Source organism: Lathamus discolor, chromosome 8 (genome assembly GCF_037157495.1).
Source record: "Lathamus discolor isolate bLatDis1 chromosome 8, bLatDis1.hap1, whole genome shotgun sequence".
NCBI classification, from domain to species: domain Eukaryota; kingdom Metazoa; phylum Chordata; class Aves; order Psittaciformes; family Psittacidae; genus Lathamus; species Lathamus discolor.
In genome coordinates, this window is record NC_088891.1 from 19,798,360 (window position 1) to 19,940,562 (window position 142,203).

General features: G+C 53.0%; 1 protein-coding gene and 1 long non-coding RNA gene across 3 annotated transcripts; one reads left to right on the forward strand and one right to left on the reverse strand.

Annotated features, from left to right (window-relative positions):
* Positions 1-970: 970 nt before the first annotated feature.
* On the forward strand, positions 971-45,578 carry LOC136018799 (uncharacterized). The gene is made up of 4 exons (XR_010614581.1): positions 971-1,086; positions 39,070-39,190; positions 39,652-39,877; positions 44,506-45,578. It is a non-coding gene; the product is annotated as an uncharacterized LOC136018799 (long non-coding RNA).
* On the reverse strand, positions 44,598-110,552 carry LINGO1 (leucine rich repeat and Ig domain containing 1). 2 transcript variants are annotated; one of them, XM_065688393.1, is made up of 2 exons: positions 110,530-110,552; positions 44,598-46,670 (listed from the first exon to the last, which is right to left on the reverse strand). In XM_065688393.1, the coding sequence occupies exon 2, from the start codon at positions 46,656-46,658 to the stop codon at positions 44,817-44,819; it is 1,842 nt and encodes a 613-aa protein (XP_065544465.1). In that variant the 5' UTR covers positions 46,659-46,670; positions 110,530-110,552; the 3' UTR covers positions 44,598-44,816. The 2 variants fall into 2 exon arrangements, with proteins under 2 accessions (XP_065544465.1, XP_065544464.1); XM_065688392.1 differs by lacking the exon at positions 110,530-110,552 and adding an exon at positions 60,785-61,105.
* Positions 110,553-142,203: the final 31,651 nt, after the last annotated feature.

Consider the following 142,203-nt stretch of genomic DNA (forward strand, 5'->3'; position numbering starts at 1 on the left):
AGAGGCTATTGAACGGTGTGTGTGACATTAGTATGTTCTGGAATGTGTTGACTTAAATGAGAAGGCATTGATTTTTTTGGTGGTAAGCAACGCTTTGATGAAAACAGTCTGATTTGCTCTAGTAAGATAGGCAAGGTCTGTATTAGATATTGACCTTTGTCCAGAGAGTGAGACATCTGCTACTGCAAGAGGTATAGGGAAGCCTGTGTGAACAACACTATCCAAAAAGCATTAAACACATAACTCCTCTGTGTCAGACAGCAGTGTAAAGAATTACATTTCTTCTAGCAATTTGCAGGGAGCTTTATCAGAATGAAGTGAGTCAACTTATTCCTGAAGCCTTCTCTTCTGCCTGTTTACGACCGGTGGCAATCTCAGCAGCTCCAGCGCAATGGTGTGCACCATTTAAAGAGTCATTGCATGCCTGGCCACAGGCTGTACCACATCAGATGCAGCTTCTGGAGCCATATTCCTTTTTGGAGTTTTCTAGGTCTCCAGCAGTGGAAACAGGTTGCAAGATGAGCTTGGTAGTGCTGGTTTTCCCATCCATTTTAGCCTGTTTGACTTCTCAACAGATCGGACAAGCCTTGACCTGTGAGGAAGGTTCAGACAGACCCTTACCACAAGGTCAAGTGTCTGCTGAGATGATGGGTCAGGGGAAGCCTGGCAAACCCCTAGAGATGCAAGGCTGAAATCAAGCCCTGCTCCAGCAGAGAGGCTTGGAAATGAGGATGCAGCTGAAATTAGGGATGTCTTAGCAGAGAAGCTTCTGCTGGTAGCAAGGACAGGGTGGGGGTAGCCCACCAATAGCATCCCTTGCTCAGCCCTAGGGTAATTGCAGGCAATGGCACCTGCAGGGAGAAACAGCTAAGGAACCTGATGCCAGGTGAGCATCACAGCACCTGCAATTGATAATGAGAGGTGATGAACCTCACTGACCAGGGGAGGTGAGGTTGAGATACATGGGGGAGAGTGGTGCAAGCAGGGGGGATTTTTTTGGGTGCTTTTGGTTCATTGTTGGAGCTTCAGGAAAGAAAAGGTTCTGCAAAAGGCTGAGAAGGAGCACAGATGACTGATCAGTGAAAGGTAAGCGATTTGGATGGGGAAAACTGGGGAATTGAAGATTGCTTTGGTAATGGTTTTGACTGGAGATGAAGATATCTCTTGTATCCCTCATTCCTTCCCTCTCCCTCAAGTGTGAATTTGGGTTGTGACAATGATCTGAGCTACAGCAGCCCTGTGAGCAGGGACAGGCTGGGAGGCTGCAGGGAGCCATGCTGGCTGGTGCCGTGGGGCAGGGAGGGCTCTGCCTATGCCTGGTTTGAGAGGACAAAGAAAGCTGACTGCATGGGGGAGCTTCCTGGGCTCAGAGGAGCAAGTCATGCCCATTTTTCTGCCTTTGTGGAAGTTGTGTTGCCAAGCCCTTCTTGGGAAATGGCTTCCAAGTTGTGTGACTCAAAGAATAAAGGTTAAAAAATCCTGTAAGCTTGTTCCATCTGGCTTATAGCCCTTAGAGGACCAGCTCTTTCCCCCTGTGGCCATGAGGATTAGAAGCATCCCGTCTTCTTCAGTTGATTCACAAGGCAAGGTTAAGCACAATGTCTGAGACTCCAGGACCTGAGGGGATGCAACTCCCTGAACTCATAAAATCATGACTTGGCAAAACCGTGTCAGCTGCAGAGCTATGCATGCTCTTAACCTGTATTTCTCCGAAGCCAATTAGGCTGAGTTTCTAGTGAGGGCAATAATGGCTGGGCACACTCCTTTGAACCAATAACGTAGGTGGCTGGAGTAGATGAGTGGCCTGCTAATGAGGGAAGAGCTGCCTGCTAGTGATGCAGAGCTAATGATCCCTGTCTGCACCAGTCCACAGCCAGGCAGAACAAAAAAATCTGTTCCCTCCAAGTGCTTCATTACCATGCAGATACGCTGCCCTCCCCTCTCCACCTGAGTGTAACTGGGATGTGGCTGTCTGGAGGAGAGGCAGCATGTTCCCCCTGCATCGCCTCTCTGCCTCTTTGGGCTTTGCTGTTCCTTTCCCTCCTTGCCTTTGCAATAGTGCTGTTCCAAGGATAGTGTTGGGAGTGAAATGGGTTGTAACACATGCTGCAGGTTATGGTGGAGAGGAGAAGTGGCAAAATCCAGAGGTTTTAGTGCCACAGTTTGGAGATGCCTACCTGGTTAGTGTCCTGCAGCTCTTGCGGGGCTAGCACCCTTCTGGGTTTGGGGAGGGAGCTCTGGGAAGCAGCAAGCCCTAAGATAAAAGCTTTATAGTCCCTGTGAAACACAGAGATTGGTCTTTGTCTCCTGAAACCAGCATCAAGGATGCAGGCAGGGCTGGGCTCTGCTGCATCCCTGCGCCAGGAGGAGAGTGCACCCAGGGCTGGGGTGATGTGGGATGGTGCAGGGGGAGGCAATTGGTGGCACTGGTCCTAAGCAGCCAGGCTCTGAGCCCTGGTATACCCAAACTGGGGTGTGTGGCAGCCTCTGTGACAGGGCCAGGCTTGCTGTGTGATGCTGTGTGATGGCAGGAGAGGGGAATAGGTGGGCAGGGTAGACAAATGTGCTGAAAGATTTCTTCCTTTCGACAGATCAAACTCTCCTCGCGGAGCTCCTGTGCGTCTCCCCTCCCACTTGAAGTTATAAATACACTTTTCAGCGAGCTAGTGAGAAATTCAAGCTTTCTGCTGTAAAGACCCCATCTTCCAACCAGGGAGATCGACACGTGCCAGTTGATTTAGCCTCATTGGATTGCTGTAGTTGGTACAGTGTATTGAGATGCCTCCAAGATGCTGAGGAAAGAGAAATGATTGTTGTTAGACTAATTTATTAGTGTTTAGCAGAGAACAAATACATTTTTAAAGGGATACTTTCAAATTTAATATCCTAGTAAGCAAATTTGCTTACCCAGTACTTAGTAACAATTTGGGCTTAGATCACGAGTCGCTTAAATGCATGCACAGCCTTACCCAAATGTGCAGGCCCAAAGAAATCTTAAATCTCTGTGGGATCAAGAACATGGATATTAAATGTAAAGCAATTATAAACAGACCCCCCCCAGCAAATGAGTCTTTTTCTCTTGGCACCGCTTGTCTCCTCCTGCCTCGCTGCCTTTGCTTGGGAAATGAAAATCGATGGGGTCAGTTTTACTCCTGTTTCTAGTCAGTGTCAAATGGGTGACCTCAGTGCGGTGCTGGTTTTGCAGGAATGTGCTATTGATCCTGCCTCTGATCTGCAGCCCTTGACAGCAGCAGGAAGAAACCCACACTGGCTTGAGAGGCAGGGCCTGCCTGTGCTGCTGTCTTGGGTTGGCTGTGCTTGCCCTTTGCCTCTGGGATCTGCTGGCTGCGATGCTGTGCCCCCTGTTAACATGAGGAGTGTGTTGGCTGGCTGGCTGGGGAGAGCTGGATGGTCTCTGCTGCCAAGGGCAGCCCAAAACAGGACTCTACCAAAGTATTACTCAGGAAACTCTCTTGGGCTGCTGGATGGACACAGTCAACCTTCTTCAAGTGGTTCTTAACTTCCCTTCCATGCCTGTGCAACAGCTCCTGGACTGCTCTTTGCACAGTTTCTGCCTCCCCTTTGGATAAACTACAAACACACAATTAAGGCTCTGAGAATTAGTAGAAATCAATCTTGCTTTTCTGCAAGTTCTGGTTTGTATTGTAAATCAAAGCAAGGATCTTGCTACACTCCTGGCTCGGAGACTGGCATATACTAATTTTGTTAGCTGGTTTTGCATGTTTTGTGGTGCAGATAAGGGGATGCTCTTACCATTATGGCTTGCTGTTTCAGTTGTGTGCATGCTGCTTGGGGTCAGTGTCGCGGAGGTGGCCCTGGCTGCAAAGGACTGCATGGGTGAGGTGTGTTGTGGCAGAGAGAAGTGCCATGAGTCAGCCATGGTGCTTCCGCATAATCCTGTGCGGACCTGAGCAGTGCAAAGCCAGAATGAAGCCTCAGTTCATCAGCTGCAATACTGCTGGGGTCAGTAGCCCTTAAACAGAGAGCACACACTGAGTGTTTAGAGCAGGGATGGATGCCTGTGTGGTTAGTTGTGAAGATGGCTTAAGAACATCCTACATGGCTCCCTTGGTTACACTGACAGAGCTGTTCATGAGGCTTCACTCTGTGTTTCATCACTGAAATGGGCTGGTTGTAAAACACAGCTCCTGATAGCTGTACCAGCATGTTGTGAGGGCAGGGATGAGCTGCTGGAGGGGCTGAGATGAAGAACAGTGCTTGTGGGGGGAAATTTACACGTGTGTTGCAAAAAAAAGCAGGATGCTCTGGACCTATGCCCTGGAATTCCTAATCTCTGGTTAGCAAGAGCTCACATCTGCTGAGATCCAGCTTTTAGGTGAGCTCTGGCCTCAAACCAAAATGCGCTGAGTGTCCTTATTCCCATCACTTAAAAAATGAAACGCTGGTAGCAGTGTGGATAAATGCTCACCTAAACCAGCCATTTAGTGCAGGGCTGGGTTCTCCTCGTGGTCACCAGCACTTAGCTTTGTCCACACAAACCTCATCCCTTGCAGATGCTGGTGCTTGCTGGAGCCTTCCCCCTCCTGGCCTTGTGTCATCTGTCAATTGGTGACAGTCACACAGCCCACACAGCAGGAGGGGGCTGGTCCCATCAGGCCGGTCATTACCAGCTCTTCATTGGCTTGCTGAGGAAGGGCTGCAGGGAGGCTGGAGGCAGTTCTTGCTCCAGGCACCCTTTGGTTTGTACCCGCTCTGTCCATATTTCAGATAGGAGATGATAGTGAGTCCTGTGTGTGTTCTTGTTGGCAATGACATGCACTATAATTCCTGTAGCAAAAAATATACTTGTGAATGCGTTGCTTGGGAGAAGCAGGGAGTTCAGATGATGGCTCTCAGAAATCCTTCCTCACTACTTGTACAATGACTTCTATTTATGCAAAAGCACAGCTTCTGTGAGCACCCTCCATTTGAGCTGACTTTGGTAAAAGGGTGGGTTTTTTTTCAGCTGAGATTAAATTTTAATAGTCAAAACATTTGTTTAGGATATAAAAAGCAGTTTTAAATTGCTTCTTTTGACCAGATTTCCCTGGAACTAATCCTTTCTCTTGTCTATGGCATACATTAGATCGACTCTTGGATGTTTTGCTAGAGAAGCAATGTTTTCCAGCTGCGACCAGCCTAAAGCCCTTTTGGGAGGGGAAGAGGAGTCATTGACCAGGGAAACTGTGCTCGCATCTCTCCTGGGTGACAACTGGCCATTGCCTTCCAATTCAACAGCAGTGATCATCCAGGCAAGGAAAAGAAACCAACTGAAGTGACCCACTGCAGAGCATGAGTAACTACTGAAAAACAAGGGTACTGCTCCATCTTCCACAGCGTGATTCTTGCCTCACTGCAGAGGGGCTGAGTGGCCCCTTATAGAATCACAGAGTAGTTTGTGTTGGAAGGGACCTCAAAGCTCATCCAGCTCCAACCCCTGCCACAGGCAGGGACCCCTTCCACTGGAGCAGCTTGCTCCAAGCCCCTGTGTCCAACCTGGCCTTGAGCACTGCCAGGGATGGGGCAGCCACAGCTTCTCTGGGCACCCTGTGCCAGCGCCTCAGCACCCTCACAGGGCAGAGCTTCTGCCTAAGAGCTCAGCTCAGTCTCCCCTCGGGCAGGTTCAAGCCATTCCCCTTGGCCTGTCCCTACAGGCCCTTGTCCAAAGCCCCTCTCCAGGTTTCCTGCAGCCCCTTTAGGCACTGCACTAAGGTCTCCCTGGAGCCTTCTCCAGGCTGAACAAGCCCAGCTGTCAGGCATGGTCCATCTGACTGTGCCTTAAATTGCAATGCACTGTGGTTGAATTTGATAAAAACCAAACCACGAGAGATTTTGGTGTGCAAGTAACACCTTCCTATGCAAAGGGATCCCTCTTTCTAGTTTAAGTCTGCATCAGTGCTATCGCAAGCTTCTTTGTGACTTGCAGCACACTTTCATTGTGATAGATCCACTGGGCAAATACTCTTCAAAACAGGCTTTTCATCTTGTCTGCCACAGGCAGGTGTTAGCCTTGGTGGTGTATCTGTGTCCTTGGCAGGCTGCAGGACGTGGGAGCGGGGTGGATGCGAGTCATGCCTTGCCCTTGTCATTCCCTTGTTTCCTGAGCCACGCTCGCTCATCGTCGGGAGCGCAGGATGTGGCTGGCTTTATTTGGAATGTTACAGCCAGCCCTGGCTGAGGTAATTGACCAAGACAAATTTTGTTAGGAAACCTTGACGTTAATAACGAGGAATAAGAGCTGGGAGGTAAAAGACGCGCTCTGCAGACACACATCAGCAGTACCCCCCCCCTGCAGACTCCTCCTGAGGTGGGGTGGCAGAGAGCTTAGGTCAGTTGGTTTAAAAATTAACTGCTAGTCCTTCAGGCAGCCTGTCAATAGAGCATTTGAACTGTGGCTATCACTGGTCTTTCTAGGTGCTATAAGGGAGAGATGGAAGAGCACAGATCCAGAGAAATCCATAACTGCTGGTGGCTGGTCTCATGGCTGATCCTGGGCAGATCCTTCATCTCAACCCCCCGGGCCCTACAAACTGAGCTGGCGCACTAGTTAGCATGGGAGTGGGGATAATCTTCTCCATGTGCTGTTAAGGCTGCCCTTTACAGCACGATCTGTCAATGTTTTGCTGTGATAACGCAATCCAAATGGACTTTGTTCCTGCTCTGCTCATCCTGGGCATCAGTGTGCTGGTGTAGCTGTACAGAAGGCTCTGCTTTGCATGTGTGTGGAGGTACTAGCTGACGTTGTTTTGGGTACCAAACATGCACTGAGAAGCTACATCAGTTCATCTGCAAGGTTATCTCTTGGCATAGGGGGTTAAGCCTGAGAAATACACAAGGAAAACAATAGAGACTTTTAAGGGGGGAAATGTCCTCAGGTGAAAACCAAAGAGCCCCAGACAGCCTGCAAGCTAGTGAAAAAGGTAGGCTCCTGAAACAACTCTTGCTTCTTGGCAATATGACAGTCTAAGCTATGTGACCCAGTCTTTCCCATATCAAAGCCTGGCAATGTCCGTGTGCCTCTTCACCTTCCCTTTCCTGTCAGTGGGGAGGAGTCTCCAACAGGACTATGGCTGCTGTGGTGCAAATCACATAGCTTCACTTCTTTGAAGAAATACATTATCCTTGTTCTCTGCTTCCAGACCCAGATAGAAATCTGTGATGAAAAGATGGTCCTGAGGGCATCAGGACAGCAGCAAAAGCAGTATCTTCATTTGCTTCTGGAAAAAGGCAGAAGCTCGATGCCTGGGATGGCTCCTGTCCAAAGTCACGGTGCTGTCCTGGGCTCTCTCGGGATGCTGTGCTCTCTTGCCTTTCCCTGGTGATCCATCAGCCCACATCTTTTCTGAAGTGGCAGGACTGCAGCCCTACATCTGATCGATACCGCCCAACCTTGACATGGAATCAGTCACTCGAAGCCAGCTCATTACTGCTGGCTAACCGTTTGCCTGCAGCAGCCCCTTAATGGCCTTCCCCGGCTGCTGCCGAGTCACAACAGGAGTGTTTAGCAGTCTTATATTTACATGCAGCATTTCACCAGTCCCTCCTTCCCCTTGCTCACAGCTTGCCATCTGCTCCGGAGCCTCCGAGGAGACGGAGGTTGGGAAGCGGGGACAAGAGCATCACGCCTGTGTGTTGTCTCTATGGTGATTGAGTGCCCTTCCTCCTGGTGCTGGGGGGAGGTCGGTCCCAGGTTTGCCCATTTTAGGCTTTCTCTGCTAAAAACCTTTGTTTTTACAGAAGACTTTGGCATTGTGCTTTGCTTTTATTCTGGCTTTGAAGCTGATTTGAGCCACAGTGATTTTTAATCCGCTGTGTTCCGGTCTTCTCATCGCTGTGTTTACACTCCAAGGAGGGGGGAAGGCTCAGGATGTTCTTCCTAGAGAGCAGCTTTAAAATGGCAATTTATTATTTATAAATTGGGGGATGGATGAGTTCTGGGGAATGGAGTTCCTGTGAGTCTATTAGCTGGGCAGGTTGTGCCCTGTGTCACTACAGAGATGCTTTCCTTTAGCTCAGCAGCAGAGTCTTAGACTTGACTTCCGACCTTGGTCATGAGCCATTAATGATCTCTGAGGGAAGAAATACACTGACACATGCACATTGGGGGATATTTAGTACATCTGCTACCATGCCATTGATTTACATGAGCAAACTCAGAGTACAGGGGTTTTTAAAATGACTTTTACTTAAACTGAAGCCCAGGTTTTAACCTTGGCCTCTGACTTCCATGAACAGAAAAATGCCACCCTTGGGAGTGAGGATGCAGATGATGGTGAGAAGCGGTGCGTGTGTGCAGGCAGCAGGGCTGCAGGAGCAGCTGAGCTGTGTGGGAAGGACAGCCAGAACGGAATGGTGGAGAATGGGAAAAGGCAGCGGTACTGGGAATGAGAGGAGGTGGCATTGAGGGAAGTGGTGTTGGTTATGTGGCACTACCAGGGACCTCTCATGCTGCTTCTTAGAAGGCAATGTTACGGGCCTAGCCAGCACAGTGCTGTGCACAAACCCCACAATATCTCGGTGTTTGCTGCTTTAGACATGTAGGGAGGAATCAGCAATGCTTTAGAATGAATTGTGTTAAAGGGACCTTTACTCTGGTGTCAAGGATGGGAAGGCTTGCTCCTGGAAGCTTCTGGGCAAGGAATATTTTCCAGTCACTGTCTTAGGGCCTCAGTTTGTCTCAGCGGTGAGACAGAAATAGGTGCTTGAATTATTTCAGAGCAAGCAGTGTTTTGAGTATTGAAGATGCACTTTCCACTGTGTTTAATGAGAAAGGTGCTTTTGCTTGGACCTTGAGCTTGGTAGAGATTTGAAATGGGAGAAGGCCGGCAGCTCAACATTTTCCTTATCAGGTCTGTGGTCAAGCAGCTGGCACACTCTGGGGGTCATAAAGGGTTGGGAACACGTACCTAAAGCTTTTTTGTCCATTTTAGTGTGGGACAGCCCTTGCCATCTGCACTGAGCTCTGTGTGCACACTGTGGATAAGAGGTACCTGATGTGGTGAACTGAGGTTTTCATGCCCATGCCTTTCCATGGGGAGGTGGATACAGTGTTCCTGGGAAAGCCGGGTCTCTTGGCGTGTTGGACAGAAGACTGCCAGCCTCTCCAGTAGAGCTGAGCCTTTCTGCTTGTCTTGGTAGTCAGACCAGGCTTGTGGAGGCGCAGTGTATGCGCACCCAGCTGTGAAGCTGCTAGTGCTCCCACCAAGAGAGGCTGCTGCACTGTGTTAGCTTACAGGATTACAGAGGGGGATTATGGAGGAGAGGCTCTGCATGCTGAAATCATGGGAGCACTTCTCTCAGCATTTGTGCTTCCTGCGATGGCAGGCACTGAAGCACAGTCGCAGGAGATCAGGCTCAGCACAGTGCCATGCACCTACCTTGCTCCTCTCCTGATGCTTGTCTTCCATTCTCTGAGGGGACATGGCTCTTCTAGTTAATGTGGGACTTGCATCAGTTACTATTGAAGGACAGTTTTGTGTTTCAGGGTAAGATCTGTAGGCGTCTTTCTCCTTTTGATTTCAAGAACCCAATATATGGTTTCACACAAGAGGACTTTGTGCTAGTTCTTTGTGTACAAATGTAGCTCCAGAGACTTGGAGGACAAAGGCAGCCTGGAATGGCTTTGCAAACCAACTTTTATACAGCAAAGACTGACTGTAACGCAACCAAAGTTATTTATTGTGTTTCTATCCAAAAAGGCTCCCCCCTCTCCTCTAAACCAGAATGGGATGGCAGATTGATTTTCTTTTATGTGGGAAAACTTGGAGCTTCTCTGCGGGGTGAAGTAAAACCAGATCATCGTGACCTGTTGCATGTTGCATCATTTCCTGGATTTTGTTTCCCTTGGAAAAGTTGTTAGGAAAAGAACACATTCCTCCTTGTTTGGTGGATGGCATGAAGATGAGAGCTGGACTGGGCTGAGTGGAGAGGAGGCCAAGCTAACAAAGCATCTCGCTTCTCAGGAAGCCAGCTAAAGGTTGCTATGTTTTGGGAGTACCAACAGCCTGGTTGGCAGGCAGTGGGTGAAGGAGGTGAGCATATGCATCCGTTATATCTCTTCCTTTAATTCAAGAAATTGAACCACCAAGTTGTTCGGCTTCAAATCTTTGTGGTCCCAGCAGCTGGGATGGTACATCCTACTGCAGGCTGGGTGCTCTGGAGTGAGTAGGGCAACACCAGCACAGATTACATAGCCGTGGGATGCGGTGTTCACCCTCTGAGGCTGGGAAGATCTGCAGTCCTGGTAGAGCAGGGTGATACATGACATCAGGGTCTGAGCAGCTGTCTAGTCCATCTCCTTCTCAGCCAGACCTCAGCCCCCTCCACTGCAGTAATCCAAATGCAATCAATCTGGCACTTTCAAATATTTATGAATCATTGATGGATTTTTTGAAGTTTGGAGTTGTAGCTTTCATGGAATTTGGTTTGATTAGCTGGAAAGTCAATATTTTCACTGTGCTGCGTCTGAGCTGCATTAATTCTAGCCCAGGCAGCAGCAATAACAGCACTGCAGTGCTAATGGCTCTCTGCCTGCAACGGCTGGCATTTAGGTAGTCTGGGATGAGCTTGGAGCATGTGGAGGAACCTAGAGAGATGATAATAAAGCAGTACAGCTCGTGGTGAAAATTGGCAGAGGCAGGTCAAGAAAAGGCCTGTAGCAATGTTTGGGAAGACACAACATTGGGTATTGAGGCTGTCTGTCTTGACAAGTCATCTCTTCCAGCACATCCAGACAAGGTGGATTGCTCTTTACCACAACTCCCATTAAATCCTCTTAAAAGAATAAGGCATCTTCAGCAGAGCCTCATGGGACCAGACCTTTATTCTTTTAGCTGATGCAAATAGGAAATTGATAGGTGAGGAAAGTTATCCTTGTCTTTACAGGTGAGGGAGCTAAGCCATAGGGGAATTGTATGAGCTCAGCAGAGGCACAAACACCATCTCTTTCTTTCTGTCACTTCATGCTGTGATAGTCATTGCTTGCACTGGAGAGCCCACCTTTCCCGTTCACATCTGTAATATCTATCCTGTTCCAAAGGAACCAAACAACTTCCACGCTAATTGGATGTGGCTGAACAGGCTGGCTGAGAATGCGTAGGCTCTTCACCATTAGCATAGGCTGCAGCCAGCTTCCTGTCTTCTGGGGTAGGTATCTGAGCATCTTTGAGTCGTGCATTACAGTGAACGTGCCTGTGTCAGGGTCTGGATATTTCTTTGTTGTCCCAGAGGTTAAGAGCGTGCAGAGGGAAGCCATTCCCTAGGGCATTTCCTTCAAGTCCTCCTGTCATGGCGTATTTCTGTCAGACCAGGTAGCCCAAAGAAACCCAGTTGCTTGTAGCAGGAAATGTTGATGATAACTGGGCAGAGTCAGCTCAAGGGGAGCCCTGTATGCATGAGACCAGTCCTTGTGAGGCACAGTGGTGCTCTGCCTTTATCTGTGTGACAGAGTCTTGGGTGTCATGGCATAGGGTGAGGCATCGCTGCCCATGGCAGGGGATTGGAACCGAAGGATCTTAGGATCCTTTCCAAACCAAACCATTCTATGATTGTGTGCCATGCCCAGGTCTCCATCCTAAAGGCAGTCTCAGCTTTGCTGCTGAGGCTACAGAGACACGAGGGCCAATGCCTTGAGTCAGATTTCTCCTGGATCTCTGCAGCAGGAGCTGTGAGGCAGGGGACCAGCCTGGTGTGGTGTGGTAACGGGATTGCAGAGCCCTGGGGGACGCAGAGCATGTTTCAGCTAGAGCTCCTTGTGTGCTGCAGGGCTGCTGTATCGCTGTGGTCTTGCCAAGAGGTGACAAAAAGCATGAATAACTGCGGCTGTGGCACTGTTCTCAGGCTGGGATGAGCTGAGATCCTGGCATTAATAGTGTGGATCACGGGTGCTCTGACATGGAAGCTTAAAGGCAGCAAGGGATGCAGGGAAGCGTAAGCTAAGAACTGCACTGACTGCGCCAGTAGCACCACTAACTCAGTACTCTGCGATTCTTGAGATGAATTTACGTAGCTTCTAATTTCTGTTCAGCTCCTGCTGTGGTCCTTTAGCTGTGAGCTGATCTGAAGTTCTAGGGCCTGTGGGGCATTGGCACCTGTATGGGTGACTGAAGTGATCACAAGCCTGTTTTAACAGGCTTCTTGGCAATGTGAAGTGTGCAGTAATGATGCCCTGGCCCTTCTGAAGGAGGATATGCAGTGTCAGGCTGTGGAGCCTCACCTGACTGCTCCAAGGTTGTCAGATGCTGTGAGGCTTTTAGTCTGGAGGAATGTATACAGATGTACACCTATTGCCTATTGCCATCCTTTGGGAGGGAAACCGCAATGAGCACTGGTGAGAGAGATGGCAGATCCTCTGAGATTTATGCTGATCATAGAGGTGTTAATGCCTTGCTTTTATGGCTCATCTTGCTGCTGTCTTTTGTACTGGCTAATAAATACAGGCCAGTTCATCTTCTGCTTTGACTCTTCCTGTGACCTTGCTTTAAATTTGGTGAGGTTCCTGATGCATAGATTGTCTTGCCCCTCACCATAAAGACACCTGCCCTGGGATGACCCCACTCACTAATTCCTCCTGCAGCGTTTCATTTCAGACTTTATTCTGCAGGGATAAGACTGCATTCAATCATACTCCACACGTGCTGAAAGCCCGTGGTCTGGGTGATGCTCTGTGTAATCTGCCTTCTCAATAACCTTAGCTCACGTCCATAGTGAAGAGGGCTTTGCCAGCTGGCTGGGTGCTTCTGAACCTGAAGCATGATGCTGGCTTTCCTTCCCTAGCCTGGTTTTCCTGCTTTCATTCGCTTCCCATTCTGGGCTCTTGGAGTACGTGGCGAAGAGAGTACTGTGTTTATCCCCAGGAGACGTGCACACAGGGAGAGCGGCACAACATGTGAGGGAAGTGTCTTCTTCAAAGGCAGCTGTGGGGGGCACTGCCATCTAGTCCTCTGCCTTAGCTGTTGGATCATGTTCCCATTAGTCACCTCCGTAGGAGCCAAATAAATCCATTGCTACTTCACAGTCTTCCCTGCAATTGGCTGCCAAAAGCAACTCTTAAGGAAGTGTCACTTATTTGGAAGCTCTGCTTGCTCCTTCTGGCAGTGAATGAACTTACCTGGAACATCTGAGTTCCCAGGGCTGCAAGGTCTGGGTCTCTGCCAACTAAGATAAACCAAATGCATGGGGAAGCCCAAAGATCATGTGGAGAATGGCTGCAAGGGTCTCTTCCCTGCATGCTAGAAATGTAGCTCATTGCAGGGGCTCGGTCATGGCTTTCCATACAAAGTGCCATGTCTGGAGGTGCTGGCTAATTACTTTTGCAGAGTGCTTGTGCTTTGTTTGCTTCCAGTAGCAAACCCAGCTGGAGATGGGAAGTCTCTGTCTTGCAGAGACTACGGTTAAGGTGGTGTGAGATGTAGGAGGCGAAGAGGAAGATACTTGACAGCAGAATCAGGTGCAGCTGGTGATGGGGAGGGCTGGAGAAGGCAGTTGGGACAACTTTATGAAACATGTATGGTGTGCACAGCAGTCAGATCTAGTATGTGCTTGGCTGTCATCATTAGCATGATGTGCTGCTGGCACAGAAACACCTTCCCTGCCGAAAGCAGCTCCCAAAAGAGACAGTGAATGTGCCAGTTGCAGCGAGGTGACAGTGATGCAGTAGATAAAGAGCAGCCTGGGAATGGGAATTCATGTTTTCTGGTCCTGTTTGGGGCCCTTTGAGCTTGATACTGGTTCTGATTGTGGTGCTCTGAGTAAATGCTTGCCTAATGCAACACGCTGCTCGTCTTGGACCCTACATGCTACTGTTATAGGTGAAGAACAAGAAGCCTCAGTCCCCTTGCAGCATCAATAGCCCTTGATATGCAAGAGTGGTGAAGCAGTTAGTCCCTGAAAACTTGTTCTTTGTATTTGGACACTTGTTCTTGGACAACTGATTATTCCTGCTGGGGGGAAAAAAGATTATTTCTTGAGCAACCTATATCTTCTAATCCTATTGTCTTAAACAACCTGCCGTTCTTGCCACCTTCATGCTGCCTGCAAGCTTCCTTTTTGCTCCATTATCCAGGTCAGTAGCAGAAGCCCTGAAGAGGGCCAGTATGTGACAGGATCCTACAAAATCCTGTTTGTCAACATGTTCTTTTGTAGCAGAGGAGATACCACTTGTATCTGCCCTCTGCATGCAGCGATCTGAGCAGTTTTATACTTGCCTTGTCATAGTTTCTCTTAAGACCATATTCCTCTTGCTTATAGGAATGGTAGGCAAGACAGTGTCAAAAGCTTTACTAAACCTGAGCTGTTTGACAGGTAGTGCTGTGCCGAAGGCCTGTTATGCTATTACAGGGGGAAGATAGATTGGCTTGATGTGATCTGCTCTTGACAAATCCATACTGGCTGCGACTCATCTCCTTGTTATCTCATTGATTTATTTTCTTTTTGGAGCACTCGGAATTGGGTCCCTGGGGAGCAGGGCAGTGTGTGTGAAGGTACAAGAGCTTCCTGTCTGTGCTATGTATATGGTGGTGGTGGCCACTGCCACCGAAGTGTCTTAGTCCTGGACCCCAAATTGGTTGCTCCTTGGCAAGGGGTGGTATGCAGTAGTGTTGTGTCCACACTAGTGGCTAGATGGCACAGTGGCCATAGACGTGGTGCAGCTGCAGGCTTTGGGGGACTTGCTTTCACTCTTCCTTTGGAAAAGCTTATTCTGTGGCCTGGGGTTCAGTGCCCCCTTGCTCACAGCATGTCTGGTTGTCTCCTTGGGAGCATTCAACCCCAGATCTTCCCCAGGTACAGCAGTCCTTGGAATGCTGCTGGAATGAGTGGAGGGTGAGCTTGTTTGTAGCTGTAGCACCAATTCCGTTCTCCTGTGTTAAAAGGGATGACGCTTCCCCACCCAGCTCCATGAACAGGCTTGGGTAGGGCAAGGCAGGATGAGATGTGATTTCCAACATCTCTAAGCTTCCATCAAAGACGTGAGTCACTTTCTGGCACTGTAATGACAATGCCAGCAAAAACTGCAGCACCAGTTCCTGCCCACTTGGAGGAAGGTTTAGCTGAGAGGTTATTCACTCTTCTGTGGTTGCTGTCTAATTGTATGTGTGGTGCTGGGTGAGTTTCACATATAGGGGATCTGCTGAAGGCTTGAGGGTCCGAACCTGGTGCTGCCTCAGGGTTAGTGCAGGGAGAAATTGGAGGGGATGGGGACATTCGTGGATGACACTAAACTCCTGGTGCTGGCTGTGCCATAATCATCAGCTGGCTGTGCTTTACCAAACTGGGCTTCTCCAGGTCACAAAGCAGCATAGAGATGCATGAAGCCAGCTTCATCATAAGGAGGTGTGGGGGAGAGGCAGTGGGGCCCTTCTCTGAGAGCTGGAAGTGACTGAATCCAGGGGTATGGGGGCAGCAGGACAGAGAAGGTCATTCCCGCATTTCTTTAGAGCCTTAGAAACGCAGCTGAATCTGGGGCAAGCCACTTGGGCTTTCCTTGCTTTGTTTATGCTCTTTCCTACCCGTATCTCTGACAAGAAGCAAATTGTGCTCCTGAGTCAGGTGGGAACTCAAGGTACTCAACTCTCCATAGTCTCCACTGCGCAGTTCAGGTGTCCCAGCAGACATGCTCTGCAATGGTGCTCAAAAGAATGGTGAAAACCCGTCTTCAGGGTCCCCAGGGAGGTAAATCAGGCCTTTGGCTGCTCTGCACCTGGCTTGCTCTGCTGCCATGCTCCTGGCTCTCCTCCCGTCCTCAGCCACCGGAGGGCAGGCAGGAACCCCGCAGTTGCCAGCCTTCTGGGAAGGAAAGCACTGGAATCATTAGAAGGCAATCAGTGTTTGCCCTGCTCCATCTGTGGTGGCGATGCTCTTCCCAGCTGCATTCCCTGCCTCCGCCCCCCTTCACTCGGTGGGTTTTCCTCTATCAGTTGCTTTTCGTTTTCACTTGAGCTGCTCTGAGAGCTGAAGAAGAAGCTCAGATTAAGTTGCGGCTGAGGACTGCATTGCTGGGGGATTACGGAGTTGCCTGTGATGTATGGGCTGTGATCAGTCACAGCCTCTGCTTTCCACGGCTGAAAACACTGCTCCCAGGCTCCAGTCTGCATTGGTTGAACCAATACCGCTTCCTTTATGGAACTGGTTGATCCAACCCAACCAGGACAGCTGGGCTGTGTTGATGGCCTTGGTGAACTGGAGCTTCTGGGCTGCCAGCACTGGTGGAGGTTCAGGCAGCAAAGTCCCCTCTTGCTGATGCGTTTTAGTCTGCTGCGGGTCTGAGGTGTAGCAGAGGGGAAAAAAATGGGGCTTTGAGATATATCTCAGCTCTTCTAATTGCTTGGGTGAGCTTAATTTCTGTAATCACTTCCTGCAGGAAGCTCCCTGGCTGTGCCTGTTGTGCATGTCAAGGAGATGCATCACCTGAGGATTAAAATGCAATTGTTGTGAGTTGGGAGGCAAACCAGGCATCTGCCATGGAGGGGAGGGAGGGCACCAGCAAAGGTACATGCAGCAGGACTGGCCTGAATGCACTGCCTCTGTTCTGAGTTAAAATAACCACAGTGAGTGGCTGTTTCTCTCCAAATGTTATAAATATCCCAGCTTCTCCATGAATCCAAGATGCGACGGCAGTTGCCTAGCACAAGTGTGGATGAGTGTCCTCCCTCAGAGCCCTGGTGGGAGCTGTAATACTCAGAGTTGATGTTTTAGGGACCCTCACAGGGTAAACTGCCTTACTTTTCAGTTTGGCAGTTGTGCTGACCCAGCTGGGATGCAAACCAGTGTTTCAGGGTGACCTGCTCCTTCCAGTGATGGAGCACGGGCTGACTTCTCCTTCAGTGCTCTCATGTGGGGCAGACCATCCAGCCCATGAAGTTGTATGCAGCGAAGTACTTTGAGCAGACTGCTGTGTTTCCCAGGGAGTCCCCAGAGGTGGAAGGACCCTGCTCTCTGGTCTGTAGAAGACATCCTGCTTCCCCCATCTCCAGAGCTTGTTGGGCTGCACTGTCACCAAGCCGTCATCCCACAGCACTGGGGTTGCATTGCTGCTGCTGTACAACAAAAGCATGTGGTAGCACAGCAATGCGGTACCTCTGCTCGGCCCTTGGTGCACATCTCATTGCAGTCTGTTGCCAGGCGCTGCTGGCATCCTTCCCTTCCAAGCCCTCTCTGGAAGACTGATTTCCATTCTCCCACTTCCAGGCCTTCCTTTCCCTCATGCTCTCATTTCCCAGAGTTATTCCAGGAGGAATACAAGGAATTCTGCTGTCACTAGAAGGGCTGCGTTTATCTCCCACCCTGCCTGTTCTGATCTCCCAGTGTCTCAGGCACAGCCTTGCTTGCTGTGCACTTCCAGGTCCAGGACACACATGGCAGATATGCTGCACAGCTTAGCAGGGGCCAAGGTGATCTCTAAAAGCATCTCTGTGTTGTTGAGATAGTGCTTATCTGTTGGGAGGGAGTGAAGGAGCGAGCAGGCCTGACCTCCAGAGCACAGATGAGACTAAAACCTTATGCCTGAATCTCTCCGCTGATCTCTGATACCTTCCCCCTACAGAAAGATGAAAAACTCAGTAAACATGATAGCAAGGTGCTAGAAGGTGCTTGGTGGAAAGGCGATTTCGCTGATGGAGAGCAGTAGGAGGATAGTGTGGTACTTGCAGCCATGGAGTGTGCTATAAATTGGGTCCTGTGTGACGCTGAGCCACTGTCACAACATATGGCAGCCAGTGTGGGTTGTAAAGTCTGAGCCCCTCGGCGGGTGCCTACTGCCACCCAAAATGGCTCGAAGCCATCTGCTGTGACTACCCCTCCTCCCACCTCCTGCTGTAGTCATGGCCTGAGCATCTATTTCCTGCTTACGGTCTTCACCAAGCAGCCACGTCCTCCTCTTGGAAGAACTTGGAAAGCTTTAACCCAAATGTACCATGTAAACCTCCATGTCAACAGCATGTTAATGTGTTGGAGATGTTACAGATGCTGCCTGCCCTCAACTGTTTGATCCCTACTGAAAAGCATCAGGGATGCTACAAGAGCAGCAGCCCCAAGAGTTCATGTCCAGCCTGAAATGCCTAAAACAAGGAATATTTGTTTAAAATTCCCTTCCATCTCATCTCCACAGATGCTGGTGAGATAACAACATTTTTTTGCTGGGTTACTCAGCAACGAAGAAATATTTGGGTCAAGTTGAGCTGTTTACATTCATCTTGGTTTTTCCATCTTGTAGGGAATGAAACAAGTTTCTTGTGAAGTTTTTTCCCCCTTCATTTTATTTTTATCTTGGTGCTTTGTATAAAAAAAAGTCTTCCATATGAATCATGGATATTATGATTCCAGTCATGATGAAGGCCGTGTGACATCTCTTTGCTGTGGTGGTACACGAGGGATGAGTAAGCTGGGTTCAGTGCAGTATGACACAGCTTGGTGTCTGTCTCCTGTGCTTCCCTGGCCTCCTGGTTTGGGATGGAGTGGCCCCAGTTTGTGAACTGGTGATGGTAATAAGTAAATTTAAACTCTTGTCTTCTAATGATGTGCCCAGTGGCCCAGGTTCTCCAGTCTGTGTGTGAAAATGCTCTCACGGGAATAGACCTGCTCTTTACACTCCTGTCTTCATGAACTCTTTGCTGTCTGATTCTAAATGGAGGTGCAAATAACAATGTCTTTCAAAAGTCAGTTCCTCTTTTTGGTGTGATCATGAAGTCCTGACAGAGAGACTTACTGAAAGATTGGTTACACTAGCTCTGGTCTTGTGGAAAGCTTAGGGTGCTCTGTGGGGGCACTCATTGATTGAAGATTGTGCCATAGCTTTAGAGGAATCCTAAATCCACACCTATCCCAATATAATGGCCTCTCTGACTTGTGTTCCATGTCCTGGGCCTGTGTTGGTCTTGTTGAGTTCAAACTGTGGAGGCTGGAAAGCTAGAAATGACCAGCCATCAGTAAAGCCCCCTGTGCTCAGCAGCCAGGGGAAGCTGTCTCCCCTCGGCCTCCTTGCTGCTACTTGAAAGCCTAAAGGAACAGACTGGAGACAGATAATGTTGCACCAGCCCCAAGGAAGCATCAGGCCTGGCTGAATAGTCAGGGATGCTCTGCTAGTACTTACAGGCCTGCCCCTGTGCACAGAGCTCCTGGTGTTGCCACAGGACTTTGGGCACAGTGTGGATACCTGCTTTCAGGAGTACCTGGAACTGTTGTGGGAGACAAGTGTGTGGTGGGCACACGAATGACAAGTAGGTCAGCAGTGGGCATCAGTGTGCTGGTGTGTGTGGCAAACTCGGAGCATGACAAAAAGAAGCCGGTTTTATACCCTCCTCTTCCCAACGTGAGCTGTGGAAGGAATAAAAGGGTCTTCAGGGATAGCTGCACAGGTCCTTGTCTGGAGCAGATCTTTGGCTCCATTGATTTAGTTGGCACTTCACTGATGAATGCGAGTTGAGAATGTGGGCTGGAGTGTTTTGTACGCTTGTAAATAATTGAACACCGTGTGAATACAATGGTGTAAGGGAGGGTGGGAATAAAGCAGAGACTCTGAGAAATGTTAGGGGTTTTGCAACGAGGCTTTATGTGGAAACACACGTTGGCATCTTGGCTGTAAGGCTCCATGGTTGAGTGTGAGGGGGTTTTCACTGTAATTATAAGGACTAGAGCTGGAGAGCTGTTGAAATGGTGAGAAATGGCAAGCACATGTGAGATGGGGAGAGGGATGCTGCTGCCAGCCCCCCTCCCCGCTGCCGGGCTAGCCTTGACAAATATGCATTGCTTTTAACACTAAAACTGAGTCCGAGTTCTGGCAAGGTGCTAAGCTGACAAACCTGGAGATGAAAGCCCTCATCATCCAGGGCGAAGTGGCGACAGCATGAGCTTCCCTCACGTGCTGACGGACCCAGTTAATGCTCCACTGCTTGGTGAAAGCCAAGAGATGCAGCTTGTGGTGGTGGCAGTTTGTGGTGTAGAATACAAGCTCCTTTTACACACTGGCTGTCAAATCCCAGCCTGTGAAAGATGGCTTTTGACAGAGGGATTGGTGGGAGCTGGTGTCGACCTGTCCCTTCCCACTGGCTTGGGAGCAGATTGAGGGCTCCCAAATTCATGCCTCTCCTGTTTGCCCCTGTGTAACGTGCCTGTGATGGCTTCAGCTGCTCGCAGGGAGATGTGAGGTTAGGAAATCAGTTGGCGTATTTAAACCCATCTGTGTGTGTGATTTAGGGACAAGGAACAAGCCAAGCCAGTGGCCCATGAGATGGTGGCCACCCTCAGTGGCGCTCCGGGGAGCCTGGATGGAGGGATGCTGATATGCCAATGTGAGCTTCAAAGCCTGGAGGCTTCCCGGGAGCTCCTCCAGGAGGAGATGAAGCTGCGAGGGCTGGAAGCAGGCCTGCAGATCATGTATGAGATTCCTAGAGCTCTGTTATGCATGAGCCGGTTGCCTGGCGGAGGCAGCTGTGTCTGCGTTGTGTCTCCTCGCAAGCCGGGAAGAGCAAAATGCAAATACTTAGAGGGAGTTATTAATCTTTCTAAAGATGAATGCCCGAGTTCCAGACAGATTCAACTTTGGTTAGAGCCTGTGGGTTGTTCTTTTTGCTCATCACAGAGCTAGGAATGAATGTCCCCGATTTCCTACCCACCCCCTGAGATCCTGAGCCGGGGCCGAGGAGAAGGCTGTGCGGCAGCAGGAGCTGCCTCTGCTCTTGGTGCTTATGAAGGCAGGAGATGCCATTTTGTGAATTGCTGTGCTTAGCCTCTGGCGGAGGCTTTGTATCCTTCTTCCCTTTGTTGCTGTCTTTAACTTGAAATAAGAAGTCAGTCAGAAACAAATGACCATTTGTGCTGGGTGTGGGGCAATGTAATAGCAGCTGCAGGTGCCTTCCATTTCTTGCATGATGGGCACAGCTTAACACCATAAGCCATCTTTATCCAGGGCTTGGACTTTTCTTCCTGTCGTATTTATCAGTTAGCTATTCACTACACTGCAAATCCCTTTCTGCTGCAGGCTGCTTTTGTGTGCTGCCAGCTCTCTGCTCTGCTGGTCTCTGGGCAGTCGGGCTGGGCTTTGCCCACTCGCTGCCCTCATCTCTTGCCCATGAGGTGCTCTTGGCTGGGAATGGAGCAGCGGGGAGTGTTGAAAGTCGAGATTAAGACGAGTTGGGTGACGGAGACAGCCTGAAATCACACGGATGGATGCCCTTAGGACAGGGCTGCAGTGGGAGCTGGCAGGAGCAGGAGGGATGCTGCTCTGAGGGCAGTTCCACGTGTGGCACAAGGTACTGCTGTGGGTGCGGCGGTTCTCCTGTGGTTTGAGGTGAGATGACACTTTGCCACTGCTCCCTGTGACAACAGAGTGGATATGGAGGATGCCATGTCAAACAGCAGCACTGTCCCCCTGCCAGGCAAGTGTCAGGACTGCTGGATCTGGGGGCCTGCATTCCCGTTCCAGCTCAGCAGAGGTGGTCTGACCTGGAGCTTGTGTGAACACTTGCTGCAGGAAGGAAACTAGAACCTGTGGGGAAACAGCAATTGTTAGAGAGCTCAGTGCTGGAAGAAATGTTGCTCCCACCCCCAAATCTCATTCAAAATCGTATATTAAAGGTTGCACACACAACCTTAATGCTCCCAGCACTGTGACCTTGAGAGCCACCTAGAGAGCAAGAAACTTGCAGCCAATCTCCGCTGCTGGCCACGAACGGTGCCCACAGGGTAATGTGCTTTATTCCTCACCTTTATCTCACTTGACTGCGGTTGCTGTCACCTGAGACTCGACTGCCATCAGGTTTGGCTCAGACACTTATTGCCCCCTGGGGGGGTTCGGGTGAGGCATCTCTGCAGCACTGAGATATTGATTTCCCAAGCATCCACCTGGGACAGTAAATCTCAGAACAGGCCAGCCCTGTGGGGGCTCTCCAGGAAGGACGCCTGAAGCTCCCTGAGAAGCCCATCTTTATTTGTATTCCTTTTTATTGCACTGGGACAGAGGGTGCAAAGCTGCCCACTGCAGGAGTGGCTGCCGCCTTCTGGTAGGCAACAGCTAGTTCCTGGGCCAGAGGGTCGCAATCTGATTTGAATTGGGCAAGTGGATCATCCCAAGACTTTCCTCAAAGTAGCGAAGACCTGGCTTCTTTTTAGGGACTGGTGTAAACCAGTGGGATTTCTAGGTCTGAAGCATTAGTGTTAGGACATTGCCTAGGTGGGGAGTGCTAAAACAGCAAGACAGTCGCAGCTTTCAAACCCTGTCACTTGTTTCATTGGCCTCAAGCTTCCCAGAGGTTGGGTCTGCTCAGTGAGCTCCCCTGGGGTACAATCAGGCTCATCAAGCTGCCACTGGCCGTGGCTGGGGACAGGGAGGTAGAAGCCAAGAGCCTGGAGACCACTGGAGCCCACACAACTGACTGCTTGTGTCCAGGCTTTGTGGCTTCATTCATGGACCAACCCCAGCTTACAGCCCCCTCAGGAGACGGACAGCATGGTGCCTCCACCAGTTTGGTCTGTGTTAAGGCATCAAGTCAAAACAGGGGTCAGACTGCAGGGGAAGCTTTGGGCTGGTTGCAAGTGCTGTGGATGGTGAGGAGTCTGTCCTCATGCTCCTGCCCATCTCCAAGGTGTCAGCAGCCCATTAGCTATGGGTGCTACTGAGAGCTGGGGAAAGGGTTGGGAGCTGCAGTAGGAAAGCAAAGCTGTTACTGAAATGGTAGCTTTTTCATTACTGCATGTTTCAGGGGCATTTGTAAGAGCACTTAAAGGGAAAAGGGCAAGTAAGATGTCTAATCTATTATTCAGGAAACATAATTTCGGAGTAAAGTATTTTCCTTCTCCATGTTATTCTTATACCATCTTCTCTCCCTCCCCTGCCTTCCCTGCACCCTGCAGGGCTCCAGGAAACAGCATCTATGAAATTATTTTGTAAAATCCAATAAAAAAATTTAATCAGGTCCCCATCCTGCCAGGAGAGGGAAGTGATGGAGCTTTCCTGGTGCCTAAAAACAGAATGTGAAGAAAGCAAGCAATGTCAACATGCACTTGTAGGAAGAGGTACAGAGAGCTGCATTCCTGGCCACCATCCCATCTCCATGGAGCACAGTCTTGCTTTCAGCCACACACATGCCAAATCCATGGCCAGAAGCACTCACACGTGCCTCATCCCTTTGAACATACACTAAATATACTCCAAAGGAGGGAGATAGAGGCAAAAGCAGCCTGTAGAAGAACACCCACCTCTGCCTGTAGATCTTTACAGAGCCTTTAGGCCCATATGCCCAGATGCTGTCTTTAAACAGTGGTTAGTAGCAGAAGGGCCAGTTACATGGCAAATCCCCTTTTTTAATCCTTGTCTCTCCAGTTACCCCAGAGGGGAATAAAAAGCCCCACTTGCATGTGGTCATGCTCTGAGGATTTGAATAGTAAATGAAGGCTTGCTAAGATCTCATTCCTATCCTAACTGTTACAGGAACAGCAGCTGGTGAGGCTCCTCTCCATCTTCCTTCAGATTAAATGTGAACTTCTCAATCCACCAGGAGGAGCAAAACAGGGCTGGAGAACACGACCTCAGTTCATTTCCACCATCAGAAACATGAAGCTAGGCCAAATGATAGGAGTGATGGATGTCCAGAAGGGTCAAAACCCCTGTGGGAGAGGAGCAGACATACCAAGCCCTAAAAGTAATACACTGTTGACTCCAAGGGATTTGCAGTAAGCCTCCAAGAATGAGACAATCAATGCTTGGAATGATGTATTGCTGCCATTGGGCTCTGTGGTAGAGTGCAGGAGGGGCTGGCTACCTCTCACATCCTTCCCTACCAAGGTCAAGGTGGTGACTGTGGCTGAGGGTTCCAGCTCTGGAGATGAGCACCATATGGTGTGGAGTCCATTCATGCGGTGGGAAACGTACCTCCAGAGAGCAGTACAGTGCTGGTAGATGCCCATGGCTGTTCTGTGGAGCTTGTTGCCTCCCTTGGGGAAACAGGGACCAGTAGAGCAACCATGGATCCTTGTGTGTTTCTGACTCTGCTGGGACATGAAAGCACCCTGGAGAACTGGAGATGGTCCAGTTACAATTCAGAGAACCTGGGCTGGGGGCTTTACCTCTTGGGGATGAAGGTGCTTTGTGTTTTCAAGCTTGCGACAGTTGAGATCAAGTGGTGGTTACTTACTAAGAAGGTTGCATCAGTGGAGCAGAGCAGGGTTTGCCAGGGCCATGAGCTGCCCTAGAAAAGGTGGCTGAATCCTACCCTAGGGCAGGAGGATTATGTGGGGGCTGTATCCCCAGCCAGGGTCCGTCACTGAGCACTGACTTAAATCAGTATCGGAGTGTGTTGCAGTTCATCACTTCAGCTGTCCCTTTTGGTGGTGGTGCTCAGCGTGGCCAGACCCTTGAGCTGCAGTCTCCATTCTGCTGGGCAGATAGGCTAAAACAGGAGTTGAAACATTCAGCACTTGTGGAAGGAAGAATAAACCCCAAGGCTCGAGCCAGCTGCAGCAGCCATGCTGGCAGAGTACCGTCATGCAGGGCATGGGGGTCTCATGGTCCATGGGGATACCCATAGGTGCAAACAGCCCCAGCCCAGGCTATCGCAGCACCCAGGCTGGTGCCTTCACTCCCCTGGCCGTGGGCTGTGGTTGGAGCAGGCAGAAGGCACCCTGCCCACGGCGCATGGGCTGGCACCTCTCCTCCTCCTCCCTTTGCCACCCCCCGGGTACATGCGCATGCATCACACAGCTCTGACGTTGTTCTCTTCTGGTGGATGTGAAGGACTCAAAAATGTCCATTTTAGGGTTTTTATATTTTGGGAGCCGGATTGAAAAATCTTTTCATGGTCAGGGACAAGCAGCTTATGGGAAACAGATGAACAATACTCCCAGGAATTCCTCTTATTGCTGCCTGTGTTTAAAATCTAAAGTTAGAAATGGAAGGGGGGGAAAAAATGAAGTTTTTTAGGCTGATTTCCAGTTGAGTGCTATGAGGCAGTCTCTGCAGCTCTCCCTGTATGGATACAGAGCTCAGATGGTAGAAGGGGGCATGGAAAGCTTGGCCGGGTATGGATCAGATTTGGAGTGAGGCCCTGCTCTCTTGCTGGGAAGTTGCTGATACTCTCAAAGGATTTGGTCTTTCCTGGAACCCAGAAAGAAGTGGCGAGTGCACCCAGAGGCTCTGCATGGTGCACCCCAGGCAGCCCTGGTGGCTCTTTGTAGAGGAGACTGGGCTCCTCTGGTCTCTCCCACCATGGAAGACAGGTTGGGAGCAAACAGAGGGTGCTGAGGCACTGGCACAGGGTGCCCAGAGAAGCTGTGGCTGCCCCATCCCTGGCAGTGCTCAAGGCCAGGTTGGACAGGGACTTGGAGCAAGCTGCTCCAGTGGAAGGGGTCCCTGCCCGTGGCAGGGGTTGGAGCTGGATGAGCTTTAAGGTCCCTTCAACCCAAACCATCCTGGGATTCTATGAAGGTGATGGAGGGCTTGGTGAGCACCCTCAGCCGCTTGGTGTCTGCCTGGCTGTCACCTTTCCCAGCACTGTAGATGTAGCTATGTAGGTCCTACAGGACTAATGCCTGGACCAGCCTGGTCTTGACTGCTGGATCTCTTCCCTAAGTCATGTGCTGCTGCCTGCGGGGCTGTGCCTGGTGGTGTTTGGAGGCAGAAGCTGTGTCCGAGGGTGGGGAGGGCTGCAGCTCCCTGTAATAGATGGCAAGAGGGACTGATGGCCCAAGTGGTAAATAAATCTTGTGGGCTGGGTGATATAATAAAACACTTGACCTTTGCCCTGGTGGTTTATTTTGTAATCAGTGCCCAGCAATTGATTTATAGGATAATCAGTCTCTTCCTCTCTCCCTTCCCCTGGCCTTGGCACTGCCTGCACCATGGTCCTTGCCTCTGAGTGATGACTCCAGGTTACAAATAGCACCCAGGGAAGAGGCTGCCTGTCCCTGCCCCCTTGTCTCCCTCATGCCCAGCTTGGAAGTGGATGTGCTATTTACAGCCTCATCTGCCCAATCAATATTTATTAGGTGGCTTTCATGCCTCTTGCAGGGGCAGCCCTCTCCGCCTTACCAATCTGCACTGCTCATGGCCTGACAACTGGCTTCGCAGCCCCTCTGTTTATAACTCCTGCAACAAATTGTCCTGAATGAAAGGTTTTCATGCCCTGTGATGGATTTCCCTCACATAAATTGAGGCTGTGAGCATCCTTGCAGGGAAGCATCCTTCCCAGGGGTACTCTGCACTGGGAAGCTGCAGTTCGGGCAGTGAAGCTTGTGTAGGGGCAGAATTCATGCCCTGGAGATGCACATCTCTGCTGCATGTTCTTAGTGTGGCTGTGAGGCTCCAGGGCTTCAGGCAAAGGGCAGAGCAAAGAGCTGCTCAGTAATGTGCGAGTAACTTCCCCCCTGGCTATAGTGCATGGTTTTTCATCGTTGTGGCTGTTATTCTCCTTTCTCGTGCACTGGCTTGTGTCTTCTCTGCTCAGCACTATGCTGCCTGACAGCTGGATGCAGCTGCAGTGTGGATGGGGGGGAATGTGGAGGGGAAGGATTGTGACATGCTCCAGGATGGGTATAGCGAGGATGGGGGTACGTCCTTTGCTGCCCAGTAAATACATCCTTGATGAGCCCTGGTTCCCCTTTGCTCCCTGCCCGAGAGGCAGAGGGGACCCTCACTGCTCTGATACGTGCTGTGTGGCCAAGGCCTCCCGAGCGATCGATGGAGACCTTGAAGGGATCTTATAAATATGGCTCTGTAAGGAAAGGAAAGAGAACAAGTGAGGGAGTGCAGCGTGTAGCAGGTCTGTGGCAGGGAGCGGGCTTACCCAGGCACTGATAGCCTGAGGAAGGCATTTAGGTGCCAGTTCCAGCTGGGGGGCATTTGTGATGGGCTGGTGAGGTACGAGCAAAGGAGGAGAGAAATCTGACCCAAAAATTGGCTTTACTGGGGCAGAGACTGCAGGGTCAAGGCCATCAGTACCTGAAAAGCTCTGGAAAACACTTCCCAGTTGCAACAGCGTTAAACTTGGGCCCAGATTTCTACCACAGGCCATCCTACTAAGACCTGCATGTCTCCCACCCGTCCTGAGGATGATACCATGTACCATGGGCAACCGTGGTGAAACAGTGGTACCAGGAGAGCAGCCTGCATTGAGAAGGTCCCAAGGGATGGGCTGAGGGGAGTTATGGTAGATATCAAGTGCTTCAAGCAGGAGGCTGCTGGTGAAACAGCCCTAGCCCCATGGCATGTAGGGCACAGCTCTGTGTGTAAGGGATGCTATCAGCCTGAAGTGATGCATTGCATTCCTAGCAATGGAGCTTTTTTTCTGCAGGTTTTTTAAACATCTCCTTTCTTGCCCTTCTCTTATTTAAGGCCATTCCTTCTTGTAATACATCATCCTTGGTCAGCCTTAAAAGTTGGCAACCCCTGAGGGAAGAAAGGAAAAGTTATAACGTCTGAGGGACTACAGGTTTGATTTGGACGCAACCACATTTATTCAGCAGGAAATTACATCTTCAATCAAAGCAATGCAAATCAGGCTCCCATTTCACTCTGTTTGTTTGGCCTTAGTGAGGGCAAGGGGATTCTTTACTTCGGGTTCTTCCTTCCTTCCAGCCCGCAGAGTTTATATGCGCGTGTACAGGCCTGCGCACACCGTCTGTGAAACCCCTCTTCCCCCCAAGGTGTCGTGCTGCCGGGAATAGGTACATGATGATCTCTGGGTGCGGGTAGAGCCTCTATCCCTTGGGAAAGCAGTAAGGAAAGAGCAGTTTCTGCTCAGGCTGGAGGCAGGGAAGGGTACCCCAGAGCTGCAATTAGAGCTCTCTGAATAATCTAAGGTTTTCAATGTGGTGTCTGAAGCAGAACAGCTAAGAAACATCACTGGGAGGCTGACAGTGATCCCTTTCCCCTCATAAACACCCTGAGGAAGAAACAAACCATGAAAATCCATTTCATTTGTTTGAGGTCATTTCATTTTGCTTCTTGTTTGTGCATGCTGGCTCGCTTCCACAGGGAAAAGTGCCACACTTATCCAGGCAAAGAAAAATCCACTCTGAAAGTCTCTTTTTCACTTTTTTTTTTGGAAGTTTGTCTCCAAATTTGACCTGTTCATCTCTGGGCTCATACGAAACCTGCGTTTCAGCGGGGAGAGGAGAAAGGTGAATCTACTGCCTTTATGAACAATTTCCTTTGCCCATCTGCCTGTCTGTCCCCGCCTGAGCATGCTGTGAGGCCCCTGTAAGTCCTTCTCTTTCACCTTGTGCCCTTTGAGAGGAATGGGAACTTCTCCAAGGCCTGAGCTGTGCCATGGGCAGAGCCACCCATCCCATGCTGCAGCCGCACTGACTGGGATCACTCCAGCTTTCAACGTGAGTAGCACCGCATCCCAGTCTGATCTTCGGGCACAGGGAGGCTTCTTCCTTTCCAATCATCCTTTGTTTCTGGATAGCCATGAGAGTGTTTGTGCCCACTGGTGGGGTTTGTGTTTAATCTGCTCTGGCACAAGCCATTGGGGACGTGCATGGCCAAAGCCCTGTTCCTGCACTAACACACGTGGGGTTAATTCCTTGCACTGCCAAATTCAGTGAAATCTGACCAGTAAATCCCAGGAGAAGTTTGCAAGGTCTGGACTTCTGGTGGTGGAAAACCCTTGGAGGTATCCGCCTGTTCTATGTGTGTTGTGCAGGGCTTTCATTCCCGCTCACAGCCTCCTGTTATCCCTGTCCACCAAGTCCAATTTGGATTCACTGCACAGAGCGTTTTGAGCTGGAAACAGCTCAAAGCACCTCCTGAAAATGGTAGGAAAAATTTCCATGCTGAGGTTAATGTGTGGTGAGTGCAGAGAAGGGGCACAGTGGGAATTCCTCTCTCCTAGAAAGTTGCTCTGAGCCTGAATTTCAGCACCACAAAAACCTTGGAGGATTCAGTGCATGGGTCTGGGGCTGTTGGTTGGTGGGGTGGTTTTCACTCATGAATTGGGTCAAAAAACTTTGCTTTCTTTATGGGTCCCCAGTTGTGCATGATATTATCCCAGACAACTGCTGTGTGCCCGGTGCTGGTCCCTGGCTCCTCCATCACCCCCAGGTTATCTCCTGGCAGAAGCAGAGCTGAGAGTCCCCAGTCCTTTCCCTGGCTGCCAGCAAATCCCATTGTGAGCACCGGGTCCTGCACACAACCAGCTCTGGGCTGGCACGTGGCACCAGAGGAAAGATCACCAAGCCTCAAAGGACTGTCCATGCTCTTAAGAGGGGCATGTGGCCCCCAGGGTCAGCTCACTGCCAGTGTCCCTGGGCACATCCCTATTTTCCAGGGACCTTGCTCACTTTAGGCAAGGGGAGCTCATCTCCGAGCTCCTTCTCTCTGTTCCAAGCAGCCCAGAAGCTGTTTCCTTCATCTTTTGTAGATTCATTGCCCTGTGAATAGTTGCTTGTAAAGCCAAAGTTGTAGACAGTGTTATCGGTGTGGAAGACATGGATACTTAAGGCTGCTTCACTTTGTTATTGCCCATATTATTTACCCAAGGCCAGACCCCTTTTTAAAGGGCAGCTGCTGCCATTGCCAGGATTTCTGAGCTGGCTGGGTTAGGGCTTTGCCTCCTCATGCCTCTTGGCCTGTGGAGGGCTTGGCTGAGCTTGCAGGGAGGTGCAGTGTGATTCCCTACCTCTTTCCTCTTTGATCTTCCCTTCCCAGACAGGGTCAGCTTTTCTTCCCTTCTACCTCAGAGCCCATCAGCTCTTCCCCGTCCCTTTCCTCCCCTCCTATTCCTGTAGCTTTCTGAACGTGCTGTGGATGAGTGCTGGCTGTGCTCCTCTGGTTCCAGCACAGGGCTGGCCCCATGCCCTGCTTTTCCTGATGCTGATAAGCTCTCCCTGGCAACAGCTCCACACCGGCAGAATGTTTCCCTCCTCCTGGTCCCTTGTCCCGCAGATCTGCTGAAGGCCTGCCTTCCCTTGGCAACCCAAAGAGTCTTGCCTGGTTTTCTGCCTACCTATTTGTTTGTCCGTCTGAAGATCTTCATCACACCAGCACACAACTGGGTTCAGGAATGGCTCCCCAAAGCCTGTCTTCATTTGCCATCTCCTCCTGCGCTGCCTGGACCTGGATCTCAGCATCCATGTGCAAGCTCCACATGGGTAACTGAAGATGACCCCAATCCAAGGGCCAGCTCAGCACTGCCTGTGGGCGAGATGGCTGCGCTCAGCCTGCCCTGTTCCCCCGTGTCAGGTTGCTAAGGTACAGCTAAAACTCTCATCCAGAGTGTCATCATCTCACAGCTCAATTCCTTCAACATCCTTTTCTCTGGCCTTGACAAATGCAATCTTCTCCCACTCCTGCCTGTTCAGAGCAGTGCTGCAAGGATCATTTTCCTCACCTGTCATTTTGCTCCTACTACCCATGCTTTACTTGCTTTTGCTGGTTCCTGCTGGCAAACAGCAGTTACCTGTCTCTGCTCTCCAGGCCGTTCACAGCTCTCTTTCCTCTTAACCTTGTAGTCCCCTTCCACATGCAGTTTCTTGCTGTTTCTTGTTGAGCCTCTGGTGACAGCCTCTGCCAGCACTTGCTGTGTCTCTCAGCTCTCTGCTTTCTGCCCCAGTGCCTCTTGCTGGAAGGGAAGCTCCTGGATGTACCCTGCGTCCGTCCTTTGACAGCCTCTGTCCAGATTGGTGATGGTGGCTTGGCTGCACGTGTAGGAACCTGTCTGTCAGGCAGTGATCCTGATGTCTCTTACTGGTTCTTCTCATCTTCTGCTTATGCTTGCAGACTTTGGGACAGGGCCTAAGGAATACAAGCTTGTGAGATCCTCCTGGCTCCATGCATGTATGATGTGTGTGTCTGTCCTATTGCCACGCTTTACGGAAGCAGAGGTGAGCTAAAGCCGAATTCAGCAAGCTGCGCTGGGGATGTTACCTGCCTCCAGATTTAGTGAAAAGAGGTGTCTGGATGCTGGAGAGGGACCTTGTCTGGCATCCAGAGATGGAGGCTTGCTTTGCCCTGGGTTTGTGCAGCCCAGTGCTGATGGGGAGCAGGTTGAGCCCCTGCCCCTTCTTGCTTGTTGCCTGCTCCATCACGCCTGGAGCAAAGCGTGCAGGCAGCCAGCCCCAGGGAGCTTCCCTGGCCCTGAACCTTGCTGGTGGCCAAGGGATGCCCCAAGGGCGACATCTGCTATTGCAGACCTAGTCCAGCTCCAGACACGACTTGTCTGGGCTAATGTAGAGCACCGGCAGGGTTGTGGAGTCCTGCTCTGTACTGCAAGTGCAGGAGGGAGATGCAAACGCATCAATGCCTTCATCTGCCCTTATGGATTTTTCCACCGTATTTTACAAGTGTTCATTTTTATTTATGTGAGGTTAAAGTCAGTCCGATTTGGAAACCAACTTGTCTAAGGAGCTTCCCTCAGATCTTATTAGCTTCATGTAGTCTTTCTATTCATTTTTGCTAATACCATCCACCAGGCTGGCTGTGGTGGTGGCTGCGGGACATGGTAACCCTCTCCTTGCCAGGCTGCTGGGTTGTGAGCCTGGTAGCTGTGGGAGCAGCAGGATCTGGCCATGCAGTGAAGGGCTGGGGCTTCCTGCTGTCTAGCTTCCGCCAGCACAGGGGGGTAGTTTCTGACATCTCCTCCTTCCTAATCCCGCCTTACTGCACCCAGCACCATCAGCAGCCAGCACAGAGGGCACCTTTACCTGCCAGCACTGGAAATCAGTGTCTGGTTTGGACAGAGAGCAGTTAAGAAGTTCTCAGTCTATCCTTGTAATTAGAGAAATTCCTGGAAGAAAAAAGACAATAAATCCATTGAGGGCTTTTAAAGGAGAGATAGGATGCCTGACTCAGGAAGTCCTTCAGCCACAGATTGCCGGAGGCTGGAGGCATCCTGGAGAAGTATCAGTGCACGCTTGCATGCCTTTTACACCCATCCCCTGGCATTAGCTGCTGGCCCCTGCCAGAAAGGGCATTGGCAGGACAGGATGGAGCTCTGTACTGGAGCTGGCACTCCATCCAGGCACTGCATCCCTTCCAGAGGTGTTATTTCAGTAACCCCAGAGGGCCTAGCTGCGGTGGTAAGGTGTGGGTCAGATGTCAGCCCCAAGCAATAGCAGTGGTGGCTGCCAGCATGGGGTATTATACCTGCCCTGCATCACACCTCGTTGTGCCAGCAGCACAGCACACATCTCCTGCCCCCTCTCTCCCCTGCCTTTGGTTATTTATTGCAGCGGTTTGATACTGGGTGACTGTAATTAAAAGAAGAAAAATATGCACAATAAAATGATTTCTAAAATGGCAACATGCTGGATGCAGTGAAGCAAGGAATGTATTAAATATTTATTGTCACTGGTCTGCTGGGGGGGAGGGGGATTAAAATTATTTAGCCTGAGAAAAGCATTTTAATGATTTAATTTGAGGGGAGACCTCCTCCACAAGCCCTCCTTAGTACCAAGCCCCAGACAAATGGCAGCATTAATGTAAAGTTTGATTAAAATCTGAATGGAATGAAGGCCTGGAGGTTGGAACAAGGGATGGGGAGCCACGTGGTTGCCATCTGAGCCTGAGGTCCCCCTGCTCTGCAGTGGCAGGTCTGTGCCTGTGATCCTGCAGCTTGCAGGGGGGGATTCTTCCTGTTGAGGTGTGGGATGTGCTTGGCAGCAGTTAGCCAGGGGTCTGGCCTGCGTGGGACAGCTCAGGATGGGAGCTGCCGAGTGCATTAGTCATGGTGTGGGAAATCACTGCAAATCACTGAGGCTGAAGAGCCTCAGTGGGGCAGGAGCACTGGTGTGTCCGTCCCAGCAGCCCAGTGCCGCCACTCAGGCTCTGCTAGGCTCACCTGCATGGATGGATGCACAGGCATCCATCCAGTGCATGACATGGGGCTGGTGGAACACTGGCATCTTGTGGCATTTATACACTGAGGCTTTTCCCAAGAGCCCCATGCTGCTCTGCAGGAAAGGTGCTGGGGCCAGTGTCCTGATAGTGCATCCACCTGGGGCTGGAGCTAAGGCTCTTCCAGCCACATAGCTAAGACTGAGATGCAGAGTGTGGGGTCTGGCAGCAGTGTCTGATTGTTTTCTGTGAGCGGAGACAATGCTGTTTCTTCCCTCATGTCTCCAGATTGACGGTCTCTCATTATTAGCCCCCCTGGAAACAGGCACTTTGACTGAAAGAGCCATCCCAGCCTTCACTGTAACAATCAAAGCGGCTCAAGAATAAACATGGCTTGGCAAGAATAAACACAAATTGCAGTGCTTGCTGTGAACAGTGATATCCAGGGGAGCAAACATCAAATGAAGGATTATCCCTGTTTGCAAGGAAGCTCTTCTAGCAAGAGATTGAATAAGGACCATCTGCAGCCCAGAGCGAAGGGGCTACCAGGAGAACCTGCTTGTGCTATCAGGAGCTCTCCTGTTTGAAGCTCATCTGCTCTCCTTTAGCCACTGTCTGGTTTTACTTCATGTGCTCTACTGGCTGCTGAAGCCCTGAGCTCTATGCATCTACCTCCAGCTTGCAGACAGCGTGGGCAAGCCCAAGGAAGGGAGGTATTTGGGAGGAGGGTTGGAGAGGATGAGGAGAGCTTTCCTGAGGCAGGGGGGCAGGTTCTGGAGGAAGAGCCCATCAACCACATCCTATGGGAAGTGCTGCACTCTGCTCCTGACACTAATGCTGCCAGTCTTAGGGCAGGAGCCCTGAAGGCAGCTCTTAACCAGTGGCACAAGCAAGCCCTCCTTCCCAAACCATCACCAAGACGCAGCCCGCAAGACATAAATCACATTTGGAGGCACAGAGGTTCCATAAACAAGCTTATTTTCTGAAGCCAGGTCCCATTATGTTATCTGTCACTTTACTGGGCCTTCTGAGCTGTTTATTTTTATGTATATACATCGGAGCTGGTGAGCTGGCGCTGGCCTGAGAGTATAAAGCTGACAAGACACAGTAGCGGCGTGTGAAACTTGTCAGCAGAGCAGCCGCCTGTGAAATGAACACGAGAGCTGATGCCGATGATTTTATTTATGGGGAATCTCAGGAAGTGCGTGCCGGAGCAGCGGGTGCCACTGGGGGGGACCAGCACCAGCCCCGACACAGGCAGGGATAAGGTCTTGAGGCAGCTGGACATGAGATTTCCTTCTTTAGGAATATCTTAAGCTGCTGAAACACTTTGGTCACCCAGAAAAGGGCCCATTTTCTTAGTGTGGAAGGTGAGGAATGCAGCTCTCCAGCACTTTGCTTTCTGGTTTGATCTTCTTGGTAATGGTTCTCTTAATGTTTTCTTTCTTGGTGTTTAAGGTAAACTCAGATTTAGCGTAAGGATTTGTTCTGAAATGGGAAAACTGGAGTTTCCTTGTCTAAAAAATCTAGAGCTTTTAAATGGTTTTAGAACTTTTTCCAGTTGTTTCACCCCCGGAGCGACATTTTGCCATACTCAATGGTCTTTGCAAAAGCCTAAGTGAGTAATTGTTTCTGTCAGGTTCCAGGAGGAAAGTATTGAGATCAGCATTTTTTCCTCTCAGTTGGAGCAAACATTTTGGATGTGAGATAGTTTTGTGGGTCACTGAAAACACGAAAGAATCATCTCGACTGTTATCAGGGCAATGGTACAAACACGGACCCTACTCTTACCCTGTTGTGACCTTGCTGTGAGTCCTGTGGTTTAGCACAGAGGATGCTGCTGTCGTGTTGTGGTCCCTCCACAGGCAGAAAGCGCTTAGTGCCCCCATGTTGCTATGGAAAGGCAGATGGAGGTTGTGAGCAGCCGTGTCGCACGAGGAGGTTGGTGCTCCCTGCCTACTCCTTCCAAGTTCTGAGCTTGGATGAATCCCTTCAGGCATGCTGTGCCAGCCCTCTCCAACACAGTGATACCCGTGAGCATCTCTCAGATGTGTTAAACCCGGTTAGGTTCTGTTTGGTGGGATTAATACTTGACACTCCCACTCTGTCTTCATGGTTCATGTGCGGTAGCAGTGTGGCATCTTTCTAGAGGCGTGTAGGAAAATGGAGCAGCTGCACATGTCGTGGGTGCCCCTTGGAGAGCTGAAGGCCATGGCTTGTTCGGTGCCATTTTAGTTCCTCACAGCAGAAAGCCCTGACCTGTTGGTAGGGAGGTTCCTGGTACTGCTACGCTGCCTGCTTCAAAGTAAGTGGTGTTCTTTTAAGCCTCAGGTTTCCCTCTGGTTTGTGTGAGGAGCACATTTCCTGCCCTGGGTTTGACTTGCAGCCTCTTCCGCCAGCACATCATGTCCCAGCTGGCTGCAGGAAGGGGCTCTCCTCCCTTCTCCCTGCGTTCTGCCTGATGGATCTGCTGCCTTTCAGCCTGGATCATTCCTCTGCAGGTCTGTCTGTCACCCACCTGGGCATTGCTGAATCCTTCCTGGAATGAGCGCCTATTTGTCAAGTGAAATAGGAAGGTTTGAGTCTCACGTTCCCCAAGGCCGCTTAGCAGGGCTCCGGCTGCTCTCCGAACACTCCCTGTTCTGCGCTGGCCATGAAGCTCTTCTGCCCGATGTCATTGCCACCGTGAGCCCCCATGGCAAGCACTGCATGTGCCTTGTGTCCCCCCCCAGCCTGGAAAGGTGTTACATGCCCTGGCTTTACCTTTCGTGCAGCGACGTCTGTGGTCCGCACGCTGTTGCCTTATTCCTTTGTGCTTCTCTGCAGCGACCCACTTATTGACTAGGAGTGTAATTGTGCTGCATCATGTCTAATTGCTTTGCTCTGTCGCTCTCCATTTGCTTTCTCTGTCTGCACCCTCCCCGCTCCCCTCCGTAAACGTGCCGAGCTGCGAGCAGGGCACGAGGCCACACTCCTGATTGCTGCAGGAAAAAAAGGCACCCAACTTCCTCCTTTCTTCTCCTAAATTCAAATGACAAGAAACAGAGGAAAACAATTTTGCAAACCCTTGGCAGAGGGCCAGCTCTGATAAAGAGCCGTAATTAATCTCCTCAGCTTTATTAGAATATCATTACAATTAACTCAGCAATCTTCTGTTGATCAAAGCCATTGTTCCCTGCAGAGCAGAGGAAGCCAGCATGAGCCTGGTTTGTGCGGTGCTTAAAAGCACCTAGAGCTGGATCATTCCTGCCAGCCCAACAGCAGCACAAGGACGGGCAGAGGGGTGGGCACAGACCTCTCTCCTCATCCTGGCTCTTTGAGTCTCTCCAGCTGCTCTTCTTTGTTGGGCTACTATAGCCCAGATCCCTCATGGGCACCGGGGTGTCCCTTATTCCCGGTGTAGCTGCTTTTGGGTCCAGCCTTTTTAAGCACCGAGTTCATCGCTTTGTGTGTTCATACAGCTCTTTGCTTGCCTGCTTCTTAGTCTCAGCTGGAGATGTGGTGGCTGCTGCAGTAATATAGCTAACAGCAGCATAGCAGGTAAAGAAACCAGAGGAAACGTTTGTGGGAGCCACGTTTGAAAGGAAGGACAGTTATCAGAATGAAGCTTCATGAGCTCTACAGTTAAATAGCCCAAGATGTGTGCTATAGAAAAACAGAGAAAATGAGCACTGTTAAACTACCCCTTTCCTCCTTTTCAAACTGCTCTTTTAATATCGGGTATTTATCTATAATTTAAGCCCATGATTAGTTTTATCAAAAAGATAGTTCTGAGGCAGAGATCTTAAAAATGATTAGGTGTGTGTTTGAAAGACAAGAACAACTCCACTTGCACCATAGGATAAAGATGTAGCTGTTTGCTGCCTTGAGCATCCATCTGTGAGGGCCTCGTGCCAGAAGGAACCTCCTGGTTCTACACAGATCCCACCCCAGTCTTTCAGGGCATTTCTTAGTTTCTCTTGAAGATGCCAGAGCCAGACCCCCTTGTCACTGGGCAAGACTGTTGGAGAAGGCAGTGCTGAACCTCACCAGTCTGCCTGGGGAGGGTGATTACGTGAAGGTGTTTGAAGCCCTCACTCATGCTTTTTGTCCTTAATTCTCATGTTTGAATTGCCAACACTTGTGAGTGCTTGGAAAAAGAGAAGGAAAGGCAGGTCCAGGGTTAGGTCTAACCGACCTTGGCATTGCCCCTGTAAGCAGCCACCCAGGAGAAGGAAGCAGTGGCTCCAGCCCATGTGCTGGTGCAGGTACAGCTATAGCAACCCTGCATGCTCTGCCCAGCTTCACTTGCTCCCTGCAGTACTTATCAGAGGTGGAACAAAAGGGCTCAGCATGGCCCTTCTCTGGGTGCAGCCCTTCCCCAGTGCCTGCACCCCAGGACAAGGGAAAACTGAAGTTTTTCATCGTGCCCTTGTCCTTGGGTATTGCAAGGGAGCCTCCTGTGAGCGATGGATGCTCAATACCTCACCTCTCTGGACCACTGAGGATGAGGGTTAGGTTTGATTTCCCAGCACAGCTTGGCCAAGGCCTCCAGCATGGGTGCAGAAGCATACAACCCGGCGGTCTGCATCAGGGACCTGATGCTGAAACAGTGCTGGGGTTCGGCATAGGTCTCTTCCCACCTCTCTTCTCTCCCCCTTCTGTGCATCAGAGGTACTAGAAAACCCTAAGAAGAACAAAACAATCCCATCAGTGCCATAAAGCCCCAACGGCAGGGGTTGTGGTTTCATGTAAAGTGCCATAGTCTCCAACAAGTCCCCTGCTGCTCAGTCCCTAACAGGAGAACTTGTCCTTTCCCACCACGGCTGCCGAGGATAGGAAGGGATGCTCAGCCTGGGCTGAGCAGGCTCAGAGTGAGCAGGACCTGGGGAGGCTTTTCTGCAGGGCTTAAAGCAATGCTTCCTTCCCCAGGGCCTACCCCACCTTCCCCAGGAGGCAGCAGGCGCTGCTGCTCCACACGGGGCTGGGGACATTAGTCAGGCTGCTCTGAGCGAGACGCAGGGGCTGTGCCAGGTTGTTATTAAATGCCATTAGTAAGTGACAAAACTGTGGAGCACTTCAGGTACAGACAGTGGCTGGAGGAGGGATTGTTTGCAGTGCCGGGGAGGTGAGCGAGTGGTGAAGGTCACAGACACCTCATTCTGGGCTACCTTAGACTCTGCCTCCTGCTCATCACCTTGAGGAAGCAGGAGGGATGGTGTTCGCATGGGGGGAGATGTGGGTTTGCAGGGAAGCCCTGCATGTCACAAGGGGACTTCAAATGCCCAAGTGTGGAGTCCTGTGCAGCCCCCATAACCACTTCCTGTCTTGTATCGCCCTGTTCTTTAGGGGCTCCAGTATGGGGCAGGGCAGACCCCTGCCCATCGTGGTGGAGCTGCCAGGGGAAAGCCCATTTTAGCATCTCTTCTACCCAGTGGAGGCAACTGGAAAGGGAAGTGTTCAGATGTTTTTCTTGCTGTTTTCCATGCTTGGTGCTAGCTTTCCCATGGAGGGAGCTGGAGATGATGGACCATTGAGGAGGCAGTGTCTGAACCAGCAGCTCTGGGAAGCTGCCTGCTTGCTTTGATGCCTGGCTAGCTGTGGAGCTCCGGGGAGGAGCTGGCTTCTGCGGCAGGGATACAAGCCAAAAAAGCCAGAAAGCACTTGTCTATGGTGCTTAAGGTGCCTAAGGGGTGAGATGGAGGCAGAGGCACCCCTGGTGAACATGCCTGGAGTGGGAGCTGAGGGCTGGTGATGGTGATGATCTGCTTGAAGCAATTGCAGGCCGTCAGCTGAGCGGAGAGCCACTTCCTCGTGTTTATTTAAGGCGAGATGCCCTAGTTTCATGCTTTCAGTGGAGTCCCTAATTATTCCTCAGTCTTTGTAGTGAGCTAATTAGTTTTGCAGCACTCAAGGCTGGGGAACACTGATAGGCTTGGGAAGCACAAGCTGGAGGGACGAGGAAGAGTGGAGAGCTGGTGGGAAGTGGCTGACTGGCAGAGCGGAATGGCTGGGAGCAGGGCAGGGGCTGGAGAGCCTATGGATGATGGTCTGGGAAGGAGGATGGAGGAGTGAAGAGCTGTAATTTCATGTCATGCAACATGCTGGGGTGTAACAATGTGCAGAAGAGTGATGGAGTGGTAATTGAGGGGGATGGAGAGGTGGGGTAGGGATCCTGCACGGAAGGGTGCACAGCACCACACAGGGCAGGGCAGGAACTGTCCTTTGCGTGGGCGCTGCCTGTCCTGGGGTGCTGCTGCCTCTTGCAGGACCAGCAGTGTTTCCTGACTGCCCCATCTCTTTTCCAGCTTCATGGTGATACTGAGGAGCTCGGCGGAGAGGCCACATGGAGCAGCTGCTCTCCAAGCTGGGTGCTCACCTCCCCATCCATCACAGCTGCTTCTTTTGGAGAGAGCCACCACAGATCAGGTAACCTGCACCCGTAACTGGCTCCATGATGCTCCCACTTACGCAGTCTGCTCTGCGTGCGTGGACACCTCACTGCTTTGACAGCAGGGTTGTGCTCCAGAGCCCACGCTCCACATCTGCACTGTGAGCTCGAGGAGCACAAAGGTCTCATTGCTGTTCCTGCTGCCACTGGGAAGTTCCCAGTGCCCACTGAGTGCAGTGTGTGACAACTCTGAAGTGCCCAGGTGGCTGTGGATTTATTAGGGCATTATCCTACTAGTGCCGCAAATGGTGTCATCTGTCTTCTAAACTTTGCACTTTATTTCAGGGAGAGAATTGAGTATATCCAGGCAATATGCTGTAGTTTTAGCATATGATAAAGCCCTGCTGGGAAGTGTAGTTTTATTGATTTTGTTATTAAAGTGCCACTGGAATAAATTTGCTCATTTGAATGAAATGTCTTATTACCTGGGTCGTAACAGGCACATGATGAAACCTCCGGAGGGGCTGGAGCTACCCGCAGCCTGGTGATGGGGAGCGGAGATGGAGCAGCTGCCAGGGACCCACAGCTGTCACCCCGAGACCCTCAGCACCCGCCTGGCTCTGCTGGAGAGCTGTTTGGAAACCCCAGGGTGGGAGCGAGCCGCAGTGGCAGGGGCCACTGTGTGTTAGTCGAGGTTCGCATTGTTCCTCTAATCCTCTGCTCAGGTAAGGATGTGGTTTTAAAGGGAATTGAGGAAAAATCCCTTTCACAGGGCAATATTTCTTTAGCACCAACAGTAATGGGGGTGGATGGGGAAATGAACCGTTCCCCATTACACTGGAACCTAACTGCACAGCCCATGCTTTCCAGTTAAAATTTGATTGCCTCGAATCCTGTGTATTATGGAAAATAAGAAAAAGGCCGAGTAAAATTTATGGGTTTTAATCATAAACCGATAGAATCACAGTAAATCTATCATAAGCATGCAGATACAGACCCAGGAAAAACAGGGAGGAAAGCAATAGCTCTGCTTTTTTCCTGGAGGAGCTGCATGTACCCATGGCAGGGTCAGAGAGCTGGTGAGGGTGGGGAAGAGAGGGAATGAGAGGGAGAAAGGAGGAAAGGAGGCAAAGCCCAAAGGGCTTTCCGCCTGCCCCTCTGTACCACTGTGCTGCTCGCTGTGGAAGGAGCAGGATGAGACCCTGCCAGGGGAGGAGGGAGGAATGTCTGTGCAGAGAGGGGACTGTGAGGAGCACACACAGATGTGGCGGGGAGAGAAGAGCCCTTGAGAGAGGAATGGCAGCAGAGAGACAGAGAAGCACAGGAGGCAGAAAGTATTTTAACAAATAAAAGGGAGCGAGCGATAAGGAGGGAAAAAAGGGAGAGAATAAAAAATTGGCTCTGAAGCAGAGATAAGAGGGGGAGGGCAGGTAGAGAGAGAAGAGTAAAGTGAAGCATGATAAGGCCTGATGGAGATGGGGGAAGGCAGCAAGTTCTGGCAGCACAGCTGGGTTCTGCGGATAGAGAGCTGGGGGGGGCTGTGGGGCGCTATGGGGTGGAGTCAGGCTGAACCCCTCTCCTCTGGTCACCTCACCCCCGTGTGGGGAAAGGTGTCAGTCTTACCCTGGCCTTTTGAGCTGCTGATCCAAGGAGAGGAGCTGAGCAGGCACAGGGGTTGATGGGGGGGGTAAGGAGTCAGGCAGCAGAAGGGGAGAGCCAGGCACAGCCCCTGGCATGTCCTGGGTGGGGGGGAAATGTGGAGCCTGGTAGGGAGGAAAGTTCCTGGGATGGGCTGAAAGTCCTGAATAAGCCCTCATTGCCCTCGCTGCCGCGTCCCAGCGCAGGGTGCCTGTCATGGGGATCCCCATGGGGCTCCCAGTCTTGGAAGCAGAGGAGCTAAAGGCGTGTTTCCCCTCCATACCCTAAACACATCCCTTCCTGGGTTTTTCTGCTACCTCTTTTAAGCTGTTTTGTAACTGCTGCTTTGTATTTATCCTTATTCAAAAGAATGAGAAGTGCTGTCTGCCTCTGACACGCAGCCCATGCTTACCTGAAGAGCAATGCCCCTGCTTTCTCACCCCTGATTAAACTGCAATAGAAACATACTGTACATTTCAACAAAGGGAAGAAAGAGAGTTTATTCTTTAGCTGTGTTTTTTTCTCCCCATCTTTACCAGCCATGAGAATGGCTGTGCTGAGATGCTGGCCACTCCGAGATGCTTTTCTTCCGCTCCATCCATCTGCTTTAACCACATGGTGACTGAAAAGAAATAAATTATCCAGCTCACAAAGCACCGAAGATTAAAGAATTGGTGTGGATAATAAACTGTGCGGCAGCAGCGGTGCCAGAGAGCATCGGGCAAGCTCGCTAAGGAGAGGCTCTGAGCTGCAGCTTGGATGTGGGGCAGGAAGCGGGGCTTCCCCCAGGAGGGTTTTGAGCAGCAGAGATGGGGGTCTGGGGGCATGTAGGGGTATGGATGGGCAAAACCTCTGTGCTGCCACAGCCTGATATGTTGCACATGAAAGGGAATCATTTTCTCTCCCCTTTTCATTTTTTAAAGCTTCTTTTTCTAACAGTGAAAGACTTGAATCCTCCCTTTGATTGCTGGGATGCTGCAGTGTGCTGCAAATATGTTGTTGGACTCAGTTATTAGTATTTTGTTCTCTTAAATCTATGTGTGTTGAATTAGCTCTTTTAATTACAGCATTAAGGAAGGATAACTGGCGTCAATTAAGAAGCTCTCTCCGACTGCTAGTGTTAAGAGCTGCCCAGCAGCACAGAGACCCCCCTCCACCTCTCAACAACTGGTAGAGTTATTGTCAGTCCTTGCAACAGCCCTCTGGAGGGCTGAGGCTGTGGTGCATCCCAGCCTCCCCCAGGAGGCTCCAACCTGGTACTTGGGATCCCTGGAGCAGGATGTGGGGTGCAGGTGGAGCCTAGCATGCCTGCCTGCAGCACCAGGCTGAGGTTGGTGTGTTGCTGTTTGTGGTTTTGTATGCAGCTCACTGAAAATGCTGGATAAACAGCAGTGGGAGGGGAAGCTGCAAAGAAACATTTTTGCTTTGGCTCTTTTAAAAAGCAAAACAAAAGCAAAAAGGCTCTTAAAAAAACCCTGTTTTGGTTTCAGAGTTGTAAAGGAAAGATGGGTTAGAGATGAGAAACTAACAAATCAAAGCTCCTGAAACCTGCTGCGGAGAGAGAAACACAAAATGTTTTGTTTGAAGATGAATAGAAAGCTGAAACCAGCAAAAAAAATCCCCACTCCCCACGAGCACAGATGTTTCAGGTTGGTTCTTCGAGACTGGCGCGGTGCTGGAAGGAAAGCAAATCCATTCTTTTTCCTGTCGGCGCTCCAGGTTCCTGACGCGTATTTTTTGTCATCTTCTGTAGTGGCTTTGATCCCTGAAGGCTCCTTAAGTGCTTTACAAATCAAGCACGCAAATCCCAGCTCATCCACCTTGGAGATGCTGCCGAGGCTGGGCTGGCTGGGAAGCTGCTGGCCAGTGAGGTGCCACTGGTCCTGGTGGTGACAGTACCTCAGTGATGCTTACAAAAGCCTTTAGTGCCCCTATTGCCACTGTTTGCAGGGATGTTCTGTTCTTGTGCTGGGGTGCCCAAGCCATGGTGCCAGCTGTGTCTCTCCCATGGAAGGGCTCCAGGGAGGGCTGGCTGTGGCCTTCACCCATCTCTGCACCCTCTGAGGGCTGGCAAGTCAGCACCAACCAACTGGGGAAGGGTTGAGCTGCTCTGATGATGCTTCTCTATATTTGAACCTTGAGTTGAGATACCTCTTTGCCCATTGCTGTCTCTTAATTTAACTCCTTCCCTCTGGGGTTGTCCTCCTGACTTGCTCCTTCTAATTCACCTGCTGTACACCCACTTCCATACTGATGCTCTCTCGCTGATGTAGGTAGCTGGTCTCAGGACAGGGTGGCACCCACACTGGCCAATTTAATCCCTGTTCCTCCCCTTTTCCTCACTGAGACAATACAAACCTTCCAGAACTCCCAATCCCAAGTACCAGAGGTCAGCAAAGGGAGATTGCTGCCTGATGACCAGACACCACGGTGATGGGCAAGCTGGAGTCTAGCACGAGGGCAGCCAGCGTGTTACAGCCTGCACCTCCCTGCTGCAAGCCCTGTGCTTGGCTCAGGCTGTGCTTTGAGTGTGTCTATAAACAAATGTAATTTTTGGTTTTTTTAGACAAGGTCTCCTGCAAGCCTGGAAGTTAAATTCCCCTGGGCATGCCCAAGGGTGCTTGCGAGCCTGGCTGCCAGCGAGTCAGGGCCAAAAACCACCAAAGAATGGTTTGTGTTGGAAGGGACCTTAAAGCTTATACAGTTCCAACCCCTGCCACGGGCAGGGACCCCTTCCACTGGAGCAGCTTGCTCCAAGCCCCTGTTTCCAGCCTGGCCTTGAACACTGCCAGGGATGGGGCAGCCACAGCTTCTCTGGGCACCCTGGGCCAGTGCCTCAGCACCCTCACAGGGAAGAATTAATGACCATAAGAATCATTACAGGCAGGTGTGGAGCAGCACAGGAGCTGCTGGGTGCCGGGAGCCAGGGGCATCCGTGCAGCCAGGGGCAGGCAGGGCACTGCCTGCTTGCGCTGACAGCAAAGGTGCTGAAGGAATTGCAGCATCTCTGCCTGCAGGGACAGTGTTCATAGCGCAAAGGGCCAGCCTGTGCTCCATCAGAGAGGTGACACCATGGTACTGCTGGCAATGGTGGGCAGCAAGTCCTCTCCCCACCTAAGAGGCAGCAGGATCTCCAGGTACCCCCAGCACTTACAGGCAAAACCCAGTCCCACTGACTCAGGCCACAGGCCATGGGCACCGCGAGCTGCTGCCTGCCCCGTGATGGGCCTTTGTGCCCTCCTAAGTACGCAGAGGACGGACACACTCAGCTCTGTGCTGCAGCACGCCAGCACTGTCCCGCTCCCCCGGCCTTTGGGGTGGGCAGGAAACTGGCTCCAAAACCACAACAGGTCCTTGGGAGCAAAAAGCAAACTCCTCTCGATGCTGTGCAAGCCCTGGGACCCCTTTGGTGGGGTGCAAACCTTTGGTGTCAGTGGGATTCTCACCCTGGCCTGAGGCTGTTCTTGGTGTGGTGGCAAGGAAGGGAACACTTGCCAGGTACGGAACTGGACAGATCAAGAAGTCAAGATTTTGCATTCCAACTATCTATAGGAAATAGGGTTTTTTTTATTATTTCAAGTTTTCATAAAAATCCATAATTATTGAAATCAAAGTTACAGAATAAAGTTCGTAACTTTTTATTGATTTTATTTCTTGGGTTTTTTTCTTTCTTCCCCTCCCCCCCCCCCCCCCCCCCGTTGTTTTTCCCTCTCAGAGTTGTATCTGACACCAGAGTCCATCAGACAAAGTCCTTACAAACACAGGAGTCCTGAAGACATCGGCTGAATGTTTTTCCTGGTATAAAGAAGAAGGGGAGGAGGAAGAGGTGGTGACAGTGTGGATGCAGCGGGGTTGGACGGGGGCTGAGGGCGTGGTGGAAGGAGAGAGGTCGGTATGTTTGTAGCAATGTTTTTAAATTATTTTTTATTTTGTTCATTTGTTCTCTTTTTAAAAAAAAAAAAAACCAAAACCAACAAAAACCAAACCAACCAACCCACCATTATTATTTGCAAATCGTTGCCTGGTTTAAATCATTTTCATGTTGAACTTGCGCGGCGCGTCGGCAGAGCTGATGCCCGCGTCAGACTTCCGTGGCACGTACTCGATTTCAATGTTGTGCTTGGTGTTGCCTTTCCCCCGGCTCCACAGGAAGAGGAGCACCAGACAGAAGAGCACGACGCCCAGGAAGGAAATGAAGCCCATGGTGGTGGCGATGATGAGAGTCTTGATGTCAAAGGGGAAAGGCACGGTGGCGCGCGTGCTGTTGGCATCGCTCTCGTTGGGCTGGTTGGAGATGAACGCGAAGGTCTTGTTGGGCTGGTGGGGCCAGTCTGGGGAGTAGCTGCGCACGTGCAGGTGGGCCAGCATGGTGTCGTTGCCACCCGCGTTGCTGGCGATGCATAGGTAGGTGCCATTGTCCTGGATCTGGGCGTAGCGCACCTCCAGCGTGCCGTCAGGGAAGACAGTGAGCCGCCCGTTGGTTTTGGTTGAGATGAGGTGCTTGCGGGGAGACAGCCACATGATGCTGGGAGGCGGGTCCCCATCTGCCCGGCAGACAAAGTGGACTGTGTGGCCTTCGTCCACAAAGATCTGCTGAGGTTTGCGGTCCCGTATCCGTGCTCGGCGGCAGGTGAAGTAGTTGGGCAGGAGGACGTCAGGGAAGTCTTTGAACTCCTTGCCCTGGACGAACTCAGGGGTGGAGCAAGTGGGCTGCTGCTTGTTGAAGTTCAACCTCCATCGCCGCCGGAAAACCCAGAGCAAGCGGCAGTCGCAGGCTAAGGGGTTGTTGTCGAGGATGAGCGTCTCCAGGTTGCCCACCGAGTGGAAGGCCGACTCCTCCAGGGTGGTCAGCAAATTCCCTGACACGTTCAGGATGCGCAGGTAATTGAGGCCGCGGAAGGCGAAGGGCTCGACCGTGGTGAGCTGCCCTCCCACCAGCTGGATCTCCTGCAGCCTGAGCAGGTCATGGAGCATGGAGCCCTCGATGGTGACAATGGGGTTGTAGGAGAGGTTCAGGAACCGGAGGTAAACCAAGTGCCTCACCGACACGTACGGGATGGACGTCAGGTTGCAGTGGGTGATGGACAAGGAGGTCAGGTTCAACCCGTAGAGGCAGTTGGATGTCATGGTATCCAGGTAGGGCCAGTGGGAGATCTCGAGGACCTTGAGCCGGTACAGCCTCTTGAATGAGTAATCCCGGATGGTGTTGATGTTCAGATGGCGCAGGCGCAGCACGATCAAGCCATGAAGGTGAGACAGGGCCTCCGTGGGGATGGAGGTCAGGTTGCATTTCTCCAGGGTCAGCTGCTCCAAGCTGTTGAGGCCGCTGAAGGCCCGGTGGGAGATGTAGACAAGGTCATTGTCCCCCACCTCCAAAGACTTGAGGTTGTACAAGTCCTGGAACATGTAGTCTAGGAGGATCACAATTTTATTCTCACTAATGTCTAGCTTGGTAAGGTTGCTGAGTCCAGTAAACACCCCCAAGGGGATCAGCTTGAGCCTGTTACTCCTGAGCCCCAGCGTCCTGAGGTTGAAGAGGTTGTTGAAAGCCCCAGGTTCAATGGCACTGATAATGTTCTCATTTAGCTCCAGCTCCTCCAGGTGAGGGTAGTTGGCAAATTCATCCTGGTTGAGCGTCTTGATGCGGTTCTTGCCCAAGTCCAGCTGCCTGGTCTCGGTGGGGATCCCCTCCGGCACAACCATGAACCTCTTCCTGTGGCACAGGACGGCACGCTCCTGGGCAGAGCACTCGCAGCGCGGCGGGCAGCCCGTGGCGGAGCCGGACAGGATGGATCCCAGCATCAGGAGGAGAATCGGCTGCCAGCAGGCCAGGAGTGGGCTGCGCATACTCGCCTCCCCAGCTACCATCCTATCTCTCACCTGCAGGTAACATGGGGGAGAGAAAGAGCAAGGGGGAGGTGAGGGAAGGACGGGCACCACCACCACAGCAAAAGGTTTAGTGTGGGTAGAGCTGTCACTAAGGTGAAGGGCACTGCTGAGGCAGAGCAGAGCTTCTCATTTCCCAGCCGAAATCCAGCCCAAAACCATCTCTCCTCCCCACCCCCCAACTCTCCACTTGATGAGTGAACGTGCGCAGACTTTGAGTGGAAAGCCTTGAGGAATCTGTGTCAGACAGACCTCGCTTCCTCAGCTTCTTAAGAAAAATAATTTAATACTAAACACATCTATCTACAGCCTATTTTAAGCTCTTGAAATTATTCCGTTCCCTGTAGATGGAGCCTGAATATAAAGGCTGCTTTGCAAAGGGAGAGGAGCCGAGCACAGGATCTAGGGGATCCCTCCTTGAGATCAGCCAGTAGTGGGGTGTCTGAGTGGGGAGCAACCACAGCTCCACAGGAATCAGCCCCTGATAGGGTCTGGGGGTAAATAAGGGGGTCTGCGGGGTGATGAGGGGTCTGTGGCAGATGAGGGGTCTGTAGGGTGATGAGGGGCTCTGCCTCCTCTCAGCTGGGAAAGACCCTGGAGGGCTGGGTGACCCCCTCGTGGTCATCCTGCTTCTGCTGCATTTATTTCCTCATTGCTTGAGCTGTTACAAGGGATCAAATCATATTAATATTGCATGTTAGATGTACAGCTGCTCTGGCCCGTGTTTATATCTATTGTTATGTGTGCACTCAGCATTGCTTCCACTAATGCTATTTATGGCTATCACTGAATATACTCAACACATTACTTCCATTGGCTCTGTTTGTATCCATCATTATATCCTGTACATTACTTTCCCTGCTCCGGCACTATTTCTGGGTCTGGTACGTATTCTGTGCATTACCTCCATTGCTTTGCTTTACATCCATCATTTCCTACAGACAGATGACTCAAGTCTAACTTTTGTTCCCCAAAAATGATGCAAAACTTCTTTGCGAGATGCAAGGATAAAGATGATGGACTGGCCATAAACATGTCCCCCAGCATCACCTCAGAAACCACCAGGCCTTGGCACACCAGGAGTCCCCGCAGAACTCTTCCTGCAGCTTCCTCAAGGTTCACCATCCTTCTCCATCCCTTACTCTGCTACCTGTGTAGTGGGGGCTGGTCATGGGGGACCCCCAAAGCAGCTCTGTGGGACCAGAAGCTGGTCCCACACCACTCTCCTGGCAGTGGTGCCGAGCTCCTTCCCACCCATCCCGGTCCAGTGCCTCCCAGTCCCATGGAAACATTGCCAGTGGGGTGGCTCGGGCTTGAGGCCAGGCTGCAAAGAGCCATTTGCTGGGTATTTACAATTCATCATCTCCCATGTCATCACCTCCCCAGTGCTGACGCTGCTGGGCAGCTTTAAGAACACAAACAGGGCTGCTGCTACTGTGGTGATGCCGCTGGGGTAGGCTGGGGCCTGGATGGCACCGCCAGTTAGGATCATGGAATCAACTGGGTTAGAAAAGACCTCTAAACTCATCCAGTCCATCCGTTCCCAGCGCTGCCAAGGCCACCACTGACCCATGGCACTGGAGATCACTGTCTCCATGGTGTGTGAACGCTTGCAGGGCCGGTGCCTGCAGCCCTGCCCTGGGCAGCCTGTTCCAATGCCTGAGCACCCTCTGGGGCAGGAATTGTTCCTCAGCTCCATCTAAACCTGCCCTGGTGCAGCTTGAGCCCGGTTCCTCCTGTCCCATCCCTTGTTCCTTGGGAGCAGAGCCCAGCCCCTCCTGGCTCCATCCTCCTGTCAGGCACTTGTAGGGAGCGATCAGGTCCCCCCTGAGCCTTCTCTTCTCCAGACTGAAGCCCCCAGGTCCCTCAGCCGTTCCCCATCACACTCGTGCTCCAGGTTGGCAGCTCTTGCGCAACTGTGCGCATGGGTTTGCTCCCCATATGCTGCCGGAGGTCCCCTGTGCCACCCCCCCATGTCTCCCCATGGGCAGCACGTGGCCCCCTTCTCCTGCCCGTGAGGTGCCTGTGGCACTGCTGCTTCCGCATCCCTCTTGCCACTCACAGCATCCCTCGGCTGGTGTTTCTCAGAAACCAATTCCTGCTCCTCACAGCCGTGCTGAGAAAGCCATCAAAGCAAGCACAACGCTACATGCAAAACAAAATACCCTTGAAGGGGCTTAATTATCCCAGGGCTGAAAAGACTTCAGCTCATTAGAGTGCCAGGCAGCCGGCCTTATTTGGCTGTGCGCTGCAATCCCTGCTCTGCCCGTGCATGCAGCCACGCACTGGTCCCTGCTGGGCCACATCCACTGCAGGGCCCAACTCACAGACCTCCCCCAGGCCAAATCCTGCCTTTACCAGCAGAGGGGCAGCAGCTGGAGCTGCTGGGAACGATGTGCTGTCGGTGGCTAAAATATAAGCAAGGAGGTGATAGATGAAGGAAGCAAAATCTGCATGGTGCTAGAGTGGAGGCAAGCCGACTTGCGTAAAATTAAAGGCTAGGCACACCTCACATGTTATTAGTTCTCAGCTAAATTTAAATCCGTGATAAATACAATCCCTGACAAAAACATCTGTAATCTTAATAGCCAGAGCCACAGACGAGCTTTGGATGTAAGACAATGAATAAGCTGAGAAATTCTGAGCTAAGATGAGCTTTAAATCACTTTTGGTTCTCATTCACCTCTGCTGTTTCAGAGAGGATATTTGTGCCTCAAGGTGAGGCAGATATTAAGAGATGCCCTTCTAAAACCAGCTCGAATGGTGACTTTTGTGTGAGCTGGGGTCAACCACCTACACGTGGCTTTACAGGGACTGTCATGCTGAACCCCACCAGCACAGCAGCCAACCTCAGCCCAAAGGCAGGGCTCCTTTCAGCTATCCCATGTCTGCCACCACACAGTGCCCTGTGCTGGGCTGCTTTGGGTGGGCTTGGACGACTGGGCTTGGTGTCACTGGAGGGAGCAGGGAGACCATGGTGGCTGCAGGAAGCTAGGACGGGACCAAGACCAAGCACCACCAAGGGCTTTCAAAATGAAACCCTCACAGCTTTACCCTGCGAAGGAACCATGGAAAAGGTCTGAGCACCCCTGCAGGGTGCCCGGCCATGGCCCCAGCAGGTGCTGCCAGGCAGGATCAGACCCCATCTCTCTCCCACAGCCCAGGGAGCGCTGCAGCCTCTGGCGTGAACGTGCCTCTCGTTCTTCACATTAAAAAGGAGCATCAATAAAAGAAGAACCAGCTCTCAACTCACTGCCTTTAGGCAACACAAACCAGTGCAGACCAAAGCAGAAGTGCTCCAAGCCCTGGCACCCTCGGACCCATCCTCACCGCCTGGGGACCACAGCTCCAAATCCAGCCTGGTGGCACAGATGGGCAAGCTGGAGCCACGCTGCCTTGGAGCTAAATGCAGCAGGACCTGCTGCGTGTCTCCGGCTGGGCTCAGCACTGGGAAGAAAGATGCTATTCTGGGCCTGTGCCTGCAAATGGAGCCTGGGGCCAGCCTGGAGCGCTGACATGCATGGGATTTGCTCCATTGCGATGGGCACAGAGGAATGGACAGCAAACCCACCAGCACTGCTGCTGCCCTCCTGCCCCAAGGGTGGCTGTGCCCTGTGCTGTCACCACTGTCCCTGCCCCTCTGGGGTGCCCAGCGCCCCTCAGCACCGCGCGACAGCGAGCCAGCGGCACAGAGCCCTGAGTCAGCACTAACCCCACCTGGCAGCCACAAATCACAGTGTGCGAGACAGGCACCCTTGAACCAGATGCTTTGGAGAACATCAAACGACAGCAGGCGATCTAGGATGAAGCAAACCACATCCCTGGTGTGGGGGGGCCTGTGGGGCTGGGGGAGCAAGTGTCCATCTGTCCATCCTGCACCCCATCTCTGTCCTGCTGGCTCCAACTGAGCTGCCAAGGCACCGCGCTCGGAGTCAGGGCTCCGTCTCCTCCGAGCTGCTCCAGCTAAATCAGATTTTATTGAACCTGACTACATTTTAGAGATAAAGACTCCAGGTTTACAAATAAATATTTAACAACCCTTCCTGCTGCTAAAAGAGTTGCTTTTCCAGAGCCTGGGCTCCACACTAAGCGTTCCTGGAGCTATCTGCAAAGCAGCAAAACAAAGGGAGGAGCTTTAATTTGCCGAACACGTTTGTGCCCATTTCCTCCTCTCTCCATCATCCCCCTGTGCCCCACATGCATTTGTGGGCCCTTTTGCTTTGTATCTCCTTCCTCCCCACCCCGCCTGCTCCCTGCTCCTCCTCTTTTCCCACCCATCATCCATGGGGAGCACGGCTCCAGGGATGGTCAGGGCTGGCTGGGAGCAGGGGCTAAAGCACATGGGGCAGTTTCCCTCCTGGGACCATGCTGCTTCATGTGGCTAAGAACAACTCAACGAGGGAGAGCCTAAAGGAAGCCCTGAGCACTGCTGGGGGTGACTGGAGGCACAGCACTGGCCTGAGTGATGGGAAGCTGCTGCCACGTTTCCTCTGGGCCTTCATTAACGGATGAGCTGCTAACGAAGGGCATGAGAACAGGCTGCTGAGCACAAAGGGCTGCCCTGTGTGCCGCCCTGGCCCCACATCCTCCAGAAGCAGCACAGGAGGGTGTAAGAATGGCGATGGAACAGGCAGACATTGACAAGGACCCTTTGAGCAGTGCCTTGGTTGTGGTGGGGGGGACACAAGAGCAAGGCAATGGGCCATGGCGAGGAGCCCACCCCAGACCCCAGTGTGGGGTCACCACTGCAGTCACCACATGGAGGTGTGAGTCCAGCCCCAGCCTTTGCTCTGCCTTCCCAGGGATCTGCTTTCAGCGGCTCCGCGACAGGAGCCTGGAATAGGTGTGCAGGAACCTGATCTGCTCTGGCAGCTGCTCTGGGGCTGTAAGAGAGCACCAAAAAGTATTCAAGATGCAAATCCCCTTCCGGCACTGACACCGCCTGGCTGGCACCAGACCCAGGCGGCAGAGGGCCTGCAGGACTGCCCTCAAAGGTGTTTCCTCGTGGAAAAGGGCCCTTTCCACCCAAAACGTGGGGAGTCATCAGGGAAGCACAGAGCCAAAAAGAAGAGCAGAACAAAGGGGAGGGGATGCACAAGGGGGGAGAAGTGCCTGAACATGGGCTGAGGGGCCAGGATGCAGGATGCTGAAGGCTTCAGCCCAGCTGTCCACTGGTTTAGCTGTGGATGTGCTCGATGCAGGGACAGGTATGTGTGGTGGAGGGACAGCCAGCAATGGCCCAGAGCCAACCTGGAGCGTGGTTTTGAGGCTTGGCAGGCTGGTTACCGGAGCAGGGCGACGGGAGGGAGCTCCCGGTCATCTCTGCAGGACGCTGATGCTCAGAGCAGTTTTTGCTGAGGCTGTTTCTTGCTGCAATCACATCTGTGTGCAAGCTGCTCGCCCTCCTCACACCTTTGCTCCTGCGCTTTTAACGCCTTTTCTCTCTCTTTGGCTGTACATGCTTCAATGCCCCATCAGCAAAGAAAACATCCTGACAAGTGATCAATAAGTAATTGCAAAGGCAGCTGTGGATGCCGGGGGGTGTAAAGCCCTGAGCTAGCAACACATAAATGAGAAGTGTAAGGGCGCAGCACAGTGCGGAGCTCCGGCTCGGAGCCAGCCACGCTCCCTGCTCGTGGGAGATGTCTCCCAAGGGTTGGCCTTGGGAGCTCCAGAATCAGAGATGTTTCATGCTGGGCCAGAGAGGAGCAGGAGGATGCTGTGCGCTGGGATGCCGGGAAGGTCAGGCACAGCTGCTTGAATGGGGCTTCTCCTTTTCCTTCTTTATTTTGGCAAATCTCCTTGGGGTTCCTGTCTCCGTGGCCATGGGGCTGGGCCACCAGCACGGTGTAGGTGTTCACCCAGCTCAGACGCATTTGAGTGATGAACCAGCGCTGGGTAGAGGACACTTCAGTACAGCAGGAGGGTCTCTCTAGATGTTTTTCCCTCCCTGTCTGTAGCAGTGAAAGGAGGATGGAAAAACTCTGGGCTCTTCTGAGGGCTATGGAAACATTTGCAGTGGAGAGGTGAAAGAGAGGTCTGCCCAGTGCGTGTCTTCTGTCAGAGCCGCCGGGGTCACGATGACATTGTGAAGGCATCCCCTGCTCTCCAGCTCCATGGCCATCGCGGCGGGGTGAGGTGGTAGGTGCTGGGCTGCAGGATGGTGCCCAGGGCAGGTCGCACATGGCTCGGTGCTGCTGACTCAGGCAGCACGCAGCTGCACGGTGCCGGTGCTGAGCCCTGCGCTGGGTCAGGGGCAGGACACCACCTCCTCCAGCACAGAGCAGCTGGTACAAAGTCACCCCACGGCCAGAGCGTGTTTCCTCCCAGTCAGGAGCAGATGGCGGCGATGTACGGGATCGCCTCCATGGCTGGTCCGGTGGCATCGCGCTGCCCCAGACCCAGACACCAGCCCCGAGGTGCTACCAGGCAGAGCCGCTGTAACCCCAATGGGATCTGGATACCCCAATGTGGTATCACCCCAAATACCACACCTGGGGGCACCACGAAGGGCCTGATGAGGAGCTGTGTGGCACAAACTGCTCCCTCCCCAGTGCTCCCTACCTGTGGACATCCCGTCCCCTCCAGCCACCAGCCTCTGCCTAAAGGGCTCTGCAGTGCCCTGGAGCTCTGCTCAGTGCCTGGAGCAGGGATAGGGCACTCCTCAGCTCCAGCAGCAGAAAAACAGGGACACAAGTGGAAAAGGGGAGCAGCCCTGGTGTACCTCCTGTACCCAGGGCTGGCTCAGCAGGAGACCGAATGCCAAGCCAGCCTGACACCCAGGCCCAAGAGCAACCTTACTCCACCATAAGAACCATGAGGGGCCATCACTGAAGCTTTGTGATGTGACTCCCTCTAATAGCCACAATTCCAAGCCGCTGTGTCCCCAGCACTGGTTTGAAGGTGGAAAGCCAGATCAACGTCCCAAATGCCACACAAACAGCACCAGTGAGCGCATCCTGAGCCTGCAGCGCTACAGAGCAGCGCTGCTGTAGGGAATGCTCCCATTCCTTAAGCTGAAGTTTAGACTGTACTTACAGCCCCACATCAGTCCCCAGCCATATCCCTTGAACACCCCTACAACCAGCGCAGGATACCTAGAGAAGAGCTGCTCCAGAGCGCTGCGTCTTCCCTTGGAAACCTTGGGGATAACAGCAGGAGGACTCGGAGCACATAAACCCAGCGGCTCTGCTGACTCCAGGGGAACCTCCTGATTTACCTCCCTTTCGGACCGGCCCTGGTATTTTTATACCGCTGCCTAAAATAAGTGGCCTGGGACGCCTCTTGGGAGAGGCCGACTGCAGCGCAGCCCAGCGAGGATGGCTCTGGGATAACCCACCAGTGGGACGAGCTGCATGGGGCAGTGAGGGCATGTGTGTGCCCTACAGCCAGCACCAATGGTCCCATGGGTGGCATTGCCAGAGCTGTCCCTGCCCCATCTCCCACAGGACACAGGGGCAGAGGGTGGTGGGCTCAGGCAAGGCTTCCAAGGAGCTGCAAGAGACGAAAGCACTGGTCCTCTCCATCCACCTCCTTTCCTGCTCCCTCCTCAAGCCAAATCTGTCTCTTCCCCCCTCTCCTCCCAGTTATGATGAAGTTTTGTTCACATAATAACAAATCCAGTGCCACAGGAATTCCAGGAAGAGGGAAGTGGGGAAAAAAGGGAGCCAAGGAGAACATGAGCGATGGCAAACGTGGAGAGAAGATTCCTCTTCCTGGCCTGGCTTTCTCTGCTGGTTTTACATGTATAATTCTTTTTTCTTTTCCCCTTCCTTGCTTGTTTGATTTCTGCATTATTTATAGCTTGTCTTCAGGGCCTGTATTTGCTGTTATTGTTTCATTCAACAATAAAATAGATTAGATAAAAACCAACTGTGCTGAGCCACGGCTGTGCCCGCCTGTCCTGCAGCCAGTGAGCCCATGATGCTGGGCAGAGCGGGTGCGAGGCAGTGCCAGCCAGCCAGCGATGGGGGCCACCACCTCGCCAGCCCTTCCTAGCCCAAACTCTCTGTGGAATGTCAGGATATGGTCAGGATTTGGGCTCTACACACTGCCAGCCCTGCTGATACATGTCCCGTGCACGTATAGGAGCTGCGCATAGAGCTCCTGGTGTGCTGGTACCACCCCCCCCACCTGAAAAAACAAGAAGGAAAAGGTAGGAAATGCTGGTTGAGAGGGGAAAGCTGGAAACTGGGATTGTTTAGGGCAATTCCATGCAATCCAAGGCAGTGATTTCACTAGCAAGGGGTACTTCCCTGTGAAGCAGAGGCAAAAAGCACAATCAGTTTAATGCCTGCGGTAAGGGGTGTCAGCACGCTGGCAGCCTCAGGGTGCTGTGCTGTTCACCAGCCTCCTGTCTTCCAGTGGGCAGCTCCATCCTGTGGGCATGGAGAAGGAGGAGGGACCCACCATGGGAACGGAGCGGTTCCCCACTGCCCTCAATGGAGGGCTGCTTTGGGCTGGTTTTGTTGTGTTTTGCTTGAGCTGAAAGAGATGCTTTCCGCCCCTTCCTCCTCCTCTCCAGCGATGCTGATAATAACACAGAGCCTGCACGCTGGGCTGTGTGCGAGAACAAAAGTAATCACGGGGAAATACAGTGCATAGGAATTAAATCGGAAATGCAAGGCCAGGGTTTCCATTTCGGTTCAGCTTCTGTATCATTTCCCATTGAAAAGGATAAACAGGCTGAGCACAAATCAATTTAATGGCAGCACCTAATGGCAGCGCAATTCCATGTTTCCCGGAGCAAATCGTAGCTCAAGCCCAAAGCGGCCACACAATCCACAGCTCCGGGGCATGGCCACGGAATGGCACAGCCCCAGGATCCCCGCTGCTGCTGGAGCAGTGCTGAAATAACCTGGTTCACCGGAGCACAACAGGGCTGGGGCCCCTCTCCAGGCCTGAGGATGCTGGTGGGCTCTTCCCTGCCCTATTCCCAGCAGGAAAGAGGCATCCCTTTGCGTGTCGCTCCCATCCGTGAGGTCCTGGAGCAGACCCAGACCCAGCCTGCAGAGCTGTGCCAGGCTCCCCGCCATGGGCCAGAGAAGGAGGTTTTGATGCTGCTCAAGAACTATGGCCCCAGTTCCCTCCCTTCACCTGGCTCCTGCACAGCATGCTCAGTTAAAGCACAGCTGCCATTCAGTTCTTCCACCTGATCCTCATTCCTGTGCCTTGCTCAGTTGTACCACAGCATTGCTGGCACAGAATCATAGAATAGTTAGGGTTGGAAAGGACCTCACGATCATCTAGTTCCAACCCCCCTGCCACGGGCAGGGACACCTCACACTAAAAAGAAGCGAGCTGCCAGGCCACTGCTCACCCATCATATACCCCCTGGCTCCCATTTTGGGTTAGATCCCATTAATCTGTCTATGACTGCTCCCAATCTAAAGGGGCTGCGGGGAAAGGCTGGGATCAGGTAGGGGAGAGAGAGAGGTTTGCCTGTGCCTGGTTAAGAGCCTTTGCAAGCACTCAGGCTTTGCTCGCCACCCCCAGGTTGCCTCCGAGGTCTAAATCAGTTGTTTCCCATTTCACACTCGACATCTCAAATCCAAACGAAGAGCTGAAAGAATAGATCACGTCAAAATATTTCTGCTTCTCCCTCCTACGAGAATTCCCCATCAGAGACCAATCCAATTAAGGTGCTGGTTATGAAATTAACCATAATTACACGAGCGATATTTAATGTTTTGCATTCTGATGAAGAAACAGAATGGAAATGACAAAAAAACCCACTCCGACAACAAGTGGGTCCTACTGAGATAATGGCGAGCAATGTGGGGTGATGGGGAACGCAGCAGCGAGGGTGGCAGAGGCACCAGGGGAAGCAGCAGCAAGGGCAGGGGTGAGTGCTCCCTGGCACGTCCCCTGGGAGCAGTGCCCTGTGTGTCCCCAGAGCAGGGCTCAGCCCAGCCTGGTGGCTCCAGCAGCTATTTTGCCATCTGAGCACCACTGGGGTCATAGGAACCGTGCCCTGGGAGGCACATCCCGGCCCTGCACCTCCTCACCCCCTGCAGGGACCCTCTGGGACCGTGCCCACCTCAGGACACCAACCCTAGCCCTGAGACAAGGGACACATGGGCTGCGGTGGGGAAAGCCTTTGGCCTCTGACCAGGACGTGTGTGTGTGCCTCTGGAGCCTGGGAGAGTCACATCCACGTGTGGACCTGTGGCCCCTGCAGGATGCTGTGGGCGCTGGAAGACTCACTGGCTTATGGAAAACATCGTGGAAGAAAACATGCAGGACAGTTAAACAGGAGCCATGTATGTGCCTATAACCAGCAGAATGAGTGAAACCAAGCCGAGCTCCCTGGCTTCTACAACACGGATGCTGACCTGCTGCCTAGCCTGGTCCTGTGCTCCATTCGGAGATGTCTGGGTGGGGTATGGGGCTGTGGAGGGCAAGGGATGATGGCCGAGGTGTTGGCGATGCCAGAGGGAGGACTGAGCCTCTGGTGAGGCTCACGGCAGGGCCCCCCCAGCACGGCCATGCTGCTGCCAGTGCATCAATGACCCTGCATCCCCTCGCAGGGCAAGGTGGGTTCTGTCTGTCACCCCCCACTGCTGGGAGCCACCCGGGTCTCACCCCAGCACAGCCCTTGGCTCCAGGGCTGTGGGCCCTGCTGCTCTCAGGGATGGAGGGAGCCTAAGGAGGGCCAGGACCTGTGTCACTCAGCAGCACTTACTCAGCTGACCAGGTCACGCTGACAATTAACTCGGACACAGGCGCCTCAGTGTGACCCGGCTGTGCTGGCGGGCAGAGGCCACGCTGTGCTGCTGACAGCGCCGGGGTCCTGCCCTTCCCGAGCCAGTCCCGCTCCTCTCCCTGCCCGCATCGCCCTGTCCCAACGGCTGCAGGCTCCAGCGGGCTGTAGGACGTGTCCCCAGCGGGGTCACAGGGAGCCGGGGCACGTGGCAGAGGCACGGAGATCTCTCTCCATGCAGCCATTCCGCTCTGCAAGCTCCAATTCTTACTCCCCTGGATGGAGAGAGAGAAGGGGATAAAAAATAGACTCGGAAGAAAATTGAGGCCGTGGCCTTCAGTTGGTTTCTGCCTTTATTTTTCTCGGGTTGTTTGATTTGAGTTAAGCGTTTGCAGCCCTCTTCTCTCCCATCCCAGCCTCCCCTGCTACCTAATGAGCTCTTCTGGCTCTTTTCCCACCAAAAGCCATTTCTGCTCATGCTAGGATAAGCCCTGCTCCCTTCCCTTCAGCAGAGAACGGAGGAGAGCTGCTGACTCAGTGACTGGATGTGTTCACCCTCCCTCGCCATGCTCCGGGCACCACCGGCTCTGCCCTCCTCTCACCAGCCCCAAACTACTGCCATGGTGCTGAGCACAAAGCAGGAGTACGGGGACACGGAGCTCACGTTGGCCTGTGCCAAGCAAGGAGAGGCAATGTGAGCCAACAGCACCACTTGCATCCACCCCAGCACCGGCACGGCCCGAGCAGACTGCCCCAGGGGCCGCAGCCAAGGGGGGGACATGGAGAAGAGTCTCCAGCAGCTTCCACACCTGAAGTTTGGCAAAAGACCTGCTGGAGCCGCATTGTCCACCAGGGCATCCACAGAGATGTGCGTGCCCATCGCAAGCACATCGTCCCCTGCCTCGAGGGGTGACACAGATGTCACCCAGTGTCACCCCAGCACCCAACACATGGTGGAACCGCAACAGGTTTGGTTGAGCTTTGTAATTCAGCAATTCCACTATAATCACACTGCAGTTGTGGCGGTGTTATAATGGGATTTCTCAAGCCCTGGAATAAAACTTGAAGTTACAGGATTTTATACTTGTTACATACATCAAGCAATATAAACTTCAGCATCATTACAGTGACTGTATTAAGTAGGAGACTCAAGGAACAATAAGTCATTCAGTCATGCTGTTAACCTTTCAGTGATATGAAACAGTGGTAATTAGAGGTATCACAGAGTAATTACGTTATAGGTGTAGAGTAACTGCAGCATGGTTCAGCATTACAGAACTATAACCATTTGTTTTGCAATTAAACCCTCCACAAAAAGGCTTGGAAAACCTGACTCTTCCCCAGGTGCTGCGTTCCCCAGCTCCGGCATCTGCTCCAGCCGCTCCTTGCCCATCCCATGGGAGTCTCAGTGAAAGCCGGGGCTGCCCAAGCAGCCGGTGCCCCTGCCACAGCCCTGCCAGCACCGAGGTGGCGGGGGGCTACAGCCCAGGGAGGAGGAGAAGCCCCTTCTCCTCCATGTTATTAAGGCACCGAGCCAACGTGCTCCAGGAGGGAGCCCGGAGCCGCACAGAGGGAACGGCAAGGGGGCTGTGGTGCTGGCGTGGGGCAGCGCGGGCAGCCCTGGCAGGGTCCCTGCAGCCCCGTGCAGAGCCACAGCCCCACGGCCATCTCCAGCAGGGGTGCAGGTCAGGCGAGGGCTGCTGCAAGTGGCAGAGCAGCGAGCAGAGGGTTAAGGCTGGCGGGAGGCTGGGATGGGGATGTGGAAGGGATTTCATTGCAGAGCCCGGCGCCGGTAGGTGGTGCAGGGGAAGGGGAGACGGAGGGAGAAGGGGATCTGTGGAGTGGGGCTGCTCCTGGGCATGCCCGAACTGCTCTGTCCCTGCGGGCAGAGACCCCCGCATGGGCTGGGGGCTGTCAGCGGTGCCTGCCGCAGGCCAGCACGGAGGGTCTCTTGTTGGAAAGGGTGTTTGCTGTGGATGGCAACTGCTCGGGCGGGAGCGACAGGCAGAGAGAGGCAGCAGAGCCCGGGCTTCACCAACCAGCATCCCGCACGCACCCGCGGAGGGGGGACCTGGTCCCACCCGTGCCCACACTCACCCGCTGTCCCTCCCGCCTACTGCACACCGCTTTCACAGCACCCACACTCCCATTTCTCCTGCGAGGCGGCACCTCCAGCCCCTGGAGCAAACCGTGCCTCTGCCCTCGGCTCGCACTATTTATACACCCAAGGTGAAAAACCCAATAACCTACACACGCTATCAGAGAGCAACAAGCAACGGCACTGCCCGGGAGGGCTCCCGAAGCCCTTCTGGCCAGCAGGCTCCGGAGCATCCCTGCAATCCTGGCTGCCTGAGAAGTCCCTTCCACATTAACCCCTTCTGTTTTCTGACAGACACAAACCGAGGGCTGAGCCGCCGCTGGCAGCCTGACGCGCCCCCCCCCCCCCCCCCCAGCATCTCCTGCTCTCTGTGTGGGGCTGAGCCCAAGTGGGGGGACCCTTCAGGGTCCCCAGAACTCCTCTGGAACCTGAGGGATCAACCCACCCAGCAGGAACTCCCCACGGCCCCCGACTCACCTACCTCCAGGCCGGGGGGCTGGTGATAGAGAGGTGAGCCCCTGCCATAGAAAATCACCCCCCCATGGCTCCTGCCTTCCGCTCGGTCACTCGGAGCTCTCCCTGCCCGTATTTAACCCTCCGCGTTTCTGCCTTGGGGATAGGCAGAGGGACGATTCCTCCTCTTGAATTAACCCTCGCTGGTTGGGGGAGCTGGGCACTGCCTGCTTGAGGCTGATCTCGCTGCTCCCCAGGCAGCGCTGTCCCGGCCATACCCCACCGGAATTGTAATCTGCTCCAGACCCGCTAACTCATCTGCTTAACTGCCAGGGGAGGAGGAGAGAGCTCCCACATCAGGATGCAGCTCTGCGCTCAGCGCCACCGAGCCCCAGCCCTTCACCGGGCGAGTCAGCCCCGGGGTGGGGGGGGCCGGGACCCCAGCCCCGGGTGGCTGGAAGCTGCCGATTCCCGCAGGTACTGGAGCAAGGCAGGGAGCCGGGCAGGGCATCAGCAGAGGGAAGCCGCCCGGGCAGAGCGGGGCCGGAGCAGCCCCCGGCGGGGATGGAAGGCTCCAGGCTCCGGGGCACACGTTCGCCTCCAGCCCCACGCCCCGCTACCCCTCCGCGCCCGGCGGTGCCCGCTCCGCTCCCCGCCACCCGGCCCCGCTCCCGCACACACGCACCGGCCGTGCCCTCTCCTGTGCACGCACTAAGTTCCCCCGAGCGCCAGAGCGGGTCCGGCCCGAGGGAGGGGTCGAGGACGGACACCCCCCCCCCCCCCCCGCCGGCTCTCCCGCACCGCCGGTACCGCCAGCCGCGGTGCCCCCCGCCCCAGCACCCCCGTCTCGCTCACCTGCATCTCATTCTCGCCGGCGATCTCCTTCGGTCAGAAATGGCATCTCCCCTGGCCGCCCCCCCGCCAAACCCTCCACCTGCAGTAACGCAGCTCCCCCTCTCCGCAGCGACAGCTCGAGAGGAGGCGGCGGCGCTCCCGGGTCCGAGCCGCTTCCCCCCCGCCAGTCCCGACCCTCGGTCCGGGCGCGGGGCCGCCCTAGGGACGCTCGGTCAGCGGCTGCCTCCGCTCCGCACCCGCCGTGCGGGGGGCGGCGGCGGCGCTGCGGGGCGGCGGTGGCGGTGGCGGCATCGCCCCAGCGCGCTTGGCACGGCCCGGGCTCCGCTCGCCCGCTGCCGCCGGCCGGGTCTGCCGCGGCGGGGCCGGGCTGGGAGCCGCCGCCGCGCCGGCCCCCGCCTCCCCTCCGGGAGGAGCCGCCGGCGGGCGCGGGGCGGTGCGGGCACGGGAGCGGCGGCGGCAGCGCCAGTCCCCTCCTCCCGCCGCCTCCCCCGCTCCAGCGCGGCGAGGGGCGGCCCCGGGGGTGCGGGACGGGGCTCCCCGCGCACCGCGACCGGCGGTACCGGGGCTGGGGGCCCCCGGCTCCCCGCGCAGCCCCTGTCCCCCGCCCCGCGCTGCTCGCAGGGGCTGCGCCGGAGGAGTGCTGCCGCCGGTCGCCCTTGGTTCAGCGCCCAGCCCTGCATGCGCCGGCCGAGGGAAGGCGCCGGGCTGCCCGGGGCAGTTCAGAGCGCTCCAGCCCGCAGAAGATACCTCCGCAAAGCGTTTTGCGCCTCTGGGTTTCACTGGCACCCCATCCCCGCCCCGACACACGGGAGGAAAAGGGCTGTGAGGGGCCAACACTTCTGATCTGGGCCCTAGTGATCCCAAACGCCTCCTTGGGGGCTTGGTGCGTGCTGAGCTGGTGGCATCTCATTCAGGGCTAAGTGCACGACTTCCGAGCGCTGCCCACTGCTTCACCCCCTTCCATAATGGACACTGATACATCGAGCAGCATTAGCAGACCTGCCCAGCCCTGGCTCTTCCAGCAGCAGCTGGTTTCTCCAGCAATAATGGACACAAACTTTGCTTCGAATGTGCATTTCCCCCCTCCCGCTTCCCCTCAGCAACGCTCTTCCCACTCTGTCTTGCTTCTACCCAGCTGTCCCCTGCCATGGGCCAAACTAGACAGAATCAAGGCAGCTGCACCGGCGCCCTCCACATTGGCACCAGCCCCTTTGTTGAGTCCCATGAGCCTTCCCTTGGACGGCTCTTACAGCCAGTGGGAGCTTTTGAAGAAGATGATGGCTTGGCCTTCCTCCACCAGCCATTAACCAAGCTCAGGGATGGAGATTCCTATGCAGAGCATCCCTCTGGGCAGGCCTCCCTTCCTCCCTCCTGTGAAAGCAGAGCTGCATGCTCACCCCAGCTCCTCCTGTGCAGTGGCATCCTTTCATCCGATGCCCGTGCGTGCCTGCCCTGGAGCACCAGAGCCCAGTGCCTGTCCTGAAATCGTGTCCCTGCATGGGCTACAAGCAAAGGCAGGGTGCAGGCCCCTCTCTGCACTCGCACAGAGCCTGTTGCTTCCCTGGAGCTCCCACTGGAGCGTGTTCTCCTCCTGCCCAGCACATGTAAGCTTCTGAGCGGGGCAGCAGCAAACAAAAGGCAGGCACAGCGAGCTCGCCAGCTGAGGGCTGAATCACTCCAGCTCCCTGCTCCCGCTCGGCATTCCTGCCCGTACCCAGGCTGCCGCCTCTCCTCCCGCGGGCGCAGACCCCGGCTCCCCTGGGGCAAAGGATCTTGGTGGCAATAAAGAGCAGAGGAGTGACGGCGAGGGTGTGAATGCACGGCGTGCTCCGCTCCTCACATCGAGGAAATTCAGCCTGGCCCCTCTCAGTGGTCCTCAGACCTTTACTCAGTGCAAATCGATGCCTCTTATTATGGCTATTTCAGCGATGCCATCGATGTTAATAGCACTTCACGAACACAGACAAAGCTTGCAATCTGAATGCGGCCAGGAAAAAAACACAGAGGACAAAAGACAGGCTAAGAGCTCTGAATGCTGTTTCTAATGCTTCCCCCCTCCATGGTTAAAGCCCCAACAAGTGCAGGGCACCGCGTATTCAATGCTGACACTCCAGAGTAATTCCTGGCATTGTCTGCTGTGAGAAGGGGAGATTTCACCTCAGCCCTTCCACAAAGATACGGCGCATCCGCCATGCAAGCGGCACCGGCGGCATGCGAGCGCGATGCTATGCGCTGCCGGGAAGCAGGGGGCCTTCCAAGACCGTCTTTCCCACCTCCGCTCCGCTGGCTGTCCCCACCCGGCGGCGCGGCAGAGGACGGGACTTGCTTGGTGTGCAGAGCAGGGATGAGCTTTTGGGCCGAGACGGCACCTGTGCACGCCCTGCTAGGGACAGGTCCTGCGCAAAACCTGCCTTTTCCGTCACCTCTACGCGTGGTCCCTGACTTGGGCAGAAAGGAAGCATCGCTTCATACCCGCTCTGCCAGCTGGGCACAGGGGTACCAAGGCCCTTATCCACAGTGCCAGGGTTTAAGAGGAGCTGATATGTTCAGTCTCCCCCAGGAGCTCTTTGGGCTTTTCCCTTCCTCCACAAGCAGAGGGGTAACTCTCACCCCACCTCATGGACAACACTTCCTTACCCAACAGCCCCAAGGACACCTCAGGCAAAGGCAGATCCCAGCAGTAACAAACCCTGCTGATCCCAGCAGGAACTGCACTGGCTCCCTCTTGGAGGTCCCAAAGGCTCCCCCATGTCTGCATTTACCGACCTGTCAATCATGAGCTCTGTGCTGGCAGATCCCCTGTGGCCTCCCTGCCCCTAAGTGCTGCTCCAGGACTGGAGCAAGCCATCGGGACAGCTTCCCAGGAGCAAGGCTGAGATCCCCAAGAACCAGTGAGCCCCATGGTTCACCCCACACAGCACTGGAGGCACAGAGCTACCTGGGAATGTCAGATTGTCCCCAGCTCTTCATGGGCCACCACTAGCCAGCATCTCACCACCACAGACAAACTGCCACCAGGACTGAGATCATCCCACATGCAGAGGGTAGCACAGCACGCCCTTAACATATGGTTGATATGAAGGTGAGCAGCAATGCAGCTCAAAGAGGTTAGGTTTATATTGTTACTTGGAAGAACATCATCAATGGGACATTAGGAAAAAGAACAGGATAACTGAGTGCCATCATTCCTGCTTTTGTAGTGGGACATTCAGAGTTAAGGGTGAGCTTACTGTCAATGTCCCTGAGGTGTAGTACAGGTGACAGAGCACTGGGGACATCCAGAAGTACACAACCAAACCTCCCTGGAAGCGCTGCCCTCTCCTGCCCCACTAACAGCCCCTATCTATTTGCAGCTTCACCCCCTTCTCCCAACACCTGGAGACCAACTCCAGCCACTGCGGGAAGCCACAAAGATGCACTCAAGTGGGCCAACCTCCTTCTTGCAGCACTCAGAACAAGGGGCTCCATGCCCCCCAGGCAGCCCCAGGCTGCAGAGCACGCCGCAGGGAGCAGCTCCGCTCACAAGCCCTCCTCAAACATTTTCCTCTTTGAAACCTGCAGGGAGCAGCAAGAACATTTGGGTGTCCATCTGCGGGGGCTCATCCCTCAGCCAGATGCTCCAGCTCTTTGCCACTGCCATCCTCAGATGATAACGGGCTGTGGCAGATGGTTCCCTTCTGTTGGCAGGAGGCAGGAGTTTATCCCTGCTCCGAGCTCCTTCCCAAAGAGGCGGCACCTGCACACATCACAAGGGACCGAGCCCCTTGCCTGGGCAACGGGAGCCAACCTGCCCCTCACTGGGGCTCTTTATCTCCCTTGGTTTTGGTGCACATGTGCAGGAATCCCACAAAGGGTCCAGGAAGAGCTGTGCTGGCAGGAGGGAGATGGATTTTAATTACTCCCATTATTATTATAGCTCCTTTTCTTTCAGATTTTCACACTTTTGTCGTAACAAGCTGAGCTGAGAAAATACATGCAAATGCCAGGCTGAGATAAGATGTACCACATCTTGAAGTACTGCCAGCACCAGCTCTGGGAACACCAGATCGGCTGTCTGCCCCTCCAGCTTCCTCCCTTTGTCAGCAAGGACAGAGAGGGATCGGCACCCGCTCTGCCCCTGCGCACCCAGAGAGGAGGGTGCCTCGCGTCCCCCTGGGCTCCTCCTTCCTGCCCAGTCCTAACCAGTCCTTGGAGAAGGCAGCTGTAACCTCCTGGCTGTAGGGATGGCGATGGAGAGGTGATGCGGGTGGCTGGTGCTGGCCCTGCACAACACAGCCCTCTGCCCGCCTCGGGGCTGCAGCAGGACCTGGGGATGTCTGAAAGCCCCTGGCTGCTGTGGGTGCAGTCACAGGAGAAACGTGCTCCCACATCACACGTGCTTTCTTCCTTGGAGGTGGTGACATTTCGGGGTGCGTGCGGGGGAGTGGGATGAAGGGGCAACACAGGATATTCCTGCTCCCCCGTACCCACAGCCATCTGGATGTGTACTGATGCCTCCTCACAGCAGGCTGAGTCAGTCCAGTGGCTTCTCATTATCAGCTGGAGGGAGTCCAAATCCTGCATTGTACGGCTGCTCCTGAGCGAAATTGAGGATCGTTATCAAGCATCATCATAATGGTTTCTCTCTGTATGTCTTGTACAGCTCCTTGCCCTGGTCAGCTGATTGACTTGGAGCAGAAGGAGGCCATGTACCAAAAATCCCTCAACCACTACTTGGGATTGCTATGGCTGGAGCCATGCAACGTCCCCATTGTGCAGGCCATTGAGGGTGATCCCAGCACTGTCCCCAGCACCGCCTCGCTTGCTGGGAGGCCGCAGCCTCTCCAGCAGCAGCAAACACACAGCCAAGCCCATGTCCAGGCATCTCTGCTCAGCTGAAGCAGTGTGAGAGGCAGGAGATGCCACGCTCGTGCCTTGCCCATCTCAAATCATAACATGACCCCCATGATGCTCCAGAGAACAGGCAGAAAGAGGAGAAAACCTTTCTGGAGCCCCCCTCAAGCGGGTGCTGCTGAAGGGGACATGAGCTGCTGGTGCACAGGGGCTGCCCCAGCTCAGCTCACCCGGGTCTGTGCCAGGGCACTGCCACCACCTCATCGTGTTCAAGCTCAGGGCACAGAAATTAGGTCTTGCTAAGGAAATGCTCTGCTGCAGAGAGGCCACATGTCCTGATGTCAGCCTGACTCAAGTGCCTCATAGCTTCAATGCTCTGTCAAGCAGCCTGAACACGCCACGGGAAGGGCTACAGGAAAAGGCTCTATTAAATTCTTAAGCTCATTGACACATATACAGGAGGTATTAATAATATCAAGCATCTCAGCTGTTGTAGCCCACATCCAGAAGATGAAAGATAATTTCTGGGACAAGGAAGTTATGACAGTGAGAGCTTTTTAACAGCTTGGTGTAAGAATAGGAACCGCACAATGGGACAAAGAGTGATGATTAAAGATCTTCGCACAAAGGAGAGAGGGGCTGGAGACAGCGCAGAGTGTAGAGGACATGAGAGTCGTGTCAGATGCCCACGCAGAGGAAGAAGAAGCTGTGTTGGACAAGGAGGACAGGAAGGTGGTGCGGGATGTCCCGCTGGGGCTGACTCACAGATGCTTGGCAACTAACAGAAAGGGGTCAAGGTGCCTGGGAGGGATGAAACGGGCTCCTCACCTTGAAGTCTAGAAGAGGTTTGCAGCCAGCCTGGCAAGGGGTGCAGGGAAAGGGGATGCTGGGGAGAAGGGAGGGAGCTGAGCTGTGCTGGAGCCTGGGCAAACACATTGGAAGGACAAGGGGTGGTCTGGCATGGGGCGGGCAGAGGAGGGAGCTCTGCTTCCCAGAGGCCAGAGCTGGAGAAGTGGAGGCAGCGGATGCAGCACCCAGCCACCCTCGGAAGTGTAATCATCACTAACATCCTCAGTGTTTCTCTGCGCACATACGTGCTCCCCTAATGTACATGGCACATGTAAACAGCCTCCTAGTGACATTTGCACGCCCAATTACACCTGCGTATCATTGATTTACATGCACAGTTGGAGAGCAATTAAAACACTGGAGCCTGCTTCGCCGTGACCCCACACTGAGGAGGAAGAGGACCCTGGCCTGCTCCCCTACGCCTCGCGCCTTTGGATCTCCCTCCCCTGCAGCAGCGTGCGCGGTGAGCTCGCACCAGTGCCCTCTCCTGCACCGTCTTCATCTGCAGCAGCCCCAAACCCAGCCACAACGTTTGCTGTTTGCTCAACTCCTGTCATAAGTGACTGGCGCCTCTCCAAAAAGGATTAAAAGCAGGGAGTGAGAAACATAAAAGCTATGTAATTATGTGCAAAAAGCCCCTTAATAATTTATAGACGGAGAGGGTAAATATCTTCGTGTGTTATTCAAGTGTAGCTCATTGTCCCGTTTGGCTTATACCCAGAGTGCACGCATCACAGGCTTTATCCGGGAGGCTGTTTTGCCTTTAATACCTTTCATAAATTATTGAATTTATAAAGAGGAAAGCAGGTGTCATGTCACTCCTATAAACAGCTTGTTAGTTAAAACTAACGAAGGTGGGAGCAACAGTTTCCTCTTGCCTTGTCTAGCTCCTCTCCTGCTGCCCCTGCTGTCATCTGCGGTGCGGTGCAGACCCCGAGCCGGGGCAGAGCAGTGGCGTTTGCCTAAAATCCTGAGGTCCCAGGGAAAAACAGGAGCAGTGGCTGCAGAGATGGGCTGGGGCACCCCTGCCCTCTAGCTTTGCGAGAGCTGCTTGTGCCCTTGGTGCAGGCTGAGGACGGCCTGAGCATGGAGAGGAGGAGAGGGTCTCCGGCTCCATCCCCTGCTGTGGCATCATCAAGCCATGGAATCAGCAAGGCTGGAAAAGCCCTTTCAGCTCATCCAGTCCAACCATTGCCCAGCAGTGCCAAGGCCACCACTGCCCCATGGCACTGAGGCCTCATCTCCATGGTGTGTGAACGCTTGCAGGGCCGGTGCCTGCAGCCCTGCCCTGGGCAGCCTGTTCCAATGCCTGAGCACCCTCTGGGGCAGGAATTGTTCCTCAGCTCCATCTAAACCTGCCCTGGTGCAGCTTGAGGCCGGTTCCTCTTGTCCCATCCCTTGTTCCTTGGGAGCAGAGACCGACCTCACCTCACTACAACCTCCTTCCAGCTGAGTCCCTGCCTGGGGGTGCTCTCACCACATCACCCATGTTCCTCCCCATCTCCATCAGAGCAGGGCCAAGCTGCAAAGGCTGCTCCCGAGTGCAGGGATTTGGTTGCAGGCTGGGTGGGGGAAGCACAGCACCTCCCTGGGCTTTTTGCTGAGCGAGGCAGGGTGTTAGAAGGCCGCTTCTAAAAACAGCCGACGTGCGACTGAGTCAGGCAGCGCGCATCTGCGCGAGGGAGGCAGCCCGAGCGCCCGCGCACAGGAAAGCCAATGTGCAAGAGCACCCACACAGCCTCCCCGACCCATCCAGCCCATGCAGACCCCCCCCCCCCCCCATGCAGGCCGTGACCCCCCGGGGCAGGCTGGGTCCTCCCCTGCACCGTGGGACGGGGCGCAGCCACCACGCAGCACTGAGGCACAGCAAGCGGGCGCTTGGGGAGCAGCTGGTTCGGAGGCTCCGCTTTCACACCCGTGAGAGAGTCACTGCAGCGATGAACCCCCACACGCACCCTCTCCAAATATAATCCATATGCATTGAAAAACAGAGACGGAAAGGGGAGCCATCAGAAGTATTTTAAACAGAGTTTCGAGCTAGTGCCAAATCCGGGTGGATATGCTGCAATGCAAAGAACCCACATGGAAAACGTCACTGCGGTGAAGCTGGCGGCGCCAGCATCCCCACAGCTATGGCATGGCACGGCACAGAGAAGGGGATGCATGGAGCAACCCAAGCTGCTCCAGTCCATTACTGCCAGCAGCAAGGCACGTTTGAGCCGCATGATGAATGGTGGACCCTTGAAGAAGACCCAGCAGGGCCTTGCAGGCATGGGAAACAGGAACTAAGACTATTGATAATCAATTAACTCCTTCAATTACAGAAGCCTAATGAGGTAGTGCAAAGTCAACTCTAATGAACATCAGTTTAATAGAGGCGGCTCCTCAGGGCGCTGTTTTTTGACTCAATCTTCACAAGGTAGAAAACACTGCAAAAGTACCGAGCAATTAGTGTCACTTAATGAACACCCATTCCCTGCTCTCTGCAGAGCTGACAGGTCACAGATAGCCTGTGACTGTCACAGTACAGGGTGCCCCTGATCCTGGGACCGGCCCTGCCCTTTGCCCATGGGTCCTCAGCGCAGTGTCCCACCAGCTCCGGGGGGGCCTGGGAGGCGGCTCTGCTGATGCAGCTTTGCGGGCAGCACGGAGCTCGTGTATCCCAGCGGAGAGCAGGGATCCTTGGGATGCTGCCGGATGCATCAGCTGCTGTAAGATGAAGCGAGTGTCACAGGGCCCAGCGCTCCCCTAGAGGCAGCTATTTTTCCCTTTGCTTTGGTGACAACAGCATAAGTGACAAAACAAATGTCACTGCCCGCCGGCCGCATCCTCCCTGGAAACCTGCCGGGTCCCATGGAGAGCTCCGAGAGGGTAATGGACGGGAAATGCTGCTCCCTACCCCCAGCAAAGCATCGCCCCGAACACCGTGCCCATCGCAGGGGCAAGCTGTGCCAGGAGGAGTCCTGGTGGAGCACAGCGTGGCTGCCCTTGCTCAGTGCGACACTGCTGATCCGGAGCCGGGGATCTCCCACAAAGCCGGAATCCCGGCGGTGCCATCCCCTCGGAAGGCACAGTGCTGCACCGACTGTGATGGGGAGGGATTTACATACTAAGGAGCCTCCAGCAGAGCAAAAGACAACCTAACATCTATTTTGGGTCTGAAAGCCAAAGGCTCTATTCCAAATTCGCTAATCAGGTGAGAATACAGCAACCTCGTGCAGAGTGGAGCTGGAAGGAGGGGGAGCCCCCGGCTCCTGGCAGCACTCCCCACTCCACAGCCGGGTCCCCACAGGGGCTGGAGGGGCCTTTATAGCAATGTGGCCCCACTGCCCCATCAGCACCAACCAGAACTGGGCTTCCAGGGGTGTCCAAAGCTGAACCAGAGCACAGATGATCTGAAGAAAGCAAAGAGGGGAAAATCCCCCCACATCTCTTGGGTCTGAGCGCTGTTCCAAGGGGTGCAATGTGTGGGGTAGCCCAAGGGCAAATGTTCCCTTGGTGCAGCTTGGGGAGTGTAGGGAGGAGGTGGGGAGCCTGGAAGCCATTCCTGCCCTCCCTGTGCAGAGCTAGGCTGGAGCTTCGTGTGAGGAACCGAGGGGTCTCCCAGGATCACTGGTGCTGGCTCGGATAAGCCAGAAGGGAAGTGCAAGGCAGTGGACTGGAGGAAGATAAGGGAGGTAGATACAGGTAGGGAGGAGAACAGCCTCACATGCCTGGTACTAGACCCATAGGAAAATCTGAATGTGGGAATCTCCAATTCCCACAAGCAACTTAACTGAGACCAGTGTAACCAGCAACTGCCCCCAGCTCTTACCTGTGTGACAGCACCGGCTGCACATGGAACCTTGGCAGGGTATCGGACCCACCGCTCAAACAGACCTAAAGTATAGCCAGAGGATGGAGCCCTGGCCTGGCTGCTGGGCCGGGGTGCATGTCTCCCCTCCAACCCTCCCAGTGCCCATGCTCCCTGCAGTGTGGAGGGGATGAGGGCGCTGGTCCCAGCTGGCGTCCCCAAACCGTCTTGTCATAGAATCACTGAATCAAACAGGCTGGAAAAGACCTTCAAGCTCATCAAGTCCAGCACTGCCAAGGCCACCACTAACCCATGGCCTCGTCTCCACGGTGTGTGAACGCTTGCAGGGCCGGTGCCTGCAGCCCTTCCCTGGGCAGCCTGTTCCAATGCCTGAGCACCCTCTGGGGCAGGAATTGTTCCTCAGCTCCAGTCTAAATGGCCAGGAAAGGTGCTGAGAGTGGGTCTCAGGAGTGTGAAATGCCTGGGGAGGTGCAGTGCAGGCTGCTGTACAGAGGCTGCTCGAAGAGCAGGTTTCATTAACAGCTACACAGCTCCAGGCACTGGAGATTATTCCCGTCTCATTTCTTGTTTGGTCGACTTATTCAAAGACTATTAATGGATTAACTGAAATTCTTACGACGCTGGAGCAGCTTCTTCACAGGGGCTTTCGGGAGGTGGAAGGGCAGCTTCCATGGAGCAAGTGGGAGCAACGAGAGGCGCAGGGTCCTGGCAGCAGCAGCTCTCCTCTCCAAAGCTGGCAGTGCTGTACAGGAGCAGTGCTGTCTGGAGGGCAGCACATCAGAGGCTCCAAGCCACGTGGGCCCTCCTGCCTTCTTCCCTCTCACATTTTACGCTCTGCAGCTTCTGGGCTCCGTTTCAGGGGGTTTGGGGACGCAGGGGACCGAACCCAGGCTTGTGGGAAGTCTTCCCACAACCTTCTGTTGCCACGTCCTCCTCCTCGCAGGCAACTCCCACTGGGGTTGTCTCTCTGATAAGCTCTGATTCCTTGTCCCAGAAGGTCCCATGGCCATGCCCTGGTCTCCCCGCAGCCCACAGATAAGCAACCCCACAGCATCCCTTGTTTTCCTGGGCACATGTCACAGAGTCTTCCCCCTTCTTACCCCCTTCCCCATCAACTGGCAAAGCCCCAGCGGTTTCCCCCAGAGAGCATGTGGTGAGACACAGCATAAAACTACTGCAGATAATTAAAGGATTGAACGGGGCATTGGAGAAGAGCAGGGAGCTTGCAACATCCATAAATAGCTCGCCTTGCCGAGCTGATTAACTCCTTGCTTGTTCTTGCCAAAGTGCAGACCCCAAAGGGATGGTGCCTGTGCAGGAATAGGGGTGGAAAGTTCAGGAGCGTATTTTTAGACCATTCAAGCCGCACTCAGGCTGAGTGATGCGTTATTGCCTGTGTGTGTCACTTGAAATGTCTCATGAATGCAAGGGGGAAGGAAAAAAAAGCACCATTCTGCCTCTCTAAACTCCCACCCCTCTGCTCCTACCCAAATAACGTCAGGCTAGAGCTGACAGGCGAAAGCAAAGCACCGCGAGGGAAGGCTGGTTAAAAGCAGCATGAAATGCTCTTCTCTAGCAGGAAGAAGGCTGGTTTGCAGGGCTGGGCACAACAACAGTGAGGAAGCAGGGAAGAGCCTGCTAGAAGAACACCGGGGTCCCCAAGGAGGCCGCAGGATGGGCAGTACAGCTCCATTCCTAATGGAGATGGTGTCCTTCATCTCCCGTGGCAGCAGATCTTTCCCAGACCATGGGAATACTGGATGTAGAGTCAGTAGCCCAAGTCAGTAGCCAAGGAGAAGCAGGGTTAACTCATCTTGACCATTGCCGCAGAAGCACAGGAGGCACCAACCCACGGCTCACCCCTGTTACCGCACCCTGGGTCAGAACAGGATGGCATCACCTCCGTCCCACAGTTCGGGGGGCTGGTACTTGGTGACAGTGTGCCTGTCCCCAGGGCTGGGAGCCAGCCTCAAGCTGTGGCTGGAGATGGAGATACCAAAGAGCCTGGCAAATGGCTGGAGCCATGGCGAGATACAGTGGGACAGAGGGAAAACAAACCAGAAAGTGGGAAATCATTCCTCTCCTAAATGGTGCTGATGTAATTAAGCAGCACGGGCTTTATGAATGATACCATCTCTGCCCTCGAAACACATCATTACCTCTCTCTGGTACAGCAGTACTTTTAAATATATATTTCCTCTTTAAATGCCGGAGGAGAAGGCTCCGTGGCTGGGATGCTGGGACCCGTTGCTAATCACCTCTTATTTCACCCAGTGGCAGGGAAGCATTTGGTGGGGAGCTCTGGCTCTCCTGCGTGCACACCTCTCCTCCCAGCTACCACTGCATGCTTCTCCCCTTCCTCTCCTCCCTGCCACCAATGGAAGCAATGATAGAGTTGAACCTGCATCCTCCAACCTCAGAGGGTTTGAGCTTCCCCATGCCCAACCTGTCTGCGATGCCAGTGCTGGGGTACCCCCAAAATCCCTCGACCCAAGCTATGTGAGCCCCTCCCATGCTGTTTTCCTTGGTAGAACATCAGGGAGAAGGGGTATTTCACCAGCTGCTGGCGTGAGCTTGTTTCCCCCCTCTGGCATCCTCCCTGTCCCAGCGGGGTCTGGGTGATGCTCTCACTTTAGGTGCAATTTGAGTTCTTCTGTTCCCAGATAACTCCCCCAGGCCATGCCATGTCTGCCATGAGTGCTCTCCGCAACAGATTAGAGAGGCCCGAGCAAGAACGAAGGGCTTTTGTGCTAGAAATTGAAAGTTGATGGAGTGTGTCATAGGAAAATGACAACAACCTACTGTACCTCGAAAGACAATTATTTTTCCCTCATTGGAAGTGATTGAATTTCTCCATCAGTGACACTACTAATGTCGTCAACACCAACAGCTCTCTTAAGGAAAGGCTCTTTCTCAGCTGTGCAACTGAGATTTCCTCAAAGCTGCTCTTTCCTCCCCTCTCTGCTTCGCTCCTTGCTCTTTTGCAGGACGTGCTCAGCTCATGGCCAGCCCAGAGACCAACTCATCAGTCACATTCGCCCTCCCTCCCCACCCCTGTGGCTCACAGATGCATGCCTCCATCAGAGCTGCTCCTCCACACTCTTTCTGAACATGCTATGGCTGGAAATGACAAAGTTGAATCATGTTCCTTCCCTGGGATTGGCCATAGCACTGCTATCTGCATTACAGCAGAGGGGCTGTGCTCGGCTGGCTGATGTAAGGACCCAGAAGAAGTTGGGAGACACAATGCCCTTTCTAGAGATGGGGAAAAGGGTCAGGCTGCCCCTCTGAATGCTGTGGGATTAGAGGTTTGTACAGAACTGGCACCCTGGAGCTCTCCCTGCAGACCTGGAGCACCATGCTCAGGCAATTCCAGCCTCCTCCACCATCACCTTCAGTGTCATGGACACTGTGCTGGTGATGGACACTGGCCTGGGGATGCCCTGCTGTGTGTGGGGCTCATACCAGGGTGAAGGGATCAGCGCTGCTACCCAAAAGCCCTTTTTCCAAGTACATCCCGTTGCATCAACCTGCACTGTGCAGCTGAGGCTCCTCACAAGCCTTATCCTTCCTCTCCATCGAGGACGCTGAGGAGCACAGGAAGGTGCCACCACACCGCTCACAGGTCACTGCCTGCCCCGTGCTGGTGCTGGGCAGGAAAAAATCCCAGCTGGAAGGACAGGGAGGGAGATGCCACGCCAAGGCGAGCAGGGAGGCTGGCAGGCAGGCCTGTCACCCTGCTCTGCTCTGCTCTGCTCTGGGGGTGCCACACAGGCTTGGGGGGAGAAACACGCACGCTCCGGCGGCTTTCAGAGCCACAGATGTTGTGTGGGTTGGGAGCACATATGTTAGATATACACACATCTACGCGTGTGTGCGTATATATATACACAGACATGTATGAGAGAGACGATTATAGATACAGATTTACATATATAATCAACACCAGAAATTACTGCAGGGTTTTTAAGACATCAGAATCAGCCCCAGATATCAGAAAATGCCTATCTTTATCTCTACCCACTCTGCTTGTGCCTTTGGTTAGGCTGGTGAATGCCACGTGCCAGAGACCCAGCTGGGAAGGGTGCTTGGAGGGTGCTGGGGAGGCAGGATGGGTGCTGGGATGGTGCTGGTGAAGCAGGGCTGCTCATCTCCCACACATGCACTCTGCACAGTATCCCAGGAAGGAGTAAAGCATCCTCCCAAGCCTAAAGCCATGCACAGGGTGCACAGGTACCTAAACCCTATAGCCTGAGAGGAAGCCCAAAGACAGCCCGTACCCATTAACAAGCCAGGTTCATGGATGAACCATATCACTAATGGAGAGAAAAGGCCTCTCAGGGGCAGGATTAATCTCCTTCCAAGGTAACTGCCTGACAAAGGCCAGGTGAATTGTGCCTGGACCTGCCTTTTTTTCTCCCCACTGTCTATAAATGCCATGCACCCAGTGGGCTCGGAGCAGGTACCTACAGGTGAAGCAATTCCAAGTAGGCAGCCGCTGCTCCGGATCAACCCTGGAGTAGATCCATCTGCAGGCGGCACAGGGATGCAAGCACACCGCCCTGCTCAGGGTTTGGAACCTTGAGATTTGTTCCAGCCACATGGCTCGGCTGTTAGAAAGTTATGACCACTCCAGTTTGGGAAGCGAAACTTTGCCATTCATTGTACCACATAGCCCCGAGCAGTATCACCCAGCTGTAAAGTACTTCGCAGCTGACTCAATGTCACATTTAAGTGCTGGGTGCATCAGAATTCAGGATGCTTCAGAAAGGTTATGTAAACCATTACATCAAATCCTGGGAGAGTTATTAAGGTGTGCGGCAGAGCATGGGAGAATGGGTGATTATCTCGCAGCAGTGCTATGGAACCAACACGAGCGATGTCCAGCTTAAGGATGTAACTCATTCTCCTTACAAGCAGCATTTTGTTTTTCCTTAGTGCTTCTTAAAGAAGAAGGAGAAAAATCTGTCCATACCAAAGAATTCCCTATTCTGGAACCAGCACTGGGGGGATAAGAAGGTTTGGAAAATGGAAAGTTTCTCTCTATTGGAAAAGTCTTCTATCCCCCCCTCCCTCCTTATGGAATGTTGTATTTTAAGTTCACTGTGGTCTATTAACTCCAAATGTATTCTATTCATCTGAACTCATGCCTTTGAGGACCAGGGTGGGGCTGCATGGTTAACTTTGGACTTAACTGCTATGGACTCTTGAACCTCTCAAAAGTACGTGGGCTCCCCAGGGAGTTCCTCAAGTCTGCAGCGCTTGTCTGCAAGGACATGAAAGCATCTGCAGGGGCCTGCAATTCCTCAGCGTCTGGAATGGACCCAGCCAGGTTGAAAGGCATTAAGAAATCTTTAGAAGCAGCAAATGCCTTTTGTAAAGCCCAGAGCCGATCTGTTTGGGTTAAATAACAGTAAGAAGCTTGTGGGGGCAACATGAGCACTTTGGAAATGGCAGGCTCGAAGCAGCCAGTTGAAGGAGCTCTCTAAGTCAGCAGCCATTGTGGTGCTGTGAGAAAGCAGCCCAGACATGCTAATTACAAAAGCATCACTGATGGAGGTCCTGCAGCATCCTGCACAGAGCATCCCCCACATGGCAATGCTGCCTCCTCCCGAGAAGAGCTGCCAAAACCACAGAGACTGCTAAAGCTGTCTTGTAGATCTCCTAATCCCACAGGATTTATACACCCCATCTCCATGTCAAGCAGCCTACATCCACCTCTGGGTGAACCACTGGGGTGTTGCCCCTTTGTGCACCAAACAACAAGGAGTGATCCTTCCTAGACTGAGCCCTACCTAGCATATGGTCCTGGACCAGCAGCCCCCTGACTGTGGTCCAGGACCTAGGCATGGGTCTTGGTGGATGCACTGGGACGCTGCATGGGATATATGGGCTGTGCCTTCCCAGCTCATGCATGCACACCAACACTCAGCCCCTTGCACAGAGGAGAAAAGCGTCGCTGAGTAATTTCTGGACTAAACGGGCGGTGTGAGCAGTGCTGGGTGTGTAATAGAGGGTTCAGACCTGTACTTGCGCGGCTGTCACCCCCTCTGGTGGGTTATGAATGTAGTACACGCCACCGGCGCTTCAACGCTCATTTCCATTTTGCTGTGTATTCAGCTGTGCGCAACCGTGCCGGGGCTGAACAAGGGGGCAGTGACTCGGAGGTGGGCTCCAGCAGCGCCTGGGCACTGCCCGGCCTGAGCTGCATGACAGAGCTGGAGAGAAGTGCCTCTAAATAGCACAGTGCTGCTCCTTCAGGCCCAAAAGCACTGCTATTGAATGAAACCTGTGTGAGCCCGGGACCCTGGAGGTGGGCTTGACCCAGCTGTGCCCATGGGAACAGTGCTGAGGGTCCCGGTCGTATTAGGACCAGAGCTGATCTGTAATGAGAAGGGGTTGTTACAGGTAGCTCTAAACCCTGCAAAGTTATACAGGTAACCCAAAGCCTGCAGAGAACCTGCAGGGGGATGTGTCCTCCCCTGAAGGTAGCAGGGGAGCTGTGCCCATGGGATGGTGTGAAAATGTGTCTGGGCTGGAGCCAGTCTTGACCTGTTCCGTGCATAAAAGGAGCCTGGTCTCTTGGGCCACCGGCTGGCACCTTTCACTGATGTTAACATCATTTAAGAGAAATAACAAAAAACCCCAACATGGGCTAATTAGCTAATGACATTAGTTTGGCCTGATGTGCCATATAATTAAACAACTAATAAACGGCAAGAGTCCTGTGCTGCTGAGCCTCCTGAGTCAATACCGCACTATTACCACGCTGTAATTGAGTTTACTAAGAACCTCAGCAGAGACGTCCCAGAGCCCATGCAAGGAATGGTATTGAAATAGCCACCAGAGACCCACCTGCTGGATAAAGGAGAAAGACAAATCTTTTAATCTACTCTACAGCCCCAAGTCACACACAGAGAAGATAAGTTTGTGCTTCACGCTGTAGTAAATGCATCTGCTAGAGAGGAGGGTACACGCAACCGAGGGGTGGGGGGGGGTACATGTGCAAGAGCTGCCATGGCAGCAACAGAGGCTTCCTGGGCTCTGGGGAGGGTGGGAGTGGGATGCAATATGGCTTGTCCTCACTTCTGCAGAAACGCTTCCAAAAGTCTATTTCTTGGTATCCCGAATGTTTAAATTTCTCCATCAAAAAGGTGCAGTTTTAGTGTATTTCTGGTGAAAGAACCCAAAAGGCGCATCAGTGCTATTGAAAGGGCTCAGGGGTGGCTTAAGGTTTCCTCCCAAAGCCCTGGCTTTGGAGACCAAGCACCCCAACCTAATGTTGTGCCAGCTGGCTGAGAATGGGCCAGGAGCTGGATTTGGGGCTGTGAAACTCCCTTCTGTTTTTTTTTTAGTGCTTGTAGGAAAGCAGGAGAGGAGTGGGTTGGCAACCACGCTCCCACTTGAGTCATGAAGCACCCACAGATGTCTCGGTATCATTTGCTGTCCCTGGGGCAGGGCTCCTTAGAGGCGATGCTGTTCTATGGGCACGTTGCAAACCAGATGCGATGAGCGCACGACCTTTGCATGCACTCAGAGCCCCAGCTCCAATTCTGCAGCACCCAGGCTCACCCGCAGCGTGCAGCCCTGCTCCCAAGCCTGGGTCCTCACATGCCCCTCGTCCTCCTCTTTCTCCTCACCTCCCTTCTCTGGCAATGCCAGGCAAGAGGCTCCTATTTCCCGACTGCTCTCGAGCTGAGCCTGAAAGCTTCGCCGTGGCACGGCAGCATCTGTCATCCCAAGGCAGAGGCACAAACCTCTCGCACCGTGCCGCTGTCAGGTCCCTGCACGGCAGCAGCGGGCAAAGCCCGAGTCCTGCTGGCAGGCAGCAGGCTCCACGATGGGAGCCTCCTGGTGTCAGTGCAACAAGAGGACAGGGCGATGCGAGGGATGGACACTGCAGCTGCACAGCCAGGAGCCAAGGCAGCGCTCTGGGGACCTGTGCTCTTCACATGGGGTGGGACAGTGGCTGCAGCTCGGTAGGTGCAGCTCATATCGGGCACCCATGTTCCACACTAGAAATGGGGCCCAGACAGAAACGCAGCAGGAGCCCGGCCAGGAAGCCCCATCCCAGGAGTTGCAGCCACAGCTGGTGCAGCCTCAGAGCTCCTGTTGGGCAGTGCTGCTCTGAGCAGGGCTCCCAGCACCCTTGGCCCTGGCACCCTGGCTGTTTCCACCCACATCCTGCTATAGACCTGTGGCTTGTTCCCATCATGCAGAGCTCCTCAGGAAAAGGGGACTGGAGACTGAATGATGAGGGACCCCAAAGGGAGCACTCCCAGCCTTTACTCCCAGCTTCAGCTTAGCACAGACCACATCATCATGAGCTCTGGGATCAAACCCTCAAGAGTTCCTCACTTAAACCCACTGTCAGTATTTAAGACAGACACACAGCTCTGACTTCAAGAGTGCAGTTTGGAAGCAGTCTAAGCTTTGGTGCTGGAGTGTGAAGAGCCTCCAGCCACCTCATTACAGTCAGAGAGGGATGATGGCCAAGGGATAGAATGATGATGAGTAACAGGGCTACATCAAGAGGAGCAAATCACATGCTTGCAGAAGGGCAGGGACCAGGTACCCACCAGCCCCATGGCTGCAGAGGCTTGGGGGAAGAGAGGGGCATGCGAAGGCTCAGCGACAGCAGAGCTGCTGCTGACAGTGAGAGGCAGCTCCTGTCGTTAGCATGAGCCAGGCTCTGCCAACACAAACACTGAGAGTGCTGAAAACAAGATGTGCGGTCGTGCGTCCTTGCCGTCAATCAGCTGCACACAGAGAGCACGCTGCGGCGGCTCCGGCTCCATCTGCGATGGAGGAGGGCTCCTGGTGCCACTGAAATCACCCCATGTGGAACTGCCCCACTAGGGTCTGGCCAGGGGGGGAGGTGGGAATGTGCCCTGTCCCCATGGCTGCTCAGGGAAAGCCACCTCTTGCCCACTGTCCTCCCATGCCCATGGGGAGGGACTGAGGAGAAACATCTGCTGCTGCTGTGTGAGGCTTGGAGAGGTGCTTGTGCAGAGAGCAATTCCTGCACTCGAGCACTGCTCACAGAGCACTCGGAGCCGTGCTGGGCACAGGCAGTGTGTACCGGTGCGGACCTGACCCTCTGCTGCGGGGCCACTGCCTGCAGGCTGCAGCCCATGGGACAGCCTTGTTCTGGTGCCAGCAAAGTGCCTCAGCAGCAGCAATGGGGTGCACAAAGACGTTCCCCACCGCTGAGGTGGACGTGATGGTGTGACCTCAAGGACTCTCCCATGCCACACACAGCAGAAGACACCCAGACCCCAACCTGCTGAGGTGTTTCCTCCTGGGGGAAACAGGCTGTGAAGAGCGGGTGAATTGCGCACCCAGCACTGGTTGGAGGTGTACCCATGGCAGGGCAGCATGCAGACCCCCAAGGCATCACCACCCCCTGCCCCAGATAAGGCTCAGCTCTGGTTTCCTCCCCCTGGGCCAAGCTTCCCTCTGTGTTGTGAATGCAAAGTTCAAATCCAGTCACTGCTCCCACACCTCGTCTGCCAGCGCAGAAAGCTGGTGCTGGGCATCACCTTCCCTTGGCAAGCACTGGAGCAGCCCCACCAGCATGGGGATCTGCACTTCCTTGGCCACCTAAAGCTCTGTGTGCACATAATGATCTCTGGGGAGCTTCCTCACATTCCCCAGAGCCCAAGTCCCAAAGCACAAATGTCCAGCCTCTGCTCCCATCCCTAAGGTGCCAGCGCAGAAAGCTGGTGCTAGGCATCACCTTCCCTTGCCAAGTCCCTGCGCCTTCCCTTTTGCCTCTCATTTCTATGCTGACATTTGGAAAGAAATTTGCTTTCCTCCTTGAAGCACAGAAATCCATGCTCAAAGAGCACCCGGGCCCAAAGAGCTGAGAAGACAAACATATTTGGACGTGTGATTTCACAGTCGCTACGTTGATAGCTTTCAGAGGCCGGGTCCTGTCCATCAATTACCCACAATGTGCATTCAGACGTGATATGGGAGAACAAAACCCGACTCATTAGAGGGGAAGAGAGGTGAGTGAACACCAAGACTGGTTAAACAGAGCAGCTCACATTGAGTGAGTTAAGGGAGGTGTTTCTCTCCGGCTCTCTTTCCCCACCCCAGCACAAGATGAGGAGATCCACCACAGCCACCTTTCCCTGATTTTTTGGCCAAGAGATGCAGCGCAGAACAGAATCTGCAGAAGAGACTTTGAAGCAGAGACATTTCGAATGGGATTTTTAAAGCTATTCAGGCCTCTCTCTTCCCTCTGGCCTGCAGGTACTTAGGAACGCTTTGCACATAAAGAATTATTTGTCTAATATATCACGTTAGAATGCGAGATGACATATCCAGGACAGACTTTTGTAGAAAGCAGAGTTTTAAAAGCAGAGTTTTAGCAGTCCCAGGAGGGACTGGGGCACGTAAAGCAAGTGGTGGAAGCAGCAATGACTGTTCCACCTAGACAAGGATATTGTTTGAATTCCCTGTCCCTAGGAAAGACAATTCCCAATGGCACCTCTCAGCCCAGTGCAGTGGAGGCTCTAAGACCCACAGGGAGTGATGGGGTGGTCCCAGGATGCTGAGGGGGACAGGGAGCCGTTTCCAACACTGTGCAGACAGGAGCTGCAGATGGGGAGTGAGAGGAGTTGGTTCTGGTCCCCCAAACCATTTGCCTCTCCTTTGGCTCCCAAAAGACTCAAGCACTGACTTGACAGTGGGATTAAATGATAGTAATTGCCTTTCCTCAGGGGATGGAATGGGTGATGCAGGGCAGACCCCCTTATGCAGAAGGGACCCACAGGGCTGCCCCATATGCAGGCTCCCCAGAGCAGTGGGTAGGCTCTAACCCACACCCCCTTTGCTGGGGCATCTTCTCATCTGTGCTTAGGCAACCCATATCTGGGGCTAGTGCGGTCCTGCGGTGCTCCCCCTCTTTGCCAGGTTTCTCCTCATACACCCTTGCCTCACCTCTCCCTCCTTCTCTTCCAGACGGTTTTCAGAGGGTGTTATTTCCTTGTTAGCGTGCTAATCCCTCTCCTGAGTACAAACTGCTGCAGTCTTCAGAGGGGCAGGGAGATATTTCTGTTCTGAATACTCCACAGATCCTCCTCTGCATGGAAACGGACACTATCATTATTGGTATTTCTCTTTCTAACATCTCAGCTAAGGAAACACTCTTTTTTGTCCTATTAACCGTGAGCTATAGCAGAAATGAGGGGGAAGAGGTGTAAACCAGCCAGACTCCCGCTGCACATCTTTCTTTTATGCAGCCCCACAGGGAGTCTGTTGATTTTCAAGGTGGATTTCTGTGCTGGGAGGTGTAGCCTATGTATGTGTTCTGGATGCTGTGGCAGGACAGGGATGCTCAGCTCCATTAGCAGGAGGTCTCCACAGCCCAGCCATGATCCCAGCTCCTCAGTGGGGACTTGGATGCTTGTAAACACCCAGTGCAGGGGTCCTGGCTGAACAGCCCCAGGGGTCAGGCATTTCCATCAGGGAGTGACGTTGGAGATAATGCTGGGTGCAGGGACACAGGACTGCCCTTCCAGGTGAACGGGATGGGAAGACAATCTCTCTCTATATGTAAGTAGAACTGAGCCACCTCACACTAGGGCCAAAATGAGCCCACAGGAGACGCCCCTCATACCAACAGCCCCACGGAGCGGGGGCAAAGGCTTTAACAACGATAAAGCACTGACCAGATTAAAACTAATTCATGAGCAAATGTATTAATTGGTGGATTTCAATGAAGCAATCACACACATCCTGGCTCTAAAGCCCTAGGGTGAGGTGGCACCGAATGGTTTTGCCCATTCTGAACCTGTCTGGATTACCCCAGCCTGAGCAGGGACGGATTTACTCGGCACACATCCGAATTCCCCCTGGAAGGGGCCATTTTGCAGTGATGTCAGTGCCTGCAGGCAGGCGTGTGCGAAGCTTCACAGGTGGCTGGTTTAGGGTATTGAGTTTCTCAGGTAGAGGATCACATCAGTCTGGAAACAGAGGATCAAATTATTCCATTACTCCCCAGGGAGGGGATTAAATTACCCTGGAATTAGAGGATTAAATTACTCACCAAGGGAGAGGATTGAATTACTTTGTGAGTTGTGGGATTAAAACACTCTGCAGGTGGCAAGCTCAAAATAGACCCTTGCACAGAAGGCAGGATTAAATTATTCTATGGCTGGCCAGGAAGAAATAAATAAATAAACTCAAACCCCCGTACTCTGGAGGAAGCCATATTAAATTATTGCTGGAGATTAAATTGCTCCACAGGCTTGTTGGCTCCCAGTGCTCTGAAGCAGACCATCTGCTTGGTAAGGTGCGCAGATACCCAAGCAGAAACAGCCATATGATGGTGTCCCGCTGCTGGTACCCAAGCGTCTCTTGTCACCGCAGTACCCGGCTCCTGACAGTTTTGACTATATTTATTCGCACGTCAAGGCTGTGATGGGAGCTCGGCTCTGCTCCCCTGCACTGACAGGGAAGCCCGGGGAGGGATGGGGGAGCCCGAGGCAAAGCTGGAGAGCTGAGCTAAGCTTTAGTTCAGATGCTTTCGGGATGTTTTATCTTATTGCTGGTTTTACATTGACACCTACACCACTGATGAGTCTCTTCTCCCCCTGCACTGGGCACTGGAGAGGCTGCAGCTTGAATCCTGTGCTCAGCTCTGGGCCCCTCACTACAAGAGAGACATTGAGGGGCTGGAGCGGGGCCAGAGAAGGGCAACGGAGCTGGTGCAGGGCCTGGAGCACAAATGTGATGGGGAACGGCTGAGGGACCTGGGGGGTTCAGATGGAGAAGAGAAGGCTCAGGGGGGACCTGATGGCTCCCTGCAACTGCCTGACAGGAGGATGGAGCTAGGAGGGGCTGGGCTCTGCTCCCAAGGAACAAGGGATGGGACAAGAGGAACCGGCCTCAAGCTGCCCCAGGGCAGGTTTAGATGGAGCTGAGGAACAATTCCTGCCCCAGAGGGTGCTCAGGCATTGGAACAGGCTGCCCAGGGCAGGGCTGCAGGCACCGGCCCTGCAAGCGTTCACACACCGTGGAGATGAGGCCTCAGTGCCATGGGGCAGTGGTGGCCTTGGCAGCGCTGGGGATCGGTTGGGACTGGATGAGCTTAAAGGGCTTTTCCAGCCTGGTTGGTTCCACGATCCTCTTAAGCAATGGCACTGCTATGTATGTGGGACAGGAGAACAAAGCCCTCCCTGCTACCAATCAAGACCAGCTCTCCTGCCCACATTCCTCACTTTCTCACTATTTCCCCTGAATGACCACGCAGCCCACTGCCCCCTTCCCCAGTCCCACTCAGATCCATTATCTCCATCCCTGGTCGCAGCTCTCTATTGTGGCAGCTCCCATGGTGGTGCTGCCACTGGTCAGCCCTGACTCACTCCGCCTGTCACCGCCTGTTCCTGGTGCCGGTGACAAACTGGCATTTGAAACTTGTATTGGCATTTTTTAATGCTGCTTTCTGAGAATTCACTGCAGAGATTTCAAGAGAGAGAAAAAGAATGAACATTTTAGGATAATCTTAAAAGCAGAAAAATTATTACATGTCAAACGCCGAATGGGGAGTTTAAAAGGCTCCCAGGTGGGCTGCGGAATTAAATGTTTGGAGGCTTTTTTTCCCCCCGGTGAGGTAAGAAATGGCAATGTCACCATAGCAACTACAGGGCAAATTCTGGGCAGCAGCTCAGTGCATCGGCAGGAGCTGGGGCAGCTCCACATCCCAGCCCTGCAGCCCATGTGTCTGTTGAGGCAGCGGGCTTGCAGGCATGAGGAACAGCGCAGTCAAAAGCTCCCTGAGACTCACAGCGTGCTCCTGGTGAAGGAGCCTGCCAGGCACCTCAACCCTTCCTGGTTTCTCCTTCCCACCTGCTCTAGCTCCCTGCACAGTGCTGGGTGCTCCCAGGGATGGAGAGGTGCCAGGCTGTAATGCTGCTGACTCAAAGAGGGGCTCCAAGGTGCCAAAAGAGCTCACCAGCCTGGGCTGGGGTCCTTTGTGCAGTGGGCTGCATGGGTCCTGCACCACACGGAGGTTTAGCTGCCTCCTGCCTGTCACTGTTTACGTGCTGACTCCCTGATGGCTGCCGGGAGCAGGGGAAATCAGCACGAGCAACCAGGGCTTGATTGAGTATTAGTTAACTCCTGGTGCTCTCAGGGTTAGAGTAATTAGCACAACCAGAGCTTGCTCATTAGCAGGCTTTGCAGTGAGAGTCACAGGTAGCAGGGGGGGTTACACTGGCTTCATTACTTCTCTTCCACGTTAGTACCAGTGACTCTGAGAAAGGACTTGCAGGTGGGAAACTGGTTTCTCCCCGGATGGAGCAGGATATGCCTTTGCTCTGTGGGAACAGGGAGGGCAGCCGGGCTGATCCCATGGGAAAGGACTGGGAGAGCAAAGCTTTGCTCATGGTGCGGGTGAGGAGGGCTGGAAGCTGCTGTGTACTTGCAAACAGTTACCATGAAGGGAAACATTCTGCATTTACAGAAGGCTGTCATCTTGCAGGAGCTCCATTCTATTTACAAACTATACCGTGAACATCATGTGCTCACAACAGGCTCGACTGCTCTGAGCATGGCAGTCAACGAGGCCAGGGAATTGCAGTGAGTGTCCAGCCTGGAATCCAGCTGCTCAGGCCTGAGTCTTGGTGGACATGAAGAAAAGAGGGTGGCACAGCGCTGAGCCTGTGCTCCAGAGCTGATGGGCATGGTCACTGCCCTTCTCCCCCATAACACATGGCTCCACAGGCTCCTTAGGAAGCTGGATGTTATACAATCCCAGCCTGGTTTGGGTTGGAAGAGAGCTTAAAGCTCATCCAGTTCCAACCCCTGCCACAGGCAGGGACCCCTTCCACAGGCAGGGACCCCTTCCACTGGAGCAGCTTGCTCCAAGCCCCTGTGTCCAACCTGGCCTTGAGCACTGACAGGGATGGGGCAGCCACAGCTTCTCTGGGCACCCTGTGCCAGCGCCTCAGCACCCTCACAGGGAAGAGCTTCTGCCTAACAGCTCATCTCAGTCTCCCCTCGGGCAGGTTCAAGCCATTCCCCTTGGCCTGTCCCTACAGGCCCTTGTCCCAAGCCCCTCTCCAGGTTCCCTGCAGCCCCTTTAGGCACTGGAGCTGCTCTCAGGTCTCCTCTTAAGAAGCCTTCTCTTCTCCAGGCTGAATAATACCCAACAATGTTGTCAGCTCCCAACATCTCCTGCCTGCCTTGGAGCCATTACCCAAATACTGGCTCCTGTGGGGCACCAAAGGCCATGCTGGAGGTCCCAAACCCACTAGATCAACCACTTGAAGCTGCACCCAGACCCCACAGCATCACTCTCCTGCCCTGCAGACCACAACAGGGCTTAGTTGAGCTCAGGAGCCACAAGCAGCACCGGGTGCATGGCAGAGCCAGGAGCCAGCCAGGCTGCAGCCCTGAATGCTGCCCAGCAGAGGCAGGCAGTGATTAAAGCCCCTCTTGCTGGTGACCGGGCTGGCCGAGCCGTGCAGGATGGATGCTGCTGTCGAAAGCCAGCAGGGAAGGCTCCCCTCAGCACAGGATTGATAGCCAGGCTGCAGATCGATTACCAGCAGCCTCCGACCTTGAAAGCACTGGTACAGAGGGCTGCAGAGCATCTCTCTGCTTTTCTTGGGCCAGAGACGCTTGTACTAGGAGGATAAACCAATGTGCATAGGGGCTATCAACAGGACCCCACAGTGCCCGGAGGGGATGTACACATGGACAAGAGGCTTTGCTCACATGAATGCATACACACACTCTTTTCTCCATCTGGTACCCCCTGTACTCCTGTTTTCCCCCTCCCTCATGCACCCAAACACACAGGCCCTGAACCCCAGGCAGGGGCAGGGATGCAGCTACTAAGCCTATTGCACAGTGACTGACTGAAGGACATGACACAGGCAGAGAGAACCCAGCTTGGCTCTACCTTCCCTGGACTTGCTGTAGACTCCAAGTAAACCTGACTTTTGGAACCAGGCAGTTTCCCAAAGTCCAGGGATGTTGCCAGAGAAAAGGGGACAATTTGATCTTGCAAAGCCTCATCCTAGGGTGAAACAGCATCATCTACTTGAGGAAGGAAGCACCAGCCTTGGTGCCTGCAATGGGCAGCTCCTCCTTCCAGGGACATGATGGAAGCGCAAAGACAAGGGCATCTTGTTGCATAGATGGTGGGAATGCCTTCTCTCCTTCCCAGGAAGGGATGCTGCTGGCCCCCACCTCCCTGCTTGGGTGCTCCCCCCTCTCAACCACAGGGGCCTCAGCTCAGAGGGCTGTTTTTTTTTTTATCATGGGCAAACAAAGTGGAAAATGAATTCCTTTAGATAGCAAATGAGTTTAATAGAAACGGTGATGGAGCAGCGCTGTGCCGGGAATGTTAATCTGGTCCTGATGTGGCCAAACTCTCAAGCAGGGCAGTGCAGGAGGAGGAAGGCTGGAGGAGTTAAGAGCAGTGACATCAGGCCTGTGCCAAGACCATGTCCCCTGGCTGCTGGTCACACCTCAGCAGGGGACACTGAGCAGGATGGGACCCAGCTCTCAGGACTGGGTGCAGAGCAATCAGGGTAAGGTGCTGGATGACAGGGACCTGTTGAAGGACCCGCATGTCACCGTGCTGGTGACACAAGGGAAGCACACGCAGCCCTGCAGGCTGCCAAGGATGCACACACAGCGCCTCACACGCACCTCTGGACCCTGCACTGCTGCAGCAGCCTGGGGGGCACAGCTTGCTGCCAGGAGGGGTTGTTGCATCACTCAAAGGAGCAGGGCAGACTCACAGCCGCACAGGAATTGAGCCCCTCTGTTTCTCCACCAAGACCCAATGTGGCAAGACACGCGATGACAGTGCAGTCTGTTGGTGCTTGCCTGCAATGGCTGCGTTCTGTACACCAAAGGCCAGAGGAGAAGCAAGCCCTGTGCAACAGGAGGCACATGAGGCAGGCTGGTAACTGGCCCTGGCAGAACCTCTGCTTCCAAAGCCTGGGGCTGCCGGGTCACCAAGAGCAGGACTTGTGTGAGAAGTGGGAAAAGCTCCCATGTGGAGCACGCAGCTCTGCCAGCACACAGACAGCTTTGGAGACCATCCAGAGCCACCCCAGGGCAGCCAAGGCTTCACTCTGGGTCTTTGTAAACAGAGCTTTGTACACAAAACCGAGATGTGAACGTCCCTGCTTCTGCTGCTCACTGAGGCTCGTCCTTAGGGCACTGCTCTGAGCACAGCCCCAGGGCTGCAGAGCCAGTCACTGCATTACGCTGCCCTTGGATTCCCCTCCTGGAGCAGCAGGTCTGTCCCGGATGCAGCCTGCACTAGTCCTGGCCTCTCAAAGTGGTTTTTCCCCATTACAAGGGTTTATCTGCCAGCCCTGCTTGACCAGTATGCTGGGGCTGGTGGCAGTAAGGCTTGCTCCCATAGACAGCAGCTCCCTTTGCAATGCTTATGGGCCTGATCTGAAGACCCAGCCTTTACCCAGAGCTGCTGGCCTTTTCCAGCAACACAAGAGAGCAGCTCAATCCACAGAGCACTGACAGGTTACCTCAACCCTCTGCTTCTCCTGCAGCAGCCCCGCTTCATCCCTGGTGCCAGCCCAGGAGTAGGGACACAAAGGAGGACAGTGGGGAGTTCTCCTCCTTCCCTGCAGCTCCACTGCTGCCAAGGTGACACGTGTCCAAGGTTGATAAAGCCTTTCAAAGGTGGGTTGGCATTTCTCTGCATGCGCTTTTTCACTCATCCTTTTCATCTGGATAATTTATTCCCTCTTCCCCCAACACAGCTTTAATTGAGTTCACAGCAGGATCTCGGCACCCGAGCACAGAACCAACCACCATCAGCTTTCTCAGGCAGGGACCCCACAGGGAGATGCTGGACAAAGCTGTGCCCAGCCAAATCTTGGCTCCTTGCACCCCCTCCTGCATCCCCTGCACACTTCGGCAGCCCCCCCAGTCAGGATGGGAGACATTCAAGCAGCCTGGGCAGCGGTTTTCCATGATGTGGGGTAGGTGGCAGATAGACCCTGATGGACCCCACAGCTCCGGACACACTGCTTGGGATGGACCAAGCACTTGCACTGCCTCTCCCACACACATTACCCCATTTCCAAGCAGCTCTCCATATGCTGCCTGCTTTGGCAGGGTCTGGTTTCATAGAGTGGTTTGGGTTGAAGGGACCTTAAAGCTCATCCAGCTCCAACCCCTGCCATGGGCACGGACCCCTTCCACTGGAGCAGCTTGCTCCAAGCCCCTGTGTCCAACCTGGCCTTGAGCACTGCCAGGGATGGGGCAGCCACAGCTTCTCTGGGCACCCTGTGCCAGCGCCTCAGCACCCTCACAGGGAAGAGCTTCTGCCTAAGAGCTCAGCTCAGTCTCCCCTCGGGCAGGTTCAAGCCATTCCCCTTGGCCTGTCCCTGCAGGCCCTTGTCCCAAGCCCCTCTCCAGGTTTCCTGCAGCCCCTTTAGGCACTGGAGCTGCTCTCAGGTCTCCCTTCAGGAGCCTTCTCTTCTCCAGGCTGCCCCAGCCCAGCTCTCTCAGCCTGGCTCCAGAGCAGAGCTGCTCCAGCCCTCGCAGCATCTTTGTGGCCTCCTCTGCCCTTGCTACAGCAGCTCCACGTCCCTCTTGTGCTGCTGCCCCAGAGCTGGATCAGGGCTGCAGGGGGGGTCTCCCAAAGCACAGCAGAGGGGCAGGATCCCCTCCCTGAGCTGTTGCTCACGCTCTGGGGGTGCAGCCCTGCATACAGGGGGTTTCTGGGCTCAAGCACTCACTGAAGTTGGGTCATGAGGAGCTTTCACCCCAGTTTCACCCCATGCTGATCATCCTCCATCAGCTGCCTGTTTGGTGCCACCCTGCAACCCACCCCCTGCTGCAGCACTGCCCTCCCCAGGAGCAGGAGGCTGTGGCTGGACCCTGCAGGCACCATGGCCCTGAGGACCAGGAGCTGCTGCTGCTCCCTCCTCTGCTTCCTTCTCCACTCAGTCTCCAGGAAGAGCCCACGCTTCTGCTGCCAGAGCATATTTGATTCCTCTGCTAACCTGACCTTATTTAGATCATTATAAGCCCCCAGGACATTGCAACTATAACTTAAAAGGAAAAAGGAAAAGAAAAAAACCCCACCTAACAAAACCACAAACCTTTTCTCTGATCAATAGTGCAGGCAAGTGGAAAAGGGATAATTCAATTTGTCAGCACACAGTTATTAGTTAGGGTGATGAAGACCTTCCTCCCAGCCCCGCTTCCCTCACTGGTACTAACGCTGCTGTCCCTGGGGCAGGGGAGCAGCCCACAATGTGACAGGGATCCAGGGAAGGGCTGAGATGCTGCAGCCACACACGAGCTGAAGGAGTTATTGCTGTGAGAGGACAAGGAGGGAGAGATGCAGGTTCCCAAGTTAAAAGCAGTGATGACATCTACTTCATCCTTCCATTGGCCTTGCAAACTCCCCCATCAACATGCCACGTCGTCCTCAGCAAGGACTCACCAAGGGTCTATCCCTGGACTCATGTTGCTAAAGGTCCCCTCTTCCTTTCTCATAGAGAGGGCTGGAAGAGAGGACAGAGCCAGCGTCCCCAAGGGGCTCTGCTGTGCAGCAGCTCATGGCCAGGAAGAGACCAGCAGGAAAGGAAACACACTGGCATGGCCTCAGAGAAAATCAATTACCATACCAAAGAAGGGGCTGAGAGGCTTTGGGGAGCCTTATCATACGCCTTCCACGGCTCTCCAACAGCAGCCTAGCCTGAAATTACTGCTCCTGAGGAACAGTGAAAGCAGAGGGAAAAGATGCACAGCAATAGGTAGCTGTGAATACCAAGTGGCTTCTGCATGTGCCGATCCTCCTTGTCCATCCCTTGGTATGGTGTCTCCTGGACCACCTATCTTTCTGGTCCCAAGATCACCCATCAATCAACACCACACCACCTGAACCTGTGTGAAGGGCGCATTTACAGCAATACAACCGCTCAGCTCCCTCCCTGCTCTCCTCCCCCAACTTCTTCACCAGGGAATCCTCCAGATATGCACCCAGAGAGGCCTCTTTCCATTTGTTGATGTCGGCAGGCATATCACACACACATTCATTATTTAATCTACCTTTGAATTGGGCTAAATAGTTTTAACGATAATTACAGAGCGTTTGTATTTATAGAAAACCATCATGCACAATCTGCATCCACACGGATAACGCCGCTGCGATCTATAAATACGGTTGGGGATGGTGTGGGAAGGCAGACGATGCTCCTAGTCACCATGAAAGGCAAAATGCAGGGATGGCCTAACCACGCAGGGAGCTATTCCAGCTCTTCTCATTGCGGTCATGCACGCAAACAGAGAGCTGACGTGCAGCTGAGCAGCATCAGTGAGGACAAGGTCAGGAGCAGAACTGCAGCAGCTGGACCAGGGAAGAGCGGTGGCAGAGCAGCCCCAAGGAAGCAGGACGAGGAGGGAATCAAGTGGAGCAGAGAGAAATGGGATGCTGCCTGGCACAAGGGCTCCGATGCCTGGAGAGGGAGCAGAGCAAGAGCTGGGAGCTGCAGGGATGGGGAGAAGGGAGGGAGGGAGGATCCGCTGTTCCTCTTCACACAGCAATAAAAGTTTTACAGCAGCGTAGCCAGCTCTTATGATTTTATTGCCAGTATTACAGAGGTAGAGCTTCTCAGAGCCACAGCCCCTGGAGTCAAGTTAAGATGCGGGAAGCTTGGCTTTCATTAGGAACCAAGGGGAGCGGAGAGGGGCCAGCCCTCCTGTCTGCACAGGAACACTGGAGAACATGGAGTCAGAGCCGAGTGTTTTCAGATGGCAAACAAAAGGAAGCCAGTAGTTAAATATTTACTTGTTTTTAAAGTAAATTATGCCTCTGGGGTGGGGAGCAGGGAGTTGGGCAGCCCCATGATTTGGGAAGACTTGCAGAAGGCAGCGTTAACAGTACATTGGTGAGATTCTCTGTGGATATCCCTGTGGGCCCCATTCCCCCCAGACAAAACCTTTCAGCACATCTCAGGCTTTCCCTCCCCACTTCCCACCCCGACACAGAGGCTCGGATCGCGCATGATGCAGAGATACCCCAAGTGAGCCACGAAGCCATTTCATAGGCAGGACCGTGTAGGATGCTGCTCGGGGCTGCACAGCACGGGATTGCTATGCTGCTTATCCCCACACGTTCACACACACAAATTATGAGTACTTATATTACATTAGTGCCTGGAAATTTAATTCCAGTCAAATCCCATTCAGTGAGATACTGCACAGACACAGAACAAGCTGTGGGGTTTTCTTCCTAGAGAGAAAAGTCGTGTTTCTCTGCATATTGGTTTAAAGCAAACACAGCCAGAGGCTGCACACACTTGAGTAATGGCCCACAAGTGTGCCAATGAACAGGGTAGAGATGGCAACGCAGTGCCCATGTTCATTTGCTTGGAGATCAACCTGCGCTGCTCCCGTAATGGATCTACCCAACCATGCCCTGCAGAGACCACCCTCTGAAGGAGGGAGAGTGCAATCCAGGCCCTGGGTTTCTTCGGTTTAGGTCTATACATCGCACTTTTCCCATTGCTAATTTACAAGCAAATATTTAGCCATCTGGCAGCCTCATCCACTGGGCAGCAAAGCAAGATGCTTGGCTTTACTGCTGAAAGGGCAAAGCCCACATTAAACTTCTCTCTCTGAACACCGGGCACCCCGTTCCGATGCAGCACGGCATCCACCATTTGGCAAGCTGCTCCTCTGCCATCTGCGGGGAGAGTTCTCCAAAGGGCACAGAGCCTGCTAAATATAGCAGAGAAGCTTAGCAAACATTCACAGCCAAGCATGAAGTCTTCTCTCCAAGTTACATCTTCCCTGGACTATTTCCTTTGCCTGTGACATCTCGGATACCCTTAAAACACCTCTGTGTTTTTCAGTCCCACTTCCTCCTTGGAGTCTTTCCCTTCCCTTCTCTTCCTCATTCCCTTCTCACTACCACTCTTCACCTCTACTTTTACACTAGATTTCTCCTAACACTTCCCTTCGTGCTCAGAGGAGGGCTCTAGATGATGCCAATGCTCCTTTCCCAGCCCACGGATCCTCCAGTGCAGATCATACAGCCCGTGGGCTGACTCTGCACTCACTTCCCTACTCCAGGACCAACTCCTGCACACACCACCCCTGCTTTCACCAGCTCTTGTCCGTGGAGGACCTCACTGACAGCCCCATCCATGAGGTGCGCACCGTTCCTGTGGAGGGCTCATCTGCCTTTGGGTACCCAGACTGCAGCCCTTGCCAGGTGAGAGGCTGATTCCCCTACTCATGTGTGAAAAGCCACTGCTCCATAACCTCCCTTCTGACTTGGAGCACATGCAGTGCCACAGGCCCTGACCTTCGCATCCATCTGCAGCTTAACAGTCCTTCACTCCTTTTTCCAGTAAGACAAGACCAGATGCTTTCTCCTGGCCCATTTTTAACCTTTCCCAGCAAAGCCAACAGGAGCCAGTATCATTCATGGCACCGCTGACCTGCTCACTCTGCCCTGCACAAAGCCAAAGCTACCAAGAATGAGGAATGAGAATGCAGGGTTGGGCTGAAGCACACTTACAGATTTATTTTCAGACAGCTTGATCCCATCATCTCTCTGCTCCCTGCAGAAGAAACAGCCATCTAGTTGTGTTTTGTCATGGCAAACTAAGCAACAGAGAAGAAAAACAAGCACCCAGCATCCTGAGCATGGACAAGCTTGGCGTGAAGACAGCCCTTGCTGCTGTACAGGGCTGAATTGTTAATAGTGCAGCTCCTGTAGTTTCTTCACTGGGAGGGCAGAGAAAGGGAAAAAATACAGAAAACAAAACCCCTTTAACAATGAACTCTCATATTCAGTCAGACGTAAAAGACAGGAGAAGGGGGGGTGGGGGAAGAGAGAGAGGAAAGGAGAAGAGACAATAGAAGAGAGTACTGTTTCCTCTTCAAATATTTATTTTCAGGTCTGTCTTTGAGTGCTGCTTATTGAGATATAGAGCCTCACTGTGCTGCAGCGCATACGCTCCTGCTGCATGGCTTCCCAGCACTGCCTGATCCGGATGGCCGGAGCCACCAGGAATTCCCATCAGCCCAATGCAGACCCCACAGAGCTCTCCTTTGGGTCCCTTCCCAGAGCCTCACCCCCAGCTCTCCATGCTGAGCCCAGCACCAGGCACCTGAGGCTCTGATCTGCTCCAAGTGCTGGCATTCCTGAGCATCCTGAGCTCTCTCAGCACTGGACATGATGCCCGTGGGGCAGCAGAGGTGGCCTTGCATGGAGATGGAAGATTCTCCAAGTGGATGAGTTGAAAGTAGTGACCAAGCAGGGTGATGGAGAGCCCCGGGCTGCTGGATGTGAGGAACCTTGGAGGAGAGCCAGAGCTGACATCCTGATCACAGACAGCAATTAAGAAATTAAGCTATCAGAGAGACTTTTTGGAAGGAGTGAGGACCTGTGGTTTGGTCAGATGCCAGAGCAGGTCAGTAACATTTGCCCTTCTCTCTGCTGCAGATGGAGGTCCTCTCCTCCTGCCACCACACAACATAGAGGGGACACAGGGGCAGAGAGGAGAACATTAGGACTCTGTGAGGCAGTGAGAGGGCAGAGAGGGGCTGGACACAAACCACCTGGGGAGCCCAGACCTGGCAAAGCTTAATCTTCCCCTGAACTGTAGTCTCTAGCTATAGCCTGAGCCCTTTATTGCAGGGAAGGATGGGAATCTTCAGTGATGCTGATACCAGGAGCCATTCCCCATCCAGCCCACATCATCTGGACAGGAGACAGCCATGCAGAGGGTACACTGCTATGGGCCACTCAATGTAGCACATAGGGCATCCAGAGCAGTCCTTGGAATGGGGGTCCTGTCACCACACAGAAACAACCCTATGTGACAGATGACACACACATTATAGTGAGAGCCCCCACGTATGATGTGAAACACTGCCAACCTCCAAATAATGGGGCTTGTGGGTCACAGAGCAATGTCTTCTCAGCTAGAAAACAGCATCAGTCCTGTGTGGATCAGCTCCACGCACCAGAAACCAGGAGAGCTACAATGCATCTGCTCACAGTCGTTTGCTGACCACTAAATTACATGACATGATACCAAGTATGCTGTATTTCCTTATTTGAAAAGCTGTGCTGGGAACCACAAGGACAAAAACCCAGCTGTGTCCCCAGCCATACAACCAAGTGCGATGGACTCTCCCAGAGCAGCACTCACAGCCCTGGCATCCCAAACACCGCATCCCCATCACGTCTGTCTTGGCGCTCTCATGTGCTGTGCTCACGCATGCCACTCGCACACTGCCACCCTGTGTGTGCACATCTGCACTTGCACGCCTGCAGCCACACACAGACAGCTTCCTCCCCGTGCTGGGCCTGAGAAATATTGATTTCTTTCCCCCCCTGCAATATTTCGCTTGGCAGAGCAGATTCAGAATTGAAGAGTCAGGCTCTGCCTAGAGACCAGAACCATATTTAATTCCACGGTTTAAGAAGCCCTGGAGCAGGTTATTCTTATTTTAAACTACCAGTGCATTTAAAAGCAAGTGACATTTCAGCGAGATGGGATAGGAGATGGCTGGTGCCCTCTGCCTCCGTCCGGCTCATGACAGGAAGGGTTTTGCAGCTCCACTACTGCTGTGCCACCACCCCACAGCCCATCATCTTCTCTGCCCACACCAGGGGTGGTGTTCAGCTCATGGTCAAAGCTCAGGAGACCCGTTTCCATGTCTTTCTAACAGAGGAGAAATGAAAGGGAGAAAAGAAAGGAGAAAGAAAAGGTGTGAAAGCCTCTGATGGAAATTGCTCCGTGCATTGAGGTTTCAGGACTCATATTGTCTGCTCCCTGTGCCCAGGCCCTGCTCATGGAGCAGGGGCCTCTGTAATGAGCAATTTGCAGGTATTGAACAAAGACATGGTGCCTCATCCATGATGGTGCACGATCATGGAGCAGGGCTGCTAGAGGGCACATGGTCCACATCCACCTCCCTGACAAAGGCACTGTCCAGCTGGCTATCAGTCAGGGCGGGCACTTCTCTCCAGAGCTCCCACATTTCCAAAGGAGATGTAACAATGGCTTTTAAGGGAGAAGTAGAGGGGAAAAAAAATACAACAGCAGAGGCTCACCCAAAGCATCCATGAGCCTATTGCCAGATCCACGCAGCTGCACAGAGATCAGGCTTAACACACACATGCAGAGCTCCATGCCATGCGGAGCATCTCTGCAGCTAACGCAGTGGCAGAAGAAAGCCAATTGACCCCAAAGCAGAGTGTCCAGCTCAACAGGAGGGGTGTCCAATTGCCAAGGAATGGGTGGAGGTGTACTGGAGAACACAAAAGGAAGCACAGGTCCTTATACACTCATCTCCTCACCCTACATCTCTAAGGACTCACAGGGCCAGCTCCATGGCCATCACCCTGCCCAAGGTGGTCCGATCAGTGGGTTGAGCACACAAACCTCCACTGGCCCTCTCTGCATCAAGAACTATCTCTTCATCCCTGCCATTCCCAGCCACCCAGCCATTCCCAGCATCCCATGGAGTGACAGGCAAACAGAGATGCTCGTTGCAGCCTCTAAATAATGAAGATGAAGGCACCAGGTGCCAGACACCTCAAGGGCACTGCAGTATGTGCATGTCCATGTGTACACATGTGCCTACCGAACAGAAAGAGCTCAGCAACATGACCAACCACTGCTCCAGGGTCCCCACGGGGTTGGAGCTGTCTGCTCCTGTGGTGGGTTCAGCTGTGCTGCAGCAAGCACAGGGGGATGCTCCTGCTCATACTGAGCATGCAGAGGCACCAGGCAGTGGCTCCTCAGCTGGGAGATGAGCCCAGCAGGGCTGTGGTTTGCAGCCTGGCAGCTGCAGAGCCCACAAGGAGCTACCATTCAGTGGGAGACATGATTCAGAGCGGGGCATGCTGCGGGCTCCCAGGGGCCAGGGGTAAAGGCAGCACCAGGGGCTGCGGTGCGGGCTCAGGACAGCTGCGGTACAGGGAGATGGAGCACCTACCACAGCAGCACATGCATCAGCTCGCTGTGGTCTGCGATGACACCAGGCATCGGTAGCTGTGGCGTTGTATTTTGACTGAAGCAGACAAGCAGGAGAATGAAAATGGATCCATTTATGTAAGCTGTAACGACTCTTGATATCTTTCCCCAGCTCCGTGCCTTGCTGATGCTCATGTGTGCAGGGCGAGATGCGATCACACTGGGCAGGGGGAAGAGAGGCTGCTCCTGGCTTTGACAGCATCAGCTGGGGCAGTGGGGTGGCACCCCACAGTGAAACAGACCACAGTGAGAAGCCGGATTGTTTATATCTATGCAGGCCAGTGCCCAAAGCTGTGGGGTATAGATGCTATAGGGAACCCCAGCACAAAGGCACAAGGCTGGAGGCAGGTACAGCTTCAACTTGAGCTCATCTCTCTGGAAAACCACAGGTAGGGGAAGCATCAGCAAAACTTGGCGACTTCAGTCCATAACAGGGTTAGGGGCGCTGTGAGTTTGGGCACAGGGAGGGCACATAGGGGGTCTGAGTGGAGACAGCTGAGAGAGCAGGAGGAATGAAAGAGCACCATTAGCTGCGGTAAAAGCCAAGGCTGTGAAAGCACATTACCATTACTGTAATAATTTTTCCCGTATTTTTCACAATTTAGTAAGAATTAGCTTAATAGAAGAAAATGTCCTCTGTTAAATGCTGTGAATCTAAAGCGTAGAGAAGCACAGCAACGTTTCACTTTACATCTGGACATGTCTAAGGGTTTTCACAGCTCTTTAGAAGCCAAGGAACTTTCCAACCAAAGTTTTCTTCCTAAAGGAAAATGGCAATTACATCATGGAGGAAACACCACAGTGAAACCCTGGGACAGTTTCCTTCTTTTTGGTGTTTTTCTACCCAAACAAAGCAGGCATGTCTGCCAGCTCTCCCAGTGCTGCTGGAGGGGCGCTTTTCAACCACCACCAGAACAAGCAGCAGCTTCTGCAGTAGCGTGGCCAGCAGGACAGTGACCATCCATCACCCCAAGCACCCATGTGTTAGGTTGACCCTCACTACAAGGGAGACATTGAGGTGCTAGAACGGGACTACAGAAGGGCAACGGAGCTGGTGCAGGGCCTGGAGCCCAAGTGTGATGGGGAACGGCTGAGGGACCTGGGGGGTTCAGTCTGGAGAAGAGAAGGCTCAGGGGAGACCTGATTGCTCCCTGCAAGTGCCTGACAGGAGGATGGAGCCAGGAGGGGCTGGGCTCTGCTCCCAAGGAACAAGCAATAAGAGATGGCCTCAAGCTGCACCAGGGGAGGCTTAGACTGCCTGTTAGGAAACATTTCTACACCAAAGCAGCTGTCAGGCATTGGAACAGGCTGCCCAGGGCAGTGGTGGAATCACCATCCCTGGAGATACTTAAGACATCTAGATGTAGCACTTGACATGGTTTAGTGGTGGACTTGGCAGTGCAAGGTTAAGGCTTGGACTGGATCATAAAGGTCTTTTTCTAACCTAAACGATCATACGATTGTTGTCTTGATGTGTGAGACCAGCTGCCTTCAGAGCTAGCAAAGGCTACAGCACATGGGTACAGCTAGGGTATCCCTCCTCCTTCTCCCATCCTCCCACAGATCCAGCACAGGTAATAAACACCATAATGAAATGGCTTTAAAGAACAAAAAGCATGTAAGGATGGAGTCAGAATGAATTAAAAAACTAACAAAAATAGCACTGCAATTAGCTAAACTGTTAAATGAATAAAAAGGTATGAAAGTTTCCTGAATGTCAAGTTGACACAGTTTGGGTTTTTTATGTTTAGGAAAAGGAAATGGATCCCTTGGGTAAACCCTGCTCCAGGGCTGGGTATTAAAGACTTCTAGTGATGTCGCTGGCTGAGGTCCCTTTGATCTGGGCTGCTGGATGCAGCACACAGCTCCCAGCCAACATGACCCCGCTGCCCTCCTCCTGCATCTTCACATGGGGCTGGCACAGAGCTGGGCACTGGCAGGGAGGGGAGAGCTGAGCAATTGCCTCTCCACCACCACCCAAATGCTACCAGTGCGCCTTGTCATCAGGGTGCCTTTGCATCTCCAGCCTGCCACATCCCTTCCAAGTAGGACAGAGGAGCAGGGCTGCTGTCTGTCACATCTCCATCACCTTCACCTCTCCCGCAGGCTCCAGCAGCAGTTTCCTCCTCTGGGGAAAGCATCTTTCTTTAGCAGCACATTGCCTGTCAGCAAAGGCTCTTCCCAATGGAGAGAGTGAAGCCATTCTTTCAGGGGAGGAGGGGGGATGCTCCCTCCTGAGGCATGCACTGCCAGCCCCATCCTGCCATGGGAGCCAGCACCTTGGTGGCTTCACAGCAGGATTGAGAGGTGGTCACTCCCCACACCTACAATTCCAACACCCAGCTCAGCAGCACCGTGCAGGCTGATGACATTATTTCATGCAAGGTCATTTATGGGCGATAACTACAGATACAGAGACATGTATATATGCATAGAGACGTATTTCTGCATTTCTCCTGTGCTTTGTACATATAACCCACAAACTTAACCAGCGAGATACCAACAAACAAAGCAATTTCTCTCAGACAATTGGCAGAGCTGCCTCCGATGTCGCTGTCTCGCCACTGACAATAAGAGGCTCTTAAGTGTCCTGGAATTGTACTGTGAGTTCCCCAGTGCTCTCCCCCCACCTTCACTCTTCTCCCTTGAGCTCCTTCCCATGTTTCTCCAGCAAAACACTCTCTTACGCAAATAAACATGCAGGGAGGCACAAAAGGCATTTTGTCTAGGATTTCAATGCAGCCACGTAGTTCTCATTCGAATATTCAGCTCCAGCCTTCAGAGATCAAAAGCACAGCATTGAAATGAGGCGAGGCACAAGCATCCCAAGCCAATAGCTCAAACTTCCCTTTTATGCCTGTTCTGGCTGAGGGAGCGGACGAGGAATCTGTTATACCCACGGTGGTGGCTCATTCCCAGGGTGCCTGGGTACATCCAGCTCTTCCACAGCACCCATCCCTCCTCCATCTTTGCACAGCTCCCCACACAGCCATAGATTACAGTAACATCCATTGAAGCCTCATGAGCCATGTCTGTGCAACATGGGTACTGTGAGTTCTCCAGAGAGGTGCAAGCTGGGGCTGGCACATCCTGGACTGAGTGGAGAAAGCTTCCTGCTATCAGGAACCTGGAGCTGGATCAGGCCCCCAAGGAAGGGCACCCATGTCCTGCACCAGCACCCAGACAAGCCACAGCTCGGTGCAAAGGGAGGGTGCGCTGCTCTGATTCCCTGGTGCGCAGCGTGGCCATCACTGAGGCATCGCTAGCACCCACTGCCATGCTCTCCCAGTGGAGCTCTACACGGGTGAAGTGTTCCCTGCCCCAAAACACATCCACAAGCCTCCCCTTACAGCCAGAGACCATCCACCAACCTAAACTGCACCACAGGCTCACATCTGGTAACAGGGACCTCCACAGCTGAGCCTTTTAGCCCTCCTCCTTCCACCTCAAACAGCCCTTTCCCCCATGGGGACCTACATGATGGAGCCCTGGAGCTGCTCTGCTCCTTTCCCCACCTTGAAGGGAAGGTGCTCAGCAGGAGCCACAGGGTTTGGCATGTTTACTGTATAATATATGAACTCGTACCAGTTTTACAAGCCCCTCCTGGCTCAAATCACATTGTAATTCTGAACAGCCTTAAACTCATTTAAATCCCAATAAAAACACTGCCCTGCATTTGCATTTGCCGCGCGTCGGTCCCCGCGGCTGTGGTGACAGTGTTTCTTGTGGAATTGATAATGCTTGGGACGCTGCATTCCAGAAGCCATCCCTCCCGGGTGGGCCTAGAACATGCACTTAATAGGACAATTAAAACAAATAAACAGATGCAGAGAATGGATCTCCAGACACATTCAGGATGATGCACAGAGCAGTCAGGTGCCAAAGCTTCCACAGCAACATAGGAGAGCAGCAGCACCAGTGCCGAAACCTCAGTGTCCCCCCTGCTCTGGGACCCCAGGGGAGGATGAGGCCAGGCACAGAGCTCTGACAAGGACCCGCAGGCAGCACTGTGAGGGGTTCTTTGAAGAGGACAGGGAATGACTAACCAAGTGCCAGCAAATACAAGCACTGTGGATGCTGCGGGAAGCTGGTGCATGAACGGCGCAGGCATCCTGGGGGCAGATGGGGACAGAGGCAAGAGCTTGCCCTGGTTTCCCACGTTGCCTGGTGTGCGGGTGACATGGGGGAGCTGTTGTTACAGCAGCATCACGCTGAGGGAAAGATGCTGTGACTGCATCTCACAGTGCATCCTTCATCCTTGGACCACCGCAAAGCACCAGTCTTGCCCTTCTCAACACAGAGAAGTGGAGCTTGCTCTGGCTGTGCTGGAGGAAGCAGCAACGGGCAGACAGGGACTCTGAGAGCCCCCCCTCCCATCAGCAAACACAAAGGGCTCTCCCACCTCAACCCAGCCACAACAGGAGCATGAGGTCAGTGCTGAGCCAGCCTCTGCTCATGCCCAAGCTCAACCTTTCAGCTCTGCTGCTGCCCACAGCATTCACATGCCCCTCTGCACCTCCTGCCTTTCCTCCATTTCCAGCTCTGCTCCATTCCCAGCCCACCACCCCACTCACCCAGCACTTCATGCCTAGCTGTTCTTGGTGATGACATTAATAAGCTCCCCTGAAACAGTGCGATTATGAGCTATACCCTTCCAGCAATAGAAATACTAATTATTACTGAGATAAATGGAAATATCAATGATGAAAGTCAATATTATTGCCTTCTTTGTTCCTGTTTGTTTTATTTGTAGATGAAAAGACCACTCAGCCCGGCTCCCCAGGATGTGGCTGGGAGCTGGAAGAGCTCCTCTTGGCAGGCTCTTCCAGAGCTATGCTCTGAGATAAGAAATCATACTGCACACACTTGCAAAGGGCTCTCTAAATCAGCAGCTCTGAAAAGCAGGCATCGGCTTTGATTGATTCATAAAACTGGAGCTGCCTCCATTCCCCCACTCCAGCACCAGGCGAGGGAGGATTTAGGGGAGGGGGAAGGTGCAATGTGGGTGGAAGTGATTAATTGTGGAACATGGCACAGCACTTGGGAACGCTCCACGGTTTGCCTGGCTTTGATGCTCACGCCTTCATCCTCCTCACGCCTTCATCCCCCTCACCCATGGCTTAGCCACCGAAACGGGAACTGAGGACCCCTCCCAGGCTCCGACACTGATTCTCTCAAGCCTCACAGCAGTGCTGCAGCCAGGCCAGCACTCCACACCTACATTGCCTTATTCAGCAAGTCTGCTCCCTCCGTGCATTCTGAGTCAGAGCTGCTGATTTTGGTGACAAGAGACCTCATTTTAAAGCCCTATTAGCCTTGCAGAGCTAGCACAGTTAGAAGCAAGTGAATGGGATGCTAATTTGGGATCACACCTAATGCTTGCTGGAGCATTCCCCTTCACAGCAAAGCGGATGCACTCCCCACCACTGGCTCCCACACATCTGCAAGGAGGGAGCAGTGGGATACACCCAGTGCACAGCCCAGAACACCTAGAGTACAAGGGACATCGGTCTTGTTCCTAGGGCACCCAAGATGTTGCTAAATTGCCTCCATTTCCTTTCCTGTCCTTAGCCCATCACCAGTAAATATTCATGGGAACAAACCAACCCACTGATCCTCATCTCCAAACAGGAATACAGTGATCAGCTCCCTGTAATGAATACAAACCAGCCCATCTCAAGTCAAGCATTCCTGCTGCCTTCCTCCAAACGCAATGAGACCAGGAGCACTGGAAGCCTTGCAGGAGTAATTAGGCCAGTTTTTAAAGAGAAATCAGCCTGGCCTGAATATTTCATGGAAGGTAATTTTTTATAAAGCCTTTTTAAAACCCATACCCCATCTCCTCCCTTGTGCATGTCAGGGTGCAATGAAGCAGAAAGCATGAGCATACAAACCCAAAGAAACAAACTGCCATGCACACCCAGCTCCTGCTCCCGCTTCTTCCCCGTGTTTAACATTAATGTGACATCCCAAGCTGTGTGTGCACGATGCTATTTGGAAGAGCTGTTTGACTGCTAGAAAACCTCAAGTGCCTCCAAGCCTCACTAACGTGGTACCACAAATAGTCCCCGATGGTCCCTGCCACAGCCCCAAGCATCCACACGGAATCACAGCACTGAAAAGCTCTCTGGAGCTGCTGGACCACAGTGGTGGCATCCAGGTTTGTAGCAAGGGCAAGCAGCTGAGTGCATGGTGCCATCCTTCGGCTGCACAGCCTGAATGCTCATTAGCACTTTGCACAATTAATATTCATTCTTGCAAACGTGCAACCAAAATGCTATGAAGCAACAAAGATCTCTTTCTGCTAATGGCTTCATCGACCTGCAGAGAAAGATGCTTTGAAAGAAATCTGGTTTCATCTAGAAAGCGGGAACCAGGTAAGGAAAGGGAATGTAAGGCTTTTCTTGACCCTGCTGGGGGAAGGAGCAGACCTTCTGAAACAGTGCCTACCAGAACAGGCCACAGACAGCTCTCCCTCCATTGCATTCCTTCTCTCACAGCTCTTTCCAGCCACCCTGCACATAACCACAGCTTTTGGGCCAGCCAAAGACAGGAGCATCCTGAGTATCCCCACTGTCCCATGCAACCTCCCTGGGAAGAGCCCCAACCCTGCTGCTACTCCTACCTGAAACCCCATCATCTGGTTCCCTCAGGGGACAGCACGGGGTGGCAGGAGGTCCCAAGCAGGGTCTCCTGCCACATGGGCAGCCTGGCTCTGGTGCATTGATTCTCCTTGCTCAGAGCTAGGAGGTTGTTCAGCACAATGAAGTTATCAGGGGAGGCAATGCTTTCCACCTGACAACTTGTATTGCTCCTGCTGGAACAAATGCTGACTGCACAGTGCAGCATGCTCCCAGGACAGACACCTTCTGGTAAGTGAGCTGCCTTCCCATTCCTCCCCTCTCCAGCCCCTTCCCCTCATCCCTCCTGCATCCCCAAGTCAACCACATCCTCCTCCCTGCTCCAGGCCGCTCTCACCCTGCCCCATGGCAGCATGAGGAGCCTGGGTGCCCCTGATCACATTTGTAGGCTTTTGACATAGCCCTGATACTGAAAACTTGCTTTTAAGATGTGAAAATCCGAGACATTCCTGTGACACAGGGCCTTGATGGAAAACCTGACCTATTGCAAGTGTGATTGCATCACCAGGGCTAGCAACACCAGACAGGAGAGGGAGGACTTTTTTGGGAGCACTTATGGCACATGCATTCAGAGAGGAAGAGACACATCCCTCAGAAACCACATTGGTTCAAAGAGTCGCTCAGTTTAAACACTAAAAACTCATGCAGTAAAAATCCACTCAGGTTGAGCCCTGCCTCAGAACTAAATAAAACCTCTGCCTGCATCATCCAACCCCAAGGTTCATGGTCTCCTTGGGGAGAGGACTTACACATGCTGGATGCTTAGGCCTAGATGTCCATCCCCCAGCACTGGGTCCTGTTTCACTGCTTTTGAGCAGGACAATGGGGCTGTGTACTGACCTTGGGGTGTTCAGGACCTGAGAAGTGGCTGCTGCCCATCATCACACTCCATAGTGCCCAGCTGCCCTGGTCTTGCACTACTTAGTGGAGATAGCAGGCTGAAACAGACTACACCACCACCCCCCATCCATCACCCCAAATTTCCTAGGAAATCACTCTTTCTCAAAGGCAAAAGCTCAAGGAAACCTGAAACCACCTCATTTTATAAATACTGCTCTTAGCAAAAAATCCTCAACTTTTGCAAATGCCACCCTGGAAGAAAATAGCCAAATCTGAACCAAACCAGATGGCTCTCAGCACTTGTTTGTTCAGGGAGGACTCAAACCAGCACAATCATTTCCCAGCTGAATTTTGTTTTAATAGAAGGCCGCTAAGAATAAATGCATTGCAGGGCTTGCTGCTGAGAAGGTGTGAAGACAGAAAACTGCTATCGCCATGCTGCGTCCACCCGCTCCATCAGCCCTGACACAGGGGGAACTCCTCTGACCAAGCATCCTTCACACACAGCTTTTCCCAGGGACCAGGAACAGGGAGGGATGAGTGCCTGCACCCATTTCCTGCTTACCATAAAGTGGGAAGCAGCAACAAGAAGCTAGAAATACCCCTCCGCAAAGCTGGAAATAGTTCTCAAACAGCCCCTCGCATGCAGGAGCGAGAGGCAAGGTGAGGACAGGCCCCTTTTCTGCATGCAGCAGGTTGAGCCTCTGCAGCCTGCTCTTTGCTTTGAGCAAAGAACATGATGGAAAGGGGAAATTACATATCTGTGTGCACATGTCAGGGTGAAAGCCAGCTCTGCCTCATTCTGTTTTGATTCCCTTTCCTCTCAACCAGGCAGAGCAGAGGTGTCCCTCACCACAGCACCACTCCTGTGGAGCGGAGATCACAGCACACCCCATCATCTCATACCGACTGGGACAACATCCAACTTGGACAATTCCCCCCCCAGCTCTGGCACATAGGAGATACTTGAATCATCCCAAGTTGTTTTTTCCCATTAGCAAGCTGAATTCTGCTCGAGATGCCATCTTCCTCTCTCAAGGACTGACATCCTGGGAACTGCCTCAGCCCAGTCAGCTCTGATGTTTGCAGTCTCACGCATTGCCTGCATCAAGCTGACAGTTCACAGATTCCATATGGGGATTTCTATGTACAGTACAAGCTGGAACCTGCTCCTGTTTCTTTTAACTGTTCCAGCAAAGGCACTGGAAGGAGGTTGGGTCACTGCAGAGAGCATGGGTGCCATGACACAGTAATAGAGACGTCCAAAAGCACTGCCTTTTGAGGACCCTCTTGCCTGCCCTCTCCTGGAGGATGAAACCATTTCTGCCCAGCATCCCCCAGGTTGCAGTGTTCAGTTATCCATGGTTCTCTCTGTGCAGGCAGCGTTTGCCCCTCACCATGTGACACAAAGCAGAGCAAAGCCACCCACTTAAGCAGAGCAGTACAACCCTGTGACAAAGCCCTTCTTTCTCAACAGTGCCACTGTCCAAATACTCATTTTGGATGTTTCCTGGTAGAACCCTCCCCTGTGCACAACATTTCCTACCTGTTCCAGACACAGAACAGATCCTGGTTGGAAGCCGCATTGCCTCATGCCCCAGGGGGGCTGGGTAGCAGCCCTGAACTACAGGGGGGAGAAGGCATTTCCACCACACTTATGGCAGCAGAAACCATTCCAGTCCCAGACTCAGCACGACAGAGGTATGCGAGTGTCACATGCTCAGCAACACAACAGTGCCCAAGCTCGTGTGCCACCTACCCAGGTCAGATGAAGGCAGGATGCTGGGCAGTTGGATGCCAGGGGCACGCTGGGCTTTGGCCTCTCCTCTGCTTTCCACTCATGCACTGTGGGCAAAACGATACCACAATTAGGGCTTCAAACCTGGCGCTTGAGAGCCTAACAGGATGAGAAAGTCAGGAGCTGGGAAGGCTTTTCCCCTCTCCCTCCCAGCTCAACTTAATCTTCATCTGAGCTGGTATTTAAAAAGCTTTAAATCAGGCTGCAACAGACAGGAAAACACAACTACCAAAATTTAGTGGACTTGCTGCTGAAAGGCCCAGAATGAACTGCTTAACAGAAGCCATTTTCCCATGGAAATAGAGCAGGGCTGTACTTAGCAGAGCATTGATCTGCTGACAGCTACCGGGACAGATTTGGGCCAGAGCACTTGGGAATCATTTGCAGTGATCTCTCAAGAAACACACGCATGCAAAAGCCCTCTGAAAACACACTGTTGTTGAACAGTGCTGTGGCTGTCTGCAAGGGCAGATAGCACTGACTGGCCAGCATGGACTCACACTGCTCTCAGTAAGCATCCCTGGGCAGGCAGCTCAGCCCCAGGCCAGCCTCCTGGGTGCATCCCTGTACCCAGCCTTGGTGGCTTCAGGTTGTACCAAGCAATGAAATGCATCACACAGGACAGGAATTACAAAGCACCAGAACTGCAGCAGGGTCTCACAGCTCAGGACCGCATCAATGGGGGACACTATGCCATGGACTTGGGGTGCTTGGGGGTCCTCCCACAGATGCACTGGGATTTGGAGATGCTGTATTACAGCCAAGGTCAGCCCAAAACACTGTCCAGAACAAAGCACAGTCACACATCCTTGGGCACAACAGGTTGGGTCCTGATGGATGCCAGGAGCTCCAGAACAGCCAGGGAGATGCTGGAAAGGGGGTACCATGGCTGTGACCATGTTTGGAAAGAGAAGTGTCCCACATTCACATTTTATACTGCCAGAAACCATTTGCCATCAGGATTTTCACCGTTTCAGGGACAAAGTCAAAGCAGAGGACATATTCCCCTCCTTATTAATAATTTCTCCAAATCCCGAGTAGCTCCACAAGCACAGAGGAGCTTCAGGAGACAGGAACACTGCTGGGGGCCTCTGCCTGCCCACAGCACAGGGACACAGCACTGGGCTGACCAGGAGCCTCTCTCCTCCTCTTCCAAAGCAGTTATCAGCCAAGATAACCCCAGAAAAGCAGAACCAGATCATTCCCAGAGACGTCAAGTGCCCTTGGCACACACTGGCTTCAAAGCCTGGTGCTCACTGCCCCCAGTCCTCGGTTACTTCTCACCCTCACACAGTCTCTTCCACAGCAGCAGGGAAAAGATGACTTGGAACACACATGGGGCAGAAAGGGCAGAGGCAAAGGGGGGTGCAGTGCTCTCCCCACCTGAGCCACCCCCTTAACACACAGAGCTTCTGCACAGACCAGATCTTACAATGCTAATTCATGGTTCATTGTTTGTTGTGGGGGTTTTTATTCCCACTCTGAGTTCATAGGGGGGTTGTAGTCAATACTTAGATCTTACAATGATCCCCAAAGTCACCAAAATAAGCCTTCCAGGTAAAAACTAGGAGCAAACCCATGCTTTAGGGGAACACAATCAGCCCAACATGCCCATCATGCTTCCAAGGACACCTGAGGTCCTAACGCTGCTCAAGAGCCTGCAGAAAGCACGGAAAGAAATGGGAACAACTCATTTGGTTTATTTCTTCATTTTTGCTTTCACAGATCCCTTCTTTTAAAAGACTAAAATGATGTTTATGAGTTTAACATACTCAGATGGATCAAAAGCTGTTTACCTGGGAAGGAAAACAACTCTCCCACCCCAAACCTCTTCTGGGCTGGGACCTGCTTTTCAATCTTCTACCCACAGCAAATACTACAAATCCCTTTTTAAGCCGAAAAGCAGGGACAGGACCTGTTGGGGGGGCTGTCCCCCACTCCTCCATCACTACCCCCAGCATCCCTTACCCAGACAGAAGCAGGGACATCAAGGCTGAGAGCCAGGGGACCATAAGGGCATCTGTGTGTAGGGACAGCATCCAGGGAGGGGAGGACAGAAAAGATAAGCCTGCCTTCCTTCCTCCTCCATCAGCAGCTTTCCACAAGGAGGATCAATGCAGCCCACTGTAACTGCACCGTTGATCCATTTTTAATTAATGAAAGAAAAAACTAATCATTGAATTAAACTTCTCATTACTCCAGCTGAATATCCACTAAGTAAATTTAATTACTGTATGAATTGGGTTTCTCCCTGTTTCATTAGCTACTGATAAAGATTGGGGCGGGGGGGGAAGGAGAGATGAAAACAGAGAAAGAGAATGGAAGATGGGAATATTACATGCAAAAGCAGAGGTAAACGATTCAGCAGGTTTCAGGGGCTTTCTGTAAGGGCCTGGGGAAAGACCCTATCAAGGAGGCTGGAGGGATTCCCTGTGGGATAACCCCCTCCTCTAACCCAACATCCTCCACACCACACATGGGAATGCACAGCCCCATAAGCTGCGCCTCCATGCATCTACCCCACATCCCAGAAGCTGATCCCTGGCTCCAGGCACCTGACAGCAGAGCTGAGCTCCAGCACACTGCAAGGACTCCTGAGGCATGGAGACTACAGGGACCACCCTCCCCATTACACCCTGGGTCCACAGCCACCAGCAAACCAGCAGGCAGAGGCTTGGGCATAACTGGCTCCCCTCCAAATGAGGGCAGACACTGACTTCAGATCCGCAGCAACCCTGCATCCCCTCTGATCTCATGTAGCTCTCAGCAGCCAGTTTTTGCTTGTGCAACAAAGGCAGCATCCCTGTAATGCTCCAGCAGGGAGCCGGTGCTGACAAGAGCAGGGGAGCACACGAGGATGGCTATCAAACACCTGCTGTCCCACCACACACCGAGGCACCCGCCTGGTACTCGCTGTATTTTAAGGCTCTCTGCTGCAGTGGGAGCCGGGATGCACCAGCACCACGCTCCTCCCAGGGAGCCGGTGGTGGATGCATTCCTGCAGCACAGATTGTGTTTATGGCACGATTCTGGGTCTCTCCTACTCTCCCCACTACGACTCAGCCCTTCAATCCTCCCTCCTGGTGAAGGGCATGAGCCATAGTGGGGCAGGTACAGCCCCACGCCAGGGAGGAGCCTGGCAGCAACTGCCGAGCACAGCACCTCCCTTCCAGCACATGCCTCCACATCCAGCACTTGTATGTGACAGCTGATAAAGTCACATTTGGGATAAGCTGAGGGTGGAGAGGGTGCAGTAAATGGAAAGTGCAGCCTCTTTCTCTAGGTAGCTTTCAACTGAGCTGAGTGCATGGTGGAAGGGCTATCCTAGTGCTCACAGGGATGGCATTTGGCAAGTGTGGTCAGCTAGAACAAGAGGAACCAGCCTCAAGCTGCACCAGGGCAGGTTTAGATGGAGCTGAGGAACAATTCCTGCCCCAGAGGGTGCTCAGGCATTGGAACAGGGTGCTCAGGCATTGGAACAGGCTGCCCAGGGCAGGGCCGCAGGCACCGTCCCTGCAAGTGCTCACACACCATGGAGATGAGGCCCTCAGTGCCATGGGGCAGTGGTGGCCTTGGCAGTGCTGGGAACGGTTGGACTGGATGAGCTTAAAGGGCTTTTCCAACCCAGTTGATTCCATGACTCATCCTTGTCACTGAGGGGCCAAAAGGAGTCTGTGCAGGCTCCTTCTGCAGCCCCACAGGTAGGATCTTGTTCACCACGAGGCACAGTCCCTCTGCCTCACATCAGCAGCTTGTGGCTCTCAGTGCCCAAAGTGCTGCACTTGTGCAAGCTGTGGTGCTGCTGGGATAGGAGGTTGTCATTCCCTTAACTTTGCTACAGCTGACTCCAAACCAAGCTGAGATGTCTGAACCCATCCCTCCATGCTTTGGCCACACAAACCAGAAGGTCCCTTCAGCATCACATTTATTCCTCCCCTCAAACTGGACTCAGAAACAGGGGTCAAGGAAAGCACTGAGATAACAGGCAATGATGTTGCTCTGCAGGAAGCAAATGGGGCTGAGTGGAACTTGCCACCCATCTCTGACACCCCACAGCAGCCAGGACACAGCAGGGTACCAGTGGCCACCACCACAGCCTCAGGGCTCCATCACATCCCTGGGATGCTCAGCACAGCATGCTCTCCTCTCAGCACAAGCTTTCTGCTGTAGCTAAAATTAGCTCCCGCAGCCTCTCCTGCCATCCCTGAAGTCAGTGGTACAACATGTTCTGCCACCACAGGCTCTTCCCAAGCTCTCTCTCAAAAAACCCCCAACAATGTGTAGTACATCCCGTGCATGCAGGTTTGCAGCCGTCACCTCCCTGCTCCCTGCCCTGAGCGCAAAGCTCCCTCCTCCTGCAACCCTGGTGTAAAACCCATTCCACCACCCTCCGACCCCAACCGCAGCTTATTCTGAGGGTAAGGGCTGGGAAAACAGGAGGGTCAGGGTTTGGTTCCTATTTTGGTGGCCAAATGGAGATAATTAAGGGATTCAGGTTGAACAAAGTGGGCTTTTTTTATTCTTTGCCGTATTTTAAACCCCCAGTAATAATGTGGGGCTGAATGAAGCATCTTGTTTGGTCTGAAGTGAAGCTTTCGTTTTGTTTGTAGGTGGCTTTCCCCCCCCACACTGAAAAGAAGCCTCCTAGAAAAAACTCAAACCGAAATGTCATCTCGGAACAGATGGCTGAAAGGTTTCATTTGGAAAATGTCAAAATCAAACTTTTCAGTGTTTCACTCTTTTTTTTTTTCCCCCAGCCAAAACCACTTGCTAAATACAACCTGAATTCGTGAGCTGCTTCTGTTGACTGAAACCTCAATTATTTGGTGCATAAGCTGCTCGCTCGGAGCCCGTTTCTCACGCCTGCTGCGGCAAGGAGATGCACGTGGAGCAACCAGAGAAGCAAACCCTGGTCCTTCTCCATAAGGAAGGAAAGCAGAAGCCCAGGCACTCACCGTGGCAGCAGAGCTCCGCAGCTTCGTTCCGGGTGCTGGAGGGGCTCCCTGTGCAGCAGAGGAAGAGTGGGGTGCTGCAGCCCCAGGCGGGATGGACAGCGTGGTCCTGCCTGTCTCATGGGACCCACAGTGCAGCAGCGGGGCACCTCACTCAGCCCTGGACACACAGCCCTGCAAGGGGAGGATGGGGAGAGCATGAGAAGGTGCTGAAGGGAGAAGCATGCAATTGGGGCAGAAGAAGGAGGTGCTGGGGGCTGAGGCCCAGCCGAGTTAAGGGATTGGGGCAGGGTGGTGGCAGCAAGCAGCCCTGGCTGGTGTCAGGTCTGCTCCCTGGCTCCACTCTCCCCACCATGCGGTGGTTTCCATTGCCTCTTGCCCTGCTCAAGGTGCACCTGCCCATCTGTTTTCTAGCACAGGGTTTTCCATGCCAGTGGCCACACAGGAGAAGCAGGAGGACTCCCGAAGGATCACAGCACCAGCAAACACAAGCCAAGGGACCATCTCCAGAAGGGGCTGCTCATTCCTCTCCACACACAGCCATTGATCATTGCAACTAGCCCATGGCAGCATCAACAGTCATTAAGGAAAGCTTTGCCCACCCGACCTCTCTTGCTCAAGGAGAGGTGATGTTTATCCCAGAGCTGGTCAAAATCGGACCCTCGGGGTGAGGTCTAACCACCATCCCTACACCCTACATGAGGCCTGTGCCCCAGGTGGGTGTCTAGGTGATGTTGTAACGCTGGAGGGCAGTGAAACCACTGAACCACACACAAGGCTCCCACTTTCACCAAGCAGGAATCGGGTTTTGATTGCAACGTTCATAGCCCAAGAGTTTTCAAGTACAACCAAAGTCCAGCAGCCCCAAATTCTGGCTTGTATTCAGGGCCTCAGGAAGGAAATGGAAGCATACAAGACTTGCTATTGCTCCCCAGACAGCTGCAAGATTCCCAGGTGCACCAGCAGAGAAGCAAAACAAGCCAAAATCAGGAGGGCATTCCCAAGAAGCCAACCCCAACCTTGAATCCAGCCTGAAGTCATGGGTATACAAATGTGGTTTATGTTCCACAAGAAGCCAGGTAAGGAAACCACACTCCACAAAATCCTATGAAAACAAGAGCTGACACCTAAACCCAAAATCCAGTTCAGGTTAGAAACTTCCTTTCCTTCCCCCTTTTGCCTCTGGCTCAGTTCAGGGGCAGCAGCACCAGGACACTGCAGGAGCATCACCCTTCCAGCATGAGCATGTTCCACAATGCCAAGGCTGGTGTCAGGAAACCTGTTTCCAGGAGATCACTAGCCCGATTGCTAGATGAAAGAGGATTAGATGAAGCTTAAACTAAGCATCTCAACAGTATCAACCCATAAGATGATGCTCAGCCGCCGCTACTGCTAAGGTAACATACAGATTTATCCGCTACGAGAGAAAAGCCTTACTTCAGAGAGCCCTCCTCAGCACAGAGAGGGGGATTTGCCAGGTCCTCAGCATGTTTGCAGGGCAGGGCAGACCAGGCTGCCCACAAGCAGGGCTCAGCCGGATGGAATCACATGGAATAAGAGGCAGACCTGCTCCAAACTCAAGCCTCCTCCAAGCTCAGGGGGTGGCAAGAGGAAATAAAGCCCATCTGGTCCTGAAAACATTGTGCTATAGAGAGGTGAAGAGGCTGCAAACCTGAACTCTAAGGAAAGCAAAAGCACCAGAGCCAGCCAGCGAGATGCCCATCAGGGAAGGGATGCTGTGTCTCAGGCTCTCTACGGCAACGAGTGATCAGTCAGCACTAAAAACAGCCACTTTGGGTGTATTTAATAGGAAATATCTCCCTTTTCCCTCTCTGAGCCCACTTTTCATTTTAAGGACCTCCTCACTTTTTTCCCCTCTCTCCAGTCCAGACTCTGCTGTCAAGCCCAAACACTCACTGCATTTTTGCCATATGCATCAAATGAATCATTCAGAACCAAGCCGAATCTTTACGTTTTCCCCTTCTCTCTTGAAGGGAGGATGCTAAACCATGGAGCCTGGAAATCCATTTGTTGCCCTGTTCCTACTAAAAGCCAAGGCAGCAGAGGGTTGGTTGGGAGCAGAAACATGGGAGGTAGCAGCCAAGCGGGGATTTAGAAGTGCTGCTGCCAAAGCCTCCATCCCAAGATGGATGTAACAAGGGAGCAGAGTGGGATCTGGCATGGGGAGATGGGGAGCTTTAGGATCAGGTTTATCTAGGACCAGGCCAGCAAAGGAGGCAAAGTGGGTATATGGAGGCAAATCCACCATCACGAATGTGGCAGGAGGGCCTGATCCCTCATGTTTGCAAGGAATGGAAACTGAGATTTAGCCAAGAGTATTTATGAGTACTGAGGAAAAAAAAGCCATGCCACAGGGAATAATGGGGCTTTCCTGTGGCTGGCAGCTGAATGGAATAAATCTATCCACTGGGCATAAATTGCTTAAGCAAAAAATACCTCTCAACTTGAATACTTTGCAAGAAAAATAGAAACAAAAAAAGGAAAGAAAACTCTGGGCCTTCATCATTTCTCCCCTAAAGGTCAGAGCTGTTACTTTCCTCTGTGAGGGAGAAAAAACCACCCTTCACTAGTGAGTTCAGCCATAAGCAGTGAAACATTTGGGGAGTGCCTCACTGCCTGGACTTCACCTGCCTGGTGGGTTAGGCTAAATCTCTCTATTTAACAGGGAGTTAACCTTCAAAAGCAAGTTGTGGGATGCTGGGGCAGAGGGGCAGCCTGGTGTGAGGAGCAGCACAGTGCTTCAGTGACAGGCTGAGATGGGGCAAGATCCCCGAGCCATGCTGGGAGCATCTGACCCCAAGATCCTGTTGCTGTTTCTGGCTGACTCCATCTCCAGGAGCAGACCTGGCTGTGGTACCCAGCAGGAGGGATGGAGCAGAGGTACCACAGGGGCAAGGCAGACATCAGCCCCTGGGGCTACAGCAGACAAGGACAGCAGCCTTGAGAGCAAAGCATCTAGAGCCTCTTTGGTTATTATGCAGAGGCTGTGCTAAGGTTGCTGCTTTAGTGCACTGCAGGCACTAAATTAAGGGGACATTTACAACCCACGATGCAGAGAAGCAGCTGCTAAAGGTGGCCACGGTGAGTGACTTTCACCTCTGGGTGAAAGACTTCATGAAATCTCACCCATGAAGGATCAAGATGGGAAAACAAGTCCTTCCTTCCTTCCACCTACTGCCCTGCAGGTGGTGGCAATGCCAGCACACCTCTGGGCACACAGGGCAAGGGGGGACCAGTAGCAACCCACTCTACTGTGTCAGACAGCATCTCCAATACTGCCCTGTTTGGAGAGGATGCAAAAGCCCATGGGATACTGAAGTTAGCTCCAACCAGCAGAGTCCTTGTGCTACAAGCTGCACCTCCACCACCAGGCCAGCACTCAGCTGGAGCAACCCAAGGGATCTGCTCCCCAGAAGTGAAGCTCCCCCAGATGATGCCGTGCCCAGGCTCCCCAGCACAGACCAGCATGGCAGAGTCTAGAGCATCAAGCCTGATGGCAAAACAAGCCCCGGTGCCCACTCAGCTTTCTGCACAGCCCCTGTCAGCCAAGGGGGACGCAGAGGCCAAAAAGGGGTCACACAGGGTGAGAGCTCCTGTGGGAACTGCCAGCACTGCTCCCTTCCTGCTCCACAGCCATGCCAAGCCCAGCACACCAGGGCTTCCCACCCAGCACTGCTCCTTCCTCCCCTCCTTGCCCAACAGGAACAGCCAACTTCAGCACGGGCCAAAGTGCTCAGTGTACCATGGATGTAGCATACTGTGCTCAGCCACACAGAGCAGGGGATGGCTCCTGATGGGAGCTGGCATAGACCTGTCCCAGCCCAAGGAACTGAGCCCAGAGGCGGTCACCTCCTGGAAGGGACTGAGGGGAAGCAGAGGAAGGTAAGGCAAAAGCAGAGATGAGCCAACACAAGATGCAAGACAAGGAGAAAGGGATTAACTCAGCTCCAGACAGCACAAAGGCAGGAGGGCACAGTGAGAGGGGATCTCAAGGTCACAGTGCAACCAGCATATACATTGGCTGTTGTCAATAATTCAGTGTGCTGGGCTGCAAGCACAACTGCAGAGGGGCTGGGGCTCCTACCTAAGCAGAGGGAGCAGCAGCAGAGGTGGGAGGGCAGTTCAGGACCACAGGGTGCTGGGTGCCAGGGAGATGGTGCCCACTGACTGCCCAGACAGCACACACAGCACCCCTGCACTTGGAGATCCTTTAGGGAAGGTTATGTCCATGAATGGGCAGCCAGACCCCTCCAAATCCAGGGTGTTTCTTGCCTGTGGGCATTTACAGCCATTGTGACCACTTCCTACTGTTTGCTTGGGGATGTCATGTGTTGGGGAGGTTTGAACACTCAGTGACAGGGGTCAGCCCAGGGTTGGTCCATGAACCCTCACACAGACTATTCATTCCAGAGCAGGATGCCAGGAGCACCAGGCACTCCAGGTGCACCAAAGGATTGCTCCCAATGCCCCAGCTAGGAACAAAGAGCTGCCTCTGCAGCTCCATGAGACCTCTCCTGCCTGCCAGCAGGGCCAAGACCCTGCAGCTCCCATGTCTTTGGGAACCATGCGCTTGAGTACACCCACATTTACTGCACTGCCACAGGAATCCAAGGGGGACAATTTCTGGCTTCTGTTGCACAGCCGGTCAGAGCAGTGCATCATGAATGGTCTCCTTCGGCCCTTAAACACACAATAGGTGGAATTCAGAGGTCCTGAACTCCTAAATATCAGCCCTGAGCCTGGAGGGCTGCCCAGGAGCCATCTCAACTCAAAGCTTGTGCAAGAGGCCCTGAGGTGAGCATCTGATGAGCCCTGGGGAAGCTGAAGTCACAGCCAAGGCCAGTTACAGGAATAGAATTGGCTTGGACTGAGCAAATCTAACCTTCCATCACTCTGCAACCAGGCATCCATCCTGCAGGCCAGCTGGCTGCCATGTCAGTGCACCTCCCATCCATTTCAAGTGTCCCAATGACACCAGTGCTTCACAAGACTAGATCAAGAAGCCTTGGGAGAGTTATTATCCAAAGGCAGGTGGCTGGACTGGGCCCAAATCGCAGGGAAGTGATTAAAATGATTGGCATTTCTTTGGAAAGAGAAGTGCTGTGCTGTACCTGCCATCCATCCCTGAAAACTGTTCACTGCACAGTCACAGAGCTGGACACTCCTTTAAGGCTACACAAGTTCTTGCAAGCTGATGAAGCCCATCCTCATCTGCAGCTCTGGGACCAGCCACCCACTGCAGGCTCCATAATTGGAGTGTTTTGGCCAAGATGCTCTTCCCGAGCACCATGTTATACCACATCTGGGCAGCTCTCACTGCAGGATCAGAGATGGGATACTCAGTCATGGGGAGGAACATTGGATTCCTGGTCTGCATTGCCCCACAACTTGAATTTCACCCCATAGATTATGCATTGAGTCTATTCTGAGTGGGAACAGATAGTCACAAAGCTGCCTTGGCTTAAGATCTGGATTCAGGTCCTGTCCAGGCCCCTCTGCTCCTATGGACGCAGTAACACTGCCAGAGCAAAGGAGACCAAAGGCAGCAGCATTTCCAGGTGAGCAGAGCACAAGAGCAGCTACTGAATGACACCAACCACATCTGTCTCTCACCAGGCAGCTCCAACATCCTCCCTACCAACATCTCTGCCAGTGCTGTCCACACACAGGGGCAAGGACCTAAAACCCAGCTCTCAGATTAACAGAGTGAACATCAGGACAAGCCCTGCCTGTGTGATGAACCAGCACAGCCCCAACAGACTGCACCTATTTGCTTCAGCACAACCACATTGCCCCGAGGGCTGGCAACTGATTCACGGATTGAGGACATTGTGTGGCTTCAGGGTCATTTTGGCTGGATACCAGATACACTCACCCCTGGAGAGTGCAATATCCTGGAATCTCCAGGGAACCAAGGCAGGTCATTCAGTTTGATGTCCTGCCCATACCCAACCCATGCCAAATGCTCAGCTGGGGCACCAGCATGGAAACTGCCAGGCTTGCTGCCCCGAGAAGTTGAATTGTGCTTAGATGGGGATCCCAAACAGGGTAAAATCTGCATTTAATACCTATTATCCTAACATCTCCCCATCTGTCCACTTCCCTCACTCGCCTGTAACTGCAGTGTGCCAGAGCTGTCTGATATCAATGGCACTTTAATTTCATCATTCCCAACTTATTTAGAGCAATTAGGAGGCAATGAGCACACGCCGGGGGCCAGGATGCACTTGAATAGCATCCAAGGGTTACTGCGGTATCGCAGGAGACCTTCAGATGGAATTACCAGCCTGCAAAAAAACTTAAATCAAAAGGCAGGCGATCCCCAAAGGGAGGATAGGTTCTTCTTGGTCCTATAGGTCCCTCTGTAATTTGAAATCGGCTGACAGAAATATAAAGAGATGATGTTCCTCATTTAATTACTGAGGAGACAGCATCTCAGGTTGGAAGACAAAGACAGATGCTTTGCCTGGGCATCTGGCTGGGGAAATGATCAGGGGAGCACGGCAGGATTCCTGCGAGGTGCATTGCCTAAGCCACTTCAGGCAAGCAAGTTTTGCCCCTTCCTGGGAGCAGACGTAAAACATGGAGCCATTTTGGGAAAGCTCAGCCACAGAGACAAAAGGCTGCTTCTCCGGAGTGATTGCTGCTGGATGGAAGGAGCACTGCAAGCGAGCTACCCCAAAAAGCCAGCCAGCCTGCAAGCGTGGCTTCCCAACGTCCCCATTTCATGCAATACAGGTGAGGTGCCAAAGGAGGGGACGGCTCCTCACTTCTGATTTAGCCACATGCCCACGCTCCTCCTGCACAGCTCTTTAAATGCTGCCTGCGTGAGAAAAGCAGTGGCCTATTTTTTCCTGAGCAGCTCAGCACAGCACACAGGTCTTATTTAGGATGCTTCAGACACATCCGGAGGGACTTTGGGAACAGTCTGTGGAAGGAGAAGACTGAGTGGGCATCCTGAGTCACTTCATTGCTTACAGAAGTGTACACAAGCATCTTCCATTTGAGCAAAACCCAGCACAGCTCCCGCTGACTCTGGGGACCAGGGGGAAGTGCATCTTCTCCAGCATCCTCCATTGATGCAGAATAGCTGCACACCACCTCTCTCATCCAGGCTTACCAGAAGAAGGATCATCCCCCACAGCTATGATCCAAACCTCTGATCCTGGCAATTCCTCCACAGCACAGGAGGAGCTGAGAGCTGCTCTAATCTGCTGAGGGGCAAGGGGCTGTGGAAGAGATTAGCTTCCTCCCAAGGAGGAGAAGGCAGCGCAAGACGTGAGGGGAGAGGTGTGCGCACATGTGTGTGCATGCCCTGAAGAGATATGATTACAGCTGGCTGCGAAGTGAAGCTCAGAGCTCCTTGCCAAGGAGCCTGACTCATGCAGGCAAATCAAGCCAGCACCATCCGCTGCACGTGGGAAAAGGAGATAAGCACAGGAGTTACAGGAGACCCCGGAACAGAGGCACAGCAGACACAGCCTTTACTGAGCTCTGCCCTCGAGGAAGCCACTTTACACCATCAAACCTTTGTGCGAGGATCCCCATGTGCTGGGGCTGAGAAGGACCAGTGACAAGCAAGGAGGTGCCCTGCTGCGGGAGGGCCCTCGCATTACCCTTCCTCACTGACACTGGTAAAAGGTGCTGGAAGCACAGAGCCCCTGCTCATCTACCCAACAGCACAGCCCTGTGACGTCCTTCCAGGGGAGCCCTGTCCCCACCCAGGACAGACCGGGTATCATGGGCCCCCTTTGCTCTCCTGGTCTCACCTTTGTGCTAAGCCTGGTCACAACAGCACCATAGTGTGAACACCAAGGTACCTGCTAGGAGGGGGTTCCGATGCCCTGAGCAATCTCAGAAGCAAGCCCTAGTCATTACAGCTACAAAATGTTAACAGCTCCTCGTCCTGCACCACAGTGACCAACAGCACTTTCACCTCTATTCCCAAAGGATTTTATCCTCCACAAGAAAACCCACAAAGCGGCATCCAGCACAGGCAATGCTATTTCACATGCCATCAAGAACCATGTGCATAGCAACTCCCCAGGACAGCAGGGAGGGAGGGAGGTCACGGGAACGCATGGAGAGTGCCAAAATATGAACTGCTAATAAGATGTATTTTCAAATGTCACCAAGTTATGATCTATTGATCTCGCACCAGAAGCTTGGCTTTTTCCTGGGTAATATTAATCTGTGTCACTTACATGTTCTGGCAACTTCAGATGGCAGGAGTGCCACTACACTAAAATTAGCTATTACAATTATTAACTCACAAGGTGCTGAAGAGCCAACCCCAAATCACAGCAGTTTAACCCACGCACAGATAGGCTCAAGCACCTCGGTGCAGCAGGGTGGGAGAGGGGCACAAAGCTCTGCTGCAGAGGTAATACCCCTGCCCAGGAACAGCCTAGAAGAGGCAGATTCGGACACAGCCAGGAACATGAGTTAAGTTCTACCCCAAATAGGGAATCCCAGGGAGGGAAGTGTTTCCCATCCCATCCAACACACAGCTACAGCCTGACAGCCCCCCCAAGCTGCTGGGGGGCTGTGACACATGGGGGGCTGCTGCCACCTCCTAGGCTGACTGAAGCACCTGCAGTTCCTCACAGGGGTCACCCCAAAACCGAGAGCATGATCCTGGTGGGAACTCTGGAAACCATTTGTCTAGCAGATGGTTTTTGCAAGAGTTGAAAACGCTCCAATGGGCCTTTGGCCAAGCATTTGAGATCCCTTTCAAAACCAAGGCCAATCCATAGTCACTTCTAACGATCCCATTGACTGTTTTTCACTGAGTGCTAACAGAGACAAGTTGTCTCCTTTAGGCCATTATATCATGGCTGAGAGCATCAAAAGGGGAAGATGATGGGCTTGAAGAGGAAGAACATCCTTCCTTTGCTCCACTTCAGCTGCTAATAGGCATGCCAGAGCTCTCTGAATAGCATTACATTAATGCTGCATAAAAGCAATAAAGCCTTAAAACAACAACATTACATATTTACTGAAGTACATGTCGCACAAAAGACTGTCCCTGGGACACCACATGAAGACACAGAATAGCAAAGCCAAGGGCTGTAGAAAGCCCCAGGCTGGGCAGACCTCCCCAGTGTCCATAGCCATGGGTAGGGTGCACACAGAGCACAGCAGTGGGGTGGTGATGAGATAATCCAGCCATTGCATTTAACCAGAGACAGTGGCATGAAACTGTCTCCTCTGGCAGAAACATGGGCAAATCCCAACCACTGGGCATAGAGGCTGCAGAGAAATCGGCATCCAGAAGAGGAATGCAGCATCCAGGACAGGAGCTGCTGCTGTGCCAGTGCACGGCCCTGCCTGCCTGGCATTCACCCACAATTTCCCCATGCTCCTTTGTTTTTACTTCCAGCACTTCAACATTTTCACTCCCAAGCTCAGTGAATTGTCATTTCCAAATGCCTCTTGCCCACAGGAAAGGGAACTGCACAAAGTGTTCTTTGATATTGTCCAATAACTGTCATTGTGGCACAGGGCTGATATGGAGCCTTCAACAGTGAATTGTCATGATTTCGGTAGGCTGAAATAAGTGATTTTAAAAGACCTTTCTCTCCCTTTGCTCCCAGCACCTGGCAGGCTGCAGCATGCTTCCACAGCCAGGCATATGGAGAGATCACTGGGCCCTGCTCTGCCACCATAAAGAGCCATCAAATGCACCTTGGCTGGAGAGGCAAGGTCCCCACCAGCCAGTGGCCCATGGCAGATGGGCTGGGGCAGAGGCAGAAAGGGGGACTCTCCCTGCACTAGGGAAGTGGAGCCGGTCTGAGCACTTTTGGATGGATGCTTCCCCCTGCCCTCAGAAAAGGCATTTTTCCTAAATCAGCAAAATCAGCACATGTTTGGAGAGCTTTGCCCTTTTTGGCAAGGAGGAGAAGCTTAGGTTCTCCCCCCACCATAGCTGAGCTGCCAGAGGGGCACAGAAAAGCCAGGTACACATCTGACTCTGAACACATCTTCAGCTGCCAGCAAGCAGCTTTTGTACAGCCCCTTGTACCCCACAGGACAAAGCATCCTCCAGGATGTCTGTGGCCCCTGTCTGTCACTGCTGTGACACCCAGGACATAGCTCCAGAGCATGACACTGAAACCACCTCAACCAGGAGCCCACCCATCCTGCTATAGGGATGATGGCAGGAACCTGCAAGCAGCAGTCAATACAACAGCCCAACCAGAGAGGCAGCTCTCCATCCACAAACAGGAAAGCAAACCCCATCTTCTGAAGACTCCTTCTGGAGGGGGATTTTACCAGCACAGCTTGCTCAGGTGCAACCAATGGGCAAAATCAGAGGTGTGGACATGCCCCATGCTCTGGGCAGGGCCATGCAAGCCATGCAGAGCCAAGCTGCCCCTGCCCCAGGCACAGAAGAGGGGCTGGCAGCAAGAGATGCAGCACTTGAAGAGCTTTGTGAGTTACTGTCACACCAAACAGCTCTGACCTTTTCAGTGTTCTCTATTTTTATTGGTGGCCCATTCCCCCTCCATCCCCACAGGCTCATTAGACAGCAAGCAGAGCCCACAGCAGCTCCGGCAGCCAATGCCACTGCTCAGCACTGCAAAGGTCAGAGGCACCGAGGCTGAGCAGAGCTGCTCTCAGGAGGGCACTTAGAGCAGGACAGGAGCACTCCTCATCCAGTGCAGGCTGCACGCCAGGACCTGCTTCACCCCTTCCTGCTGCGGGGTCCTGGGGGAGCAGGACCCTGACCACACACGCCTGCTCCCAACCACACCAGCCCACTGCAAGAGGACCTGCCCATGGGCACATCACAGGGGTCACACCCCACAACACAGGAGGGCACAAGCCAAGGGTGTGCTTCTACAGCACAGCACAAAGGGAGGCTGCAGAAGCAGCCACAACTCTTGTGATGGAGCCCTGAGGCTCCTACTCAGGTGCTGGCAGCAGGGAGAGGAGCAAGAGCATTTCCCAGAGCCTCTAAACACTAGATATGGTATCACCCCAAGGTGATTAACTTCCATCTTCAGTAGATGTAAGAGGAGACCATGCAGAGTCCAAGCCTCCCCCAAGGCATTTAGGGGAGTGCAAAGAAAATCAGCCCTGCTAGCAGGCTGCAAGGCAGGCAAACACAGACCAACTGCTTCACTCACAACCTCTGGGTCAACCAGAGCCAGCTTACATCAAATAAAAACATGATACCTCCTCCCTACAGACCCAGAACCCCCTCTGCCTGCTCCAGAGAGCAGAGAGGCAAGGGTGATCCCCATGAGTTAACCTTCCTGCTGAACAGGACCACAGGTGGGTAACACACATCAGCCTGGCCTGGCTCCCCAAGCTGGTCCTTAGCACGTCCAGACCCATGAGCACAGCACACTGAAAAAGCCCAGCTCCAAAGATACACACTGGGAACCCCAACCAGGGAGCTCCTGGATGGAGGTGGCAGGAAAGCCAGAGCTCAGCTATCAGCTCTCTCCTACGGGCTCAAAACTCACCAGGTGGCTCCAGAAGCACATCCCTGGACATGAGGGTGCAGAAGGGCTGGCTGCTCTTTCAGGAGATGCAAGGCAGGAGCAGAGGGTGCCTTCCCTGATGGGGCCCAGCCTCCAAACGCATCAGGTAGAGGTGGGTGCTGCAGCCAGGTCCAACAACAACAACCAAACAAGTCCAGATGCCCCATGGGCGGGCAGGCATGCAGGAGCAAAAGGAGACACATCCACCCATGCTGAAATTCAGGAGAGAAGTGAAATGGGCAGCCCTGAGCTTAAATATGGCTGCAGAGGGTGAGGTGCAGCTTCCAGGTGGGCATGCTCATGGCAGTTAAGGCCTTCAAGCGATTAGCTTGATCCACAGCAGCTGGGCTCCTGGTGTCCACCCTCTCCTCCTCCATATGGCAGAGAGCAACCATACTATGGCAGCATGCCTAGCCAAAGTGATGGAGCAACCTGCCTGCTGAGGGGTTCTGTGCGTCCCCAACTGCCCCATGGCTTTCTATTTGTCCATAAACATTCAAAACCAGGGGAAACACATGGAAAATGCTTTATCAGCATGTAACACCACAGTGAGCACTGCCAGGGCTGCAAGAGGTAGGTAAAGGCTGCTCCATGAGTTTCTCCTTTGTCAATACAAAAACGGCCCCAGAAAAGAGCCCAACCCAGGCAGGAATAAAGCAGCAGCAGAAGTACCCCAGGACAGAGCAGCCCTTGGGGTGAGCACCAAGGGTTAAACATTGCACCCAGAAATGGGGAGATCACAGCTCTGGCAACACGCCCTCCGAGTGTTCTAAAACCATGTCAGGTTTTTAGGAGGTTCATTGTTTTCACTGGATCTGGACAAGGGAGTGCAGTGGCATTGGTGACAGATGGGATGGAAATGTTTTGGTTTCGGAAAAAATACCTTCTTTGGAGTCACACACACGCAGAAAGAAAGGAAAACAATTTAACCCTCCCGGTCCCCTCCAGGGATGAGCTGTGACAGGGCTGCAAAGGATTGAATCCCCATGGGCTGCCGGGGCCGAGCAGGGCAACAGAAGCCAAGGCTGGAAGGAGCAGGGACAGGGGGGTTCTTCCCTGAAAGGCAAAGGGCACCCATACCTCCCTGTTAAACTCATGTGGTCTTGCTTGGGAATGGTGTTATCCCCACAGGATAACAATGGCAATTCCCAGGATCCACATCATCACCTTTCCTTGGCCAAGCCCAACCCTCAGCCCAGGGATGCTAGCAGCCCTTGGACAGCATCGTCCATGTGTTAGAGCAGGGATGGGCTTTGCAAGAGCTTTGCTCGGACTGCACAGACTGGGAGCATGGGAGCTTTATCTTGGAAAGCAAAGCCAAGGAAGGAGTTGCATCTGCCCAGCGAAGGCGTGGAGAAAGGAGGGACGAAGGGCAGGAGGAGGGCCAGGATGAAGAGAGGGGCAGGGGAGGGAGTTCCAAAGAGTTTGCCCTTGTGGTGAAACCAGCTGGAGATGAACTCCCACCGCTGCTGTTTTGACAGCCCAAACACGGTCGCTCGCACAATATCTCTGTCTTGTTAAAGGTAATTACAGTTCTTCCTGTGTAATGAGATGGTTTTTAAAGGCCATTCAAAAGAAATTTTCTGTAATGAGGTTAAGGGTTTTATGGTGTTATACATCAAGGGAGCTGGTAATTGGTCGGATCCAGACAGCATCCTGAAGCTGGGAGATAGGAGGTTCTGTGAAGAATAGGCTAGTGCAGAATGCAGTCTCCAAAATGTTTTGGCTCTGCAGAGGAGGGAGAATAAAAGTAGAGGAAAGAAGGAAACAGAAAAGGGTTGGATGCTGCCAGTTCCTGTAGCACTACGGTGGCTTCTTCCATGTTGCTTGGGTGGGTTTGGAGGAGCTTCATGAGAGAAGAGTAGCAGATCCCATAGGATGGTGGTTCTGGATGGGAAATGCTGCTGTGCCGGTTGGTGCCGGGTGGCAGCAGGGAGAGGGCAGGCAGGGACTTGGCTGCGGGATCTGGCTGATCCAGGCTTGCAGGCACCCCCGCCTGCTCCATCTGGAGCGAGGGAGAGCAGAAGGCTCTACCGGCGCAGGGATGTCCCTGCTGCGCACCGAGGCGCATCGCAGTGGGGTGGATGCCATGCGGTGAGGTGCAACCTGCTCCTGCCTCTTGCTTCCCTACAACTCATCCCAAGTCCCTCCCTCAGCCTGCGCAGGAAAAGCCCCGGCAGAGCTGTCACCCTGCCCTCAGATCAACCTTTCCCGACGGATCACTCCTTGTTTATTATTGCTGCTGCTCCCTCCTGACGTCTCTGCTCTTCCAGAGCCACCCAGCAGCGGGATCGTCATTCCCATGTGTTCAATGGCAGCTCCCCAAAGGCTGTCAGCATTTATCTGTATTTAGAAGCAGCTGATGGTGGTTCAGACAGGGTGAATAACGGAGCAGAGCTTGGAGAGTGGCTATTTTCATGCCACCCCCAACCCGTGAGCCCTAGACACTAGCAGCTTCATAGCCAAGCTTGTTTTCTCGGGAGCTCGAGCCCACTTGTTCACGCTCAAGAGGCAGGAGTGGCAGCGGAGAGACAAGTACCTGAACTCTGTGAGGCTTAAGTGCTCCTCTGATTGAAAAATCAGCCTTTAGATGTGTGCAGGTTCACCCAGCACTTGTGCTGGCAGTGCTGAAGGAGCTGGAGGAGTGTGCTGGTGATGGCAGGGGAGGATGATCTTTGCATTACTCTCACCTCTGCTGTGAGGATTGCTGGCTCAGGCTCTTCGGGGCAATGGCTGAACCCCAGCTTCCCTAATAAAGCTCAGTTTTCCCTCAGCACACCAGCTGAACCTCTGTGAACTTCAAAAGATGTTTGAGTAGGAGCTTTTTTTCCTTTGTTTTAGTTTTCCTTAGGGTTATATGCCTGCACATCTGCTTTATAGCCCATACATTGCGCTTAGCAACAGCAAGGCCCAAGCTCTGGACTGCAATCTCATGTCTCGGTGGGCCAGTGGAATCAACTTCCCAAGGGACAGACTCATGCCAAGAGCTGGAATTCAAATCCTTTGAAAGCCTGGCACAGCTGGAGGTGGGAATTTGCAGGCAAATCCTGCAAAATCCTGAGCAGGTGCAACTTCACACTGATGCAGTGTGGCTGGAGGAGGCTTCAAACCACACTGAGCGCACTTGCAAGATGCCACCAGTCTCTGGGTAACACGTACTGGAGGAGATGCATTTCATATCCTGCCTATTTATGGGTTTTAAAGACCAATTAAATATTAAAGGCATTTATCAAGGATTATTGCTGCCCTGAGTGTAAGAGCTGGGATGGAAGTGATGCCAGCGTGTGTGGTTTCCGTAGGGAGGTGCGAGGGGAGCCAGGGAGCACAGTGGGGGACATGGGTGTCCCACGGGGTTCCAGAGGGGACATATCCCCACCCGGGATGGGAAAGCTCCTAATCACTTACCAAACCCTTTCTCCTCCCTAGTCTGGAAACCTGAAATCGCAGCCACTGCCTGCCTAGAGCTGGTTTGGGAATTTGTCACTTTGTCAGGTACTGTTTTCATCAGTAAATACCAGTTTGTTGAAATTCAAAGCCTTCCAAAAAAGGATCAATTGTGACAAATTACCCATTTCACAAAAATCCTGGAAGAGGCTCAGAAGGTCAAAATGTCCCATTTTTGACACATTCAACATGAAAGAAAATCAATTTTTAAGTTAATAAATCTAAGGTAATTTATAGTTTTGCGAAAAGAACGAGGAATGAAAAGCAACTATCAAAATGTTTGGAAATTATTTCTAAAAAACCCTTTTCAGTGGAATCAAAAGGGGATTTCAAGAGTATTTTTCTTTTACTGCTACTGGAATTTTATATCTCTGTTCCTGTAGCTGGTGGGAATTCATTTCTCTTCCAGCTCAAGAATTGCAGGGGTGGCGAGATGCTTCCTCGGCTGGTTCTGGTCTCGCTAACATGGCCTCAGATGGATTATTGCTGTTATTGACATGACAACAGATGCCAGAGGCCTCCGCTAAGCTCCAGTGCCCAGGAGGCTCCGGGTGAGCATGTCTGCAGACATCCATTCCTCTCCCCCTTCAAGTGCCAGCCCTGCCACAGAGGGTGAGCAAGGAACACACATCAGATGCAGCTAATATGCTTTCCTTGCCATCCTCATCCTTCTCAGCCTGGTTAGATGCAGTTGTGTCCCCAGATCTGCAGCATCAGTGACTGGTACCCAAGGTGGAAGAGCCAAACCTCCCCCATCAGTGGCATAAAGCCTGCAGGCCTGGAAAATGGGGTATCCTGTTCTATAGGACACCCCTCTGCCACCATCTGGCATGAACAGGTTCCTTGTGGTGGTCCCATTGAGGGCCTCATGTCACCATCGGTGTCCCCAACTCCTGGTACCCCGTGCTTTGGGCTAGGCTGTGCTGGAGCTCAGGAGTCGGACGCAGGTGCTTTGCGATAGACATCTGAGCAAAGATGAAGGCAGCAGAGAGGGGAAATATGCTGATAGAAATAAACGAGGCTGAGATAATGAAGCAGCATCCAACATTTCCAGCGATGAGTAATAGGCAGGCAGATCAAACAGGCACCCTGTCAGGGGTAACAGGGAGAGAGGGAGCCAGCCGGTCCCCTCCCTCTCCCCACACACTGCTTCCCCCTTTCCCTCCCCTCCTCACGTGCCCTCCCTGCGTAAATCTTTCATCCCAAATAACATCTCTCTCCATAAGGAAAGAAAGAATTAAACATTGCACGAGGCTGCAGTCAATCCTGCAGGGCCCTTCTGTTGACTTCTCAAGCAGATATTTGACATTGCTCTCGCAGTCTCTCCCAGTAGAGCTCTGCAGGAAGCCCATTTCCCTCCGCAAGGAGGGGATGCTGTGGGCTTTTCAAGCCACCCTAAAAGGAAACAAGATAGAGCGGGGGGAGCTGCCCTCTACTACCCTACATCCCCCTCCTTTCATCTCCCTTTCCTTCTCCCTTCCTCTCTGCTTTCCCCACCCAAAGCATGGGGAGCCCCTGCCCTGTGTTTTGTCCCTTCCTTCCATCAAAAGTTGAGTCGTGCCCCTCTTGTTTCCAAGGCAGGACCTAAAGCCACCAGCTCATTGACAAAGCATCGCTGAGCCACATGCTCAGGGAATCCTGGCCCCTCTGCTTTGTGGTACCCATGACAGCTCTCCTCTCGCAGGGACAAAGCCCAGATGGGAAGAGGATATAGGCTGGGGTTTCACTCTGCTGCCCACCTCTACCTGTCAGCAGGCCATCACAATCTGGAAGGAGGGTGATGAGAGCCCTTCTCCCCAAATCCACATTCCTCTCCCCAGAGCACTTGTTAGTCTTTGATGCTCCCATGCAGCTGTGCCACCAGACAGAACAAGGCTTGGGCAGCATGAAGACAACACTGAACTCCAGCAGCGGCTGCAAGGTCTGCTTGCTCCATCACTACCTGCTCCATCCCCCCCACCATGCACCCTGAGGTTCTCACAGCACAGCAGGGTAGCAGCAGCCGAAGTTGCCTCGCCAGCCCACTGGGAAACGCTGTCACAAAGCTGGGACACTGCTAGGAGAGCCAAAGGGGTGACATTCCCAAGGCTCCTTGAACATGGAGTCTCAGTTGTGGCTGGAGCACTACAGGATGGGGAACTCTCACCCCCACGCAAGAAACAAGGCAGAATGACAGTGGAGGGACATTCCTTTCTCAGCACCAACATATTCAATGACTCCCAAACACTTCAGCCATCTTCAGTAGCTTCCCGGGTGCCAGAAAGCCCAGAGGCAAATGACAACAGCATCACAGTATCTCTTCTGTGATGCCTCAAAACAAGGAGACAAGAAGACACTGCAGCACAGACACAAGGTAATGTTTCCAGAGCAGAAGGAAGACCACATCTCACCCGCAAAATCCTACCTCTGACCCAAGGCATCCACTGCACCATTCCACTCCTTCCACTAACATGACCCTCATGGCAAGCCCATTGCCTAGAGAAACTGGGAGAATTAGGACCAGCAGCTGTGTTCTGGAGCCAGGCTGAGAGAGCTGGGCTGGGGCAGCCTGGACAAGAGAAGGCTCCTGAAGGGGAGACCTGAGAGCAGCTCCAGTGCCTAAAGGGGCTGCAGGAAACCTGGAGAGGGGCTTGGGACAAGGGCCTGTAGGGACAGGCCAAGGGGAATGGCTTGAACCTGCCTGAGGGGAGACTGAGATGAGCTCTTAGGCAGAAGCTCTTCCCTGTGAGGGTGCTGAGGCGCTGGCACAGGGTGCCCAGAGAAGCTGTGGCTGCCCCATCCCTGGCAGTGCTCAAGGCCAGGTTGGACACAGGGGCTTGGAGCAAGCTGCTCCAGTGGAAGGGGTCCCTGCCTGTGGCAGGGGTTGGAGCTGGATGAGCTTTAAGGTCCCTTCAACACAAACCAGGCTGGGATTCTGTGACTAGGAGTGACCGTGACCCTGACTGCATTTACTGTCCCACATTGCATCCCCAGGTTTCCAGGGTACAATCCCAAAGGCTCCCGGTGCTTGCAGGCAGGTTAGTGCTAGGTGGACACAGCAGCAAATAGCTGCAGACTGGAGCAAAAAGGAAGGTTCAGAGTTCTTCAGAAAGCTGCATGGATTCACAGACCCTCCTCCTATTTAATGAGGTTCTACAAATGGTTTCTGAGGTCCTACCATTGCTCTGGTGTGTCAGTTGAACAAATCCCTTCCTTCTTTTCAAGTTTTATATTTAAAGATAATTTAATCCCCCTGTTAAAATATTTCCCAATTCCTAATAATATTACAGAGATCAGATTTTTACCAAGTTCTATGACTCAAACTCTTCCTGTAACCTTTGAGTCTTCTTTAGATCAGCAGAGATTGATGTTTGTAGATCAAAAGGAAAGATTTATGATCACCGGTGTTTCCCCTAGAAACACCCACGACCCACACAAGCTCATGTAATGAGATCCAATGGCTCAAAGTCAAAGCCAGGCAATTGCAGGCTGGAAAGAAGATACCACTGTTTAAGAGCAAAGGGAACGGATTAACAGAGCTGTCTACCAAAGAGCGCTTTCTCCTGCCCCGCAGGACCACTCAGCCCAAAGCAGAGCTTCTAAAAGCAAAGCTGTTCCCCTGGGGATGCCAATGGGGATCCCGGGTGGAGTGGTGGCACTGGACCCCCTACCCAGCCCCTGCAGCAGGGCCAGCCCAGGGACTGTCCCCCAGGCCTGGGTAGAAGCCCTGTGGCGATCTGAGATGATCACATTGATTTCTGCTGGCATTAAAGCTCCAGGAAGAGAAAAACCTCTTACGTTGCAAGGAAGTATTTTGTAGAGAGGCGTTTATGTGCCAGTTCTCTTTCCTGCTAATTTCTGCTTTGTCAAAGCTACTGGAAAGTATTTCTTGTGACTGACAAAGTGGTGGAATTTATGAATAGGCAAATTAAGAATAAAGAGGGGAGAAATAAGTCTGTTGATAAAAAAGCTGAATAACTCAGTTGAGGATCAGTTCCTTGAATCGATTCCCCCAGAATTTGAATGAAATAATTCTTACTTGAAGTAAGTTTGTCTTTTGGGCTGAAAACCTGCGAGCTGGAAAGCAACATATTTGCATTTTGCTTTCCAATACATAAACTGAGACTTCATTTTGTAGGCTTTCTTGTTGAATAATCTGCTCTAATTTAATTGGAATTTGAATCCTATAAAAAGCATTTTCTACTTAGTTTTCTACTGATCTTAGGTATTGAGATTTTGTGATGTGAAAAAGCAATACGTCTGTCTGTGCTGATTATCATACTCAGAAGAGCTTCGTTGTTTTCGTGCTTTCTGCTGAATAATCTCTTGAATCTAAAATGCAGTTTTGACTTCACTCCTTATTGATATTTTTATTTTCAAATGGTAGGATATGAAGAGCGAGTTGTCTGTATTTTTTGCTGGGAAGTGTTTTCTATTGAGTAATGGGGGGGCTGATTCTGTCAATGTTTACAGGAATAACTAAGTCAACAGAATTACTCATGCAATTAGCTTTACCTGGCCATAAGAGCTAAATATTGAAAGACATTTAATATGCAGATGGGTGTCTGCAGGGCAAGTGAAGAGGGTGTAGACACCTAATCTTTCTCAGTTCCTCTTTCCATCCTTAGGCGCCTTTGTAACTGAAGCCCAAAGTTTGTAATTCTATAGGAAATGGGACAGGTTGGATAAAACAAGCAACAATACAGTTTGGATTTGGTTCTGGCCACCCAGGCAAAGCCACTTGCTTGGAGCAAACAATCCCAGAGCATGGAGACAACCCTGCTGGAGCCCAAAAGGGAAGTGAGCCAAGAAAATCCACGTCAGGAGCCTGACGTGTGCTACTGGGCTACAGCTCTCCTGGGAAATGTGGAGACTTCACAATTCCAGCACCACCGCACTGCACTGAGCTCAAGGCCAGGACCCGGACCCACCAAAAGGGAAATTAAACACTGGAATCCCGCTGTGGGTCTTGGCCAAAGACCAGTCCTGTCCCACCAAGCCATGCCCTGCAGGTAAACCCTGTAGCGCCTCATCACTGCCAGGATAAGTACAACCTGGCACATCATTTAATCACTGCAGCAATCATAAGAAATGAAAATAGATTTCTATATGCAATAATCGTTCAGCCCTGGGTTATCAACAACACAAGAGCAGCTTGTGAGAGAGCAGAAGAGTGAATGAATCTGTACCCAGTTCCCGTTCTGCAATAGCCGATCATCATTCACAGCAGCAGACAAACGCCGCTGCCCGTGAATGGTGGCAGCTTGCTCCTTGGAAACAAAATGGACAGCAGGAGTGCTAGGGGCAATATAGCATTTTATTTGGTGCATCAACAGGAATGGATTAATAGAAGACAGTGATCCTTTGAGCAATGTCTGGGTAAAATACCACCGAGAGGACAGGAAAGCTACATTGACTGTGAAATAATTCCAAAGGGCAATATCATAATTCTGCTTCTGTCCCACGGGTGTTATTTCACCACTCCTGTCATCAAAACAAAGGCATGCAACGCCACAAAGTCACTGCTTCCGAGACATACAGGCTGGTTTCTTGCAGGCAGGCTGTTCTGCTGATGGGTGCAGAGGTCCTGCTACGCCAGTGGTGTGGGACACCAACAAGGGGCTCAGCATGGCCCCATCAGGCACATGAGCCTGTGTATGGGTGAAGGGCACCAGCTGGATTAGCCTGATGCTGAGGGCACTGTGGCACGACCTTCAGCAAGGGAAGGAAACATAGCCTTGGCTCTCTTACAAGAGCCGCAAATCCCCCTGACCTCAGCAGGAACAGTGCCGCCGTTCTGAAGGGGGGGATTTGATTTGGAGAGTTTAGGAGTTCAATGCCAGCCATTCATACATGCATAATCCCCCACTTAACTGCAGGTGACCGTGTGCTGGTGCAGCTCAGAGGCTTTAGCAGGAGAGGGCTCTCATCAGATGCAAATCCATGACAGGTCTGCGCTGAGCCCTCCAACGTGCCCCACACCGGAGCTGTGCCAGTGAAATCCCCCTGTCGCTGTACACTGCTGCAAAGCCAGCCTGAAAGCCCCACAGCTTATGGGTCTGCTCCTCTGATTCACCTTCCCTTTTCCACCACCATAGCCCATCCCAGGGTAACCAGCAGCACCCCAAGGTTACTCCAAGCTAACTTGGGAGCCCTGGTGCCATCATCCCACCCATGCAAACACCCTGCTCCAAAGAGCAGGGAAAACCCGGAGCCTGCCGCTCCAGTGATGGTGTCCCTCGCTCACCACGAGTGACAGCGCAATTTAGCGAAACCACAGTGTTGTTAACAGTCAAAGCACAGAAGGTGACAGTGACAGGCAGGGCTCAGAGGCTTGGCTGGTTGATGAGAAGCCACATCAAGACGAACAGGGAAAGAGCCAAGCTGAGACAGGCAGGCTGCAAGGGCACACGGGGCACATCAGTGCCTCTGCTGAGCAGATGCGCCCCAGAGCACCGGGCAGCCCATGCTGCCAGCACAGCCCATCCTGCCCTTGCACACACACCACAGCACACGCTCTTGTGTGTCCGGGTGTGAACAAACAGCCCCAGGCACAAGGAATCAGGCAGTCAGTACGCGTTCAGCATGCATCCCTGGCACGTATGCATGCACACACATCCATGTAAGACACTAGCAGCAAGCCCGTGCTCCAGCCTTCAGTCAATAAGCAGATGGCTCCCCAGCACTATCATTTTACAACATTACAGCTTCTGCTCTGCTCATGCAGTAAACATTTTCTGGCTTACTGCATGAAAAAGAGGTGGCTGTGGTGGCTTTGCAAAATTCCCTACATTAGCTGTTTATCGAGTCCTTTTGGGTGGAGGGAGGGAAGAGCATTTCTATTTTTGATTTCCATCCTGCAGGACACAGATTTCTCCCTGGATCCCAGTGGGCTTTTGCTTCTTGTTTGTCTCTTTCCAGACTGTTACAGCTCTGTCACTCTTTGCAGGGAACCGGGAGATGGAAGGCTGTTATGCAGACATCAAGGGGTTGTGATTGCATGCTGGTAAACATGAGAGCAAGAGGGATTTCTGATGGTATTAGAAACCACAGATGTAAGTGTTCCTGGAGGCAGCGGGTCTTGCTGTTAGCAGAGCAATTAGACCTGGTGCTATTCCTAGCCCTTGCTGCCCTGTGAGTCACCACAGAGGAGCGGATGGTGCCCGCGCCCCACTCGTCCATCAGGGGCAGCTCTATGGCACACATGGGTCCCTGTATCACACCTTCCAGCCAAGCCACCGCTCGCTTCCACCTGGTCCTTATGAGCAGGGGAAAGGGGGAAGGAGATGATCTGGAGGATATGGCAGAGTGCCTTGCTTTACATGTACTGCAATTACCATGCTGGCATTTTCCCCTGTGTTCGGAATAAAAATGTCAATAAGGAACAAGTTATTAAACCAGGAAGCAAGTGGAAATTGCAAGAGCTCCTGGATGCTCGGGGCCTGAGCACAGCCTGCTCCTGCTGCCCCTGGGCTGTGGGGCACGGGGACAGGGCTTGCTGCTCCTGCCCTCCCTCCATGGCTATAAGACCATACGTACCATAAGACCAAACCACTTGGGGCTCCCCAGTCTAACAAGGCACTGAAACACTGGACACATGGGGATGATGAGGGGCTGGAGCACGTGGCATTCAAGGAGAAGCCAGGTTTTCAGGTTCCAGGCAAGACCTCACTGCCCTCCTTCACTCCCCACAATCTCAAGGCTGCCCCAGCAGATGAAAGTGTGTTTTTCTTGTTAATGAGGCCTTTCTGTCCTTTTTACTTGCCTTTTCCTTTTCAAGCCTTTTCTTGGTGCCTTGCTGAGCTTTCACCAGCACTGCCAGAGACTCCCTCAGGGAATGACATTTCCAAAGGAAGCAGAGCAATTCCCCACCATTGCTCAACGCTGGGGGTCCCTTGTCAAGCAAGGCTCTTGACAAAGGGCACCCCCAGCACCACGGATGCTGAAGGAGACTCTACCATACCAGAGTGCAGGAGGAGGACAAGGGGAGAGGGATGCTCACAGCCACAGGTTTCTCACATGGAGCCCAGTAGGCAAGATGAGGGCAGGGGTCCGGGTACTGACAGCACCTGGAGCAGCTATAACCCAGCCCAAGGAGCAAGCAGGACACCAGCAGCACCCTCCTGCCCAGGGATGGTGAAACAGTCCCTAACACATCCCTGTTCTCCTGCACCTACAGTGCCTCCCTCTCCCTGTTTTCAATTATCAAAGCAAAACAACACACACACACACAAAAAAACCCTCCAGGAATTAATTAATGATTCATGTTGGAGCCTTGGCAAACCCTGCTCTGCAGAAGCTCAAAGCAGGAACAATAAGTATTTGGCAAAGAGGAGGCAAATGGCTCATGCTTGGCAGCGTGTGGTGCGGAGCCCTGGCAGCATCACTCATGTTGTGTGCCCTGACACGGTCACATCCTGCCTGCTGCCCCAACCACATATAAAGTACAACCCAGGTATGAATACATGGGGGGCTGAGGACTGGGAGAACACAACCCGAAGTGGCTCAGGCCCTGCTGGCAGTGGTGGCTGGATGTGCCCTGCAGGAGGATGTGGACATTCTCCATTCCATGCTGTCACACACATGTGCCCTCCCAGAAACCTGGGCCTGAGCAACTGCATCCCAGAGATTTAGGATAATGATTTTTAATGCAATTAATAGATGTCATGGGACACGGTCTTGTGAGTCTAGAGCAAATGAGGCTTGGATAATTGGTGTTGAAACACATATATCAGTGGGATGATTTCCCCCCCTCAACAGAGTTGGAGGCTGGAATGTGCTGTCAACTGATACTGTACAAATGCATTTGGCTATTTGCTGGTGGCATCTTCCGAACAAAGGTCTGGTGTGGAGCCCTGCCAGGCAGCCCTGCAATCCTAGCAACAAACAAGCTGCCGTGTGGGGAGGTTTATCCACTTCCCTGGAAAGTGGTTTTATCCCTGTCCCTATGTGCATGCATGAGCACACATGCACGTGCTCACATGTGCACACAACAGGCAGCCAACAGGCACCGGCAGCCCTGAGCTCTGCCTGCAGGGATGTGGCACCACCTCCCAGGCACCCTCCCCACACCAGCACAGGACATGGGCCTCCATCCCAGACACTTCCATCCCGGGCCAACCTGGGGCTTTGGACAAAAGCCCGTAGGGACAGGCCAAGGGGAATGGCTTTAGCCTGCCCGAGGGGAGACTGAGATGAGCTCTTAGGCAGAAGCTCTTCCCTGGGAGGGTGCTGAGGCGCTGGCACAGGGTGCCCAGAGAAGCTGTGGCTGCCCCATCCCTGGCAGTGCTCAAGGCCAGGTTGGACACAGGGGCTTGGAGCAAGCTGCTCCAGTGGAAGGGGTCCCTGCCCATGGCATGGGGTTAGAACTGGATGGGCTTTGAGGTCCCTTCAACCCAAACCAGGCTGGGATCCTATGAAACCTGCTCCAGGACTCAGGTGTCCCTTTGCAGGGTGCATGTAACCAAAAAGCCACAAGTCTGTCAGGAGCTGCAACATCTGGTCTGTGTGAAGTTCCTTGTTTTGCACTGAACTCAGTGAATCAAAATCACCCACAGGACAGGGCTCAGGATAAACCCAAGCACTTGCATTTCCCCAGGAAACATTCAGGCATTTTGCTGCAGTCAGGGTAAAAGCATTTCATTTCTCAAACACAAACCATCATAAAACGTTAAATATAACCTGGATATTAAATTAAAACATAAAAGTCAAAACACGTCAAATCACAGAGACACATTTGAATTTCCTGGACACTGTCAACAGACGAAAGCCAGGATGATTTGCTTTGATAGGCTCCCACCTGAATGCTTGCTACACACTGATAATACAGCCTGATAAAAAAGGCATTTTCCAATGGCAAACTTCATCCCTGATACCCTCTGCATCCATTTCTGGGGGGGGGGGGGGGTACAGATGTGCCTGTCTGAGGAGGCTGGGGATGGAGGTGATGTCCTGCCACTACCAGGTCCCCAGCAGAGAGAGGACCAAGCTGAAGCCTTGAGATGCTTCCCCATGCTCAGCTTGCACAGAACCAGGGGAAGGGGCAGAACAGCTCCTTCAAGCCCCATTAACAAGCCAGAAAGCATTCCCCTGGGTTATTAAGCATTTGTGTATGGGTCTGGAAGCTGTAACCATGTCACCCCATTATAATCATGGTTAAACACAACTTGGGCCATTGGAGCGCAATAGAGCGTGAGGCTGGAAGGAGAAGGGCTCTGTTCCCTTCCCCATCCTCCCCCCAGCACCCACTGGGAATGATGGAGATGGCAATGGGCAATCTGAGCTCTGCCAGCCAGCCCTGGCACTCGTGGCTTGCCAAAATCAAGCTGCTCGGAGCCAAACACTGGCACAGCTCCCTATGGACACATGACTTCTGACAGCAGAAACGGGAATCAAACCCTGGCTGAGCCCTGTCCCCCGCTGCCACCAGGCACCTGCAGCCCCAGCCCCTGCCCAGAGCCAGGCACATGTATTTGTAGGGCTCCAGCCCCCCCAGCAGAACCCCAGTGTTGAAGAGAAGCCTGCTTAAAATAAAAAGGTGGAGAATAGCATAACCATGGCCTCATTTCATTACTATGTGGCCCTGTGTGTCTGCAGCAGCGGAAGGGGACCAGGGGACATGTGCCTGTCTCAGGGAGCATTTAATGAAGCTTCAGCACATCATTAGGCAGATGTGGAGCCTCCAGAACACTGCTCAACCCTCCAGGGCAGCAGTGCCAAAGGCAGAGATTGATGCCAGGGTGCAGAGGGACAGGGGTGCCCTTGCCATCACAGGACAAGGACCAGGGTCCACCCTGCCTGCTCTGCTGCACCCCTGCCTGCTGTACAGCAGCGCAGTGATGCAGCAGCCTGCATGGAGGGGATTAGGGCTGGCTGCTTCCTGCACAGCCAGGGCTTCCCCAGGGCTCCGGCCACACCAGCTCAGCGCAGCCCTCGGACACAGCCTGGCTCCAGATGTAGAGCAGCAGAGGCTAATGCATGAAACACCTCCAAGTCAGAAGTTAAAGAGCAGCGGAGAGGCACTTCCATGGCCATCTGCCAGGTGATGCAAGCAGTGCTTTCATAATTCAACAGGCAATAAAGCAGTACAGTGAGGTAAGCCCAGCAGCCTGGCTCCAGGATGGTATCTGGAGATACAGACAGGGCAGGGGTAGTGCCCAATCCTCAAGCACAACACCCTGCAAGCAACCTGCAGAACTCGCTGCCACAGGAGGGGGGAAAAGCAGGTGCTTCCTTAAAGGATTAGATGGTCTTGATATGAATGACAGCAGTAAATAGAGTTGGACAAACAGAGGCAGTGGTGTGGAAAGTCCTCAGCCCTTATGGGCTGGGATGAGTAGCTGGAAAGAGGATTTACCTAAGATCTGCCACTTTCAGTTAGGCTCTCAGTGCCAGTTCTCTTGCACCGGCAGCTCATCTGTTCCAGCTAATACTGAACAGGGATGCGATGCCTTCCTAAGGGATTCCTCCGGGTCTGCCACAGGTTGCTGGGCTCCGGAGCCTCTGCGCAAGCAGAGGGGAAGAGGCTTTCTCTGGATGCCATTCCTGCAGGGCGCAGTGAGAGGGCCTGTATTCTGCATCACCGCAAAGTCATAAAGCTGGCACTTGGCTGTTCCAGGCTGAGGAGCTGCCTGGGTCTGGGATTGGGAACAGCCTGGGTGACCTGCCAGACCCTCTGCAGGCAGCCTTGCTAATCTCCAGCTCTGCTGACCATTCAGCAGTGGGGCATTAGGGCTGGTGGTGACGGCAGAGAATAGAAGGTTGGAGCTGGAAACCATCACTTGAGGTACAGCCCAGCACGAGAAACCAAAGACCTGACACCACCCAGGCAAGGGATGCTGAGAGCCAGCACAGGCAGCATGCAAATGCTTGAGCTGTTTACACCCAGTACGGGCAGTACCCACCCAGCAACTGAGCAGAGTCCTGCCTGGGGATAATGGGAAGCACTGGGAGAACCTAGGCAGCACAAGGAGGGTTAACTTGCAGCCACAGGAGCAGAAAATGAGGTTCCAGTTATTAGTTGATTTATTGGTCTGTCCTCAATTGGCACTCAGGACTCAGAAGAAAATGTTCCACTCCAAAGCATTAAGCATCTTCAAAGAGCAGAAGCATTAAAAATTGAAATCATAAAATAGACATGTAAATATAGCAGAGGTAAATGGGGCAGCGAGGGGAAGAGTGGAGCGCAGCCAGCCCCAGCCAAGCCTGCAGGGCAGGGAAAGAGCTGTGCTGGGGGGGGGGCTGGAGCCATGCTAGGGTGCACTGAGGCAGCTGTAACCTCCAAGCTGGGGGGGTTACCTGCAGGAAAGCTCTGGATGGCTTCACTGTATGACTGCTTGCCAAGCTCTGTGGGGTGCCAATGTGCTGGAGGGCAGCATTGCTTTACTGCATGTGTGCAGGGGCCTCACCACCATGGCCCCTCTCCTGCTGGCCTATATACAACATCCTTATGGTGTCCCAAAAGACTCCAAACATGGCAGGAGATGGAGAGTGGGACTGGGAAGGACAGGAGGGATGGAGGGCACAGGAGCGGTGACAACAGGAGACAAGCAGGGAATCAAAGTCCATGGGGTTGGCAGAGCCTGCCCAGTGAGCTGTGCCAAGCCTTGCTGGGTGCCCAGGAGAGGTTCCAAAACCCGGGGCAGTGCCACCAGCAGCCATGTGGAGGGCTTAGGGCATGCAAAGCCCATGGTAAGGCTGGTTCTGAGTGATGTGTCAGCGGGTGGTGACCCTGGAGCTGCCGTGCAGCCCCTCTCCCTTCACCAGCAGCTCACCCTGTCAGTGAGCCCAGTGAAGTCACCCAGCCACCCCGTCAGGGGTCACGGCTGATGGCAAACCGATGCCGTCATCTCTTTCACAGGCTGTATTTCACAGAACCAGAGACAAGCTTTCACTTTCCTCATCTCCTACAACAGCAAGACACAAACTCCTCTGAGCCCCTCTGGCCCATTTGCCTGCAAGGCAGCAGGACTGGAGTTTGGGGACAAGTGTGTGACAATTCTACCCTCTATGTGAGCAACTGGTGATGCACCAGGCTACCTGCTTATAGTATTTTAAGAGCTACCTACAGAGATATCGAGCTGCTGCTCATCCACTCTCCAAACCCACACCAGACTATGCTCAGAGGGTTTGAACCTCCACACACAAGAAATAAACTCCTTCAAGAACCAACAAACCAGCCAAGAGACAAAACATCAACCAGCCTAACACCAACGGTCACACAAGCTCTGAACCTTTAAAAGCTCTGGAAGCACAACCATCATCTTGGCAAAGGTCTCTGGGGAGGAGCTGGGAACCACTGTGTCCAATCACAGAATGTTTGGGTCGGAAAGGACCTTAAGATCATCCAGTTCCAACCCCCTGCCATGGGCAGGGATGCTTCACACCAGACCATGTCACCAAGGCTCTGTCCAACCTGACCTTGAACACTGCCAGGGGTGGAGCATTCACCACTTTTCTGAGCACCCTGTGCCACCACCTCAGCACCCCCACAGTAAAGAGCTTCCTTATATCCAACCTGAGCTTCCCTTGTTTCAGTTTAAAACTTCAGGTCCTCAGAGCCCTTGAGTCCCCGAAGGGTCCCATCCCATGTGTGGTCAGCAGGAGAGACCACGCCGTTGCCCCTCCACCATGCTCCAGCACAAGCCCTGCTCTCTTGGCACCCGTACCTGTTTTTCCCCTACACGTAGTTTTTTTCTTAATTGGGAGCTTGTTAATTATCCCCATCCTTTGCAGAGGAAATAAACAGCAATTAGAGGAATAAGTGGTATTTTTATTCCCTGGCACTCTCGCCGAGCTCCCCGACGCCTCCCTCCCATGCGCGGCTCCCACACGGGCACATGTTGCTGCCTGCTCCGGCGCTGCTGCCCCGGTGCTCTCCCCCGTCTGTTCCCGGGAGCGGGGTGCTGCGGTGGTGGGCTGCCTTGCTCTTCCCCCGGGGAGGAAGCGTTACTGTGTGAAAGCAGCAGGCTGTCCCGCTGTAATCTGTTTTAAAAGTCATAAATTGCTGAGAAAAGCCAGTTTTCCTGCACAACAGAAGGTTAGCGTGTTTAAAGAGAGCACTGGAACTGTTTTTATTAATCAGAACTGCTATAAAGAAAGCATTTTAATTAACATAATTAGCCCGTTTGAGAGAAGCAGCCCGCACCTCACAGATACTTTTCAAACTAAAGATGCAGGCTGTCACAGTCAGTCATAATTAAGCAAAATGAGCTGGTTTTCCTTGCTGTACGTCTACCTTCTCCCGTCCACACGCTTCCCTTTTCCTATTACACTCACTGCAAGGCGAGTGGAGACAGCATCATGCCATAGGGGTGAAGTCCCCATGTCCTCATCCCTGCATCCCTGCCTCTAGTTGGGGTTAAGCTCTGTCCTAGCCAGCGGTGCCAACTCAGGGCACAGCCCAAGCTTCAGACAGGTAACCTGGGAGATGGAGGTGGCTATAAAAAGCCCCACAAGATCTGCAGGACTCTGTTTCCAGCACAGTCTCACAGTCAACGGATAAAAGACTTATTCTTGCTAAAAAAGACAAAAAAGCATGAAAAGCCTGGCTCTGGGCTGCCCGCCATCAGAGACAGAGAGGAGTGGGGAAGGGGGATAAAAGCAGGCACAAGCAGCAATTGTGTGGCTCCCTATTTCTCCAAGCATCCCAGAGCTGAGCTGGACCCTGGAAAGCAGCAACTTGGGCAGAAGCTGCAGCCTCCATCAGCAGCACTCCTCCTCCTCCTGCCTGCTGCTGCCTGCGGCACGAGGCAGCATCACATGCCTCTGGCAGCATCACTTCTGCTTCCTCCCAATGCAGTAAAAGGTGTCACTGCTCCCATGGCATGTCCCTGCTTCCCCTTTGCCCCTAGCACTAATATCCCCCTTGCAAACGGCAAGATGGGGGACACGGGCTGCACAAAGCAATCAGACATCACCTCCAAACCTGCCATAGGGTGTTTTATACCTGTCCCACCAATATGTCCTGGAGCAGAGCACCAAGGCAAGGCAGCACCTTCGGCAACCAGCCCAGGTCCTTTTCATGGCAGCACCATTCAATATTTTAACAGGTACGTTAACGGCTGTTCCACTGTTTTGCTAACATCTCACCTTATCCTGCTATGTAATAGACAATGTAATATAAAAGCACAATTAGTGCTTTCCATGAAAATATCTCTAAAGGATGGCTCTGAGATGATAGGTCTGCCCTGAAACCACATGGCACTGCTGGAGATGGTCACACCATGGCTTTAACACAGACGCAGCATCACAGTAGAAGGACCGTGTCCGTGTGAGAGCACCCATCCTGTCCACAGCACCATCCAGTGTCACCACCAGACCACACTAACAGCTACCTGCATCCAGAGCAAGGCAAAACTCATGAAAAGCAGGGTTCTTAGGGGTTTTATATGATTTTTGGTACGGTTTCCTTAAGAACACCAGGTTTGTGCATCACGTGTGCCACGTGTTGTCTGCCTCCCCTCATTACTCTCCTACTCAGCAGTCAGATTCAACAGTGTGTGAGTGACAGCTGGAAATCTCAGAGATATTAAATTCCTGGAGGCTTCATGGAAACAGATAGAGAGGAGAGCCCTTCCTCGGCTCCGCTGAGCAAGGCTCTCCGGAGGATCCACACGGGAGAAAGGAAGAGCACAAAAGCCCTGATGATGCAGGGGAAAAGCTGAATCAGAGGCTGCATCTTGCTAAATATTGAAATCAGTCAATCTTCAGGTATTAGCCCCTGGAAAAGCAGCCTTCTGTAGTGCTGATTGGCATGTTAACAACCTGTTTCCAAACAGGAAATGCAATTTCCATGGGAAATTCACTTTTCCTTGGTGGAAGAACTAAAATATTCAGGAAAAATAAAATCAAACGTGCTTTTCTGCTTTGGTTTAACACAGGCTGACATGTTTTGGTGTCTAAAAGAGACTGAAAGCCATTCTCTGACTAAAAAGACAGCAAAGTTTGGTTCTAATTCAGCTAAACACCCCACATCCCTACTTGCCATTTTCCACATGCCTTGGGCTGGAGATGGGCTCCATGTGCCCCACGAGTGCACAAGGGACCACGGCTGAGCAATGGGACACAACCCAAACATCCCCTTTTGTGGCACTGGATGTTTCTCTTGAAATGCTGTATTTAAAACCACTATTTTTACTTTTCCATTCTTTGTTTTTTTCCCTGAATGAGAAGGTCACATGAACACTGTCCATCTGGGATACAGCAGGGAAGGTCTAGAGGCACCTTCTGCAAGCACACATGGCTGGGCAGGGGTCAGTGCTGGTGGCAGCCTGCTGCAGGCATCCCCAGGAGGGACATGGAGCAGAAGGAGAGCACGGAGCGGAGCAAAGAGGCAGCAGAGCCAAGAGTGAAGGGTTCTGTGTGTCACACAGAGGGGTTATTTGCATGCAGGCTTTGAAACACCCACTTCGATTTGTCTCAAGACCTACTTGTAAGACCACATAAAAATATCTCTCGTGGCCCTGGATTAAGAGAGCTGGGAAGGAGGCTTCCAAAACTGGGTTCTCTCCCTGCCTGTGCAGAGGACGGGGTTGTGACACCAAGGAGAAGCTGTTTGTAGGTCTCCATTCACAGGCTACCAGCTAAGCAGCCTCACCCTCCCTCAACCAGGGCAGCTGCCCTCCCCAAGCTCCCATCCTGGTATAAATAGGACTCCGTGATGGAAGCAAGGTTGGAATGGGTGGCAGCTCTCCCTGCGCTGCCCCATGGCCAGCTAGGCAGCACCCACAGCCTTTGGGGA